The sequence below is a fragment of the Podarcis raffonei genome, chromosome 5, assembly GCF_027172205.1.
Source record: "Podarcis raffonei isolate rPodRaf1 chromosome 5, rPodRaf1.pri, whole genome shotgun sequence".
Taxonomy (NCBI): Eukaryota; Metazoa; Chordata; class Lepidosauria; order Squamata; family Lacertidae; genus Podarcis; species Podarcis raffonei.
Genome location: NC_070606.1, coordinates 28366485 through 28488633, shown reverse-complemented (window position 1 = coordinate 28488633; position 122149 = coordinate 28366485). Strand labels below are relative to the sequence as shown.

Below are 122149 nucleotides of genomic sequence, written 5' to 3'. Positions count from 1 at the left end.
CCTGTAATATTCGGTGTTGCCAGAGCAGATCTGGGGACAGGGTTAGCATCTGGATCTGCCACAGGGTTTGGTCACTGGGAAATTCCCCATCCACATGTCCCCATGCTGGAAAAAAAACACCCCCTGTTTAGAATGCAAGAGGTTTACTGGGAGCGGGGAAGGAGGGGCAGTTGTGAAAACCTGTCCCATGTGTGGCTATTACTCCTGAAGTTCTACTGAGTTCAGTAGTGTGTTCACACTCGTGTAAGTGAGCAGAGGATTGCAGCCTTAATCATGAGGACAGTTCTCTGTTGGGCCCAATGAAATATTCCATGCCAGAGCATGGGAGCTAGTTTGTAGGGTCTAGTGAAACAACCTCTGCTACGTTTACGCAAACATTTACTTTGGTCTGGCAGTACAGATCCATGTGAGAAGCAGCACGGGAGTATTTGGCCAATGCTGTGTTCATTGAGATGCATACACATCTAAGCAGAGGCTCATCTGGGCTCTATTGATCGGGCTGAATGTATATTTTGCTGCAGAGGAGAATTCCCATCTTCCCAAGGTTGTGTTGCATCTGATTGGAGCAGGATAAATACCATCATTTGGGAAGCGCATGTTTCCAGAATTGCCTCCCTTCTCCATCTGACTGATATTAAAATATGCCTAGGATTTGTCTCATTTTCAGAATGACCTTTCTAAGGCTTATTATACCCACTTACCTGAGAGTAAACTCCATCCAACCCAATGGGACTTACTTCCAAGCTGAGCTGTGTGCTGGAGAACTCCCCAAACCTAGAAATGTCTATCTCAGTTGTGCCTTGGCTTGCTCTGTGCGATGTTCAAATGCTGGCAGCTGGTATGATACAGATATCATGTCATGAGTTTCCAGGGAGAAAACTCAAAAACATCCCATTTTCCATAATTTTTATAGTAATTGTGATGTGTTACACGATGTACATGCCAAATCCCAGCTTTCTATGTATTGCAGAAGTACCTTCACAAACTGATAGCCCCATCAGTGAGTGAGTCAGTGAGGCCCCAAAGACCCTCTATTTAGAGATATATGACACATTTCCTTGTGGCGCAAGGTGTGCACGTTTATCACACCCGTGCAGCCATTCACCCCTCTGTCTTATTGACCTTGGCAGATTTATTGGGATTGTATTTTCACACACTGATAAAACTATCTTTGAACAATTTGTACTGTTGGGCATAGAATGTTTTACATTTGCTTTTTGTTTTCTTTAGCATTAGGCACAAGTGGGTTGTGTCTGTTTGGCCTCCTTTTTACAAAAGGCAAACATACTTTCCTGCAAAGTGAATATGTTTCTCTCTGTTTCCCATTTTTCCAATCTTCAGTTCAGTTTTCCACATTTGCACACCAGTTTCCTTTAATATGTGTCTGTGGGGAAAAGTCCTCATGAAAATTCATCAGGGAATTTTTCTTAATATACACATTTTGGTATGTGACCGTGCCTAACATACACATTTTTGCCTAGCATTTTCCCTAATATGATGGAATTTTGTATGCTGTTTGTAGTTTTATGCAGACTTTACCCCAGTGTGTGCATTCTTGTAAATATTAATTGGCTGGAAAATGGCACTGCAAAATCAGCAGAATTGAAAATTTCGAAAGATGGCTGTGCTTCGATTCACGTATTGCTTCGAAAAGTGAGAATTAGATGGGTTCACCTTTCAGCGTGAACTGAATGGAATTTATCCCCTATCCCTCCTACATGTACCTCAATTTTGTCTACACTATTATCAGGCTACGGCCTAATCTGAGGTGGGTTGTAACCGCAGTCTAGGGTTGCCATATTTCAAACAGTGAAAATCCAGACACAAAAGTTGTTGAGCTTTTCCCCAGACATTTCAATGATTTTCACCCGGACACTGTTTCCGACAGCTGAATCCCAACTATGTCCGGGAAATTTTGGACGAATGGCAGCCCTACCTCAGCCCTACCACCATACAATAATAATAAAAATACCGTATTGGCCCACATATAAGCTGCACCCGAATATAAGTCACACCTTTAAAACTCAAGGGGGGGGGGAGAAAAAAAGACAATACCCGAATATAAGCCGCTCCCTTAAAATTCTGTAGGCACTCACACCCGTTCCGTTTTACCATATGTCTGTTTCAGCAGTGATTTCGTAAAAGCCAATTTTTGTAAGGTCACGAATTTAAGCTGCACTTTAATTTTTCACGGTCGGAAGTTGGAAAAAAAGTGTGGCTTATATTCAGGCCAATATAATAATAATAATAATAATAATAATAATAATAATAATAATTGTATAATATTGTATAATAATATTTGTATGCTCCTCTATACTTGCAGGTCTCAGGGTGGTTACAACATAAAATCACAATATAAAAACCCAAAATACGTAATAAAAACAAAAGCAACCCAATAATCCTCCTCCCCCCACATTTTAAAAGGGCATTTGATGTCAATCAGCCCAAGGCCTGGTTAAAGAGGAACGTTTTTGTCAGGCGCCTAAAGATGTATAATGAAGGCCCCAGATGAACCTCCCTGGGCATTCCACAAACGGCGAGCCACTGCAGAAAAGGCCCATTTTTCATATGGTGAAAAGAGTAAGAATTAAGAAATGGGCCCCCAAATGCATGTCTGGCTTAAAAGTTGCTCCTCGGCCTGAAAAGCTAGAAGACTATTGATCTATGCTGACTGGCAGAGATTCTTCAGGGTTTCAGATGCCAGGAACTGAATCCATGACTTTCTGTATCAGGTCTATGTTCTATATCCACAGTCAGAGGCAGTATGCCTCTCATTGCCAATTGCCGGGGAATCGCGAGTGGGCAGCATGTTCTCCTCATGTCCTGCTTGCAGGCTTTCCACAGGCATTTGGCCTGATCCTGAGGGCCCTTCTTATGTTCTGATCTTTTTTTTGACTAGATAATGTATGTTGACTGTTGGCAGAGACATTATATGTATGCTATGTGTGTATGTGTATGTGTGTGTGTGTGTGTGTGTGATGCCTCTGTCAACAATTAACATAAATCTGTGCAACATTCCCTGCTTCCCAAAGGCTACGTGGGAAGAACAACATCACAGGAATTTAAATTCCAGTTTAATCATAAGTTGGATTTTATCCTGCAGGCTCTGGCTGTGTTTCTGTGTGCCAATATTTCTTGGCTTTTTCTGGCCAAAAGAAATTTGCACAACGTTGTAATGTTTCTGCGCTTTTCTTTTTCAACATTCCACGGTTTTTCCTTAAGCTTCTAATAAAAAGTTATTTTCAGAGGAGGGGGAAAGAAAAGAAAAGAAAAGAAAAGAAAAAACCTGTTGCAGTTTAACAAGTCCATAAAGCAAAGCAGAGCCATAAAACACAGCAATGACAACAAGAGAAAAGTAGGTAGCAGATTACATGAGGGAAATCAGATACAGTCAAGACACAACACAACAGCGGCTGCAATAAGTACATGTTAGTCAGGTTCGGGCTATTTTGAAAAGTCGGAATTGTATTCCATTCCCAACCACCAGGCAATGAAAGTGCTAATTTATTAAGTCAAGTTATTTTCATGGCTTACAATGAAACACATCTTTTTCTACCCTGTTAATCCATTCCAGGGTTGCAAAAGACAGTAATCCTGCAGGAGAATAAGCCTCCCTTTTTGGGGGGGGGAAGCGGCGTGGATTTTGTCGGCCACTTCCACCTCCTTCCCCACAGACCCTGCGGCACGTGGTTCCCCAAGGAAGGTATTTTAACACTGCAAAGAGTCACCACGTGCTCCACTTCTCGTTTCTCTTTTTCAGAGTAATGTTTTGAACAATTGCTGCACACGCATGACCTCGCGTTGCACCTCCATCCCTTCACTTTCATATTAGGACCTTCTGCAAATAATAGGAAATTTCAAGCCAGCCTTTTGCAGGTATGGATGTGTGAGAAGTTTATTGGAGCCTCTAGTGTTTGTGCAATACGTATGTTCTTTTAAAAACAACAACACGTATGTACACATTGAGCAAAGGGGAGCAAGTAGCTACTTTCCCACATGCTTGCAGAACCCAGAACCCTTTTTCACCATCTGGACCAATTCCATCTGCAAATCCCCTCCCCTCTTCTTACAGCTCAAGTGTTGCTGTTTTCCTCTTGCTACCTAGACTCATTGCTGACTCTTTGAACAGCCTGAGACATCAGAAAATTTGATTTCAGATAACAATAGATATTACAAAGTTGTGGGTAGAGAAATAACTGGTCCATTTTATTTGTTGTGGTTTCCCTCCCACCCCCAATATGGTCAGCCATGGGGGAACGGGTTTTGCCCAGAGGCCTCAAGAAGGGTAGTGTCTAGACTCCCAAACCTTTCAGGTACCCCATTTTAACTGGGACAGCTACGCTTTCTTTGAAGGCACCCCGATTTTGTGCTGGCTGTGGACTGGGCTCATGGAAGCAGCTCCTGCAGTGACATTGTGAAGGAGCATTTCCCGGCCTTTGGGAAGGAGGCTCTGACAGGTTCCTGGAGCCCTCCTGCCTCTTTCTATAAGTCACCAAGCACTTGCCCAGCTTTGGGAAGCAGGCAGGAGGTCTTTCACATCCTGCCAGAGCATCGCCCCTTCTTTCCTAAGCCAGGCAGAAGCTTACAAGGCTTTGGGAAAGAGGTGCAAAACCCATGTCCCGATTTTTATTAGTAGAACGTTGGCACATAAGGACTCCCAGCTGCCAAACTAGATAGGCAGAAGAGATCTGTCATAAAATAACTTCTCAGCAGGCTAACTTAGCAGTAAGGAAGAAGATGCTGGACCAGCACACAGCTCACTTCCTTTTCAAAGAGTCTCTAGAAAACCCTGTTGCAGGCCTGGACCATAGAGAATGGCCGCAATCTGAAATAAAGTTGGTTTTCTCCTGTTCTACCTCCATTGTTCTACCTCCATTGCCAGCAACGGTCCGTATAGTTAAAGCTATGGTTTTCCCAGTAGTGATGTATGGAAGTGAGAGCTGGACCATAAAGAAGGCTGATCGGCGAAGAATTGATGCTTTTGAATTCTGGTGCTGGAGGAGACTCTTGAGAGTCCCATGGACTGCAAGAAGATCAAATGTATCCATTCTTAAGGAAATCAGCCCTGAGTGCTCACTGGAAGGACCGATCGTGAAGCTGAGGCTCCAATACTTTGGCCACCTCATGAGAAGAGAAGACTCCCTGGAAAAGACCCTGATCCTGGGAAAGATGGAGGGCACAAGGAGAAGGGGACGACAGAGGACGAGATGGTTGGACAGTGTTCTCGAAGCTACCAGCATGAGTTTGACCAAACTGCGGGAGGCAGTGGAAGACAGGAGTGCCTGGCATGCTCTGGTCCATGGGGTCACGAAGAGTCGGACACGACTAAACGACTAAACAACTAAACAACAACAACCTCCATTGTATACCACTTGCTGGGAGTAGTGAGAGGGGTCCTGTTTTGGGTCATGGTGAGAATACAATGCTGGCCTAGATGGGCCTCTGGCCTGACCGTGCACAGCTTGTCTTATGTTCTGTTAAGCCCATTGACCTCCATGTTCACATACTGGTCCAGTACAGAGAAAGCCAGCCATGCTTATAGGATTATTAGTTTCATAAATTTAATATTTACAATATTTAAACTACATTCCACTTCCTCATTGTACAGTCCTCATAGAAGCCACTGATTTAAATGGGATGTAAATTCAAACTGTCAACTATTTCAGGACTGAGATAGGTAGATAATAGATAGATATAAATGACTTTTGCTGAGATCTGTGATAACGATGTTTCTTTAATTGCTGGAAAGGCTTAGGAAGATGGATCACTTAAATTAAAATGCATTTGGTTTCCACCTGACCAGCTATTAAAATATATAAATAAATGCTAACTGTTAGACTGGACTCGTGTGTGTGTGTGTGTGAGATATATATATATATATATATATATATATATATATATATATATATATCTCACACACACATATGTATATATATCCCCACTGTGACAAAAAAGTGGGCAAAAACAAGCGACGCCATGGACACAGCTCATAAAAACCAAGTCCCCAAATCACTCAGCAGAGACTGATGAGGAGAGAGAGAGAAATTCAAGTGGGATTTTGAGTGGTATCAAATAACGCTCTGTCACGTCTTATTAGTACCACTGAGGGTAATAGAAGCAGCAGCATTATCTTCTCAAATGTCATTCCTGTATATTCATTTAATTAAAAACCAACATTATTATTTTTTTGTTCATGTAACCCGAAAAGAAATCTGATTAAACAGCAGTTCGGGAACAGTGATATTCAATCAGGTATGATTTGTATACTAGCTCAGGGCGCCATTTGCTAGTTATGTAAAATTATGCCCTATTATGTTTGATAATCGTGTGTACACTTGAGAAAGGAAAAGCAGAACTAAGGACATCCAAGTATTTTTCTCCCCTTTGACATCAAGAGTTGTACTGATATTTCAAAGCAAAACTCCTGTTGCTGCTGCACCCAATAAGTGATCTGCCTAGGTGTCCACAGACTGAGAAACGTGAAGAAAATGTTTACCTCCTTTCTTGAAAAAATAGTTGCTTTTAATTTATTTTTATAAAGCAAACCACCACCACAGACTAAAAAAAAAAATCAGTTTTATGGAAACAGCAAGAGGCAACCCGAAGTTTTTATTCATAGCACACAGAAAGGAAGCGTGCCTGTTAGCGGCTTTGAAAGGTCATCCTATTTTCCAAATAATACACAGGAAATAAGCAGTGCAGCCTATTTCACATTTATCTCATGTCAAATAATTTACCTCAAACTGTTTTTAGTAAAAATATGATGGCTTGGGGGGAGGGGGGGGGAGTCCTTCGATGCAGACAGCTTGAAGCAGTAAATATAATTTCCAGAATGCCATTCAGCGTGTACTTAAGACAGCCAGGAACACAACTTGCTATTCCTGGTATGCAGGCTTTAAAACCAGCTGACGTAAATAGTAAGATGATAATTGTGTGTGTTTTAAGTTACGAGGAAGCTGAGTTTTAATAAAAAGGAGGCAAAATGGACCGAGAATTCCAAATCAACGAGTGAAATTAAAAATAGAAAATCGTGAATTTTCACTGTTAACCCAGAAGTGGAAATAAATTCAAACTCGTTTTATTTGATATTTGAAATGTCAACTTGGTCAGAGCATTGATCCATCTATCCCAGTGCTAACCACTATGGATAGGCCTTACGTCGGGGTACGTCTGAGCCCTGCAAACCTGAAAACCACCCCCTGCGCCCCCATTAAAACAACAATAAAAATGCCAGGTCTTGAATGTGGAAACCTTTGGACAAATTTATTTGATTTGTTACATTTCTACCCCACTTTTCCTTCAAGGAACACAAGGCAACAGACACAGTTCCCTCTTCCCCCATTTCATCCTCACAATGACCTTTGAAGTCAGCCGGACAGAGAGCACATGACTGGCCCTAGGCTGGGCCACTGAGCTTCATGACTGAGCAGGGATTTCAATCTGCTGCGTCATAATAATAATAATAATAATAATAATAATAATAATAATAATAATAAACTTTTATTTGTATCCCACTCTCCCCAGCCAAGACTGAGGGTGGTCTTGATATAGTGGGCATAATGAGAACCTGGTGGGATGCAGAGAACCAGCAGGACACCCTTCTCTCCAGATATAAATTCTCTGTTGAGTTGAAGCTTGGCCAAGCAAAATCTTTCCATGCATCTGATAAGATCCATTTCAGCTGGTAAGATCGGGTTTTTCGTAAGGCACAGCCGCAGAACAACAAGGAAAGCGCTTGGACCCAGGAGAATTAATTGGTACACAACAGGATCAAAACATGGGTCAAGCGAAAAAGTGCATGAGTCCTTCCAGACCCTCCAAGTGTCCCTATTTTCCAGGGACGTCCCTGATTTAGAGAAGCCACCCCGGTTTCTGATTTGATCCCAGAATGTCCCACTTTTCCTTAGGACGTCCCTATTTCCATCGGAGATATGTTGGAGGGTATGGGGTTATCTGACCCCCGAGCTGTCTGTTCTCACCCTGGGCCAGCAGGGGGATACTGTAGATAGTTATGCAAATGAAGGATCGAAAGTGACGTTCAGTGATTGGATATTTTTAGAAAGTTGCTACAGTAATGTTGTACTGGAGTTCTATATAAGCAGGCTGACTGAGCCCTTCAGCTCAGTTCTGTTCTGGCCTCTGAATAAAGAAGAGTTGTTTGAAGAATCGCTGTGTTGTCTGATATGTTCACCCACAACTTAACAGGGAAGGTTTTTTTAAAAAAATGTTTAATGTTGTGTTATGTTTTTATATGTGTTGGAAGCTGCCCAGAGTGCTGGGGAACCCAATTTGATATGTTGGTTGTAAATAGTAAAATAATCATTATGGAATGGGACATCCCTGTTTTCATCGGAGAAATGTTGGAGGGTCTGCCCTTGCTGCCAGGAGCTGTATCTCTCTGCCTGCCAGTTGCTGCGAATCATGAGGGCAGAGAGTGCTGTTGGTCCTGTTTGCAGGCTTCCCATAGACATCTGGCTGGCCACCGTGAGACTAGGCGGCTGCAGAAAGATGGGCTGATTCACTAGGGATCTTCTTACCTTCCTATTTTATTAGTCTGAAGACAGAACACAGGCATATAAATCTGGGGGCACATGTCTGTGAAACAAACCTCGTTTTTAAAATTATTATTAAATACAATTTTCTTCTTGTCTTTCAGTCTTGATTTTTTATTTTAAAAAATAGTTTATTGTAGATTTTCTTGTGTTACAAAATAAATAAAGAAGGAAAAGTATGGTACATATATAGCATCTCCACTTTCAGTTCATAGTCTTTTTCACAGTTTGCTTATCTTCAGTATGAGACACGAATGTCACGGACATCTTGCAGTTGGGGGAAAAGAAAGGGGAGAGAAAGGGGGGAGGGGAGATGGGAGTATCATTCTTTTGTCTTGTTGAAAACATCTGTGATAGGGATTGCCTGTGCACCTGCTTACTCATTCCCTCACACCTCCAAAAACAGCCAGCGGTAAGGAGGAACCTGTTAAGTTGTGGGTGAACATATCAGACAACACAGCGATTCTTCAAACAGCTCTGGTTTATTCACAGGCCAGAACAGAACTGAACTGAAGGGTTCAGCCAGTCTTATATAGAGCGCCACTACAATGCAACTGTAACACTTTCTGTAACTATCTAATCACTGAATGTCACTTTCAATCCCTTATTTGCATATGTGGACCTGAGTAAAAACTATCTACAGTATCCCCCTGCTGGCCCAGGGTGAGAACTTCAGTACATAACAGAACCAAGACACGATCAGGAGATCCTTTCTCTACAACTTCCTTATTCTCTGCTGCTGTTACAAGAAATCACAAGAGTGGGTGATTTAGTGCTGGGTGACCAGAAGACTGGCCCAGGGATGCCCACATGGGCAGGGCCGGATTTAAGTTTGATGAGGCCCTAAGCTACTGAAGGTAATGGGGCCCTTTATTTGTCCAGCTGTCTTTGTCAACAACAATTTGTCATTGTTTTTTGTGCTGAATATATGCTATATGGTAATTTATGGACCTAATAGGTATCTAGAGCCATTTGCACATAACAAAATATGTATGTTATCAAAGTAATTGTTGAACTGAAATACAATTAAGAAGTCTATTAATAGTGAAATAATTATTAAGCTCTAACTGAAAATGTTTTTTTTATTCATAACAAACTTAATAATGCAAACACTTTGGCATTTGGCAATAACAAAAGTTCCTTTAGAAACACAATTTACAAAGACTCATAATCTAGTCTCTAGAAACTTGCTATAACATGAAATATTAATAGGTGTAAATATATGATGCAAACTACTAATAATTATAAATAGCAGAATGTAGGCACCCTATATATAGAAATGAGCAAACCAGTGATATTTTAGGGAGCAGGCTAGCAGGCAGGGCCCATAGCTTACACCACAGGAGCCTACACAACGCAAAATGCTGTATGTTGGTTTTATTTTATTTGTTTTTTATCTTATATTTTGGAAATGTACATCCAGGTTTTTTGCTTTAAAATTTTTGGGGGCCCCCAAGAGAGTGGGGCCCTAAGCTATAGCTTGTTTGGCTTATACATAGATCCAGCACTGCACATGGGCCTGAAGGTCTTGGTTCTGACAGCTGCAGCTACAGTCAGCCTCTAAACATGGGGGGTGGGCAGGCAGGTGCTGATTCAGAAGAGGCTGCAATGTGAACTGGAGCTTGGTCCATCTTGGGGTGCCATACTCATTCCAGCAAGCAAGAACTGCAGATGATTCAAGTGACATTTCTCAGTTTCCCTGGCCATGTGAGCTACAAGCCCTGCAGAGGTTTTCCCCCATACGAAAGGACGTTTATTTGGAACCGACCCTCTCTTAAATATGTGAAATACATGACTAACCTCACTTGCTCAGAGCAAAGTACCGTAATTGCATCAACAATACGGGTGTGCGGCCCTCCTCTAACATTACCAACGGTATATTGTCAGTGCCAATGAAAGATAAACAAGGGAAGCCAGAAGAATTATTCCATATATGACTCACGGCCGACGGACTAAACTTGTCCAAAAGAAAACACAAGAGGAATTTTAAAGATGTAATAGGTTCAACGGGTTTGCTTACATATTGAAAGAGAGAGAGGGCATCTCCAGGCTGCTGATGTTTTCAAGTGGGATTCAATCATTCCGGATGCACTATTGATTTGGCAATTTCACACAACAAGCTGATGCTCAAACCCTTCGCCCAACAGTAAGACATTTTGTGATACAGAAAGTGATGTGGACTAGAAAGGGACTGGGAAGGTGTGTGCCAGCATTTACTTAGAATCGTAGAATTGCAGACTTGGATGCAAAGTCATCTGACCTCCCCACAAACAAATCAGACTAAATGCTCAATAAAAGTCAGTGTCTCCTAATGCACATACACCCTAAACTGTGCAAACAAATCAGGAATGACTCTCAATAAACAGCTCATCTGGTGTAAGTGAAAAATGGGATGGGACCGTTGCTAAGACAATTGGTTGTTTAATGTGTTTGAATGTCTTGTGTTTGTTTCCCCCCTAGGTATTTTTGTCATTTTAGTTTTGTTGGTTATTTCATGACAAAATTGTTTAATTTGTTGCTTGTTGGACCTGTTTATATGATTTTGTAATAAATCCCGCTCTGGGATTGAAAAAAAATCAGTGAAGAGCAGGCTATCAATACGGTAAGTAAGTAATAAAATTTTTAAAAATGCCTGCGGTTGCTGCTCCAGGCCAACAAGCAAGCAAGCAAACAAACAAACAAACAAACAAGCTAACAAACAAACAAACAAACAAACAAAGGTTTAGTAGCTGCTAGACATGTCATAATTTGTTCACTTGTACTATATGTTAATAAAATTCCCCCCCCCCAAAAAAAACCCCTTGTCATTTTTGCTTGGTAATATCACAAATTTTATGGTCTGTTTTTTTTTTAGTATACCTAAAATCCTTTGTTTCTTAGGGGCTACCCCACATTTTATTCAAAAAAATTGTTTGGACAGGTAGTTACTATAGAGTTATAAAAAATTTCAAAAGTAGCAGGTTTGTGGCTTGGCTTCGGATACATAGGGGGTCCTCAGTATTTAGCTAATTGGGAACCACTGGTTTAGAGAATTGTGCAGTATCCTACATGCAATACTGACTTGGCTTGGCTGTCAAATATCAGATACCTGTAGATAATGTAAACACCAATGGATTGCTTTTTCTACGGTGGCAGTCCGCACACTCAGTTGTGCAAGTCCTCTGGTGATGGGGCAGCAAAGAGTTTACAACAGGGGTCAGCAACCTTTTTCAGCTGTGGGCCGGTCCACCTTCTCTCAGACCATGTGGTGGGCTGGACTATATTTTGAAAAAAAATAATGAACAAATTCCTATGCCCCACAAATAACCCAGAGATGCATTTTAAATAAAAGGACACATTCTACTCATATAAAAACATGCTGATTCCCAGACCATCCGTGGGCCGGATTGAGAAGGCAATTGGGCCGCATCCGGCCCATGGGCCTTAGGTTGCCTATCCCTGCTTTACAAGGATCTGTGAAGTGGCCCTCAAACTGATCTACATTACTCTCCTTTTCACTAAAATCCAGTTATCAGGGTTGGCTATTTCAAACAGATTTTCAATGCACCATTTAACTTATAAATACCAGAGAGCTGTGGAGAAATCCACCCCCCCCCTTCTACTGGCTCACATAAGCACGCCAGATTAAGGCACTGGTGGTGAAAGGGGTGATTTGTAAGTTTTGCCTGCTTAATTGACTATTCTGAGCACAAGGCCGGAGCTTTCAAACTTTCTGCCTTCAGGGAACTTTTACACACTGGCCTGTTTGCTGAGGAACCCCAGTGCATTGCAAAGGATTATGGAGTCTGCTGAAGGGTGCACACTCAATTCATGTGGGACATGGGCCAGGCTAGTTGGTCCTCTCTGTTGCCCTCTCTTGAATGGAGAATGTGGTCTGGAACACATTACAGGACGGCTCTATCATTGGAAGGGGAGGTATAGCGAATCTGTGACCCTTGTTAGAGTTAGACTCCAGAGCCCATCGGTCCCAGCCAGCATGGCCATTGGTCAGCAATGATAAGAGTTGTAGTTGAGCAAAATCTGGAGGACCACAGGTCCCCCACCCCAGGGACTATTGCCTCAAGTGGTGGATGGTAGAGAGGTCAAGAGCAAGAGCAATGTGCTGAAAGACAGAACTGTGTGTCACATAACCTATCTTGAACCCCATCAACTAGCTGGCTGCTCTCAGATGTGGTGTGGAAGATAGCATTCTGCCACCACTGTTAAAGTGAGATTCAGGACTCAGCTACATTGGCAAAGAAAAAACACTGTATATGTGTTGTTTATGCATTCTAACACTGTGACACCAGATGGCGCTGTGGAGTTCTGTTTTTGCTAACCCGATTTCTCACACAAAGCTTGCAATGCGTTTCACTGAAACGTTTCTTTGATGTGTCTTGATCTAGCCTCAGTTGCCAGTCCAATCAGTTTCTGTTTATGGAAGGGAATAGGGCGCCACGTTGCCCTTCATCTCAGGCAGCTAAATGCCTACAGGGAGTTTGGGGCCTTGGTTTTGTTATAGGACCACCCGTGGTCAACACTCTCCTGCACCTCTGCTTACACCAGGGGAGGACCAGTTGTGGTGCTGGGCAAGATGCTTTTTCAGAGAAGCTTGCCTGCCATCACTCACCGTCACACTGTGGGACCTTAAATAAGCATGTAGAAAACTCCAGGGTTCATTAGAACACAGTCGGAAAAGTAAAAAGATACTGAAATATATTGAACCCAAGTGACGACTTCTGTCTCCCTTCTGCACCCTAGCTTTGAAATGCACTCTGTTCTCAGCTTCTGAGGCCCTTGGACATTTTCCCAGGGACATTGGGATCCTTGAGCTCTCTAACCATTCAGCAACTGAGCCTCCAGAGATGACGGTATTTATTTTAATCCTCTGGGGAGACAGATGCTCTCACTCTCCTTCTTCATTATATACCTAGCCTGATTATCTTTAACTGCACTGAATAGCCTACAGTCCTTCCGTTGTGTAATTGTGTCATGTACATTCATTTCAAAGGGAGCTCTGGATGACGCTGTACTTAAATGATGAATAGGGCAACTAATGACTATCGCAATCGCTCCCTAGAGGAAAAGAATGGGGGGGGGGGAGCAGTGTGTATTCAGAAGACACTGAGAAGGATGTAAAAATTATATTATGTGCCAGGTTGAGGTGCATATAATCACTGTTGACGCTGATCGTATCAGGAATGTTATGTTTATTATTACTGCTACTTAAACAGCACCATCAATGTACATGGAGCATTGCAGACTACAGGAGCAAACAAAGCAGGTCCCTGAACCCAAGGATCTTGCAATATGAATTTCAATATATGGGGGAGGAGAACACAGCAAGGGGAGGAATAGGGGAGGCAATAATAGTACAAGATGGCTTTGTGCAAATGCAATTACGTGCCTTAATGATGTTTTGAATGGAGATGAAGAGTAACATTTTAAGCATTTGGCTTCACAGAAATGGGGTTTGAAAGAAGAGGTGTTTTAGGAGGGAATCTTTGCAAAGGAGATTTGTTTTGTTTGTCCATTCATTTACAGAGATTTTTAACTCACCCTCCAAACAGAGCAGCTTTTTAAAAAAATAGCCCTTAAAAATATAATACATCAATTTTAAACAAGCATGCAAGATAGTGCAAATCCAAAAAAGCAGCACAGAATCCAGCAGAGATAAAACAGATTGAATTTAATGGTCTGGAAAGATCAAAAAGTGTTTGCTTGGTGCCATGATTATAGCATTGAGGGTGCCAGGAGAGTCTCCCTGGGGTGTCACCAGTGAAACGGACCTTTCCTTACACAATACTTCTCAGGTGGCCGGGATAGTCAAAGAAGAGCCTTGTTAAAGATCCAGGCATATGGTTTTAGAGGGCAGGAGATAGGGCTGCCATATGTCTAGATTTTCCCAGACATTACCAGGGAGAACTCAACAACTATTGGGGTGTCCTGGTTTCTACTTTATGAAATATGGCAACCCTAGCAGGTGACTGAGCATGGGATCGATAAATCTTAGTAATTTAAAGAGGGAAGTTTAAAGAAGGAACATACAGCTTCCCCGCTACAGTATAGGATGAGTAGAAGAAGAGGATGAGGATACCATGGGAGAAATCCCACTCTTTAGAGCTCAATTGGAAAAATAGCAATTTGTGGAAACCCGATTGCTGTTTCCTTCAATTCAGCGCTAAGCTGTGGGTTTTCCCACAGGCAAAGAAGCAGGTCCAATGGAGGCATGGATGGTCCAATGGAAGCATGGATGAACCATTTTTAGTCTCTCTGTGTCGTGCTTATGTTGACATGCACAAGAGGTGGGCCCTGAATGGAAAGGAATGGGAAAAGAAAGGTGTTCCCTTAGCCTTGTCCTTGTCCCACCACAATGTCCTGCATATTTCAAGAGCTTTCATAATGGGGAACAGAAAATCCAAAAGGTGCTTAAAAAAGAATTACTTCAAATGTTTTATTTTTCAAATGTGCTTTTATTCCGCCTGTGAAAAGGCCATCATTAAATGCTGTTGCTGGTCGTCTGGTGAATATAGGACAACGTGTAGCCACAGATAAGCCCTATATTGGGCTTGTTCAGGGTATACTGGAAGCTGCCCAGAGTGGCTGGGGCAACACAGTTGGATGGGTGGCATACAAATAATAAAATTATTATTATTATTATAGTGTTCAGTTCAGCATGTGCTGAACTGTCAAAGACCTCAGTTGTCTATAGGCCAGATTTTCATCCCCTCAGTGGGGTCACAAAGGCAGCAGGATAAAAGTGATAGGAAAAATAGACATATAACCTGTTTCATAAGTGGTTTTGAGATTCAGGGTGATCAGTGTCCTAAAACACTAGTTACCTTGGAAACCAAGGCCTTGGAAAAGTATGTCAGGCATGGTTCCAGTTACAGGAATATTTGAGTGAATATCTATATGTATATATTCTATATCTATATCAAATTACTTTAAAGCCATTCCCATACATTGCCGCAGTAATCCTAGCAACAGCCCTCTAAAGTCGGTCAGTATTATTGTTATTCCCATATTGCAACTGCGGGGTGGGTCGCTTGCTTAAAGACCATGGTGAGATATGAAAAGCTTATACTGTCAGCCACCACACAACACCAGGTTTCAAGAATGTCTATATACATATTGTACAAAATGTCGCCCCTGTGGTGAGGTCCCCCCACTCCCCATGTAACCTGTAGATAACTTAACCCAGTAGATAACTTAACCCAGAGCCTCCTGTACAATGTGGATGCATCCTGCACAATTTGGAACCTGGGAAAACCAGGGCTCCAAATTGCCTGGAGGTCCCCTACATGAGTGGAAAAGGCTCCATGCTGGAGAAGTTGTCCCCCAAAGTCATGGAAGGGGACAGGGATGGTATGGTGATGGGGAAGGCAAAGCTAGCACACCCTCACGCTCTCCTCTCACTCACATGCTCTCCTCATGTCTCCACATATAGAATTTTGCCAGTACAATCAGAATAATTCCAATTGGTTGCCCTGATGCTTCTGCTGCAGCGGGATGAGTCCACTAGTGGAAGAGCACGGGGCAGGTGATTTTGCCACTCCCCACTGCTGCCTCCCATCCCTGCATTGTGCAACAAATGGAAAATAATCACCATGTGGGCCCCAGAGCCAGGGAATGCCGGGTTGATTTTCTCCCCTTATAGTCAGATGCTAGAAAAGGAGAGCTGTGTCTTCCCCCTCTCTCATGTTATTGTGCATTATAGGAGGGAAAGGTCATAGCTAAGTAGAGTTTTGTATTTACACCAAGGCAAACGATGGCTGAAGAGATTTCACATAACTCGGACTCTCTGGTTAGTCTGCGTGCCCAAGTCCCAAATGAAGAGGACCTGAATACGAAGAGTGAATCAGGCCCAAACATTCTAGCCTTTGTGCCTCTGTACTGCAGTGACTGGATATAAGGAAACAATCCTTCCTGCTTAAGTTTCGTCCATAACTTATTTTATCATTCGTATCCTCATGCTCCCTTTGTTTCAACAGTGTTGTGAGTGCTACGGAAGACATTGCATGTATGTAATTTGGAGAATGAGTGAGGCAACGGCCAGTGAAAAGAGTGACAAACATTCCCATCGGCTTTTGCAAGTTCGCGTCTCCAGCCAAGAGGTTTGTTTGATACTTCTAGACATCTCCGTTTTCTTTCTGGGCAGACATCTCACTTAATTTTAGTATGTGCCATTCATCAGGGCGGAAAAGCTATTCAGCAAGACTGCGGATTATTTCTGCAAAACTAATTAACCCCAGAACCAATAGCTAGCATTTACATAACATGAGGTCAGGCATCTTCAAAAGAAATAAACCTGTTAGTTTGTGTGTGTGTGTGTGTGTGTGTGTGTGTGTGTGTCTTTCTCTGTTATCCAACATCAGAAGATTAATCAACTACCAGCATCACACAGCCCAGCTTCAATAAAGGTTTCGTTAAAAAAAACCACCACACCACTTCTGCTTGTGGAAGTGCTTTCTGCAAAACCAGGTTGGATACAACTAGGGACCGCCCACCCATAAGGCAAGGTGAGGCAACCACCTCAGGTTTCAGAAATCCCACGGGCAGCAGATCCAGCCTCCAAGGTTTCCATGGAATACATTGCCCACTCCTTCTGCCATGATGCTAGCAACAGTTGTGGCGTGAATAAACCTGTGAAGGATTGCACCAATAACAAGCAAAAGCAGAACAAATTTATTTGACTTGTGAAGATGACAGAAATAACAGAATTCAGCTCTCCTACATACAACATTTGAGGGACATTGACACCAAATTACACTTTTAAAGGCACAGAATGCATATAGCCTGAGCTATAATGAAAAGGAGGGGCAATTACCCCTGAGCTCTGGCAAGCAGCCCTTTTTCTATTGTGAAATGTTATTGATTTTTTTAAAAAACACACACACTAATGCTCACAGCTGCTGCTTGATGGACAATAGTTTGGTGTTTGTATGGACATAATTCTCTACCGCTTCATTGATACGTTATTTTTTCCACTACTAATTGCTGTTGGGAATTGAAAGACAAGAGAGGAACATGATTGTTCAAAGAAGGAAGAAGGGTTACAGCTAGGGATGGAATTTTCTGAAAACCTTACTGTCTAACTTATCTGCACGTGCACACACACATCCACACACACACACATATTATAATTCCTGTCTTGTTCTGGACAAGAAGTGAGTATATTTTTACTGGTTCTGCTAAAAGTACAAAGAATTATTGCAAGTTATAAACATTATTATATGGATTACATTCTAGGTTTCCCATAGTAATTAGCACATAGACAGATCGTGCATACATAAGGTTAGGTCCTAACTTGACATTTTTGGTTCAAGCTCAAAATTACATGATATTAATGCATGGATACAAACATTGCTGCAACAGTGACACATGATGCCACACACCAGGTCTGGCTCCAGGTTTGAGGGCTGCCTTGGCAGAGTACCCTCTGAGGAGACCCAATGGGCTCACCTAGTGGTGGTGGCAATGCTACAATCAGCCCTTGGTTCTGAGCCACCATTTAAATTTCCCGCAATGCTCCATGGCAGACATTGAGGGAAATTTAAATGGCGGCCCATATCTACCCACCTAGTGTGGGGTAAATGCTAAGCCATGCCCTAAAACCAGACTGGTCACACATCACCATAGGAACAGAAGCAATCATTAGGGGATTTACACCAGCAATCACATCTTGTATCCACAGCCGGTCATTATATTATACTTCAGAAACCGAATGAAAAGTAGTGACTGAGCTGTGAAGCAGGAACTCAGCATTTGAATTTTGCTGCAGCCACGAATTCCTTAGGTGACCTTAGGCAAGTAATTCCCTATCTCATTTGAACAACCACCGCCATAACAAGTGTGCAGGGCTAGAGCTGTTGAGATGATGTATGTGAAGGAAGCACTTTGTCTCCTGAGGAGAAGTATATGCTAAGGTTTCTTCTCTTTATAACAGCAGTGTACTAGCTAGCTAAGATTGTTGTCTGAACAATGCAAGATAAGCTTCACACTGATGGACAGCAAGTTCAGGAACAGACTGCCTTGGGAAGTGGTGCGTTCTTCATTGCTGGAGGTGTTTATATAGAGGCTGAGCAGGTTTCTGTCATCAGGGACTTAAGCCCATGCTCCTTAACTGATAGGTTTGCCCCGGATCGTTCCCAACCTGCCCGATTCAGCTGGATCTGCCCCTTGACCAAACACAACTGTCAGTCATTTTTATAGCAAAGCTTTGTGCATGCAACATTGGGAAAACATCCCAAAGTGCCATCAAAATTATAACCATTGACTAAACACACTTATAATGGTAGCAGTGTATCAATTTTAGCTCTCCTAGGATATATTACAACATGTTTATGGACAACAAGTTCAGGAATGACATCTCCCCATTGCTTTTTTGGGTTTCCAGCTGACTGCCAGTTTATGAATATAATTCTTCTTGCAATGTTATGGAGATAGTCATTGGCAAAGTTGTTGCCAAAACCTAACCCACAGGCTGAGAATCAAAGTGGTGCCAGAGAATGCAATATATGTTTATGATTTCCAAGCAGTCTTTGTGAAAAAGCAAAGTCTGGCTGGCACATGCTGCTGCTGCTGCTGCTGCTGCTGCTGCTTCTTCTTCTTCTTCTTCTTCTTCTTCTTCTTCTTCTTCTTCTTCTTCTTCTTCTTCTTCTTCTTCTTCTTCTCCTCCTCCTCCTCCTCCTCCTCCTCCTCTCCCCCTCTGGTTTCATCAATTATTCTAACATTATTTTGCATCTCACGTGTTATTGCACAATATTGTAAGGCAGATTTTTTTAAAAAACCTGCAAAAAGTTAATGTTTAATGGCTCACTCGGGAGTGTTGTTTGATGTTTACACTTCCTCTGACTAACCTAATTTGTAGAGTGAATTAAGGTTATATAAGACCCTGGCTTGGCAAATGAGTTACTCGTATCCGTTGCCCAGAAACTATCATCTTATTTAGTGCAACATGCTTCAGAATAAACTATTTCAATTTTGTGCTCTCTTTTCACTCCTGTCAGTTTTAACACCCTTCCAAGCTGCTTGTGAAAACTATTTTTTGCCTGGATGGTGGCTGTTACCACTTGGCGTAAAAGCGTCTTGTGTGCGCACGTGTGTAAGGGCCCAAGTTTCAAACCAAGTGGAAAACGGTCTCTGTGAACTGACAGCACGGTTGCAACAAGTAACCTATTAAACTGAATTGGCTGGAAACCAGAAATAAGGGGTGGTGGGGGTGGTGAGGAAAAATGGCAAGGAAGGTCAAAAGGTTGCCAACGGCTGTTCTTCTTACGCACCCCCCTACTCCCGGGCAAAGTAGCCAGGTGTAGCTAGAACACTTCACTGAGGTAAATAATGGCACTTGAAGAAATATTCCCCATTTTTCAGAAGGAGAAAGAAATATGAAATGCGTTTCCTTATTGTTTGTGCTCCATTCACTGCATCTTTGATGTTTTTGAATTATCTATCACATATTTATATGGGGATAATAATGCTAACCTATGTCACAAGGTTGATTGTAGGAAATGCTGAGGTAATTTATTTAATGCGCTTTGAGGACGTACGGTAAGAAAGCACCAGATAATGATGATAGGTAATAATAATAAATATAATGGCAACAGTAACAACAAAATATTATTAGTATTATTATTACTATTACTATTATTATTATTATTATTATACCCATCTGACTGGGTTGCCCTAGCCACTCTGGGCGGCTCCCAACAAAAAATAGCAAAAAACATAACACAACACCGTATCCAAAAAACTTCCCTGAATAATAGACTTGTAGAGTTGGAAGGATCATCTCATCCAACTACCTGAGGATCTTTTAGTCCAACCCCCTGCAATGCAGGAATCTGCAGCTGTCCCATACGGGGATTGAATGTGCAACTTTGGCGTTCTTAGCACTGCACTCTAACCAACGGAGCTAAATACGGTAATCATAACCAATAATGAAGGCCCTACTCTGAGTGCCCTCAAAAGATCTGATATTGTGAGTGGATACAAGAGAAAGGGCCTTTTCAGCAGCGGCCCCTTGTTTATGGAACACCCTCCTCAGAAAGGCCTGCCTGGCACAAACTCTAATGTCTCCTTATTGTTAGGCTAAGGCAGGCTTCCTCAACCTCGGCCCTCCAGATGTTTTGAGACTACAATTCCCATCATCCCTGACCACTGGTCCTGCTAGCTAGGGATCATGGGAGTTGTAGGCCCCTAGTTCACTGACCTCACACCACTGCCCCCCAGCTCACAGATGATCCAGAAAGATGTCCTGGTCTTTCTGCTGCAAAAGCAGTAAAATCGAACACCCCCTGCCCATCTCCTGACAAAGGTCATAAATCAGGGCCAAACCTGGGCCTGAACCCAGATTGGAAAGTGTCCAGATAATCGGTTTCCTCCAAGAGTGCTTGGAGCTGCGTTGCCACCAATTAACCCCAATGAACAACAAAGGAGGCTTTCATGAGCAAAACAAAACAAAAAGAGTAAAAATAGGGGACATCATTGCCTAATATAATTTTTCATTCACTTAGTCAAAGACAAAAGCGTTGCAACTGGAATTTGCTTCCAGACACTGTCTTTTACGACCCAACCCCCCCCCTTCCCTCCTCCCACAAGCTTCATAGGAACTTTAAGTCCTGTGTTTTGAAACATTGCTTATTTTGGTCTGACTCAAATATGCTTTCAACCAACTCTTGATCTGCTGCATTAGCATACAAACCTAAGAACAAAATGTTACCAATGTATTAAATTGCGTCTCTAAAGGAACACATCAGCTTAACACTAGTTCCTTAAATCTGTAAAGACCTGCTTCTTGCACAGGGACTAATTTGATTTCTGAAAGGATATTCTTGGCCTCTAAAAACACAAGGAATCAAGCAATAATAATAAAAAGTTGGGGGGGGGGGAGGGGGACGAATGATCTTTTGTTAAACGCAGCTCTTTTGCTTACCAGAAATGCTACATTGCAGATTTTTACAATTAACATTCCTGCCATGTATGCAGCTCTGGATGAAGCTAATAAATTCTTTCAAGCACACATTCATCTCATTTTTTTTGTTAAAAAAAATCATTTGATGTCAGTAGTGGGCTGCAACATTCCTCTTGCCCCCCCCCCACTTCCTACTAAAAAATAAGATATTATTAGTGCCCCCCCTTCCTCACCCCGTAACTACTTTTGGAGTCAACATCCTGGTAACATGTTAATTTTATATTGTGAGAAACATCAAGTAGAGTATCTTGGTTTTGACATATGAGAAGCCTGTTATAATGTTACAGCTTTTCGTTCTAAATTAAATATTAGAGGGGAGAATTAGAGCCAATTGTGGTTCATGGAAAGTATTTTTCTTCTAAACAGTTCTCTACGATACATGCCAAAGTGAGTGAAAATGCTATGAGTAGACTTTCTTTCCTTTCCTTTCCTTTTTTTAAAAAAGGATTATTCGTATTTTAAGGCTCATAATGCAAAGTGGTTTAACATTTAGTGGCTAATAATAGATGACTCCTATCACATTTCCCACTTTTATTCCTATCATCTTTGAAGTCCGGCCATATAAAGGCTGTTTGTAGAACCACAGGAAAGTTAAAGCAAATATGACTTAAGAGTGATTCATAAGAACAGGAATTTGCAATGAAGTCTGGTGGGGAGGGGGTGGAGGGAGACGGAAGGGGGGGGCAGGCACTTGTGTCTGTATCAAAGGAAATGAAATGTTTGCAATATTTTCCAGTTGATAAATTTATTAAAGCACTTTGGAGTTATGTAGCTTGAACATTGCTGACATAAACAATCTTTGACCTGAAACAGATTATATTAGGCTTGGAGGGGGCAAGGGGGTGGGGGAAGATAGGATTAGAAAGGAGGAGGGGGGGAAATAATTAGGATTCTTATATTTCAAAAAATTACCACAAGGTCATTGTGACCTTTAGTGAACGGACTATATTAGCAGAGCCGAAAGTTTCGAAAGTGAATAAATGCAATCCTCTCTTTATGCCTCAAGGCAGTGCTATTCAAAACTCCCCAACGTCAGGGAATCCTTTCCCACACACATTGGGCTCTTCCAAGGAGAGACTGTGCAGATTGCAGATGACGGTGGGAAGAATTGGGGTTCTCCCAAGGTGCTATTTGGTCCTATGCAGGCCTTGCGGTGGCCCCATGTAAACAGGGTAAAGGTAAAGGGATCCCTGACCATTAGGTCCAGTCGTGGCCGACTCTGGGGTTGCGGCAGTGGCGTAGCGTGGGTTGTCAGCACCCGGGGCAAGGCAAGTAATTTGCGCCCCCTAACCCGTGGATTTTAGCACTCGAGTGCGAGCGCGCCCCCCCATGTTGCGGCCGGTGCGGCCGGCCCCCCCTGCACCCCCACGCTACGCCACTGGGGCTGGGGGCGAGCGAAGGAGCCAAGGACCCCCCCCAAAGGCTCGGCAGGAATTTATTAAATTTATTATTTGCGGAGCCCCCGCAGGCCGAGGCAGCCGAAGCCCCCTCCCCTCGGGCGCCTCCCCGCCCCCTCCTCTCCTTGGGCTGTAGGTGGAGCCCGCGCTCCGAGGCGCTCCAGATCCGGGCTTGGCGAGCGCCTCTCCGGGGGCTTCCAGCCGCGCTCCGTCCTCGCCCCCCCTGGCTGAGACTTGCGCTGAGAGCCGGAGCCAGCGGCGCCCCCTTCCGCCGGGAGACCCTTGCCAGCCTGCCGGCTTCCTCTCGGAGGGTTTTGGGGAGCGCAGGGCGCGTCGAGGCCCCTCGGAGCTCTCCTCCCTCCCAGTCGGCAGAAGCAGCCGCCGCCTGTGGCTGGGCCGAGGGGATGGCGTCGGCGTCGGCGTCAGGGTGCGGAGGCTGCCGGTGCCCGGCCAGGCGTCGGTGGCGGCGTCGGCGCTGCTGCAGCGGCTGCTCCTCCTGCGAGCAGTGAGTGGAGCACAGCCGCAGCGGCGGCGGGGGGGGCGCGCGCGCTAGGGCGGAAGGCTGGCGGTGGCGGCGGGGAGCCCGGCGGAGGAAGGAACTTGTCCCTTCCCTCTGGACCCCTCACTCCCTTGAATGAGGCAGAAAGGGTCAGGGCTGGCCTTAGAACTGGCGTGGCGCCTGAGCTTGATGCAAAGAGGCGTGAGAGGTTCTCAGGACCTTTCCCTGCCGTTTCATGCGTGCGTTAAACAGCAGTGGGGTGAGAACGGGATCTTGTGGGAGCCCAGAGCGAAGCCGCCACTAGGTCGAGCAGGAATCTCTGGGTGGCCCCCTCCGGAATTCAGATCCCCTGTCCAGAGTGGCTCTTTGCAAAGACGTCGTTGGGCGACCTTCTCTTGAGCAAAACGGTGGGTGGGGGACACACACAACATGTCATAGAATGATAGAGTTGGAAGGGACCCCAAAGGTCATCCAGTCCACCCCGCTGCAATGCAGGAATCTCGGCTCAAGCATCCACGACAGGTGTCCATCCAACCTCTGCTTAAGGACCTCCGGGGAAGGAGATACCACCGCCTCCCGTGGGAGTTCGTTCCACTGGAAAAGGGGTTGGGTCCCAGGAGGGGTCGGGAAGTGACCCCGCAGGAGCCCCCCCTCCAACCACCCCTCACAATCCCGCCGGGGAGGCCTCGGCGTCTCCACCAGGCCGCCCCCTCCTTCGGGAAGAGTTTTGTTTTGAGTGGATAGCGGGCTGGGAAGGGTCTCAGCCCAAGAAAGAGCCGTCGGAGCTTTCGGGGGTCCTACATTCCTGAGCAAGAGAGGGCGATGCCCGGCCCAACCGGCGCCTTTGACCTCGGGTTCTCGCCCCCCGCAGTGGGCGCCGGCGGAGGGAGGAGGAGGAAGAGGTCGTGTCGCAGGAAGCAGCCCCGTCTGGCCCCTCCGGGGTCATTGGCGCCCCCGCGGACGCGGGGGTCCCATCCCACGGCTTGCGCCCCGACCTCCCGCGGGGCTCCTGTCCAGGGTCTGGGCGGCTCAGCGGGCCGAGAGGCGACGGGGCGTCCCTGGTCCCGTCCGGGTCTGCGCTCCCCGCCCCTCCCCCGTCCTCCCCGCGGAGCAGCTGGTCCTGCCCCACCCGACAAAAGGCCCTTGTGCGCCCGGCCGGTAATTGGCAATCATCAATCACCAGCCATAATGGCTGATGAGGCGGGAGGGGGCGGCGCCTTCCCAGGGGCCCCCCTCGCCTCTCCAGTGGGAACCCGTCGGCGCTCCCTGGCCCGGCCGTTGGGCGGGCGGCGCTGGGGGGAACTCAAGCGGAATTTGAGGAAGATGGATGAGCCCCGAGGCAGGGCGACACCCCTTTCCCCCTCCCCTGCCATCTCCTCCCCCCCTCCCTCCCTCTCTCTCGTCCGCCTTCTCCCTCTCTCGGCAGAAAGCGCCAGCCCAGCGCCAGGCGCGGCAGAGGCGAGCAGAGGCAGCGCGGCTCGTGGGCGGCAGCGGAGGAGGCGCCTGTCGCGCCCCCCCAGACGTTGCGCCCGGTGCGGCCGGCACCCCTGGCACCCCCCACGCTACGCCACTGGGTTGCGGCGCTCATCTCACCGCATTGCGGGGATTCGAACCGCCGACCTTCTGATCGGCAAGTCCTAGGCTCTGTGGTTTAACCCACTGCTCCACCTGCGTCCCAATATGTAAACAGGGAATGCTCCCTAAATCACTACCAAAGGATCTGTGTCTGCCCCCAAACCCAACATTATTGGGGAGGATTGGCAATGAATGCATAAGCCAGGCTTCCTCAGCCTCAGCCCTCCAGATGTTTTTTGGCCTACAACTCCCATGATCCCTAGCTAGCAGGACCAGTGGTCAGGGATGATGGGAATTGTAGTCTCAAAACATCTGGGGGGCCAAGGTTGAGGAAGCCTGGTAAACTGTCTCTCAGGGAAAACCTCCCTGCCATTCTTAATCTTCTTTTTGAGAACCCCCCCTCCCAATAAGAGTCTAAGGAACCTCAGAAAAGCCACTAGCTTAGAAAATGACCCCCCCTCCCCTTTTTTGGAACAAGGAAATTATTTTCTCCTTAGATCTCATTGTAGCTTTTCTTATGAGCTCTCTCTCTCTCCCCCCCCCCCCCACTCCCCACTGCCTGGCCCATGGTTGCAAAAGAAATTAATTTGTTGCCTGTTGCTACACATTGGCCGGCTTTCTGCTTCAAGAATGTAAGCAATCTTTCTTTGTTTCCCAGATATAGTTAATCTGGCAGTTAAAATACTTTGGAAACATTTTGATGACTTATCTGGAAAAGTAGCTTTGGCGTTTTTCAAAAGAAAAGCTTAGCACTGTACGCAGGGGAAAGATAAAAGATACAAGAAGTGTTTGTTCTAAGCGATACTATTCATTTAGAGATCATAATGTAACCCCGCCCAAGCAATTATTGTGGAGAGAAAGAAGAGAAATCTCCTAATAGCGCTCCCTGACACAGTCTTGACTTGGGAAAACAAAACGAGTTATATATATATATATATATATCAGCCCATTGCTGTTACAGTTTAGTTGCTTGCAAGCTGCTTTTATTAGAGTCAGCTGAATCCTGTTTTGCATAAAAAAAGGAGGCCTGTTTGACATCAAGAACACATTTCCATTAATACGACTTTGACAAAGTAAAATAAAATCGCATTAAGATGATGTAAGTAGATACGACAATGAAATCTCTGTGAGATAACTTTGGCCCAACAATTTACAGTCAAGTCCCTACAGGAAGGAAAGCAACAGAATTTTACACCAAGGCTTCTCATGTTTTTAAACTTTTTAAAAGGCCCTGCAATGAAATCCTTTGTCCAACAGTATCTGAGGGAAGGCGATCGGGGTGAAAAGGGGGAGAGGATGAAGAAATAAAAAAAGAGCTTTTTTTTTTGGCAGATGTAGGAGGAGATATGATAGATTAGAATTATATTTTTGCAATAATACAAACAAGTTTTGTTCACCAGCCTAGCCTATAATCAGTCTGATTGTTTCAAGGGACTTTCCAATACTGAGCAGCTGACAACAAGGTTTTAGATTACATGGCAATTTAGGAATGCATGAAAAGCCAAGCAGTTAATATAATAAGAGTGTGGCCCTAAACTCTGTGAACTTTATTTTTTTTATAAATTTTTTTTTATTGCTTTTTTCCAGAATCTAAATCCATCATCAATAACACAACAAAAGCGGTTTTACAGAAAGAAAAAGAAATTAAACAAGAAAAAATTCATTTTTCGAAGTCTTTTTTTTTTTTTTTTCATCATCCACTGGACTTCCCCATCTCCTCCATCCCTGCATTCTTTATAATAAATATAAACAGCAAATTAATACCTTGTTTCCTGTGTTTTTGTATTTTCATCTAATTATTCACTCTGAAATTAAAACTTTTCTCAATCATTAACTTTGTTTCTATCAACTCCGAATTTCAATACTGAAGCATATTTACCTCAAACCTTAGCAAATTTTTAACATTCATATATCTTATAATGTTTTTGTAAATAGTCCTTAAATTTTTTCCAATCCTCTTCCGCAGCCTCTTCTCCCAGGTCTCGGATTCTGCCAGTCATTTCGGCTAGTTGCATATAGTCCATCAGTTGTGTGTGCCATTCTTCCAGTGTGGGTAGCTCCTGTGCCTTCCAGTATTTAGCTATGAGAATTCTTGCTGCAGTCGTTGCATATAGAAAGAAGGTTCTGTCTTTCTTAGGTATCCTCTGGCCCACAATGCCCAAGAGGAAGGCCTCTGGTTTCTTCTGAAAGGTATACTTAAATACCTTTTTCAACTCGTTATAAATCATTTCCCAGAAGGCCTTCACCCTCGGGCATGTCCACCAGAGGTGGTAAAAAGTTCCTTCAGCCTCCTTACATTTCCAACATTTATTATCAGACAAATGGTATATCTTTGCAAGTTTGACTGGGGTCATGTACCACCTGTACATCATTTTCATAATATTTTCCTTTAAGGCACTACATGCCGTAAATTTCATACCGGTGGTCCATAACCTTTCCCAGTCCTCAAACATAATGTTGTATCCAATATCTTGTGCCCATTTTATCATGGCTGATTTGACTGTCTCATCTTGAGTATTCCATTTAAGCAGCAAGTTGTACATTCTTGAAAGCACTTTCGTCTTAGGTTCAAGTAATTCTAGTTCTAATTTTGATTTTTCCACCTGGAAACCAATTTTTTTATCTTTTTTAAAGATCTCTAAAATTTGGGCATAGTGAAACCAGTCTCGCACCTTCCCTTTCAATTTTTCAAAGCTCTGCAACCTCCAAGTGTCACCCACTCTTTCTATTATTTCACAGTATTTTGCCCAGCCACCCCCCATATTAAGTATTTTTGTGGCTTTAGCCTCCATCGGTGATAACCACCTCGGAGTCTTGTTTTCAAATAAGTCCTTGTATTTAGTCCAGACAGAAAACAGAGATTTCCTTACAATATGGTTTTTAAACAACTTATGAGACTTTACCTTGTCGTACCACAAATATGCATGCCACCCAAAAGCATTGTTAAACCCTTCCAGATCTAGGACATCAGTGTTTTCTAGCAAAAACCAATCTTTCAGCCAGCAGAGGGATGCAGCTTCATAATACAACCTTAAGTCCGGCAGGGCAAAACCCCCTCTTTCCTTTGCATCTGTTAATATTTTAAATTTTATTCGGGGCTTTTTGCCCTGCCAGACAAACTTCATAATGTCCCTCTGCCACTTTCCAAAACATTCCACTCTGTCCACGATCTGTAGGGTCTGGAACAGAAACAGCATTTTTGGCAATACATTCATCTTTACTGCTACAATTCTTCCCAACAAGGAAAGTTTCAATCTTGACCAGATTTCTAGATCCTTTTTAATTTCAGACCAACATTTTTCATAATTATCTTTAAACAGATTCAAATTTTTCCCAGTCAAGTTGACCCCCAGGTATTTCACTTTATTAACAACGTTTAGTTCTGTTTCCTTCTGAAACCCATCTATTTCTAAAGGTGTCAAGTTTTTTGCCAAAACCTTAGTTTTTTGTTTGTTTAACTTGAATCCCGCCACCCGACCAAACTCAGAAATTAATTCCAATACTCTTTTTGTGCTGGACACCGGCTCCTGTAATGTCAAAACCAGGTCATCTGCAAAGGCCTTCAGTTTATATTGTTTTCCTCCGACCTGTATTCCTTCCACCTGCTGATCCTTCCTGATCAAATTTAGCAAAACCTCAAGGACAGAAATAAATAGCAAGGGTGATAGGGGGCACCCCTGTCGTGTTCCTTTTTCAATTTTAAACTCTTCTGTCACCACATTGTTTACTATCAATTTAGCCTTTTGTTCTGAATATATTGCATCTATGCCATTTTGGAACGCCCTTCCCACTCCCATCCCTTCCAAATTCTTCTTCATAAATTTCCAAGATATATTGTCAAAGGCCTTCTCCGCGTCTATAAATATCAAAACTGCTTTTGTATTCAAATTTGTCTGTAGAAGTTCCAGAACGTCAACAATGTTCCTAGTATTATCTGACAAATGCCTGCCAGGGAGAAAGCCTGCTTGGTCTTTATGAATAACTCCATTTAAGACTTTTTTCAATCTATTTGCCAAAATGTCAGCAAAAATCTTGTAATCCACGTTTAGGAGTGAGATGGGACGGTAGTTCTTAAGTTGAGTCTTTTCAGATTCCAATTTTGGTATCAAAGTGATGAATGCCTCTTTCCACGATTCTGGTGCCCCCTTCCCTTCCATAATTTGATTACATACCTCCATCAATGGCTGAGTCAGGTATTCCTTCAATATCTTATAGTATTTGGAGGTAAGTCCATCTGGGCCCGGGGATTTGCCTAGTTGCATGTTCTGAATGGCATTTTCGATTTCCTGTTGGGTTATTTTATAATTCAGGTCAGTTTGTTTGTCTTGTGTTAGTTTTTGTAGGCCATAGCTTTTTAAAAATTTATTTATTTCAATCTCCACTTGGGGTCCTTGGGAAAACAATTTTTTAAAATATCTCTGGAAACACTTTCTAATTTCCTCTGGTTTCTGAATACATTCTCCTTCAACCTCTAGATTGGTAACAAAGTTCAGTTTTTGTCTCTTTTTCAGCTGCCATGATAGCAGCTTCCCACATTTATTTGCCGATTCAAATGATCTTTGTTTCATCTGTTTGATTTTCCATTCAACTTCTTGATTTATCAGTTTTGCATATTGTGCTTGATGGAATTTTATTTCTCTCAAAACTTCTTTTGATTTTGGATTTAGTCTCAACTTTTTCTCTCCGTCTTTTATCCTTTCCAAGATCTTGTCCTTTTTACCGTTCCAGAGTTTTTTCTTAATAGAATTCTGCTGTATCAGAAACCCTCTCATAACAGCTTTGCTTGCGTCCCAGATTGTTTTTTTTTCCACCGAAGTGTTCAAATTTAGTTCAAAGTAGTCTTTCATCGTCTTTTGGGCCTTCTTCACTATCTCCTGGTCTCTAAACAATGCATCATTCATTCTCCATCTGAAGGATCCAGCTGGTGTAAGAGGACTTCCGGAGGCGGCGCGAAACAGCAATGGCGGTCCTCTTCAGTTGTTGAAGAGGGGCTCCGCGGAAAAGGGTCGTGCGCTGCGGCACAGCGACGACCCGTTTAGGAAAACCACGGGTAGAGTGAGCCCGTGGCCGTGGGATTCGGCGGGCACCAGGAGCGACCTCGGATACGCAGAAGGGACCCCGTAAGGGGCTCCGGAACGTGGAGGGGGTAGCGGTGCTGTGAATCCATCGCTCTTTCCGCGGAAGCGAAGCCGCGCGGCTGCTGCTGATGAGCGCTGACCTTTCTTCTTTGAACATTTGATTGGAAACAACAAACTCGTGAGTAAGAAATTTGAGGCTTTATTTGGACATCAAATTGGTGAATTTCGGCTGAAAGCGGGAGACGCTAAAAAGGAAGTCAGTCTTCCGTCCCTGTTTAAAGTACTGAGCAAAGTTTTTTTAAAGCGGAAGCGTTGAAAGGAGTTTAAAAGAAGTTGGAACTTACCCTGCAAGTTTGGATTTGATTGTGAGACTGTGCTATACCTCTCTATATTTTGTGGATTATAAAGTTATAAGCCCCAGCTCACGGGCTGCCTGGATACAAAGTAACATCAGACTGTGGCAACTGTGTATAGAGACATAAAGTTACATTGGGCTACTTTGCAGTTACAAAAAAGGAACTGTTGTTCACACCTTCGCAAAGAACCTTTATCATCTGCAGTTTAAAGTGAATTTAGAGGGTTTCCCCCCCTTATTTTGGATTTTACCATATTTGGGAATTAAATGGTGGAAACTTTTGGGGAGCTCCCCCTGCTGGATTGTGGAAATATAAACCTCTGAGAACTGCTGGTTGTTTTGGAAATCTTTTTGCCTGGATGATTGCTTTTCCCATGGGATTTACAATTTGACCTTGAAACCTAGACAGTCGTGGAATGAGTGTGGCAGGAAAAACAAGGGCTGCCAAGAAAGCAAAACAAACTGAACTATTGCAATCAACTTTGCCTGTGCAGCCACGTAGATCATCTGTTCCAATTGTGACAGGTCTGCAAGAAGGACAATTTAAACAGCCAGTTTTGGAGGATATGGCTGCAGGAGGATTAGACCCTATTTCTAAAGAAATATTGGATCAACTGGCAGCATTAAATAAGAAAGCTGATGAACAAGCGGCTAAATTTGACCAGGTTACAGCAACGATTAATAAGTTGACAGACCAAGTTGCTCAAAACACACAGGCGATAGGAAATTTTGAAAAGACTATATCAGAGAACCGAAAATTAGCTGAGGACGCAAACACGAAAGCAGACCAAAACAAAAAAAGGATTGAGGAATTAAGAGGGGAAGTAAGACCACTGAGTAGACAGGTCACTGAACAACAGGCCTATCTGTCTATGGCGGAGCTGAAAAACCGGGAAAGTAATCTTAGGATTAGAAATATTCCAGAACTAGAAAAGGAAGATTTGGCTGGCTTTTTGACTGCAGAAATATCCAAGTTCTGGGGTTTGGCAGAAGAGAAAGACTTCAAAATCGTCACCGCTTTTAGATTGGGAAGAGTGGCCAAGAAAGATAAACCAAGGGATTGCTTGATCATATTGAGATACAAGCAAGAAAAAGACAACATACTTGGCCTACATTTTAAAAACCCATTGGTGATACAGGGAAAGACAGCAGAAATCTTCAGAGACATACCAAAACAATTGTTGGACTTAAGAACTACATACAAGGATCTGGCAAGATTATTAAGAAACAACACAATCCCTTACAGGTGGGAATTCCCCCAAGGATTATCTTTTAATTTGAAAGGGAAGAAGGTGAGAATCAGAACAGCAGAAGAGCAAGAAAAATTCCTAAACGATCACGGGGAGGACCTTCGAAAAGGGACAGCAGGTACCTGGCCACCCCCCACGCCTGGTACAAAAGATCCACCTCCAGACATAGACGAGAAGGGAGACAACCCCATCGGCTAACAAGCTGATCCAGGATGTCTCTGCAGCTTTTTAGTTGGAATATCCATGGGGCAAATTCCCCTGAAAAAAGGAAAAGGATTTTTCACATTTTGAGGAAAGAACAACTAGACGTCATTTGTCTCCAGGAAACCCATGTGACTAGGCTCCACAGAAGAGTGCTAATAAACAAGCGACCAGGCCAAGAATTTATTTCATCAGCTAAAGAAAAGAAAAGGGGAGTCGTGATATATGCAAAGGAGAGCCTAGCACCAAAATTTGTGTTCAAAGATGAACAAGGAAGAATTTTGGCGATCGAAATACAATCACAAGGAGAAAAATTTTTGATAATTGGAATTTATGCACCAAATGAGGGGAAATCTGAATTTTATGGGAAGCTGCATGAGACAATGCTGGACCATATGGACTATAATAACATCATTCTGATGGGAGATATGAATGGGGTTGTCTCCACACACATGGATAAGTCACAAAATCAAAATGTGACTAAAGATGGCAGACTACCAAAGACTTTTTTTGAACTCACAGACAATATGGACTTGATTGATATCTGGAGGACAAAGAACCCCCTAGGTAGAGAGGGAACATTCTTTTCTGAGGCCCACCTATCCTGGACAAGAATCGACCAAATCTGGATATCTAGAGGACTGGCACCCAAGACCAAAAAAGTAGAGATCTGCCCTAAAACTTGCTCCGACCATAACCCCTTGAAAATGGACTTGAGACTCTGTGAACTTTAGAGCAAAACAAAATGTGCATTTTCAACAACTCGATTTTCTGTGTGTGCATAAGGTTTATCCAAACTGTTCAGCATATAATATTTACTCAACCTTTTATTTTATTAATTTTTTTTAAAAAAACAGATCTTTGATGTCTTTCTCATTAGATTAGTCATTAAAAGGAAGGCATTGATGGATCTTGATAATGCTGTGGATTTTATGACTAATCAGGTCTTGGCAGCGGGAATATTTTCTTCTGTAGTGAATATTCTTTCAGCCTTATATAAACTCCCCTCCCCCTTTATAATTGCGTTATACAAGCTACTTATTAAGTGTTACAAAAGTCTTATTACACAAAAGTTAGCACTGTGTCTTAACACTTGACCAAATGAGGCAATGTTTCCTTTTACCATTTTATCATCCACTTAGAGCTGCACATTGAATTGGTTTAATTTGTCTGGGTGCTGCAATTTAAAGGCACAGTTGTCCTTTTTTTGTACTATTTGTTTTTCATTAAAAACACAGCCCTTGCTGTACATAAATTTCTGTTAGCAAAGGAGGTTTTAAATTAGCGAGTGAACAAGTGGGGAAAAATGAAAATAAATATTTTTAGAAATATCCCAGAGAGTACTCTTTTTTCTTTTTTCTTTTACTCTATTTTGGTTCTTGCGTGTTGATATTATTGGGAAGGAAACAGAACTGTAACAGACAAGACTGATTTACAATGAATGGGAGTTTTTGCTTCTTTGGCTCGACATTGACATATTCATGCCAGCACTGTACATGGCAACTTTAAAGAGTTATTCAGGACTTTTTCCTCAGCCAGAACACACTGGAACAGAGTTCTGGCACCTCTCAGGCAGCGGCAGAGGAAGCCACTCAGGTGCCTGGGCAGTGCCCCCTAGGGGCGGGGTGAAGATGAGGCGAGCTGCCCATAGGGGCGGGGCCTATGGAGTCTGCCTGCCTCCTCCCATTCAGCCGCCCTACAACTGGGGGGGGGGGGAGCAGCAGGTGGACCGTTTGGGCATTGTAGAGCCTGTGTGTGCCTAAGCCATGGCATCTGTCCCAGGAGAGATGCATGGCTCGGGCGCGCTGCAGGCCCTGTGGTGAGTGCCACCCGGCATTTTGTCACCCCCCTCAGTGGTGACACCCGGGGTGCCCCACGCCCACCACACCCCCTTCCTCTGCCCCTGCTCTCAGGTGGGCACCATTGCCATTCTAAGAAAGCAAGGGAGGTGTGTTCATGGTCAGTTCTGGCACCTCTTTTTCTAGAAAAATAGCTCTGGAGTTATTTAAGTAAAGGTAAAGGTAAAGGGACCCCTGACCATTAGGTCCAGTCGTGGCCGACTCTGGGGTTGCGGCGGTCATCTCGCTTTATTGGCCGAGGGAGCCGGTGTCCAGCTTCCAGGACATGTGGCCAGCATGACTAAGCCGCTTCTGGCAAACCAGAGCAGCGCATGGAAACGCCATTTACCTTCCCGCTGGAGTGGTACCTATTTATCTACTTGCACTTTGACGTGCTTTCGAACTGCTAGGTTGGCAGGAGCAGGGACCGAGCAACGGGAGCTCACCCCGTCGCGGGGATTCGAACCTCCGACCTTCTGACCGGCAAGTCCTAGGCTCTATGGTTTAACCCTTGGAGTTATTTATTTATGTATTAAATGTATATCTCATCTTTCTTCCAAGGAGCTCATCTTCATACACGGTACTCCTCCTCCATTTCCCCAGCATAACAATCTTCTGAGGTAGATGATTATGATAGCTGAGTGAGAATTTGCATCTGGCTCTCCCAATATAACAATCATTTGGCTTTGTTTCAGCTAGGGGCAATCTCACACCACCTTTCAATAAAATGCCCTACATTGAGGCTTCAGTAGTATATATACGTTTTTTTAAAATCACTTAAAAGGCAGGTGATGACTCAGTGAAGAGCTCTTTTGATCTGTGAGCAGCCCTGCATACATTTGTGTGTGTGTTATCTATTTTAAGTAAATACAATTTAAATAATTACTCAGCCAGCTATTCTCTGAAATGCAGGCTAAATTTAGGAAAGAACTTAAACTGAGTGGATTATTTTCCCAGAACCTTTGATGTGTCATACTTGGGCTTCTGGCAGTTAAGAGGCAAGGTGCAGTTAATTTCAACTTTCTGAACCTTTGATGCATTGTTAGTGAAGTTGCAACAACAAACAGCAGGTGTCTCCACTTGGCTGAGCTAAAGCTTTAAGGAAGGTCCCTTGCAGGGAGACGTTCAGTAAGTAGCCTCAAACTTTTATTTCTTACTCTCATTCTGTTTGGTTGCTGGACTGTTGCATAAACAAAGACAACTGTGAGTTTTTGTATACCTTTATACCAAAATCCTTCTTTATCATTTCCCTGGAGATATATAGGTCAGATTAATCTGGACTGGGTGGCTCTATTTGCAATAAAAAATTGTTAATGTTTGTAATCATTACAGAAGAAATTAACAGAGTGTAACACAGCAAGCAGGAGTTGCTCTGCAGAATAATCATGTGTTGCAGCCACACTGAGAATGTGCCACAAAATTTCCAGTGGGAAGTTTGCATTTTGCATGTTCCTCTCTGTAATTCCACTCTGTTGCAGAAAAGGAGCACATGGGAGAGAGCACTAGGCTAGGCCATTCCTCCTCGATGGATTGATTAGTGCAGGAGGTTTTTAAAATCTGCAGCCACCCACTTGCAGTCTGATAACATACAGTCCAAACAGGGGGGTACAACATGGTTAATCTGGGTGGGGTGCCTGCAGGAAATTGTCTCCATCTAGCAAAGGCCATCTGTACAAGAATGGTCACCCTCTGGATTGGCTTCTGTCTGCGTGAAAATGGTGCAAGGTAGAATTTTTTTAAATTATGCACCTAAGGATGTGCAGTGCTGATCATCCATTTTGGGAGAAAAGAGAGTGTTTTCCCCTTCCCCCTCTCCATCTCCACCTCTTCCACCCAATTAAAAATGTCCAAACTAACAGCACCCTCATCTGTTTAAAAAGGAGCATACTGTCCTTGAGACACATCACCAAAAGGGGTGAATTTTCACTATGGCCTACTTTGCAATGTAACACTATGTCAAACCATGGCTTAGCTCAAATGTGCAAGTAAGAATATAAGAATAATTTGTTATTTATATGCCGCCTCTCTGACTGGGTTGTCCCAGCCAGTGGCGTAGCGTGGGGGGTGCCAGGGGTGCCGGCCGCACCGGGCGCAACATCTGGGGGGGGGCGCGAGTCCAGAGGGAAGGGGCAACTGACACTTTTGTTTGTATGTGCGCTACGGGGGGGGGGGTCCGGAAAGGGCCAAACGGGGGAGAGAAAGAAAATGCAAGCCGCTGCGCTTCGTTGGCAACGGCCTGCGCTGTTATGACGTCGGTGACGTCGGGAGCCGAGTGTGACGCGGCCCATTGTGTGACGTCAGGGAGCTCCCCAGCTGCGCGCCCGTGGGGAGGCACCGCGCCCGCCCCCGCGCCTCCATCGCCTCGCGGACACCGGCGAGGGCGGTCGCGCCTCCGGGCAGGAGCCTGGAAGACCTTCGGGCGGGCGGGTAGGCGGGCTATGCCGCGCTGGGAGCTGCTGAGACCATCGCAGTAAGGAACAGGCGCGAAGAGTAGGCGGAGGAGGCAGGACCACCACCAGCAGCACCATGGAGAATAAATATCCTTCCTTCAGGGGCGCGGGAAGGGAGCCACTTCGCCCACTCCGTCGTGGAATCAGGGGGCGAGAAGCTCCCATGGAGAGATGAGGGAAGAGGTTCTCCTTGGGGTCCTCAGCAGACGCCCCCCCCCCCCAGCATAGGAACCAACTCCTAGGGTCTGAGGTTCCTTTGACACCCCCCCCCCCAAATCTTTGACGGAGCATTATTCAAATAGTGTGCACCTGCTGCTTCATGTGGTCAGCTATGCAGGCTAGGGTTTACCTCCCCCCCCCCAATATTTTACTCAAGTTGGCACCCTGCTCCCCAGACATAAACAGAGAATAAATTCAGTAAGCCAGCAACTTTATGCACATTCAACTTGGGTGCGTTCAGCTTTAGGCGCGGAGTAGAATTTTTAAATTTTTTTAAAAGACTTTGGTGATGCCACCCGCCATTGCACCCAGCATGTCTTTGACGAGACACGATTTTGGCTTTTGGCGCGATCCCTGGGGGTGAGTTGCAGGCTTATTGTAGATCATCATGAGCTTTGCACCCTGCTTCCCACCTCTCTTGGAGCACCTGGGAAACATGTCAATCTGTGCATTTTTTTTCCCTTTAAAAAAGAGCAAGCATAAATGAACAATTTATGGGAGAACACAAGTAGGATTAGCTGTCCATACACCCCTGCAGTGGCGTAGCATGGGGGGTGCAGGGGGGGCCGGCCGCACCGGGCGCAACATCTGGGGGTTAGGGTTAGGGGGCGCAAATCCACGGGTTAGGAGGCGCAAATCCACGGGTTAGGGGGCGCAAATTACTTGCCTTGCCCCGGGTGCTGACAACCCACGCTACGCCACTGGTCCCAGCTACTCTGAGCAGCTTCTAGCAAATTATAAAATTACAGTAAAGCATCCCACATTTAAAACTTTCGTGTATAGGACTGCCTTCAGATGTCTCCTAAAATTCTGATAGTCATACCTTGGTTCTGGAATGCCTTGAGACTCAAATGTTTTGGCTCCTGAACACTTGGAAGGGGGGCAGAGGGGCAGTCTGCCCTGAGTGCCATCTCTGGGCGGGGGGTGACAAAAAGGCACCCCATGGGGGGCTCCCCGGGCACGGCGGCACGAGCCATTGCGCCGCCGCAGCCACCTGCAGAGGATCCTGCCACCCCTGCTGCCCCTGCTCACAAAGGATCACCCCGCCCCCACGTGGCAGATCACCCCACCACCCTGGGTGCACTGCATGGCTGCCACTCTAGGCACCCATGCAGCTTACTGCTCCTGAATGCTGCAAACCCAGAAGTGAGTGAACTTTTTTTGGAAGCCAAACGTTCGACACAGCTTCCGTGGCTTCCAACTGAGTGCAGGAAGCTCCTTCAGCCAATCAGAAGCTGCACCTTGGTTTTTGAATGTTTTCGGAAGTCGAACGGACTTCCGGAACTGATTCCATTCAAGAACCAAGGTACAAGGTTTATTTCTTTGACATTCCCAGAGAGGAGTGTGGTTGCTTAGCTCCTCCTCTGCTCTTACTGTTACAGCACAACTGTGAGCTAAGACACGTCATCTGAACCCTGGCTCATGGTTTGTCTCCATGAGCAGTGAGAAACACAACAAACCTTGGTCACAGCTTGTGGTTTGTCTGGAGTGACGACATATTGTCTGCAATGTGGAACAATGTGGCCTTCAGCTGCTCTCCAGAAACCCACATGCTCAAACAGTGGTTTGGTTTCTTGTTTTGAGCAAACCAGGCATATATGTGATAAATAATACTGGATATGATTTCTGCTAAGGTCTATTCCTTACGAGTTGGGGGCGGGGAGGAGTGACAGACCTGCAGCAATCATGATTTATCTATTTCATTTCATTTATGAATTGCTTCCTACAAAGCATCCCAAAGTGATTTGCAATACATGTGGTGTGGGGTTTTTTTTTGGGGGGGGGTGTTGTACGGTAATTACAGTTTAACCAGTCTCCCCCTTGTTTTGTCTTGCCAAGTTTTCTGTATGTCAAATGCTTGTTAATAAATACTTCACAGAGCTTTGCAGGTGAACTTTTGTCAAAAGTTAGCCTTGGCTTTTGTCAAAAAAGCAAACTTGCCTGTGCAATGGAAAGAATGAGAACTTGCTAAACTTAGTAAAGGTTAAGGGCACATTTTAACCTTCCTTTAAATGAGAATTATATAAGAAGTTCCTGCTACTTTTCCTTACTTACTTTTCCTTTTGATCTCTTCAAACAGTGGATATGTATTGTTCTTGGACCAGAGTCTGGTTCACACATCACACTAAGCAAAACTGTGGCTTAGCAGAATTGTGCAGGTACCCAGAGAGGAACTTGCAGCTACGTTACTTTTTGCTGCTGTGCTAAGCCAACATTTGGCTTAGCAGGGTGCCTGAACCTGGGTTCATGGTCAAGCTTCCTCTCCATAAGCTTTAATCAGCAACAAGCATTGCTTGAGACCTTAGCCATAAATCCAGGTTCAGGATACCCATTAACCAAACCTTGGCTTAGCCCACACAGCTATGGTAAACCATGGCTTGGCTTAGTGTGACATGCAAACCAGGCAATTGTCACAAGACAAACATAAAATAAGGCATCAAGGGAATGTTCTGTGCACACTTTGATGGATACTGGTTCTAAATATCACTAATCAACATCCCATGCTAGCCCATATTAACAGCATTCATAGCAATTTCACAAGAAAGCTCTATGTTTCAACAGTAAAAAGATATACAGTGGTACCTCAGGTTAAGTACTTAATTCGTTCCGGAGCTCTGTTCTTAACCTGGAACTGTTCTTCACCTGAAGCACCACTTTAGCTAATGGGGCCTCCTGCTGCTGCCGCGCCGCTGGAGCATGATTTCTGTTCCTATCCTGAAGCAAAGTTCTTAACCTGAAGCACTGTTTCTGGGTTAGCAGAGTGTGTAACCTGAAGTGTATGTAACCTGAAGCGTATGTAACCCGAGGTACCACTGTACTTAGTTACATTCTCCAGGGGAAAACTGGTCTTACATGTTCTCAAATTATCACAACCCCATCCGGCATTCACCGATATCTGAGTTTAATGCCTGGTTTGGACAGTTTTGGCATTTTCACATATTGGCGCATGTGAGCCTATTTTGCAAGGAGACACATTTGGGCAGCTTGCTGTCCTTGGAGCAGCTGCAGCCCAGTCAGTCAGGCACAACCTCAGGTGTTGGCACACCCTCCATCCAAAGCATGGGCTTAGTGTTTGAGGTGGTTCAAACTCTGTTGTGAACACCCCCAGATCCTTATTTATTTCTGCGTACACTGGATATTATTGGCAATGCAGCGGTAGATGGAAGCAGTGTCTGGTGCTCAAACAAAGGGCTGGGCTGGATTTGCTTCTAAACACTATACCTGCAGCAGGACCTAGAAAGCATCCCCGGACACTGCGTTCTAGATGCTACCTAGTTGACAAGAGTCAATGGCCAGTGGCACCCAGATCATTACCACCTACATGCGAAATAAATGGGTTCTACACTAGTTTCAAAAACTCCAGGAACGAGGTGCATAGATAGCTGAAGCCCTGCTGAATCTATAGCCACATCATGTTTTAGTTGCAGCTAGGAGTCAGCAGAAGAGGTGCAATATTTCTTCTGCATTGGCCAGATGGTATGCACATAGTTTACCTGGCATAAAACATGCCTGCTAACCAAAACGTGCTAAAGTACTTGCAAGAAAATATGAGCATCACTCCAAAATGGAACAGATTGTGGCAGTGACATCTTGTATACATATGTTTCTAGAAATACCAATTGGCATCCAGATTAGCTTTTCTAAATTGTCTTGGGGAGAGAAAGAAATAGAGACAGAATGGAGCGGGTGGGGATAGGGGGGAGTCAGCCAGCATCAGATTTTTGCTGTTTCAGCATCTGTTGCTAATTCTATTAATTTCTGTTTATACAGGGTTGATTTTTGTTGTTTTTCTTTCTTTCTGTTTTGAAAAGCAAAAATGGATTGGTTTTTGTCTAGCCAGCTTCAGTTAAAAACAGGTTGAATGGACGGCCAGAATTCCAGAATGCCCCAAACACAAAGGCATTGCACAATGATCAAATTGCAATAAGCACTGCCACTAGATGGGTCAACGCTGCAGCAAAATGACCTCTGATCTAAACGGTCTCCATCTCATCTCCCCCCCTCCCCCCCCCACCTGAGCTATTCCCAGTTTTACAAATATAACGTTTTGTTTCCATTTGCCTTACCTTTGCTCTACCTTACAAGGCCCTTTCTTTCCCCAAATGACACTGGAGATGGATAAATGTCCTACGCCACTTACTTGGTACTAGCAAAATGGCCATCAGTAATGTGCAGAATGAGGGAAGCCCCATGCAAAGAGCTTTGCCAAGTGAAGACTGGGAGTTGGGCAGGTTTTACCTTCAACCCAGCAGGGTCCCCAAGCACAGCATTTTTGCCTTTTCCTCTCTAGGAATGAATGCAGGAGAAAAAAAAGTAAATAAATGGGAACACTCTCATTTGACACTTCTGAAGTATGAGCTGAATCAATTCTTTGCCCTGCATAACGCTCAGCCATTGAGAAGACCGTCGCTATCTGCATAGCTTCCTTCTGAATTCTGTTTCTCATTAATGCTCAATCTGTGACAGCGCATTGGGAGAGTGGGGTATAATTTTTGGGAACTGGCACCTATAGCTGCAAGTGGGATTTGCAACAGAATCTTGCAGTGCAGAGTGTTCCTTTGTAGTGTTCTAGTCAGTGAGCCATGCTGCTTCCCAGGATAGTTCCCCCCCCCCCCAATACAGTCAGTATTTCATGGCCACAGAGAACATTCCATCCTCACTGAGCTGTTTCTGGGATCTTCCTTAAGGGGTTTTCGATCCAATTTTTGTATTTCTGCAAACCTTAGGGTTCTTCCAAGCCTGCTGTTTTGGCATGAGATGGAGAAATCTGTCACTTTCTGTGTTTCTTATTTTCCCAGTTTGCAATATTTCTGCATCAGTTTGAATACTATATATATATATGCATACGGGTGCACATTTCTCTGAATACACACCTTTTCATATACAATTCTCCCCTAAGGCACACATTTTCTCCAGCAATTTCTCCTAAAATAATGAGTTTTTTGATGTTTATTTTTTTACTAGTATATGGATTTTTCTAATGCACACTTTCCCCTATTATAAGCAATTTTTTACACACTGGTTAGAGAACTGCAAAATTCATAGAGATGCGATTTTTTTAAAGGATAGCTGTGTTTCAGTTGCATAATGTTCAGGTGGTGCCCCTAACTGGTACTTACCTCTGGGCATCAGAAATGTAGGGAATTATATCTATGCTTATGTTTTGAGGAGTGTTTTCAGACATGAATCTTGAATGGTCTTTGAGCTGCCCCACCCTTGCACCACTGATGTGACCATCTGCTTGTTGTCATTATGGATGAGAATGTGAAGGGGGAAAGCCATTTGAAACGTGGATGAGCCATCTGCCCAATAACTTCTTAACATTCATATTATAAAGCAAGTGAAGCAAGAAACCTCTTTCAAATCTCATTTGCAAAAGTGCTGTCAGACTCGGCGCCTTTCAGACTTAATTCAGTGATCAGAGTTTCTTGGATGGTGCATGTAAAATTTCAGTTTTCTCTCTGTGACCCCTTATGATTTCGATACCTCCATTAGTGAGTCAGGGAGCCCCAAGCAGTGTTTTTCTATAACACAAGCGTTGAGTTTGAATTCAGAACATCTATGTTCATCTGTGGTTCACATTCCTGCTTAGCCATGAATTCAGATCATGATCTCGGACCTTTTCCTCCCCAAGAGTAAAGCAAGATTGACAGCGACCCACACCACAGGGTTGTTCATCATGGACAGTGGTTATCCTGGGCTTCCTTTTTTGCACTGTGTTTTCTGTACACTTAGGAGAAGATTGTGGTTAAGAGGCACATAAATAATTAAATAAATAAGAGTGATGGTGTAAATCAGGCAGAGGGCTTTCTTGGTAGTAGCACCCGCTCTGTGGAATGCCCTCCCATCAGATGTCAAGGAAATAAACAACAATCTGACTTTTAGAAGACATCTGAAGGCAGCCCTGTTTAGGGAAGTTTTTAATGTTTGATGTTTTATTCTGTTTTTAATCTGTTGGGAACCATCAAGAATGGCTGGGGAAAGTATAAATAAAATAATAATAATAATAATAATAATAATAATAATAATTATTATTATTATTATTCTCTGATTTCATAGGCTGCAGTCTGTTTTGCACAATTCCTAGCTACAAGATTGCCTAAGAACATTTATTTGTGCATCAAATATGCCTTATCTGTCTATAGCCACAAATGGATGATGGCAGGGCAAACCCTAAAAGGATGCAAAGCATCTGGTGTTTGTAAATTTCCTCTTTACTAGCTGGAACAAATCTCAAGTAGAGTAGGAGGGGGGTTGGTAGTATCAGCCAGGACCATACAGTGGGATAATGCGGAAGTGATGGAGCAGTTAGAATGCCAGACTAGGAGAGTGGGGAGACCTAGACTCAAAACCTCACTCGGCCATCGAGCTCACTGACCATCTCTCAGTCCAGTCTACCCCACGGGGTAGTTGTTGTGAGGATAAAATTGGGGAGAAGAACCAGAAAAGCTGTCTTGAACTGCTGGGAAGGGAAAGCAGGATATAATAAATAAATGTATGAATTTCTACAATCCTTCAACTGAGGAAATTTGGAGCGGCCACCAACTTATGCTTGCAAAATGCAAGCAGTATCTGCTGTGTAGTGTGTGTGTGTGTGTGTGTGTGTGTGTGTGTATGTGTGTGTGTGTGTGTACACATGCTCTCCCAGTATACTTCGATTGGCTGTTTTTCCTGTTCATGGAATCAGCTGGTGACATCTGCCACCCAAACTTCAGCTACATGAGGACCCATGTGTGCAAAAATGGGTGTGCCATTCTGAGCCTGATCCAAAAGCCAGGGTTGAATGTGCATAGTCTAATCAACTGGCTGTTTAATCACTTTGGAAGAGGAAGTGAGGATGGGGATAGACCAGATCAAGGCCCCGTGACTCCTTTCTGATTGGCAATGGTCTGAGTTTGCTGCACTTTCATGTGGCTGGATTGGGACCTGCATTACTGGTGGCGATGGGGTGTGTGTGCAAACTTCTGGGTAGTCAGGCATGTAATGTCATATAAATATCAATGACAAAGCAATTTTATCATCTCCATTTGTACCGCCTGGCCAAAAATAGCACACTCCTGATTCATGTGTGATATTGAGGCGGCATTACAAGACGGCTGTTTTAGCAATTAGCCTTTAAAAAGAAAAGGCCATTATTTTCCCTATGAATCTACTGTTTAAATATCTGTTTAAATATCTCCTCTTCAGCACAAAGCCCTTATCAGTTAGAAATGTGTAGAAATATATTTTTAATAGTTCAGTCACCTCCTGCCAAGTTCTCCCTGTGCCATAAATCAGGAGTTAAGAGACCTGGTGAAATCATTGGCAGACATTGGCTTTCTAAGGTATTCTTGTCTTGATCCAACAGAAAAAGGGAGGGTTGTTCTGGAGAACTTGTGAAATTTCAGCAAGGAGAAACTCCATCACTTTGTCCTGAGAACTACATTGCCGTTTCCTCTCCGCTCACCCCCATTGGCTGTTGTGAAGGCATCTGTCAGAAGGCAAGAGAGATCTCCACACTTTCTGCTTCTGGGTGAGGGCCAAGAGGGAGGGTTTTGGAGGATCATGAGTGGGCGGGAGAAGCCTTGAGATCTAGCTGGGGTGGGTGGGCTTGGAACCAATTCAGATTGGTTTGGAAATAAGCCAAGGTATTTCCCACCTGCTTGGGAAACAGCCCAGTTCATTCCAAACTAATCCAGTTTGCAGTGGGGGAGAAAGAGGAGCTTAGTCATCATTAATACCTGAAGGGCACCGTATCCATTTTATTCCGGCTGATTTGCCCTTTGCCCCGATGAAATTGACACAGAGAGGGAAGAGATCCCATCGCTGCGTAGATCTACCCTGCTAGGTGATGAAAGGGAGTGTTTCAATAATGCATTAAGCCCTTTCATGCAAATTGGCACTTACAGCGAGCTAATAAATGATTCTCTGTCAAGTTGTTATTATTATTACTGTTGCTGTTTTTGTTTTGCATCCATACTTAGGTGCCTTTTTGCTCTTAGAGGATAATGTCCAGGGGTTCAGTATTTACCTTTCTAACTAGCACTGTGTAGAAATATTTCCATAAATTGTTGCCCCCTCCTCCTTGTTTTCGTGTCCTAATGTGTCATTGAAAGGAAATATTTGGGGTAAAATTGTATCATTTAGTTGGATGCAAAAATAATAAGGTAATTATACTTAGGTAATTGTAATGTTGTTTTTTAAAAAATCAAAGCACAGGTTGTATCAGAAAGCAATATTGAAGAAAGACTAATGTGCTTACTCTTGGCCTGACATTTCCACCACATTTTTTGAACTCACTTGTATGCCTTGGGTGTGCTGGGCTTCCCCAAAGGTTGTTGTACACAGTTTATACAGGCAGCACCAAGGAAAGAATTCTCTTTCCCTCAGCCTGCCAACTCACCCCACAGGGTTGTTGTGAGGAGAAAATGGGGCAAGTTTCCTTGAGTGTCATGGACACAAGCCCAGAGTCTAAGTTTATCTTGCCGCAGCACTGCATACCTTTAGAATTACAATAGTCTCAGGCAGGGCTCCCCCCCCGAAATAGAGGTCCCCAAACTTGTCAACCTTTTTTTAGTGGGGAGCACCCAAAGTTGTTGAGCGCTGGTTTCAGAGCCTTGCAACACTGCCCCCTCCACTGTACCGATAGCTGTGCTGCCCGCAGCCTCCATGCCCTGAGCCAACGTGCTGCAGTGCTACAGAGCTGCAGGAACACACCAAATAGGTGACAGAACACACCAAAGGCTGGAAAAAAACCAACAAACCCTGGGCATAGGTAGACATTGGTGCCTGCTAGTGAATGAATACAATTCATCTGTTGTAGAAGGGAAATTCGGTTCCGCTTCTTGACCAACTCCATACAAACATTGAGTGTCAGCATTGGGATTCTGCTAGTAGCTAAAACACTGTCCCCTTCCAGGATAGCTCAGTTGGTTGAGCATGAGACTAAATCCCAGGGTTGTGGGTTCAAGCCCCACATTGGCTGAAAGATTCCTGCATTGCAGAGGGTTGAACTAGATGATCCTTGTGATCCCTTCCAAGTCTACAATTCTACAATTCTATGCTGCCTCTGCATGAACTGACTCCTCTTGCAAATTGCCTTGCTTCCCCAAATGCTTAAAAAGAATTCTCTCCATTAAGAAATGAGGGGGAGTGGGGAGGAATGCAACAGTGTAAAACTTGGCTACTTCATTTTGAAGACAACTCAGTGGGAATAGCGATAAAATGCTGAAGAACCTGAGCATTCCTCTGTTGTCTATACTGCCTATAAAAGGTAAAGGGACCCCTGACCATTAGGTCCAGTCGTGACCGACTCTGGGGTTGCAGCGCTCATCTCGCTTTATTGGCCGAGGGAGCCGGCGTACAGCTTCCGGGTCATGTGGCCAGCATGACTAAGTCGCTTCTGGCGAACCAGAGCAGCAAATGGAAACGCTGTTTACCTTCCCGTCGGAGCGGTACCTATTTATCTACTTCACTTTGATGTGCTTTCAAACTGCTAGGTTGGCAGGAGCAGGGACCGAGCAACGGGAGCTCACCCCGTCGCGGGGATTCGAACTGCCAACCTTCTGATCAGCAAGTCCTAGGCTCTGTGGTTTAACCCACAGCACCACCTGCTTATACTGCCTATACTGTGTATTTAATCCCTTTTCAAATGTATTTTCTCAGGGACTATAGATCTTTGAAAGGTAGGCAGTTGCTAACCCACAGCAACCCTTCAAAATCACAGTTCACAGATTTCTTTGGGGCAATCCATCATATTTAAAACTAGTTTCAAGGTAGTTTAAGATCTGCAATGTAGACGTAACTCTAGAAAATACCCTTGTAATGAAGAGCAGTTCTTGATGCTGTAGCCTTATGATACTATTCTGGAGGGAGTTTTTGGGTTTAATTAGTATCCCTAATCTTCCATCCACCTTTAATCATTAAATTATAATAAAAGCGGGGGAAACCCTTCTCTGAATGGTGTGTATTTTCAATAAAACCTAATATTTGGAAGATTACTGAATGCTGGGTGTAAATGGAGAACGCAGTAAATGATAAATGAAGACACGTCAAACGTTAAAGCTCTCAAATACTTTCTAAAGTGGGTTGATTCTCATAAATCTCTGATAAATGACTTGTAAAATCAATTAGGGGAAAATAATATTCATTTAATCAGGCAGCAAGGGAAAGACAGAGGAAGAACTTCATAAAGAATTACTATTAATTCATTTCAGATTCAATGTGTGGCTCTGTTCATAGACAGCGACCATCTCTCCAAGCAGGGATCCGCTTAACTAGCAAACTTGTTACTCCAAAAAATCGTGTTTTGGGGAAACGATAAGCACCTCACATTGCATTGGAAGCCACAACAGTTCACAGAAGGTGTACTTTCCCTTTCCTTGGTACTAGACAGCATGCATCTAGTGCAGTGGAAATGCAAGTTTTTGCAAACAGGTGATGTGCATGATCTGGCTTTAGATGGTTTTCCATGGTATTTTGTCGCAAATCCATCCGCATGGATTTGTGTGCTTTTGTGACACTGGTGGGTTCATTTTGCTTAATGTGTAGCTATAGACAAGCTGGCGGTTTTGCCCTAATGTGCAAGTACAGTTTCTTGGGACCATAGAAAGCAGACTGGTTGTCTTTTGACATATAACAGGAAGTTTTTAATGTTTAACGTCTCATTGTGTTTTTATATTATGTTGAAAGTCGCCTAGAGAAGCTGCGGCAACCCAGTCGCATGGGCAGGGTATTGATAATATGTTGTTGTTGTTGTTAAGCCAAAACCCTTTCACCAGCATGATCATGGGAATTAAAGTGCACATATTTAGCTGGCTCATTTCATCATGCACATACATATGAGGGCAGGGGAGTCCAATCTGCAGCTGAGTTTGGGAGGACAAAGGCAGTAGATTCTGAAAAGTCCCCCAAATTTAAAACAATGATGGCATATTTACTTGCTGGCATGCTTACATAAAACCACCTTAGATAAAGCATTTTTTCCCTCATCCACATGCACTGTGGAACATATAGCTCTCTACTTCTTGTGCCCTACATATCTATGCCATTCAAAGCATCAATGCCCTCTACTGTGAAACTAGGAGGAGAAGCTGATAGATGTGTTTTCATTCATCATTTTCAATCTGCAGCAATATTCTTCAACCTGGTGCCCTTCAAATGTTTTGGACTGCACCTTCCATCAGCCCCAGGCATGTTTGCTGGGGGTTATGGGAGTTGTAGTTAGTTGAAAACATCTGGAGATGCCAGTTTGAAGAAGGCTGGTTAGGCTCAAAACATGAAATCAGCATCCCTTGTAAAAACTGGGAACTGAGTGCCGGTGTGAGCGCACACACACACACACAATCTCACATATGAAGGTGCATCTGGTCCTGGAAGCCTTTTGTCTTTGTCCTTTCAGCTTGCTTGAAATAGTGCTCCGAACACTTTGAAGACAGAATAATAATCATCTGGAAAGTGGGTCATCTTCTCACTTCTCTCTCCTCTCAGGAAAAGTAGAATTCCTTCTCCCTCTCTTGCAGCAATTACTGCTGTGCAGCTGTAGAACTGCATTGCAGAAAGAGCCACTGAAGCATTTCCTTCCCCAGCCCAGTGGTAGACGCAATGTCATCACAGTCTGAATCTCCCTCCAAGCAGCGACACGTGCCACACAATCCAAAACATGCTGACACATGTTGAGAAGTAAGCCCCGCCATGCTTGGTGATGGCAACAGTGCAGTTCTATGCATGGCTACTCAGAAGAAAAACCGACTGTGTTCAGTTGGGACTTGCTCACAGATGTCAGTGGAGAGCAAACAAGGCCCACCAACCTCTGTCTGCCCACCGCAGACCACCTGCTTGCTCTCTTACAACTAGTCCAGAAGGTAGGCCTGGCTGTCTGCTTCCTCCTCTTTAGCCTCAGGTGTGCCCTTCTAGAATGTAGCAGCGAGGAGGATAGAAGCAGTTGGCTCTGCCGCCACCTACTGTTGACCTCCCTGCTTTTCACGCTACTTGTCCAAATGGGCAACAGCCACCACTGGTAAGTCAGTGTGCTTAGGATTTAATTTATTTGTATTTATTTATTACATCTATAGACCACCTTCATCTTCCAAGGAACTTGAGGTGGTGTACTTATTTTTCCTCTACCCCATTTCACAACAAGCCTGCAAAGAAGGTTAGGCTAACAGATGGTGACTTAGGTGTGCACAGGTGACGGTATCATAAACGTCTTTTTAGTTTATCTGGTGTACATATTTTCGCCTGCTTTATTTGTATTAATTTGCATTTTTTTGTTATTGTAATTTATTTGTCATAAGTTGTGTGATACAGTTTAAATTGAAAAGCGGGATGAAAATATATTAACAAAATAAAACCATCTGTACAGACAAGGGGACAAGTTTGCTCTTCCACTCCCAAAAACAAAGTTGTTTGAGGATTGAAGACAGATTGATACCTGGAAAAATACTAAAACAGATTATAAAGGAATCAATATGCGGTGATCGGTAAGAGGCTAACATGGATTTGCCAAGACGGATTAATGACTAATCTTGTTTCTTTTTTTAAAAAATTGTATTTATTTTTCAAATACAAAAAAGAATCTAAAAAACCCTAATTCATTACCTAAAACACACATTTTAATATCCTGATATTTGCTTTACCAAGGGGAGCGGGTGGTGCTGTGGTCTAAACCACTGAGCCTCTTGGGCTTGCTGATCGGAAGGTCGGCTGTTCAAATCCATGCAACAGGGTTAGCTCCCATTGCTCTGTCCCAGCTTCTGCCAACCTAGCAGTTCAAAAGCACACCAGTGCAGGTAGATAAATAGGTACTGCTGCAGCAGGAAGACACATGGCACTTCCATGCACTCTAGAACTCATCATGGTGTTCCAGTGCGCCAGAAATGGTTTAGTCATGCTGGCCACATGACTCTGAAAGCTGTCTGTGGACAAATGCTGGTGCCCTCTGCCTGAAAAGCGAGATGAGTGCATTACCCCATAGTCGCCTTTGACTGGACTTAACCACCCAGGTGTCCTTTACCTTTACCTATTTGTTTTACCATACTGCCATATTTTCAAGTTTAAAATAAATAAAATGAAATTTAGCATTTGAATAACTTAAGTCGTCCACACATACACACACACGGTTATTGGCTTAGAGGATGGGGAGAATTCTATGGACATAATAGATCTTTATTTCAGGCTAAGTATTTGACAGTGTTCCCCATGATATTTGCGTTAGCAAACTGGTTAAATATGGGTAGGTAGTGTTGTTGGTCTGATGCAGTTGAAATAACAATTAAAAAAAATAAAAATTGTCTAGTAGCACCTTATAGAGACCAGCTAAGTTTGTTCTGGTATAAGCTTTCATGTGCATGCACACTTCTTCAGATAACCTGAAGAAGTGTGCTGAAGTGTGTTGGTCTATAAGGTGCTACTAGACAATTTTTTTATTTTTTATTTTTGTTAAATATGGATCAGGTGAATTCAGAATTTGTTGGGGAGACGTACTCAAAGAGTGTTCTTCAATGTTTTCTCAACAAACTGGAGGGATGCTTTGAGTGAGGATGCTGAAAGGCTCTTTCCCGGGCCCAGTACATGCCAACCTTTTTATCAGTGACTTGTCAGACGAAGAGATGTAGGGAATCCTTGCCAAATTTGTGATGCGTCACTACATTGGAAGTGCCAGTAGAAGAAGCCAATGTAGTATAACCCGCCATTATGATCAAGGGGCCTGGCCTACACAGCAGAGCAGGCAGGTTCCTGGATTGTACTGCTTCAGGCTACATTGCATGTATGATTTTTGAACATTGCATGTATGATTTTTGAAACTGTAAATTTCTATTATGTCTTTTTCTTAACATATACGGGCAGTGTTCCCCCCCCAAAAAAAATGTCTAGGGGTACTCTCATTTTCCTACTCATATTGAAATACTGCCTCTCAATGAGGCCAAACTTAGATTCACAAAATGTTTAGGGGTATGCATCCCCCCCCACGTCCCATCCCCCCAGAAAAAAGCACTGATATTCTTATTCTTATTCTTATTCTATCCTTCACCCCAAGGTCCCAGGGCAGGACACTCCAACAAAACTCAACACTACAACACAATATTAAAAAGTTACCCCCCCCGAAAAAAGCACTGCGCACAGGAAAAGAGCAGTCATACATATGAAAAGTGACAATCCACACATTTTCTTTCTCTGCTTGTTTTGACCTACATACCCATATTTCTCAATTGGCCCAGGGAAAAGTCTCAATTAAAAGCATTGCCATACAGTTCTATTCCTGAATCAGGCCTGATCCTGTACTCTGCTCGAAGGGATGGGGGCACCTGGAAACCATCTTTACGTCCCACTGAGCACCTTGCAGGAATATTGTGGTATGTGTGATAATAATAATAAAAAAACATGTCATGAAATCCTTCGGGTTGGAAACTCACACCCTATATAATCATCTTCAAAATTAAACTGCCTTTTCTCACCTCAGTCTCTTTTTCTAAAATCCTCAGCTTTCAATGCCTTGAGAAGGGGGGGGAGAGAAGCTTTCAGAGAGAGAGAGAGAAAAGAGAGAAGTCTTTTCAAATTATTCATGACTTATATCTAGGCCATTCCATCTTTCAATTCAACTGGCAATGTTAAAAAAAGAGGGAGTTTGATCTTTGTTAAAACCGTTTGTCTGAGGATCTTGTAAACTTCTTTCCAGCGGAATGACTTCCTTACAAAACTTCAGCATTCAAACGGAAGAAAGGCCTTTGTGTGAATGAGATCTGTAACAATAGCAAGGGGTTAACAAATGAGCGGCAGGTTCTACAGAAAAATTTAAGAAATCATAATAGGGGCTCAGTGGAACTTAGCCACGCTTAAACGACCAAATAGATTCAGTGATGCTTTGGAAAACGAGTCACAGGCAAAAGAACCCATATGGACAAAAAAGAAAATATTAATGTCCCCATGAGCCAATATATGAGTTAGAACAACATCAGTCCATTTATTTTGTTGGGCTTGAGAAGTGCTTTGCTTCATGTTGGGTTCCAACCAGAAAGGACAATCCCATGGAAGACAGGGGCATTAAAATCCCAATTCATTCAAATGCAAGAAATTTAAGCCCATGATTAATGGCACAATCGTATATGGTTCTAGTCAAAAGTAAATCCCATTGTTCTCAATTACAGTCCAATAATAGCCTCCTAAAAATTATTATCAAAGGTCAATCCCACTGTGTTCTATGGGGCTTACTCCCAGGAAACTGGGTGTAGGATTGCAGCCTAAATTTCCAAGAGACTTAACCTTAGTTCCATGGTAGCCATCTTTGAATATCTAAGAGAGGCTTGCTTGGCACCATCATTATATGTCTATAGGTGCTGGGCAAAAACATTCCTCTTAACCTAGGCCTTTGGCTGTTAAATAATCAGCTGGCGGGTGTTGGTAGGAGACTGTTATTATGATTATTTTATAATTATGCTGTCTATTTTTATGCCTTTTATTATTTTCTTGTTATTGTGCTCCATAAAATGTGTCCTTAATGTTGTACACTGCCCTGGAATCTTTTGATAAAGGATGGTTAATAACAATAACAATAATAATAATAGGCTGTCACATAGAAGATGGAGAAAACTTGTCTCTCCTGCTGTGGAGGCTAATGACTTGAAGTTACAAGAAGGGAAATTCATTCAAACTAAATATCAGGAAGAAGTTCCTGGTAGCAATAGCTGTTCAACAGTGGAACTGGCTCCCTCGGAAGGTGGTGGGCTCTCCTCCCCTCAGAGGATTTTGAGCAGAGATTGGATGGCCATCTGTCAGAGATGCTTCAATTGGGATTCCTGCGTTAACATTGAAGGAGGTGCATTCTGGTTCTGTTACAGCAGAACACCACAGCTAAACAACAGCAAGTGCCCATCACCTATATGTACTTGTCAATACTAGGCCAAACCTTTAGTTGATTAATCTACCAACAAAATCGATTAAAGCCCTGAAGCCCTGTTATTACCACTTCTAATCGCATCTCCTTCCCTTGGAAGAAAATTTGCTCCGCTCTGTTGCAAGAAGGTGCTGCTCATCGGCAGGTGGCAAAGGGCATACTTTTTCCAGTGTGTTTACCGTTGGGGAGGAGAGGGGGAACATCAAGTTTAATTGATTAATCAAAAGAGACATTTTCTCATAGAAGAAAACCTCTTCAGACTTTATTAAAGGCACTGAATAAACCATGAGCAATCAACGCTCGGTATCTGAATGTCATCTTGTGCGCCCAGAAAGCAGGCATAATATTTTTTTCAAATAACACAAACATCTTGCTGCTCAAGTTATTAGAAGAAAGTGTGGGGTGTCGGTATTATTTTGCACACCCAGACATCGCAGGGATGCTGGGAGAGGGGAGGAGATGCAGGACATGCACTGCAAGATTTAGGTCCAGCTTTAGCTCTGTCCGGCGCCGTGGTCTAAACCACTGAGCCCCTTGGGCTTGCTGATCAGAAGGTCGGTGGTTCGAATCCCCGCAATGGGGTGAGCTCCCATTGCTCTGTCCCAGCTCCTGCCAACCTAGTGGTTCAAAAGCACACCAGTGCAAGTAGATAAATAGATACCGCTGTGGTGGGAAGGTAAACGGCGTTTCCGTGCACTCTAGCTTCCATTGCAGCAGAAGCGGTTTAGTCATGCTGGCCACATGACCCGGAAAACTGTCTGTGGACAAATGCTGGCTCCCTCAGCCTGAAGCGAGATGAGCACCACGACCCCATAGTCACCTTTGACTGGACTTAACTGTCCAGGGGTCCTTTACCTTTTTACCTTTTCTACTGTCCATGATGCAGTGGGATGCATTTAGGACACAGGAAGCCTATTTATAACGAGTCAGATATTGGTCCATCTAGTTCAGCATTGCCTTTACTGACTGGCAGCAGCAGCCTTCCAGGGTTTCAGGAAACACTCTTTCCCAGACCTACCTGGAGATGCCGGGGACCTAAATAAGGACATGGTGCATGCAGTGCAGATGCCCTGCTACTGAGATATGTCCTTCCTCAATTATGTCACAAAGTGCATCATACCCCAAAAATTATCTTATGCAGCACCTTATCCAGAGTATGTCAAGACATTTAACATGTTAAAAGTGGTGGAGATTAAGAACACCCCCGATACTCTGAGAAGTTTACTGAGTGAACAGATACATGTGTGCTCTTCTGGTGAATTCATGAGGTGGGGATAGTTTGGGGCATGTTTTAGCTTGAATGGAGGAACGAATGGCTGTAAAAGGCACCGACTGGCTAGTGCCTGTAACATTACCACCAACAGCACAGATTTGCAATTTTAAAAAAGTATGCAAATCCTGCTCCTTATTATGATGGAGCATAAATGTGAGGAAACATTGACCTAGTCCCAACATAATTCTTTTCTTCTGCCTGTTACTTGAGCCTTGAGGCTGTGTACAGCCATTTAAACATCACTTGTAGCTGATTGCCCAGGCCACGTTAAAATAAGGTGAAATTAAATAACCCACTGAAATTAAATGCAAGCGAAAGGCCTGAGAACAGAAAGGCACTTTAAAGAGATATCAGAACAGGGAGATGGTTCCACGGCAAGGATCACATTGGAAGCTGCCATCAGGTGAATAGTCCACATGATGGTCGGGGTGGGGGGAATTGGTGGCTTATATCCAGCACTTCTTTTGCTGCTGTTTCACTAGGTCTCTTTGATGGATTTTTCTATTGTAATGTGCTCCCCTCCCCCGCAAAAAAACCAATGCTTTACTTTTTGTTTTTAAATTTTTGCAAGTTGCTTAGAGACTCCTAATATGGCAAACAACTAATAAGCTGAAAATAATGGTAATAATGCAAGTTGGGAAGTCAGGTTTGTATTATGGATGAGAATCCCCTTATGACAGCGTTTACAATCTCGCATCTATATTTGCCATTGCATGACGTGATTCTATCACTACTCACAGAGCTAATTTCCAACACAAATGAATACTGGTAGCTCTCTCCTCCCAAAACCCTGGGCAGATTTGTTCCAGCTCTGCAATAGGATTCCAAAGCCAAGGCCCGGTTTCCAAACTTGGTGCCGTATGTTTTAAGCTGATCTGTCAAAACTACAGTGGTTACAAGGAGATATTGCAAACAATGCTGCTTGGTATTATATTAAGGAATGCTATGCATGGTATTTTGACTGTATTCCTTGAATTAGAAAAATAAGCAACCACTTCCTAGAAACAGGAATGTTTTGCAATGCAGAAACAGAGTTTGTGGTAGACCTTCGTTTGCAAACATCTGCCAAATCCCTCCTCCCTCCCCCGACCCATTAGCAGAAATGCGTTTATTATGGCGAGGATTGGGGTGGGGGGTCAATAAGGCTTGGGAAAAAATGGTTTGTATGATCCACACCATGCATTTGGCAAGGGGGAGAACTGAGAACATTTCTCTGGAACTCAATCAAGGGACAAAATCATTCCCTGTGAGTAGTCTTGATAATTCTTGAATATTATGCTCTGGGGAAGATTATGAATCTGCGCATGAGGCAGACTGGAACATTTGGAGTTGATATCTACCAGATAGTACAAAGGAGAGGATTAGAAGGCGGAATTCTCATGTTTGCATACATAGATCTTTTATGGTGAGTTGCACAATAGAAAAGCCTTGCTCCGCAGAGATTTCATTCCAGTTTTGACGGTATTGATTTTAAAGCCTCTCCCATCTCAAGGAGCTTTTCCAATGGCTATCAATCATGACTTCTAAATAGAATTACCACTTATAAAGGGTGGCTTTCCCTTAAATACAACATGCTGGAGAGGCTATGCTTGCAAGTGCCCAGAGGCAACTTGTCGGCAGCTAGTAGTGGAAATGGCACGGTAGATTAGACGGCACTTTGGTCTGATTCAGCAAAACAATCCTTATGTACGGAGGGCAGCATTGTGGACCCCCAAAGTGCTGTAAAATATCCAGATGAAAATTCAAGGTAGCTGAAATGCAACAGACGCGGCACCTCTTCAAGCTCACAACCGTCTTATTATCTTAACCTTGCTGCCTCTCTCACAAACAACGAAATAAGGTATTATAATAGTTTCATGTGGTAAAGTGTTGGTGCATCAGAGTACAGATGGTGGAAATGACACATATTTGCTATCTGTGGTTTAATGTATGATTTCCAGCAATATTCTTTCCCCAACCCTATCCAACCCCCTAGAAATAATGGGACTCATTATTTATACCTGGCGAAAAGATGTTATCGGGACGGGGGTTGGGGGAGCATCACAAGTGTACACATTTCATACTGCTTTTAGCTCTCTGGAATGGGGAAAAAATCTAGTGTTAATTCCCAGTCTTGAGCTGTCCTGTCCTGCCTTGGCATGCAAATAGTAACAAGAAGAGGGCACTATTGGGCAGTCATGATGAAAAACTGAAAGTTGCCAGCTGTTAAAAGACAATTTGGTTTCTGGGAACACCAGCAGTGGCTCCTGCCTTCTCTCCCCCCACTCCAACTTAATTTAAACCCTCATTTAAAGTAAGTCTTTTGAGAAGCCCATTCACACATTATGGTGGGCAAACGTAGGCTTGCAACTCAAAATGCTCTTGATAGGGAACTGCAGTCAAACTTGGCTCTCTGATGAATGTACCATAATTTATTTATTTTTGCGAGGGGTGGGATAGTTTACAAAACCTTACGTGCACACCAAAGAAACATCATGTGTGAATTGACCATGCGCAGGCAGCAATGTGCAGCAAACTATTAAAAAATATTCTAGTAACCTGAAAGCAGACTTTACTGTATGGGACATTCTTGGCAATCACTGAATTTTAAAGTTAAGTGAATGCAAACTTTGTCCTGCTTTTAACGTTGAAAAAAAGGTATTAAAAATATAATATTAACAAAGAATCCATGTACTAGTGAGAAGAAGGGGGAAATCAGGTTAGTTTGGTGTACAGACATATTTTTATTATACGCTGAATTTACAAACAAAAAGAGCAAGTGGTGTCTGATTCCCAGTATCACACAGGTTATTTTATGCAGTAGAAAGAAGCTGCTTTGGCAGTCTGATTGTAAATGTTGGTTGGATGTAAACAATTGTTATACACATATTACCCATTATTGGAGTCGGCAATATTGTGCATGCCAGAAAGGTCACAGAGAGCTCAGGGCAACTTTTGCTTATAAACTCACTGCATTCAGTTAATAAATGATCAAAATAAAAATTATCTAAATAAGTTGATGGAACTCAAATTGGGCAAAACTGGAACAATTAGTATAATAGGGCAAATATTACCTAGACAAAAGCTCAGGCCATTGAAAAATCCATCAACTTTTGCTTTTCTTAGTTTCTCAGTTTTCTAGTTGTAAGTTCCGTTTTCCACATTAGCTGGTTACTTTCCCCCAAAATAATGAAAATTTGCTGATAACAATAACAATAATAACAACCTTAGCCTATCAGAAGTGTGGGCAGGAGTTTTTAAGCTTGGTCAAGACAACTTCCCCAAGTCTTAGTGTGGATGCAGAAAACATGATTAAATCTCCCCAGATGAGTCAACTGAGCATGTTCATTCTTGGGACAGGGACCTCGAATGGGGCACAAGGAAGGTATTCAAGGAAGCGTAAGGCAATGGAAATAACAGGCTTCTTGCAGTCTCAGCCCCATCCATCTTCACACTGACCAGGTTAAGGCTGCATGGGCTTGGGGTCAAACTAACGGACCAAATCCAAACACTCACAAACCATGAACTGGGAGACTATGGTTGCAAGCCATAAAAAACAAAACAAACCTTGTTCCTTTTTAGAGTAGTATGGCCTTCAAGGGAACGACAGTGGCACAAAAAGTGTGGAATTTCTGTTAGCTGTATACAGGACAGTATTTTGCATCATTAAGAAATACATATGGAACATTTGATATCCCCCTGCTCCATCAACCTGACGTAGCAGGTTGGGGTAGGGAACAACCTGATAAATTAGGAAATTCAGAGAGCACAGTGGTACCTTGGTTGTTGAACGGCTTGGCTCCCAAACAAATCAGCTCCCGAACGCCGCAAACCCAGAAGTGAGTGTTCCGGCTTGCGAACGTTTTTCAGAAGCCAAACGTCCGACATGGCTTCCGCAGCTTCCGACTGAGTCCAGGAAGCTTCTGCACCTAATCGGAAGCCGCACCTTGGTTTTTGAACAGTTTCGGGAGTCGAATGGACTCCTGGAATGGATTAAGTTTGAGAACCACTGTAGCTCAGACTTAATAGTCTTGGATCATTTGGAATAGTTCATATTGGCAGGTTTATCACAAGGTGACTGCAGTGGGATTTCTGCTGGCTCCAGTAGTGTGCAGTTCTTCAAGCAGGGCAACCTCATTGATCTCCCCAGCCTTGCCCCAGCCTCCTTAACCTGGAAGAGGTAGGACATGCAGATGGGCAATTCTCTCATGTTGCCTCAGGCTTTCTTGGGTGCTCCATACAAAGTCCAAATGATGGCTCCTTCAGGGTGTTGGTCCCTCACAAGCCTTGGGACCCTGGCGAATGCCTAATCTTACTTACCAAATGAAACTGCAGCACCAAGCGGTGACTGGTAAGTCTGAATGAGTCATTAGGCACCAACCACCCTTGACACAACTTTTCAAAAGTGTCTCATTCGTGACAAGCCACTAAAAGAGCAGCCAAATGGAGTCTACCTACATATCAATGAACCAGAAGGCACCCTTCTCTTCAACGTTACGTGTGCATTTGTAATGCATTCTCATTTTCTTTCCAGATGGTTTTTGTCCCTTGTTTCTATTTCGCATTAAGACCCTAATCAAGTCCCAAGTGTGCTTAATATAATCAACACAATTAAATTTTATTCACTTCAGTGGGCCTCTTATCATACAGGACTTGGGCTTCACTTAGCCGATTTTTAAGTGCACAGATGTCCAGCATATGTGTGAAGTCGAACAAATCAGCATCGTTGCACACTTATATAGCACTTTTTTCATCTTCAAAGTGTTTTATAGAGCTCCCAGGGCCTCCATAAAACCTGGGAGGTGGCAGGGGGTATCAGTTGATCTTCAGAGTTCGCTGAAGTAAATCAAAGTCAGGCCTAGTCCATAAAAAGACAAACATGGGCTTTGCATTATGATCTCAAGCATAGTGCATAACGGTCTGAATAGCTGGTAATATTGATTTAGGAGAGTCTGGCAATAGAAATGCTAAGAAATATTAAGAAAAGGACCGAAAATTAAACTTGCCAACAACATAATACTATCATACAGATCTAGACTATGGCTACATTTGCAATATTGCTTCATTGCCCTAACTGGCCTTGTTTGTATCTCCCAGACTAGTACAAACACTGGAACTTAACTATCCTTCAGATTTCTCTGAATTTTATGATAGGGTGCTTATCTCAAAAAACAATACTAAAAAAGCATATTTTATAAAAAAAATGTTTAGAAATGCACCCAATGACATAAAGTATGGCTTTAAATAACATGTTCTCATTCTTTTTAAAACAGATAAATGAGAAATGGGACAGAATGGATTTATGATTGGCTACATGCAAAACTTACATGGGCCTGAAACAGACCGATCAATCCATCCCTAAGGGATGACGTAACTATTCTAGGTAAGAGGCTGCTTGTTTATGATCCCCCGAAAGGTTACACTATTTTTATGCCCTTGGATGTTCTGAATATCTTCCACCAACACACATATAGGGGAAAATTTCACAACCCTGATGACTCTCAGATTCAAACAAACACAACCTTCAATAGAGGAAAATTAAAGTTTAATTTTATTTATCTTTTCACAGAACACTCAAATAATATAAAAATAGATGTGCTATGGTAAAGAACAGTGCTTTCTGGATGATGCAACAGCGTCCCAATTATGCTGACTGTAGGTAATAGAAACACATCACAGGGCTTGCTGTCCTGTGTTTTATATAGCAAGTGTAAGACACTACCATCCCTCTGCTTGCTCAGTTCTTTCAGGCCTTCTTCAGCTTGTCTATCCTTGCAGAATAAGCCTCTTGCTGCGTTTGTAGCCTTTCATTAATCTCAGTCTGTAAAGACAATTTTAAAGAAGAAGTAGATGTAACTGAGCTATCAGCTACTGCACAGCAAAGGCAGACATTATTCTTTGGACAGCTTCCTGTTTTGCAGATGTTACGATGCCCCAGCCTGTACTTGCACAACAATACTTTATTTCATTACTGTGTGCATAGTTCAATACAGTATATATGCTTGTCATGAACAGGAAGTGACAACCATCTCTCAATCCACCCGACCAGTAACCTTGCCTTCTCAGATGAATTTTACCAATAAATCTAAATTGGTGAGAGGAGGTGGAATTCTCTGGCATTTGAGTTATTTTCCATTCTCCCCTCCCTTCACAGCAGATGTTTAATCTTTAGAGCAGATCTATTGCACTTAAGAGTGCATTACTGGAAATGTAATGAAGCAATGTGCGCAACAACAAGCCGGAACTACTTTATTAGATGTTGCTTTCTCTCTCAACTAAAGCTTCATTGCAATTGAACATCATACAAACAAGCATCAGAATGCTTGGATTTCGTTGCAGTATTCAGAACAATGTCACAAGAATGGCAACAAATATTCCTTGACAGTGATAGTATGTTTCTGCAACTTTCATTTTGTTTTGTTTCTGCAACATTGTACAAATGCTGGCTGAATGTATCCGTGGCCTTGGAATTTATGTAGCCTTTTAAATAGGTGGATGTGTGTATCTCTTTTGTAGGAAATGTATACTTTTGTGCATTCTGTAATTTCCTGTTTTTGTGGAGGGAATATGGTTGACAAAAGCAGCTCCCAAAGCGACAGAATACAACAGAAATGAAGGTTTCAAGAACTGTTTTTCTCTCTCTGCTACTTTAGACATAGTTTAAATGCATCTAAGAGTTAATACCAAATTCTCTGCTGAATTCAAAATGATGTTGTTGAAGTCTTGGTGAACTGGAATGGAATTTAGCTCAAAAATCACTTTGTGAAAGAGAACTAGTAGGCAATGTTTTAAATATGGCACAGGCATATTGTGGCCCATTTTAGCCAATTTCTGGTGGAAGGCCTCATGTATAATGGTTGCTGAGATTCTGACAAAAATGATGGACGAAAAAGGACCTTGTACTCACCCAGTTAAATACTTCTCATGTCTCTGAACATGAGTGCATAAGAACAGAATAATTTAACACAGATTAGTTATGCCTTCACTGTTAAGAGATCCTCAGGGTGCTCTTCTGATATTTAAGTTTGAAGCCCCACTGGTGGCCCCTAGGGATCCTAGTTAAAACCACACAGTATTTTTATAAGCCAAATTTGAAACGATTTGTTTCAGAGACAGTGTTAATAGCGAACCTCAACAAAAGATGTAAACTAGGTTGTAAAATTGTTTTAATCGTTGGCTTTATGGATTGTGTAATGTTTGCACCCTGCTCTGGGTCCCTTTTTGATGGCAGAAGATGCATCTTAAATAAAATGAATACAGATTAGAATCATATCATGTTCCTCATACGTGGCCCAGATTAATAAAATCCTCCATAATAAAAAAGGAAGGAAGGGAGTGGGGGAGTTAGACAGTGGAACATAAAGACAAAAGGGCACCTTGAATTTGCCCCTAAGACGACATCCAAAATCCCTGAGGCTTGATGAATATCCTCCTTGATTTTGGCAGGAGGGTTATCTGTTCAATCGGACAAAGACCCACTACAATGAAATGGTTCACGGCTATAGACAACAATACAGATGGATTTCCAGAGATTCACTTTTATAGTGATCACAGGATGAACCAGTCCTCCTCCTTATCGTATGTGGGGATGCTGAGCAAGACAGCAGCTCCAGAAACAGGGCAGAAAGCAAATGGCTCACACAGGATAAAGAGAGCAGGGAGAAGGGGAGATGAGAAAGGAGCTATAGCTGGGCCATAGAAGCAGAGAGTCTTACACTTAACATTTTTAAAATACTGCAATCCTATGCATGGCTAAGCACCACTGAGTTCATTGCTACCACTCCCCAGTAAGTGCAAACAGGATAGCAGCTTAATTGTTCCAAGTCTAAAACTGGTTCCGAAAAGATATGAAACCTCGTAAGAAACAAGGTTGGGGTGGGGGCAAGGAGAGAGAGAGAGACAGTCCTTGTACTGGGATTAAAACACAATATATTCAAGTAATGGCAGGCACTAGATAGATACACATCAAAATAACCAAATCTTATTTTGCCCACTGACACATTTTTGCAAATTGCCGACATGCAAATAAAAATACCTACATTGCTTTATTTTAAATGTAACTTTTGGGGGGGCTGCCTGACTTTTCACAATAGTGCCGGGGGCAGAAGGTGGGGAGGAAGGGAGAAAGAAGAGGCCCATCCTAAAGGCATGTGTTTATAGTGATTTTATTAAGTACCCCTGATTTGCGTTAGAGGACAAACGTGTGAGTTAGCTTGACTGTCCTTCAACTGCTTCCTAATGCTGCATGAGAGGGCAAGAATGCAAATGTCTTTATATGACACAGTAGACTTACAAACCAAGGAAGTCATATGATGGTTATTCCTGAAGCTGAATATGCAGACTCTCGCAGAATGGTACTATCTAACCTAGACCTACACACCTTACAATGTATCATGTTGGATGCTGCCTGCTACCTATGGAGGGCACTTCTCCATATATAGGCTTTTCTGCTTTTCCTGCCCAGCTAGGACAAAAAAATAGCAGTGGGTGAGCTGTTGTGTACTTGGTAGGCCACAACACATGGCTGGTGGGGTTTGTTAAAGCTTTGTAGGTCCTACTCTGCGCAGTCCTGATTTGCCTTGTTCTTCTGCCCTTGCATCTGCCAAACAATAAACTAACGACTGAAACAAACCACACACCAACCTTTAGTCCTGTTTATTTTCTATATTGGAAAATTGTATGCTGCTGCACGAAACACACTTTTCACCCTATGCATTATTATCTAGCATTCCACTACAGGCCTTTCTTCTGGAATTGCTATTCTTTGTTCACTTACTTTTTGTAGAGAATCCAGGGGACACCACTGCCAAATCCTCGCTGTTATGTATTGTCCTCCAGCATATTTTATGATTTGTAACTTTTGAAAACGTTTTTAGCAATAAAATGCAACTGCAGCACCAGCCTGCCCACTGGGGACAGACAAAGCACTATTCCAGCTTTCCTGAGTTCCTGTGCCTTTAATTAAAGGTTTCAAGCTTGTAGGACCTGCCTGTTGTGTCACTTCCTGTTGATCGCAGCTAGGGATTAGTGATTAACAGGCTCTTAATGGCGCTGGGAAATGCCTATCTTTAATTGCTCCATTTTCAGTTTCTGTTTCCATGCAGAGTATTATCTGAAGGCTTTAATTACTGAGTTTCTCATGTTAATTTTTTCTTTTCATGTTTAATAGTGAAATGGCATTATTATTTTTCCAAAAAATGCAGGTCAACAAGTCACTAAAACTCTGCCTATGGCATGAACAGGAACTGATATTGGAGCAATTAAGAGACTAATCCCCAGAAGCCATCATCACGAAACAATAAAAAGGCCAAATCCTGCAGACAGTAACTTTTAACTAATGTTAGAAAGTGTCTCTGATGAATGTGGCTAACTTGTGGGGAAGCGTTATACAAGGATCATAATACAGGACCTCTATTTTAATTCTGCTTCCAGCTAATTATGGTAAAGAAACGTCCCAGCAATCCAAAAGGGCTTCACTGCAAAAGCAATTCCAAATAATTTAGGCATTGCTTGGATTACAGAAATAGTATAATTCTAAGGTCAATGGGCAGGGACTAAAAAATATGAACAAAAATGCTTTGGTTTTGGAATGGACTTCCAGAACGGATTAAGTTTGAGAACCAAGTACCACTGTATTGTACTTGAGTCTATAATAAGCTGTGTGCAGGATCTTGCATCAATGCATATTTCTACATGCATCATGCATACAGAATAAAAGCAACAAAGAATCTTGTGGCACCCTGAAGACTAACACACGCCACCCCTCCGGAAATACCTGAATACCGCTGAGCATTTCATCGGTGATCTGGCCCAGTACCATCTGAACATCCTCGATGGTGTAACCTGTCAAAGGATCCACAATGGTTTCGGCTTCAGCCTCCTCTTCCATAGGAACACCTCCCTCCATTTCCTAACAGGGTGGAAGGAAATCTTAGATGAAAGGTGTTCGTTTCGGCACCATATGCAAAAGCAGCATTGCTGTACAGTATTGGCGTAAAAGAGGTAACTTGGGAGGTTGTTTTGGCCTAGCCAGTGGATGGAAGGCTGTCACGTTACTTAATAAACTGAGCAGAAGAGCAGAGCCTCAAAGCTAGCAAGTGCCTTGCTACCAGCTGGTATAGTAGATGCAGAGGTCACCAGCTGTTTTGTGCCCATGGGCTTCTACAAACCAGAGAAATTGTGATGAGCACCATCACACGCCACCTTTTCTATTAGTTACCAGGTTTTTTTTGTTTTGTTTTTTTAGTGTGCAGTTGGACACAAAATGTGCAGCTGATGATCTTAGCCATGTCCCTGTAAATTGGTGACCCTGCAAAGCATTTGATCTCATCCTGCAAAATTATGGGGCGCACAAACTCAACGAACTCAGTGCCCAACATTTCATCAATGAAAACAGATTTATTTGCAGTACTGCCTTCTTAGAGGAGTGCCACAAACACAACCCAAAAGCAGAATACTACTTCCAAGGCTGATTTCAGCCGGGGGGGGGGGACTCTGTGGGTGCTGGGTTTCCATGGGAACCACACTGGGGACCTCTGTAACAGAGGAAGTAAAATATATGCAACACACCAGCTCATCCTGAGTTTTTTCGGATAGCTCAGTTGATTAGAACATGGTGCTGGTAACACCAAGATTGCAGGTTTGATCCTCATAAAGGGACTGCTGCATATTCCTGCATTGCAGGAGGTTGGACTAGACGATCCTCAAGGTCCTTCTAGTTCTATAATTCTATGCTTCTGTGTTAGAAAACCAGCAAAAATTCTCTGGCGGCAGTTCCCAAACTCCCCACCCTGATGGATAATTAAGGAGCATATCATTTCCTTAACCAAGATAGTTTTAATAGGAAAATTCTCCTTTACCTTAGTTGCATCCTCTTCACCTGGGGTCTGTGCTATAAATTTGGAATATATATCGTTCGCCAAACCTTCTTCCAAAGGAGCAGGGAAAGGGCTATCGGCGGGCTTGACCAGTTCTACAACATTCTGTTTGGAAAACAAAACGAAAAAGCTTATACAACAAAGATGTATTTAATGCTCATAATACGCTGATGGGTTTTTCAACACACTTTAGGCTGTTAACCAAAAACACTTTTTGTTACTCTCCCAAGTACTCTGAACTGGGCAGTTTCCTGTCATCCTTTCCGGATCTGTATTTAATTTCTAGTCATATGCTTTTTCCAGGGGTCCTCCTTAAAGCTGAAAAAGCATTCATCTGTCAGCAGATGCTGAATTCTGTTCAATTACTTAGCATGGAATATTACACCATTAGAAGGACCTGTTTGGATATCACTACCATTTAATATATATACATTGTAGAAAAGGACTGTCCTTATCAGGGCATAGTTTTATTAGTTTATAAAAGAGTGGTTTTCAATTCCCGGTCTGCAGAATGATGCTAGAGCCCAAACTGCTGGCCTGCAGTACAGAAACCAACACAACTTTTTGGTTACTACTGTGCTGCTCTTGTAGCACAAGATAGTTGCCCTTTCATTGCCAGGCCAGTGACTTGTGGGTGACAATCTTTTCCTGTACACGGAAGGAAGATTAAAAAAAAAAAAAGGAAAAAAGAAAACCTGAAAGATTCTCTCCTGTAAAGCAAAGAGAAGCTGACTGGCTTTAAGGGCGAAAAAACAGCCTTTCCAATCACTTGCTGCTGGGCTGGAAAAAGCTGGCTAGACAAGGGTCCCCAATGTGGTGCTTTGGGGGCCTCAGGCTCCTAGCCCCCAATTCTTTTTTATATTAGGGGGCTTGAGACTGTTGGATGGGTAGGATTGCATTTTTGGTGTGTTTGTGCAACGGGCCTACTTTATTTTCTTATGTTTTGTTTGGGGAGTTTGTGCAGTGTTTTGCCTGCTGTTTGCAGGGAGGGGGTTCTGAGCACTCCCAATTTTTCTTTTGCGAAATGGGCATTTCGTGGTGCCCATGGCAGTTTCTTAAGTTTTCAGATCTGCTCCTAGGATCAAAAGGGTTGGGACTCCCAGGCTATATTATTGAATGCCTTTACGACACACTACAAATGCATTACTGGCCATTCAGAATTTCAAAATTATTCAAGCCTTAGCCATTAAGATGTTTGCATGTATACACGTGTCTTTACAGTGACCTGTATACCTACAGTGGCTCTCCCTGCATTTTCTCTGCTGCTGCCGCCCTTTCAAACAGCTAATTATACTGACATTATCCCAGAACTAGCTGCTTTTGTGAGTCACAACAGCCCTAACATTTAGACAATAGCTTTTTTAAAAAATGCAACTGCAAACAGAGAATTAAAATGAAGTATTTTCTTTAGTAACAGAGGTTTTGGAGCTGAACTATGCTTTGAAGCCAGAATGTAGTGATCTAAAAAGCGTTATTTGGCTCAGTCCTTCCTAAATTTTGCATTCTTAACAAGTCCAGGGGAAAATCAGAATGAATGAATTGTGAAGAGAGCCCAGAGCCAAATGTATTTAAATGAATCCTTCTGATGCAATACTTTCCTTTAAAAAAATACAATTAAGCCTTTGTGTTTCTTTTAAACAAAACCTCATGTATACGATTACCAATGATTATGCAGTAAAATCTATTTAAAAATAGAGGAGACAAGGTCAGCACTATAATCCTCTTTTTAAAGTTGCAATTTTTCCAAGGAAAAAATTTACAGCTTTCTTAAGAATGTAGAATAAAGGCGTTTTGCTTCTACAGGCTTCAAGGGAATTAGGTCCACATATGAATTTAAATTTTAAAAAAACCGGATTGTTATTTTTTCTAAGTTACAAAACATTTACATTTTCTTAGAATGTTTTTCACTTCCCTATGCAATGTGTCATCTTTGAATTACAAAAAAGTTTAAAAAGAATAAAGTAGTGATTATGCAAACCTATGTCTTGTAACGATTTGGCATTCTACAAAGTCAGGTCCTCAGCAGTTTGGCTGCAGCGATGCAAAAGGATTTTGAACCAGGACTCTATAAGGCACTCTGGCTAGGTACATATTAATGGCTTGAAACATGGTGAGGTAGCCCCTGCAGCCCAAGACACTTTTTAATATTGCTATATGGGCCAGAGAAGGGGCAGGGATGTCTTCACCCGATGCCCCAAACATGATTTGTTTCCCACGCTGAACTTCACTACGGCTGTTAACTGCGCATGCGCACTGGCTGCCTGAAATGTGCACACCTCTGCTTAATTGAGGCTTCTGTTTTCTAATTGGATGGAAGCTGGTTTGAAGGAAAGTCCATCAAACAAGAGTGTTTCTCATAATCACCATCTCAATTTATTACCCACCTGTTACCCTGAGGTCCATGGGTAGGCTATGAAAACTGCATGAAGAACGCTGTGTGTACAGCCCAACTTTTCTAGAAGTGCCCTCCCTTGTCATGTACTTGTCAACCCGACCCTGAAATCTGGGAAAACTTCTGAAGAACCTTTCAAAGCAGAACAGCAGTCGAGTTGCTGCTGAGAACCCTGGCGTGTGCCTAAAGTGGGTTCTTTAGCGTGCAGCCTTGCAGTCTAAAAGTTAGCCTCCAAATATGCTTCCAATCTTCATGGGGGGGGGGAATAGGAAGTGGTACAACAGATCCACTTCCCACCATGTGTTTGCCATATGCTGTTTGTAGTTGACGTCCAGATTTGCTTTTTTTTTTTAAACAAAAGTGTGCAAGACGGCAACATTAAAACGGCATAAATAATAACAAATATTCTGGAGAATGAATGGAAAGGGGTTGCTAAGAAGGCCTAAGGAATGAGTTGCGCAGATGTGGTAGGTATTACAAAATTAACATTGTGCAATCTACCAGTATAAAATTCCACGTCCCCCCAGATGTTATGCTACTTAAGTTCTCTTAAAATGAAAATTATTGCACCGTTTATCTATACTGAAGTATAAATGGAGAACTGATTGGTGGAAAAACATTTAATATCATACAAATGGCTCCATAGCATTAGCCACGGCACAGAATGCCTGCTCATGTAATATTACAGAGATGAAAGTCAGCTATTTATTTGTGACAGGTAATTCCAACCGCAGGGGACTCCAGCAGCATTTTTCTTTGCAGAAGAAGGAAAAGCTACCTATTCTACTTGAGCAATAACTGGAAACGAGGAGTGAGAGCAAGGGCAGAATGTTTTACTAATATGCCTCCAGAAAATCAGAATCTATCATCTAGTACTGCTTAATTTTTCATTAAAAAGAGTGGATATTTGCAGCACAAGCTCCCTTCATCCCTCTCTCCTCAATCCCCCCACCCATGTTTACATCCATATTGTGAACACGTTATTAATCAAATGTTCAAACAGCAGGGATGACATTAGAACCGTGGTGATAAAATCTAGCCATACCTCTCCAAATATTTAATCACATTTTAGGAGTTATATCCTTGTCTTAGAGTTTGGGCCAAACCGGAATCACACTGAATTTCTATTCCTCCTCTCTTTTATTGCTTGCCATGTCCGCAAAATTCTCTACCACGTATGGGACACAAACATACCATAGGCATATCCAAACATGTCTCATTTCTCAGAACTGACACAGGCAAGCTTGTAAACTGAATCACTTAGCTAAGTTAAGGAAGCCTAAAGCTCACTCAATACTCTCATCTTTAGCTGTGCATTTCAGGTTTGGGGAATAAAAAGAGCACACATTAGATATGCCTGTGCTTGTTTAACTGAAGAGTAAAGTGCTATGACTAATAGGTTACAAAGGAGTTGTTTGTGTAATATTAAAATCTGCTCTTGTTCTGTAGACAGAAAGCATGTTATTCCCTGAATTGAACTGTATCTTAGATTCATGTCCAAATTTTGCCTCCTATCGATTGACTCCAGATGGTACTCCTTGGCTAAGGTCCAAATAATTGCATAACTTGAGCCTTCCAAACACATCGCCATCATGTTTTGAAGCTGCTTTCAAAACAGTGAAAGCTAGAAACTTGTTAAAAGGGAAAATGAGATCTCCAGGACTTAGGTGATAGCTTGTGAGGCCACAAAAAATATGACTGAGCCATGTTTTGTATTGATTAAAAAAACATTTTTATAGGGCCTTTCAAAGCAAAAGCAGTACAAAAATACTTTTAATAAGGCAGTTTGCAAGTAAAAGCCACAAAACAATAAAAACATCAAACACTATTAATTAAAAGAACAGGCCAAAACCTTCTTATTTCAATATTAAAAAAATATCAGCCAAAGTTAAAATTACAGTTCATAAAATGTAGATGGGCAGCATTATTCAATTAAAAACAGAATAAAGTATCCAAGTCTTTAGGGTTCATTTAAAAACAGAGAATGAGGCACGGGACCAAACTATCCAAAATGTATAAAACGAGATCTAACACTTGCTGGAGGTGTAAACAGGCAGAAGGGACACTGCTTCACATGTGGTGGGGTTGCCTGGGAACCTGATGGACACATCTGGAAGACACCATCCCCTTCATCCAGCTGTGGGGCCTATGGGCCATCTGTTATTCCTCCTGGGATGGTGTTTTATATACAGTGCACCCTGGCTTTCCCTGTCCTTCTAATAAATATGAAAATATCTGCATAAAGCTACTTTACAAGTATGAAGCATATATTGGACAGCAAAACATTTTAATGGCAGAATTATACTGACAATCTAGGAAGCTGTGAATCACTTTAGTAGCAACTTGGCCTCAAGGACATGAGATTCATCTGAAACGCAGTAATCTATACTAATGAATATCAACATGGAATTTTTAAGTGATGTTTAGCAGCAGCACAATGCTTTATGGTTTCAGCTCCTCTACATTTAATCCACAAATTGCTGACAGAAAACACACAAATATTTCCCGTTAGATTCAAGCTATTAAACAGTTTTGAAACACTCTCCCGCAGGTCAACATAGATAATTTTCTTGTTACACCAATGAATGCTGCTGATTTGTCTACTTAGTCAACCAGTCAGAGTACTATTGGCAGAAAACAACCAATTCCCATCTACATATTGACACCTCAGTTTTTAAAAAATGCATGACGCAACATAAAATAAGGTCCAAATAACTGAGATACGTCAGTTATTGGTTCCCTCCTGACTTATCAAATTTCACAACCCTTATCCCATGTAGATCAACACCATGGCTGCCTTATGCTAGCGTTTTTCATCTCACTTTCCCCTGAAGAATATTCTACCTTCTAGGGCCTCCCAATCCAGCATCAGCCATATGCTCTACAGGTGAGCATGCAGGGATCTCTGCAAGAGGCATACGTGCTAATCTCAGCACTGGCAGCTGATGTGGAATAAAGCAAAATCTCTGACCAGGCACATGTAGCCATAAAAAGATGGAGGCCACAAGTATTTTTTCCTTTTTTAAAAACACAATAAAAAAGGTAAAGGGACCCCTGACCATTAGGTCCAGTCGTGGCAGACTCTGGGGTTGTGGCGCTCATCTCGCTTTATTGGCTGAGGGAGCCAGCGTACAGCTTTCGGGTCATGTGGCCAGCATGACTAAGCGTGGCAGGTAAACACAGAGAAGCGAGTACTTCATTAGAGTGCCCAATGACTGGCTGTCAAGTATAACAAAGCACTCCCCAAGGAGCAGAAAACAGACTGGAACCCTATCCAGATAAACCAGCCCCCTCCACAATACTAGATGGGATGTTGGTAGGAGGGGGACAGACTGACAAGTTGTAGATTTTTGTTGAGGGAGAACAGAACGGCAAACCAACTTTCTGAAAATAGGGCCACCTGCCCCTTCCCAGGGAACTCTGGGAATTGTAGCTCTGTGATGAGAATAAGGATCTCCTAAAAACTCTTGGCACCTATAACCAAGGATATTTTGCAAGGGGGGTGGGCAGGGAGCTATGGCTGTTTAATTGGTATCATACTGCTTTAAATGTACAGCGCCGAGGTAGCCTAAATGACTAACAATGTGAAAAAATACTTAGTGTTGCCCTACAATACTCTATAAAACACATCTTTCTCCATCACCCCGTGTTTCAAAAGTCATTTCCAGTTACCTCATATCTCTTTGTGGAAGAGCTGTCACAGAGTGAATGCATCAGAGACAAAATACTGCACAACAGCTAACAGTGTGGAGGCCATTGAAGAATGTGTATCAAAGTTCTTTTGAGTCCTTGCAGGCATATACTAAGGCTGCCAAAACCCAACTCATTTCCAGCTTATGTATGAACCACTTTTTTTTTTAGTTCAAAGTAACTGGCATTTAAAAATAAACTTGTCTTAATCCAGAAACAGCAGGACACAAAGTTGTTCAAAGATACAAAAACCGTACTAGTTTCTTTTATAAATACTATGCATTTAGTTAAATGTGTGGGTTGTAAGGAGACGTAAAGGCAGTAATGTTGTGTCCTCTGCCATTAGATACAATATACAAAGAGCTTAAGTCTTTTCCACAAAGCGTGCAACTTTCTGTTAAAATAACCATTTATTCTTTGGACTGCAAATTCAATTACTGATTTTATTGGAATCATATTCCGCTGCGGAAACAAGCACACAGAGAACCAAGCGGAAACTCAAGCCGTTTTTAAAAACATTCCCAAACAGGCACGATTGTGTGAACAAATTGGTTGTGATTATTCCTTGCCTGTGAAAAGCAATGTGTTCCAACCTATTTCCATATTTTTAATTAACACCTACTTAAAAATAAACTCGTACCATAGCTCACTTTAATCATAAAATGGAGGAAACACTAAATTCACTTTATCAGAAAATTGACTAGAGATTGTTTGAGCGACTGTTAGCTTTCATGCCTGCGTCATTAGAATTAGGTTATTAGCATGCACTTTCCCTGCTCTGGAATGTTGAAAGTGAAACAGCAACCTTCTAAATGGTCTAAATCCCCACACCTTGTGCCTCAAGCTGTGGAGAAGCCAAGTCAATGGCATGAGCAGGACAGGGATTATTTGCCCTAATATCCCCCATCCCATGTGACCTCCTTCCTGCCACTGCATTCCAACGCCTTCTCCTCATTCAAACAAACACTCAGGTGGAGGTGCTCCAGAAGTATCCACACAGCATCCACTGCAGCCCGCACACTCATGGTTCTGTTGTAAATAAAAATTGCCCTTTTCCCTTATGGGGTATCCAAGAGCCCATATAGAGTCCTTACATAGGTTCCCTATTGGTAGGAGAAAATAACAGAGGCCAACCAGAGAATATTGAGAAGCAAAGCAGCTCGTAAGCCTGATCTTTATTGATCTGTTGCAACATGGTGCTCCCCTCACTCGCAGGAAAGGAGAAGGACCCCCCAAAAATGCTGTGCAAGGGCTTATAAAGACTTTTGAAATTCCCATCCTCTAGATCCAGACCACCCCCAGAAACATTATGCATGCATCACAGAAGGGGTGTAACCTAAGACCACCCCCCAGATAAGGCGGTCTAAAACAGAACATTTGCATGTTGTTTTCTCCTGTCGCTTTGTTTATTTCCTGTCTGGCAGGTTACTTGATTGGATTTCTTGGGGAGCCTGGGCAGTCTTTTGTAATGATAAGGCTCACACCCTTATTCAAACACAGATTAAGACAGGATTTGTGAAGGAAGAGACAATGGGGAGGCTTTTCCATTTTGACCATGCAGAGAAACATTTGCTCAGTTTAGGAATCAAAATGGTTCCAGGTTGGCTTTCCTGTGCTGATCTATGTACGTGTGGTTATGAATGTTGCCATATATCTAAGACCATAAAATTCCTATCACAGTTCTATCTGGGATGGGGCCATAGCTCAGAGGTATGACATGCTCTCTGCAGGTCCCAGGTTCTACAGTGGCATCTACAGTGATTAGGTGAGGGGGAAAGCTTTAAGGAAGCTTCTTATCACATGAATCAGTGTTCTTCAACTCTGGGCCCCAAGTGTCTGCTGGAATCCCTGATCAATGTCTAAACAAATCTGCCTGGGAATGTTGCCAGGTGTCCAACAACATCTGGGGAGCCAAGGTTGAAGAACGTTATTAGAAGAACGTTACTTAGAAGAACGTTACTTAGGAGAACGTTATTAGAAGAACGTTACTTAGGAGAACATAAGTTGTATGTAGTTGCCCTTTCTTTCCTCTTCAACAACATTGTTGTGAGCTAGGTGGGTCTTTTTTAAAAAGCCATGTTCCAAATTTATACTTATTTTTGGTCCCCAGGGTTGCACAACTATAGTACATCAACAATGTGTGATGGAGGCTTAGAATATCTATACAGTGGTACCTCGGGTTACATATGCTTCAGGTTACAGACTCTGCTAACCCAGAAATATTACCTCGGATTAAGAACTTTGCTTCAGGATGAGAACAGAAATCGTGCTCCGGCGGCGCAGCAGCAGCAGGAGGCCCCATTAGCTAAAGTGGTGTTTCAGGTTAAGTACGGACCTCCGGAACGTATTAAGTACTTAACCTGTATAGCAAAACTATACAGCCCTGTGCCAGGTTCAATTCTCCCCTCCTGCAATGTATAATGATACTTGGACATAGGTAGCAAGTTTTTCATGTTTCTTACAAACAGGCAATTCCTCTCTGGGACACCTGTAATTGTCACATGCCTTTTAACAGCAGCTTAGAATCTACTTTGATGATGTAGCCCATGCAAGGAAAAAAAGAAAAGAAAATATGAAAGTTAACCAAGGTCCTCCTCTCTTTCGACTGATTTCTCACTGTAGCTTTTAGGACTGAACAAGCTGCTCATGATTGATATGTTTATTCCCGCTGTGTCTCTTATCCCCTTTATATATAACATGGGATTTTGCTCATTAGTCACTTGAAGGAAAATACAGAGGACAAGCTGTTGACTGATACGACGCTTGCTCTAGTTTTTCAAAAAACATAATCATAGGATCATAAGGCTGACAGGGCTCTGAACATCTCTGTGGTCCAATGAATTAAGATAATGAAATAAATGGGACTTACTTCTGAATAAACATGGCTAGGCCTAGGCTGAAAAACTGTACATTTTCTGTGGTGTGGTTTAAAGGTCAAGGGAACCCCCACTACCAAAGAATAAAAATCAATACAGTAAAGGTAAATTAAATATACTCTAAGCTGTGCATTCAGGCAGGATTCTCCATTTATTCACACATATTTTAGAAGATTTTAATGTGCCTCAAACCAAGAGCAGGAATAGTCAAGGGACACAACATTGGAAGGTAGAAGCTACATACACACCGTCCATTTAAAGCACATTACTTCCACTAAATAATCCTGCGAACTGTAATCTGTTAAGGGTGTTGGGAACTGTAGGGAAAACTACAGTTCCCAAGATTCTTGGTCAGAAGTTATGTGCAATCCTGTTCATTACAGCAGGTAAGGGGAAGGCAGGCAGGAGAAACCACAATGGCCTCAACCCCGATTCATCAATGAATGTGAAAGCACTGGGGGAATCTGGCAACCATAAACTCCAGGGTAAAATTACTGCAATACGGCATAAATTCACATTGCATTGTTATACCAATTATGCGTTACTTGTGTTTGTAAAAACACAGTAAGGGAAATATAAGCTCATCTGGGGCCGGGTGGGGGTTCTTTCTAAAAACCAGCCAGCTCGCTAACAAAATGTTTGAAAGCCTTAGCTCCGTATCAAAGTTGAAGATCTAAAATGAACCACTTTTTTCAAGGAACTAGTGGCCTCCAGTATAACACATGAATCAAACCAGCTGTGTGTTCTATTATAAACAATTTTAGATCAAACAAGACCAACATGTGAGTTGGATGAAATTCAGTTAAATGGGTGCTAAACAAGGCAGGACAACAGAAAACTTATCAAACTAACTCCCCAGACCAGGCAAGCCATAGAAGCTGCAAAACTGGGAAAATGGGAACTGTGATATATTCAGAAGCCAGAAGTGTTGTTTTTATTAGGCCTTAGACAGCATCGGAAAGTGTTATTTCCAAGCGTTGTTGGGCTTGAAATAGTTTCTACTGTGACTTGCTTTGAAAACTGCCAGCAAATCATGTTATTAAATCAGGGTGTTTAAAATGTGTTTAACTAAGAGTGGGAAGAAACAATAACCATCTTCAACCAAATAGTTTCCCCCTGAAGTGAATTGTTACATAACACAGCCATTTTACTCCTTATCCCTCGCCATCTGTAATTTAATTTCCATTTCTTAAAAGCGTGAGAGATGACATTTGTTTAAACAAGATCCCCATAATCATGAAGGGTTTAACCTCAAGCTGAGATTCATGAGAAAAGGTTCTGTGCTGCAGAAAAACAGTACGAAGCTTCAGATGCAATTGGGAATGGGTGAGGAAACAGAGCGTTTGAATGCTTGTGTTCAACCTTTTCTGCTTTGTGACTCTTTTTCCATTCTTCCGGAGGGAACATCAGCTGAAAGATTTTTCTGTTTGACATTCTGTTTGGAGCCAAATGTTCACATAATTCGGACTAATCTCTGCAGGCCTGTTAGGAGTCTCAATGTTTCAAGTTTCACCTCCATAGCAAATAGGATAAGGATTTAAGATTTATGTTGACCAACACCATGGATAATATTAAGGCAGGAGTTGTGATTTAAATTTTTTTAAAGAGATTTTACATTCATATGGATGTCTGAATGAAAGAAAGAGAGGTTATTCTTCAAGTGCTTGCTGATTCTTATGTAGCCAAAATGGTACCATCCAGGCTGAAGAGGGAGGCTTGACAGCACCCTAGGTTTTTCAGAAGGACCAGAAAAAAAACACAGCTCTGGGGGAAAATCCTAAGGAAGAAAAAACTTCAAACATAATCCAGTGAGGACTAAGCATGCTCAGTAGCCAAATCTGACCAGGAGGGCAGGGAGACAAAAAAGCAGGTGAATGGGATGGGAATGGAATATCCAAGGAAAACGGAATGGCTGGTTGGTTGGATCCTAAACAGGGATGTTCCACACATTTAACATTTTGTTGCCGGTCTCACTTGTCCTTCAAAAAAATATGTAATTCAGGAAACCAGTCCTACTATTGAGGACTATATAAACTAGATAAAGATCATGAATAGAGTGCTGTGTGCTAGCCCAACAAAAATATTTACTGTGTTCTCTTGGTGAAACAACAGGAAGTTGCATGAGGAAGTTGTACAGCTATACTGCTCAGGTATGCCAAACCATCAAGGCCACAAGTGTGAAGAAAAAGAAAAAATGGTGAGATGAAGAAGTAGTTAGCACTGAAATAATCCAACATTTCAATGGGACTTGTATCTATGGGATTGTGCATTTAAAAATTGTGAGCCAGGCAAAAGAAATTAAAGCGGTTTGGGTGTCAAACACAGATCTGAAATTGCACTGGCATTGCTCTCCAAGGACACCTGGAACTACCCAACCATCAATCAGCAATTGTGAACCTGTAAGCAGGGGCAACACTGAATATGGAAGAAAGAGCCAGCAAGGAAGGGACAGCAAAAAAGGTACAAGAACCGAGCAGGAGAACATGCAAAAACACCAGCTTGGCAAGTGCTCTGCTATGCAATTTCCACTTTACATTGGCCTGATTTATTGGATGCAACCCCAGTACATGCCACATCATCACCATACAAACAATAAAACGGGAGCTTCGCTCTGCGTCTCCCTAACAGGAGCAAAATTTATGGGTCCCACTCTTATACGTGGTTCATGCAGAACTAAATGAGCAACAAAAATGCTTCAACTGACAGAAAGCTTTCCTTAAAGAAAAAAAAACTTGCCCATCTGATTATGCAAATATTATCTTCTGTGTTATTTACACCTATAGGTATACTCCGCCAATAAATTATCGTACTTTTCCGTGTATTAGATGAGGGTTTTTTACTCCAAAATAAAGTAAAAAATGGGGGTCATCTTATGCATGGGTAGTGCAGAGTGGGGACGAGTGATTGGTTGCATCCGCAAGCAGGATCTAGCGATTGGGTAGGTGAATGCTGTCTGCTGCAAGGGCTGCTTTGTCAAATGGGTGGGTTATTAGAGGGTGCATCAAGGGCTGCTTTGGATTGGCTGCCGCTTCCGCAATTTGGCTTGTGTTGCTTGCGATTGTTAGCGTTTGCCAGTTGGGTGAGTTATATTTGGTTCGGCATTCCACCCCCCCAATGGCTCATTTTCTTAAATTTGAGCCCCCCCCAAATAGGGGGGGCATCTTATACATCTTATATTCCATCTTATAGACGGAAAAGTACGGTATGTTGTAAACCAAACTGGATGCAGAGCTCCCTATGCCTGAGATCATGTCCAGTGGAACCCCTGCTCTGCTTTGTATTTAAAGATGATAAATGAATTCCCTCCTCATGGAAATGAGTTATAGACACCAAAGTAACACCTTATCCTGTCCCTTAACTCCTGGAACATCACATCACTTGAATGCATGTATGTTTAAAATGAACAGCCACTCAGCCACCAATATTCTAATTTACTCAGAGCTGCTGATTTTAAGAATCTTTTTCCATTGACTCTCCCAACCCTTCCTCTCCCACTGATTTTTTCCTCAATATTCCAGCTTGATAAGAACAGGGCAGGTCAGAGCAGACTCCAACAATTGATGACATTCCATGTATAATCTGGTATCTTAAAATTAGACATTTCCTGCAGGAAAGCAGCAGCACCCTTTGATCATTATACGTATATTGGATCTACTTTATGATTTTTTAAAAACCAAAAAGACACCCACCCAACCCACTAACATTACAACCAAAATTTATAATAAAAATCATCACATAAGATCTCAATCAAACTGAGTCACACTATCAGCTTCCAAGTCAACATGCTGCCAGTAAAGCTGGCAAACTGCCCAGAAAAAAAGTGGGCAGCAGCTGGTGGATTTGATTACCATCTGTAAATCTTCTAATGTGTAAAGGTAAATTGTTTTGTCTCCATCTAGTGATCAATCGCATTTAGGAGAAAAGCTGAGTGGAATTTTAAAATACTAATAATTGGGGAATATCTATTGGGGAATAACTCAAGCATCTTGACTGAAATATGTGTTCTAGGAAAACAACAACTTTACATATGACACGGACTTTAAAAGGATGGCTTTAAGCAAGTGTGAGCCAAGTCTTCAATATAAAGGGTATTAACCAGATTTCATAAGCTTGCATTTATTTCAATTTCAGCACATTGGAACACAACGCACAGCAAACCATGAATGGGGAACACTTTGTCCCCAAGTTATTAGAGACCACGATGCATCCCTGTGGTCATTGGGAATGTTCCCTGAGTTGAAACACAGGCATTTTAACCTTAAATTTCAAGGCTCTGTCAGGTTTCACTCAGACATATCAAACAGAGGACCAAATAATCCGAGCAACTATAAGAGTGACATGCTAGATTGTCTTTATTTTCTTCTCGTCACAGTAAGTTTTCCTTATAGACCTCCTACTCTACTTTCAAGAAGTTTATGTGCAAACTTGGATGTAGGAATTCTTGCGAGTAAGAATGGGCCTGCCTAGGTATCAATGTTTGGTGTAGTCAGGGAACAGCATACATGCCTCAGAGCTCAAGTCTGACCCACAAGGCCCTAGGTGCCGAGTCCTAAAAGTCAGATCTGATGAGCTCATCACCCAAGAGGTTTCCTCCATAACAGCTATGGACTTTGGACAGCCCACTGGGATGGAGTTACTTCACTTCAATGGCTCAGCTGATAAAGTAGGACGGGTCTCTCAGTAAATGTGCCTTTTAGTCATCAGGCATGAGGAGTTTCTGTTGGGTTGGGGTCTCTTCCTCCACTGCTTTAATCCTGACTTCAGTGTTCCTGGCTCCAGTGTCGATACTTCTACACAACTTGAAGCATAATTTGCTTACATTTGATGATGAAGGAACTGGAACATCTCTGATCATATTTTCACAGGGCACCCAGCAGTAGTCATTCTTGTTGTTGTTGTTTAGTCGTTTAGTCGTGTCCGACTCTTCGTGACCCCATGGACCAGAGCACGCCAGGCACCTCTGTCCTCCACTACCTCCCGCAGTTTGGTCAGACTCATGTTTGTGGCTTCGAGAACACTATCCAACCATCTCATCCTCTGTCGCCCCCTTCTCCTTGTGCCCTCCATCTTTCCCAGCATCAGTGTCTTCTCCAGGGAGTCTTCTCTTCACATGAGGTGGCCAAAGTACTGGAGCCTCAGCTTCACGATCTGTCCTTCCAGTGAGCACTCAGGGCTGATTTCATTAAGAATGGATGCGTTTGATCTTCTTGCAGTCCATGGGACTCTCAAGAGTCTTCTCCAGCACCATAATTCAAAAGCATCAATTCTTCGGCGGTCAGCCTTCTTTATGGTCCAGCTCTCACTTCCATACATCACTACTGGGAAAACCATGGCTTTAACTATACGGACCTTTGTTGGCAAGGTGACATCTCTACTTCTCAAGATGCTGTCTAGGCCTGTCATTGCCCTTCTCCCAAGAAGCAGGCGTCTTTTAATTTCGTGGCTGCTGTCACCATCTGCAGTGATCATGGAGCCCAAGAAAGTAAAATCTCTCACTGCCTCCATTTCTTCCCCTTCTATTTGCCAGGAGGTGATGGGACCAGTGGCCATGATCTTCGTTTTTTTGATGTTGAGCCTCAGACCATATTTTGCGCTCTCCTCTTTCACCCTCATTAAAAGGTTCTTTAATTCCTCCTCACTTTCTGCCATCAAGGTTGTGTCATCTGCATATCTGAGGTTGTTGATATTTCTTCCGGCAATCTTGATTCCAGTTTGGGATTCATCCAGCCCAGCCTTTCGCATGATGTATTCTGCGTATAAATTAAATAAGCAGGGAGACAAAATACAGCCTTGTCGTACGCCTTTCCCAATTTTGAACCAATCAGTTGTTCCATATCCAGTTCTAACTGTAGCTTCTTGTCCCACATAGAGATTTCTCAGGAGACAGATGAGGTGATCAGGCACTCCCATTTCTTTAAGAACTTGCCATAGTTTGCTGTGGTCGACACAGTCAAAGGCTTTTGCATAGTCGATGAAGCAGAAGTAGATGTCTTTCTGGAACTCTCTAGCTTTCTCCATAATCCAGCGCATGTTTGCAATTTGGTCTCTGGTTCCTCTGCCTCTTCTAAATCCAGCTTGCACTTCTGGGAGTTCTCGATCCACATACTGTTTGAGCCTTCCTTGTAGAATTTTAAGCATAACCTTGCTAGCGTGTGAAATGAGTGCAATTGTGCGGTAGTTGGAGCATTCTTTGGCGCTGCCCTTCTTTGGAATTGGGATGTAGACTGATCTTCTCCAAATTTGCTGGCATATTGAGTGTAGCACCTTAACAGCATCATCTTTTAAAATTTTAAATAGTTCAGCTGGAATACCATCACTTCCACTGGCCTTGTTATTTGCAGTGCTTTCTAAGGCCCATTTGACTTCACTTTCCAGGATGTCTGGCTCAAGGTCAGCAACCACACTACCTGGGGTGTACGAGACATCCATATCTTTCTGGTATAATTCCTCTGTGTATTCTTGCCACCTCTTCTTGATGTCTTCTGCTTCTGTTAGGTCCTTACCACTTTTGTCCTTTATTATGGTAATCTTTGTACGAAATGTTCCTTTCATATCTCCAATTTTCTTGAACAGATCTCTGGTTCTTCCTATTCTGTTGTTTTCCTCTATTTGTTTGCATTGCTCGTTTAAGAAAGCCTTCTTGTCTCTCCTTGCTATTCTTTGGAAATCTGCATTCAATTTCCTGTATCTTTCACTATCTCCCTCGCATTTTGCTTGCCTTCTCTCCTCCGCTATTTGTAAGGCCTCGTTGGACAGCCACTTTGCTTTCTTGCATTTCCTTTTCATTGGGATGGTTTTCGTTGCTGCCTCCTGTACAATGTTACGAGCCTCCATCCATAGTTCTTCAGGCACTCTGTCCACCAAATCTAAATCCTTAAACCTGTTCGTCACTTCCACTGTGTATTCATAAGGGATTTGACTTAGATTGTATCTTACCGGCCCAGTGGTTTTTCCTACTTTCTTCAGTTTAAGCTTGAATTTTGCTATAAGAAGCTGATGATCTGAGCCACAGTCAGCTCCAGGTCTTGTTTTTGCTGACTGTATAGAGCTTCTCCATCTTTGGCTGCAGAGAATATAATCAATCTGATTTCGATACTGCCCATCTGGTGATGTCCATGTGTAGAGTCGTCTCTTGTGTTGTTGGAAAAGCGTGTTTGTGATGACCAGCTTGTTCTCTTGACAGAACTCTATTAGCCTTTGCCCTGCTTCATTTTGATCTCCAAGGCCAAACTTGCCAGTTGTTCCTTTTATCTCTTGATTCCCTACTTTAGCATTCCAATCCCCTATAATGAGAAGAACATCCTTCTTTGGTGTCACTTCTATAAGGTCTTGTAAGTCTTCATAGAATTGGTCTATTTCAGTTTCTTCAGCACCAGTGGTTGGTGCATAAACTTGGATTACTGTGATGTTAAAAGGTCTGCCTTGGATTCGTATCGAGATCATTCTATCATTTTTGAGATTGCATCCCAGTACAGCTTTCGCCACTCTTTTGTTGACTATGAGGGCCACTCCATTTCTTTTACGGGTTTCTTGCCCACAGTAGTAGATGTGATGGTCATCCGAACTGAATTCGCCCATTCCCGTCCATTTTAGTTCACTGATGCCCAGGATGTCAATATTTATTCTTGCCATCTCATTTTTGACCACCTCCAACTTACCCAGGTTCATGGTTCTTACATTCCAGGTTCCTATGCAATATTTTTCTTTACAGCATTGGACTTTCCTTTCGCTTCCAGGCATATCCGCAACTGAGCGTCCTTTCGGCTTTGGCCCAGCCGCTTCATCAGCTCTGGATCTACTTGTACTTGCCCTCCGCTCTTCCCCAGTAGCATGTTGGACGCCTTCCGACCTGAGGGGCTCATCTTCCAGCGTCGTAACTTTTATATGCCTGTTGTCTTTGTCCATGGAGTTTTCTTGGCAAGGATACTGGAGTGGCTTGCCGGTTCCTCCTCCAGGTGGATCACGTTTGGTCAAAACTCTCCACTATGACCTGTTCATCTTGTGTGCCCTGCTCGGCGTAGTTCATAGCTTCTCTGAGTTCTTCAAGCCCCTTCGCCACGGCAAGGCAGTGATCCATGAAGGGGAGTCATTCTTAGTTGGCCAAAAATATGTCAGTGAAGGACGAGGAGGATGCATGAACTGAACTTTAGCATCCCTTTCCTCTACACAGCTGTCTAGGAGAAGTGTTTTACACAATAAAATGAACAAAGGTTCCAAGACGTATTTTATTTTTATTAAATAATTAATAAAACTTAATTTTTAAATATTTTATAACCACTAAAAACACTCCTTATTTTTAAAACACAACCAGTTCATGGTTAGCCCTTTCTACAAAAAAAACAACAACTATGATACATGTGTTAACTGTGGCTTGTGCACTATGGCTTATTGAATCTACCAAGGTAGAAAATGATTAAAATTCACTTTGAATCGTTGGCGACCCTTTTCTGTGGCACTTGATGCCATTTTTATACCTTATTTTGAAAGAGACCAAAACTAGCTTTATTTTGAGACCCAAATAAGCCCAATTGGTTGAAAAATATGTGGAACAGGAGGTTTTTTCTAAACTGATGCAGAAATTGCATTAGCCTAAATCGCACAAAATTTGGAATTTAAAAAAAAATTCTCCTGGGCCCAATTTTGGACCCCAAAAAACTTTAAAAATTAATTTGATGTTATCTCGCAGGTATGTACAAACACAAAAATTCTGAACAAAATCTGAGACGTGAGAGCACAGTCGAGTATTAAAATTAGGTGATTTGGCTGGAATGACCCAGATACAATGTCTGAAGAAGAATCTAGACCAGGGTTTCCCAAACTTAGGTCTCCAGCTGTTTTCGGACTATAACTCCCATTCTCCCTAGCTTGCAGGACCAGTGGTCAGCATGATGGCAATTGTAGTCCAAAAACAGTTGGGAAACCCTGATCTAGACCATGTAGCAAGTTATCTCTGCAATCTGTGTTAAGCTTTTAATTGAAGTTTTCCCTGTCCATCTTCAAAGTAAATTGTAGACATATCATTTAAAAGAAATGTTGTGGCTGCTGAAAAAATTGAACATAATGAATGTTTTCTTATGAATGTCTATGAGAACTCTATGATTCACACACGCAGTAAGCCCCACCAACCCGATATCTTTTAAATAAGACATTTATTTTGATTTATTACAAAAAAATGAATCACTGTAACTGATTTTTTTTTTTAGTATGAGAGTGGGTTTCCATATCCAATTCTTTGTTGTACTTGGAAAAAGACATTTACTACTTTGTAAGACGTTCAGCTAAAGGGACTCTGGTGTAATTGCAATTTTTATACATGCAGTATGACCTCAACTAGTGCACCAACAAAATGTCAGATTTAATCAGAAGCAGATCTACTGCATAAAGGCTGCTTTTATGGAAAATGTGACAGCCCAGTGAGATGCTCAGCTGTGAGAACAGGGAAAAAATAAGAGTTGATGTGTACCAACAGCAATTGTGCTAATTTATTATAAATTATGAATCCTTTTTTGTGGAAGAAGTAATAATGGATAAGTGTAGCTTTGGGCTAATTTTAATTCCCTCTAAATAAGGATAAGTGATGTTGAAATAACTTAGAAGAAGTAAGAGTGCAGAATGCTCCGAAGAGACTTGCTGTGATTTTGTCCTTGTTCTTAGTGTTTCAGTGCTTGTTACGTCATCTTATCCTGCTTCTACGAAAGGGTGCTGGTGATGGAAAGCAAACTTTGCTGTATGAGGAATAGTTTTACTCTTTTTGCTACTTAAACAAAAAGATCTTAAGATCTATCAAATGCTATGTGATAAGAGGCAAAATAGACAAGCTGAAGATGTTTGTGAATGGGAAGAAATGTTGAGGGTAGAGGAGAAAGTTGCCACAATAAGTTTGGGAATTCTATCTGGGCAAATCTGAACAATTATGCAGTTTGTTCTGTATCATTGTGAGAATTCTGCAAAATCATGGATGCGATTAAGATTTGATTGATGATAAGAGGATGGAAATGGGGAATGGGGAAGGCAAACTTCATTCACTGTTGGTGGATGTGCCCAGAAGCAAAGAAGTATTGGTAAAGTACTGTATATGATATTTTGAAATGTTCCCTTTCCTGACAACCTAAAGTTTTACTGCCAACTTATTCGAAATATATTGTACCAAAGTGTAGAGAATGATTGTACCATATGGCTACTAGTTTTAATTCCACGGTTAATAATTTTATTTTATGAGTTTGTATACCACTTGATCATGGTCATCTCTAAGTGGTGTACAGAAGACCCAAAACAATAAGGCTAAAATGAGTTAAAACTCAAAATCAGAATTCAATTAAAAATTGCCTACTGGAATAAAAACAAGTCTTCAGTAAGTGCCAGGCATTCAACAGGGAGGGGGCCTGCCTGACCTCAACTTGAAGGAAGTTACACAAAACTGGGACCATAGTATTGAGGCTCATGTTACTTTTTGCACTGTAAACACTACAGGATCAAGCACACATCCTTCATACAGGTCAAACGTGGACAGTCTTAAAGCCAAAGTGAGAATAAACAGGAAGTATGTGAAAAAGTTAACCGTAGTTACAGCAATGAGCACAACTACTGTTTCTTGTCTCTATTTTGCTCACCAAGGACTGCAATACAGACTGAGACTTGCCCCTTTACAGATATACCACTAGAGCTACACTGTGAGGTCTATTGAGTCTCATGCAATGTGGTTCCTTAGCGAAAATTATGAGACACGGGCAACTGCTTTGATCCATTTGGACTGTTGCAAAGTGGGGGAACATCTGCTCTGCATACAGAAGGTTCAGTCGCCCACAGGTCCAGGTAGGTAGGCTGGGAATGTCCCCTAACTGAAACCATGGGGGAGCAGCTGCAGGTCAGTGCAGATAATATTGAACTAGATGGACCAATGGTCTAGCTCCACAATGCAGCTACCTACGTTCCTCTTTGGAAAAATCCAAAAGCCACTGTAGGATAACATTGTTATTAGGACAAACGAAAGAGTCACAAAATAGTGAGCAAACTTCCATGTTCTCCAGAACAATTCTTCAGGACGGATGCTGAGCAAAACAGAACAGCGGAGTGGGGGAGAAAAAACTGGCAATGTTGGAATCCACTCAACATGAACATAACCTTTTTTAGCTTCTTTTTCACATCTTCCTCTGTACAAGACATCAAAACTGTAAAAGGGGCTTTGGAAACACTCAAAACGAAAATTTCCAGGACAGATCCCTTACCAGGAAGTTATTTAAAACTCACCAATTCTATTGTTTCCTATTTTTGCAGACAGCTCACAGATTAGTGCTTAAGAGAGTGGAACTGTTCACAAAATGACCCTGCTTGGCATCTGTAGTCATTTAGCATAGCTAGCAAGCTGTCTTCTGTCTGCCACCCCCACCCCCTTGAAATCAACCGAAATAGGAGAAATTCAAAACAAGGTCCTAACAGTGAAATGAGATCATCCATAAAACGTTATCATACACTGAAGCTCTTTTAAACAGCAACTCCAACCCCTTGTCATATTATGCTTAGTTTTAGCTAATACCCAATACTTTGTCACAATCTTGATACCTCCCTCATCTAAGCATCTGGAGGAGGAGAAAAGGACAGAGTGTGAAGAAAGTCGCGAGTGGAGCAGGTAGAGCAGTGGCCCTTTCCCCATCCTGTGGAGCCCATGGGAAACTCAACAAACCTGCTATACCTGGAACCGAGAGCGGAGACTGCAGCTGAATGGGGCACAGCTGTGGGAAGTATGAGGAAGTACCTTCCACCTTGGGCCTGCCCATAAAAAACAAATCTAGATTGAGAGACTAGAGTGATGCTATTTCCAGGAACTCTTCTCGTTGCGAGACTTTTGTGGGTGAGCTGAGAGTTTGGACCCAGAGGACAAGAGGGAGGGTGTGTCAGAAGGCAAATGGATTGATACTGATTTATATATATTAGTAACTTTGTACTGATGTAACATTTTTATATGTAACTGTGCATTTTTGTAATACTGTAAGTTGTCCATTGTTGCTTCAGTACACTGCTTAGAGATATTTTTAGTATATTAAGCAAGGGGGAAATAATTAATCAATGCATAATATAATTTTATGGATGACCTCAAATCCTGTGCCCTTGTACCAATTCCCCAAGCAACATAATTCTACCACTCGTTTTGTTGAATCAGTCATTTTTGGAAATAGTTGCAAGTCAGTGACAATATTTGCTGCAATCCTATACCTACTGACCTGGGAATAAGTCCTGTTGAACTCGAAGAGTCTTATTTCAGACATGTATAATTGTACTGTTAACTGAGAAACCCAGCTGCCATCCCAATATTACATCTTCTCAAGTTTATTTTGTTTCTAAAGATCAGAAGCCCTTTCCTCTAAATGAAATCCCTTTATTGAAGAATCCAAAATACTCACACGTACGCTTCATGAATATTCACCGGGAAAACATAAAAGCATACCCTCTGAACGGAATTTTCATACTGAATCCAAAATGTAGCAAATGAATGTAGCCTAACAAAGCATTTTTTTGAGAGAGATTAAACTTCTTGTTAAACTTGAACAACTGAAATTGCTGATGCCCCATCCTCTTTTCTGTGAAAAGGAGCCGATATGCAGAGCAGGCATTAACAGGCTACTAAATAACTTTTATCCCTACATTTCGCCTTTAGAAATGTTTTTCAAGGCATCACTCTTGTCTTTATCAGACAGAAGCTAGCAACCAAAACAATTCAGCTCCATCTTCTGTTCTTGACCTCGTGAGGGACTCTACCCTGCGAAACAATGTAAATGCTTAAGACTGAAACATTCTACTCTCTTCTCAAATTTAATCACCGATTACTTCCTCCCTTTTATCCAGCTTTTGCAAAGGAGCAGATTTTCTAGACGGAATTTGCATTCTCCATGAATCATGCCTCTTGGTGTACTGACATACAACCCAATGAAAAAAGGTAACATTGCATCTGGGGTAAAGAAAGGTAAAAGGTAAAGGACCCCTGGACAGTTAAGTTCAGTCAAAGGCGACTATGGGGTTGCGGCACTCATCTCGCTTTTCAGGCCGAGGGAGCCAGTGTTTGTCCACAGACACCTTTCCGGGTCATGTGGCCAGCATGACTATGCCGCTTCTGGTGCAACGGAACACCTTGACGGAAGCCAGAGCGCACGGAAATGCCATTTACTTTCCCGCAAAACTGGTATATACCAAGTCAGACACATTGGCCCATCTAGCTCAGTATTGCCAACACTGACTGGAAGACTATCCAGGGTTTCAGGCAGAAATCTTTCCCAGTACCTATTTATCTACTTGCACCCGTACGCTTTCAAACTGCTAGGTTGGCAGAAGCTGGGACGGAGCTCAGAAAACGGCAACCGTTGTTAAGCTACAGCAAGGCCAAGAAACACAATGCACTGGGAAGGATGGTTAGTATACAAAAACCACAGCATAAAAAAGGTGGGAAGGGCAGGTTGTTCTTTGGCCAACTGTGGTCCAGAGGTTTGATAGGCCAGGGACGGACTGGAATGAAGCCTGTTCCATTTCAGTCCTCTCCCAAGCCCAGCCCACTCAGACTGTCCAGACTGGCCATTTCAAATGTCTGCATTGCAGGTTGTTGGACCAGATGACCCTCAGGGTCCCTTCCAACTCTACGATTCTATTGAATGCCCTTTACATTTATTACCTTCATTGTATTTTGCTTTGTATCCTGCAAGTTGCGCCGGGGGTGGGGTGGGGGGAGAGACACGACAACATAAATCACTCCAGGCAATGATACTATTATCCATTGTACTGCACTTCAGATTTAAAATATTCAAAAAAATAAATACATTCAAGTTGCATTTGTCAAACATGATTATTCCCTTAGTGCTTATAAGCTTGCTTAATATAAACTGCCTGAAGCTGAAATTAATAAAATTTACCAATGGCTTATTATTATTATTATTAGTCAGTGAAGCTTGTGGACCATAACTGACTGGAATCCTATTGTTTTCAGTTGTCACAAGCAACTTTAGTTGGCTTTTCCCTCACAATCTCTACGACCACAGTATTAACCCATTTTCAACCACCTCTACAACATCAACATTTCAGTATTTCTAGATTAATGGCAACAGGACTTTAGAAGTGAGATAACCTGCGTCAGGAATAACTTGTGTCCCTGTTTGTATTAATTGACAACGTTCTGGTTTTTGATACTGTTGACCGTGGTATCCTTCTGGGGCGGGCTTATTTACATTGTTGCTACAGTTCCTCAATCTGGGTTTTAGTGTGTGTTTTAAAACAGTTACTGTACAGATACTATACACTGTATAATATGTTTTTATCATAGTATACATGTATAGACTGTAAATGTCTTTGAGACTATATTAAAGTGATCTGCAAGTCTAATAAATAAAATCAAAACAATCCCAAGCCCATTTTATTATTGAAAAAAATATTTGTATTCATGCAATCTTTACTCCCTTTATTAGTTACCTGTCCCAGTGAGGATTATTCCCAAACAACAGAAATTCTTCGTTTGGAATGCCAAGTCAAATTTAACCTGTCCTTTTTGCCACTTTAGTGCCATGAGTTGTATTAAATAGTAGCTAGGAAAAGCAGATATAAGACTGAAGCATGCCTTTGATTGTTCCCCCTGTGCAATTAATTCATCCTGAGCATCTCTGAAAGGAGGATGATTTTCTGATTCAGAAGGAATTATAATACCCAGATAGAAGAGTTTTAAGAAACAGAATTATAAGCAAAGTAAGATTCCTGACCCATTGCTCTGGAATGAAACGCTTTGTCTTTTTCCAAAGAGTAAATTTCTAAACAAATACAATATCCTTAAGGCATGTATCTGACAGGCATTTTGACGGAAAAGCATTTCCAGAGAGAGCAATGGGAAAGATGTTTCTGAAACTCCCACATGAGGGCACTCTGGTGCCCTCTGGTAAGAAATTTCGGAAGAGCAACTTAATCTTTATGCAATATCACTTTTTAAACCAATTTCGACTGTACTCAAAATTTAAATGAGCACGTACACACACCTACAGCTCTCCAATAACAGAGGCAGGTGAAAGAATAATTCCATTAAATATTCTCTTTGAAGAACAATCATTATGGGTTAATTTAGTCTTTCCTCTATGTAAACGCTTGAAATAGGAATCCAAAATCCTGTAGAGATTCAAAAGCTAACAAGTGGTTTCTATTAGAACAAATGAAGGACCATTAAGGGAACTGCATGAATAACACTGAAGAATTACAATGATAAATGGACACCATGAATAATGCAGTGAGGAAAACTGCGTGAAAATGTTAAACAGGAATTTGAAGAACTTTGGACAAGTGACCTCTTCACCTGCATTTCCCCCGTTTGTATAAAGGAGGAGACCTGAAGAATATGTACAAGTGCAAAAGCAATACTTGCACCATCAAATTCATTATTTTAAATTAAAAATGCACAGCAGCAGCATTCTACCTACCTTAGGGTTCCTTTCTCAGAGTTCACCTGAGAGAGCTGTAAATTACAGAAGCCCACCAGTCACAAAATGGTGGTGCCTGTCACAAAATGGCAGCAGATGGAGGCATAATCAGCTGGCAATTACATATATCACCTTTCTACTAATTTATCCACCTTTCAAAATTGCTAAATTCTTTGCCACAGAGTTCCAGGGAACCAGGCAGAGGGCCTTCTCGGTAGTGGCGCCCTCCCTGTGGAACGCCCTCCCACTAGATGTCAAAGATGTCAAAGAGAACAACTACCAGACTTTTAGAAGACATCTGAAGGCAGCCCTGTTTAGGGAAGCTTTTAATGTTTGATGTATTACAGTATTTTAATATTTTTTTGGAAGCCGTCCAGAGTGGCTGGGGAAGCCCAGCCAGATGGGCGGGGTAGAAATAAATTATCATTATTATTATTATTATTATTCTCCATATTATTCTCCATATTGCAAGGAGTTCCGTAGCTCAGCTTTCCTCGAACACGGTCCACTGTACCAAATGTGCTAAGAAAGCCAAGGGACTCAATACAGAAGAATTTCCCCGTGTCAACTGCCCAATTACTTATGCAAGATGGCTTTTGGGTGACAAACCCAGCTGATCAGTACGTATTGGCCAAATTTTGGTAGTGCAGGCCAAGTCTGTGTGCTTCTCCAGAATCAAGTCATGGAAGAAAGCAGTCTTTCTTTTTTGGTCAACCTCTTGTTCACCAGCAGCAAGGCCAAGACAGAGGAGCTGACAGATGTGGAAGCCACATCATTCAAGTTGGGAAAGAAATCAGGAGCAAGGAGAGCTCTTGGTGGTCCTCCAGCCCATCTGATTGCATGTCTCCCCACTGTCATACATCTAGTGACCCAAAACTACTTGAATTAACTACAACATCCTCCATTCTCCTTGACAGACACATCTCTCAATAACAACTTATTATTATTATTTATTCAATTTCTACACAACCCTTCAACAAACAAAAACAATACCTCTCAATTTAAAAGATCATAGATTGTTTAATTAGCTGAAGTCCTGGGAGAAGAGGAATGTTTTTACCTGGCATCTAAAGATATGCAACAAAGGTACCAGGCAAGCCTCCCTGGGGAAAGCATTCCACAAATGGGGAGCCACCACAGAAAAGGCCCGTTCTCATGTTGCCAGCTTCCAGACCTCTCATGGAGGAAGTACATGAAGAAGAGCCTCAGATGATCACAGGGTCTGAGTCAGTTCATATGGGAAGACGCAGTCCTTGAGGTGTTACAGACCTGAGCCATTTAAGGCTTAATAGGTCAAAGCCAGCACTTTGAACTGGGCCCAGAAACCGCCAGTGCAGTCGGGCTAGGATTGGCATTATATGCTCAAACCATCTTGCCCTTGGTGAGCAGAGGTGGAGACAAAATAGCACAGTGTTATTAGCATCCTTTCTGCTTCAGGATGGGCAGTTCAAAACTAGGACACTGGCAATATTATGGTCTCTTGTTTCTCTCCCAGACTGTGTCAACTACAAACACAGGAAAAGTCAGCTCAAATTCTGAACTCACTGACCTTTCTATAAAATTCATTTCTTTAATTAGAAGGAAGACAAACATGGAGGAGAGTTTCTGCTCTGAGATTTAAGAGCATGCTCAAAGCGGGTTTGAAACTCATCGGTTTCTACATGCCACTCCTTCTCTTAGCATTGCTAAATGTTTCCATTGTCTTATGTTTTGATTATTCAGTCAGTCCAAACCCTATGCCAAATGTACCCGGATTAACAAACCACAAATATTTAACTCTGAATATTTCTTTCGTTTCAAAGAGTGAGCTCATATTAATAGTCTGTGTTCTCATTGTATATATCTTATCTTTTTTACTGAAATATAAATAATTCCTTAGGTAGAGTTTCATAAATATACAGATGTATATTACAGGGCTAGCCATATGGTAGCAATTTAAATAGTAACACACACTCATTTCCCAGCTGTAGTTATTCAGTGGGTATGACCTCTATTTTCACATTAAATATAACTCATTGCTGGTACAATAATTTTCAGCTAATATGGGAAAATGCCCATTGACTTGCACGTAACTGGATAGCACAATACCAGCTAGCTTACTCTGGAATCACCCACAGCTGTAGGTAAATATAGCTTAGAAGTGAGACTTTGTTATGAGAACAATGCAGATTTCTGATATATAAAGATAAAAAATGTATTTTCTAGTTTGTAAAGATAATGTATATGCTGAAGTGAATATTTCATAAATGTTGTGAATATTAATACAGAACAATGTGTGTATATCAGGTGGTTTTTTTTGGGGGGGGTGAAATTAGGGTGATCCCAAGATGTGGCTTTATTGTAGAATTAGCACAGCTCATGTACACAAGCTTTTTTCCCCCACCCTGCAGATGATCTCATCATCAAAATGCCAAAATATATTTGTTTTACATTAATTCAGGGTTTACTCTTATCACATATAATCATTTAAGTAAAAACGAACCATTATATTTCCATAGTCTTTGCTGGTGTGGAAACCAGTTAGAATATTTTGGGGGCAGGTAGCTTATTACGTGGATGTTCCCTGGGAGGTGTTTATCATCACACTCTAACTTTCATTTACTTCCCAACTAAACACAACCTAGCCATATTGTTTCTATTCGTCCGAACAATGTTAAGTATGCATATTTCCAGCTGCATGCTAGGCACATCAGTCAACAACCCAGTTCAGACATTGGGATTAAAAAAAATTAAATGAAGAGTTCTTGCACAAGAAAAAAGTACCAAATGAAGACTTGTTGAAAGCAACACACTGATAATACCCACAACAACCCAGCTTCAGCTTCTAATTTTTCAAACTAACTCCATTTAAGTAAGGCTTTCTAATCAGCCAATTTGGGGAACAGGGGGGAACAACTTTTCTTGTAACAAATTCACATGAACAAGTGATATATTCCAAATGAAATAAAATCAGGGTTGGAGAGAGTCCAAGTATGGTTATACTCAAGACAGATATAAGTTAATGTAAATAGTTACTATTTTGCGAAGGTAACTCCAGCGTATGATATTGGGTGACTATAAATTTAATGACAGAGCACATGTAATATTATATATAAAAAATTACACACACCCCTTGCAATCTGACTCTATGACATCTCTAAGCCCTGGGCAGAATGCTCTGGAAACTTTTTCTGCTCTTGAGAGTTTGAAAATAAACTCATATCATTGGAACTTGTGCACAGAGGTTTCTGTGGACTGTGTCCAAGGTATGAAATTCCTTCAGAAATCCAGTCAGCTGGGCCGTAAAAGGTTGATTATTCCATCACACTGATTGAAGCAAGAAGGGATAAAACTACATTTACCAACCACATTATTTTTTATTAGGAAATGTTTCAAAGCAAACACCATTCCAATTTTTTTTAAGGCTTGTTCCATTCAAGAACAGCATGAACATGTAACCATCAAGGCTGCATTTGTAAATGTTCCCAAAACTCCCCCCACCCCAGGCACGCAGTAATACATCACCCTAAGTAAAATAAATTAGCTGAGCCCCCCCAACAGAAAATAATAAAAGCTTCTATGCAATTAATGTCTTAGCAATGTAAACATTTGTTATGAGATCTGACATATGTTAATGGAAATTGCTTTGCTGAATTTCTGCATTCAGCATTCCTCCATTTGTGCTCTGTGAATAAGTAGGCTAAGCCAATGTTATACTAAATAAGCAAATTCTGTACCTGAGACAGAAATGAATGCCAAGGCTCGAAGCAACCATTTCCTGGGGTAGAGGCGGAACAATTATTCTCAGTGTGCAGTGCAATCCTATGCATGTTTACTCAGAAGTAAGTCCCACTGTGTGATTAAGACTACGGCCTACATTTACAATCCATGGGCTCTTTGGATCCCCAGAGGTCTTCTGTATTTACATGCTTAAAATGTCCCAGAAAATGTGAAGATGAACCATTTTGGTCCTGCAGTCAACCTGCCCCGACAATTTATGAGATTGTCAAGTGTTAGTCCCCCCTCTTCAAGAACTAGAATTTGGTCCAGAGACAAAAAATATCTGTAGCGATGTTAAATTACACCTGCTTAAAAGATTGTAAGGCACTGGGAGACAGGGGTGTCAGGGAATTCCAGTGAAAATGGAAAAGGAAGTGGAAACTGCTACAGTTGGCGTGTTTGTCTGTGGTCCAGAATGGAAATCAGTCAAATCACTATGACTTGTGTCCATTGTTGTTTTAAGTCCGTAAATGAAATGTCATTAATGACTTTCTTTACATTGTTTAGAAGTTTCATTTGCATGGAAATGAATGTGAGTTACATGTGTCACATAATTACTTAAGTTATTTAAACGTTCGACTTCCGAGGTACAACTGTACTAATCCAGAGTATTTGTGCCTTGTGTTGAGCGCTTGGGACAGAAACTGGGAATTCTGCCACCCCACTGTCCTGACTGATCTAATGAAGGTCATCTTGGATTTGATGCTGTAGACCCCCAGAATGCTGGTTCTGGGGACTACAAAATTCATGCTTAGGCCACCTTGTTTATGGGGTGGGGTGAGAGCTCATGACTTCAACACTACCATAACATACCACCAGCTGAGTACATGTACCAGACCACATTCTTGAATGTGCTTTTCTCAACTGTACAGGATGTAGGCGCTGAGGCTTTAACCCACAGCGCCACCCGCGTCCCTATGACAATTTGAAGTGGGGGCTATATTCCCTTGTTCAGCTCAGATAATTTCCAGCTGAGGATCAGTATTTTAGTGACTTTATCCATGGGTGTTGAAGCTACTGAAATGGTTTGCCATAGAGGTTAATGGAATCTGATGGATTCCTGAGGATTCTGGAGGATTTTCTGCCTGATATGGCAGGTGTTCCCCTCAAAGCCCTAGTTGCTCTCTAGTAAAATTAGCCAGATAAGAGACACCGTCCAGTTTGGATTTAGGGTCCCCGTCCGCAAAAAACCCCCCACTGGATTTATTTCAATGGCAAATTATTTCTTTAAAGCATTCCCTGCTAAACCATTAAAGAAACTTGACGGTTACTGGACAAATGCTACCTGTTGCTAGCTAAATGCCAAGTTATACCTTCTCGCAAGAGTTTGACATTCATAGTCTGACAGTTTTCTTTTGCAATGGCTTTTTTTCTCGTTAGACAAACTGAATTATGATGGTTAGCACTCAGCAGGGTAGTAGTGACATTTATTATTTGCCCGCTCCCTTTAAAGCTGCCTTCTCATTGGCTAAAAAATAGTTCAAGCCATAATTTTTAGGAAGAGATCATTTTAAAAGTCTCTCTCTGTGTGGGGGGAAATCATGTGTTTCACATATTTAAAGTATATGCAGCTTTCTCAATTAAAAATAGAAGTGCGGTCCAAAGGTGTGATATGTGAACAGGACAGACCCATGTATGCAGTTGGAGCTCTCTTTGCAATTTCTGTCATATCAGTTCCCACTGCCAAATATATTAGCTGCTCTTAAGAAATGGATTGCCTCCTCAGCAGTGGGAATACCTGTGGCAGAAAAGGCAAGCTGTGGAAGTTTTACTTTCCCATTTGGATTGTGGTCAGTCTCGTGACTAACCGCACTAAGGCAGTGATCAAACTGCTGAAGTGAACAGACAAAAGATGTGGGTAACTGAAAGGGATATGGACAGACAAGAGTGGAAGAGTGGCACATCAGGAATAGTGAGGAATTAGAAATTAACCACTATTATTATTGACCCCCTTCCACATGCTGATTTATCCATGAAAACAGTCACATACACATTAGCTTTAAACCTCTACAGAGCAGCCCTCAGCCATAAGCTGTATCTAAAATTCCATACATCTCCCTTATAAATGATGTCAATGAAGATATTATTGACAAGACAGCAAGAAGTCTAGCCAACAATGGCGTATTTAGTCTTCTAAATTTCAAATTTCTGAGGAGACAGGCATTACTGCATTTCTCTCTTATTCTTTCATCTGCAATTCTATGCTGTTAACACTTGAGCTATTGTGACACAAAGTTGCTTTGAGCTATAGAAAACAGATGCCAGCGAACATGCATTAAAACATTCCACTTAATCAGTTCCAGTCATACAAATTACTTACCTCATCTCCCAACACAATTTCTTCCCTGGGAGTGTAGAAAAGAAATTCATATAGTGTATAATGTTGGAATATGCTGGAAGACAAGAACATTGACACTTCATTATGCGGGGGATGGGGAATCCATTTAGAAAATATATTTTGGGAGGAAACTAGGGCCATTTTGATTCACAAGGAAAACATTGCCCTAGCAAGACTGTACTCTTCTAGCTAGATTTTTGGGAAGTATATCTGGTTTCCCCCCCTTACATTTCCATTGTCCCACCATATTCCTGCTTTAAAAAATTTTTGTGGGGCAGGTTCTGTCTTTGATTTGTAAAGATGTGTGTGGGTTTTTTTAAAAATAGATTTCTTATGGTTTTTGTAATTGGCTTTACTGTATATGCTGTGCTGTACGTTGCTCTGGGTCACTTCCGTAAGTAAAACAACTAAACAACAACAGCAACAGCAACAACAACAATGAATATCAGAACTCAAGATAGGACATATTTCCAACTTTATTTAGATAGATTCTTCTATACAAACCTAACAAGGAGATCAAAGAATGTATCAAAGGTCATAGTCTCCAATATACTGAAATTTGGAATGTTAGCACAAGTGTTATTTTAAATTAATTCTGATGCTGAGAGACATACCTCACTTTCAAACATTAATATTTTTTTTAGTCTTTGCTGTTCTTCTCGGTGATCAAGTGGTACAAATTGTCTTTTTCTATTATAGCCCATCTGTTTGTGGGTAGGGGACTTATTCTGGTGAGATCACAATGCTAAGAAAAGGTGACTCACAGCCATAGCAACATGAAAACATTATGACATCAGAGAGTGTGAAAATAGTTGCAGCAGATGCATGGCCAGAAGACTCACTTGGACGTACTGATGGAAGCAATGCAGTCAGTGCGTTTCTGCAATCCTTATCACTGCTCTCTCTGGATGATATAACACAACACCACCTGTGAATGCTTTCCCTCAAGCACGACTTAAAGAAAAGTTTGATGGGCAAACTTTTCAATACTGTGCATCAATAGCGGGCATCAGGGACACTGCAGTGTAGTTGGAAATAGCTCGTACCTCTAAGTCAGAGAATGGAACGTACAGCAGAGTTCTAAAGAAACAGTTCCTATTTATCTACTTGCACTTGGATGTGCTTTCGAACTGCTAGGTTGGCAGCAGCTGAGACAGAGCAACGGGAGCTCACCCCGTCACGGGGATTTGAACCGCCGACCTTCTGATCGGCAAGTCCTAGGCTCTGTGGTTTAACCCACAGCGCCACCCGCGTCCCAAAAGGTAGGATAGAACTGCTTTATTTTTTAATTATGTTTTATTTATTATTATAACAAGAACTTCCATGTATATATATTAAAACCCCTCATGAACTCCTGGTCCTAGTTTTTTGTTTTTTGAAAATTACTGCTACAGAAATACTTTATACCTTGGCCATGTCTCTCAGACCGAAGACATGCTCATTTGTGTAACTGAATACACCCTTTTGGATTCAGGGAGGTGAGGGGAATGTATATGCGTAGGCCAAATTATTACTGTGCTGGTTCTCAAGGAGCTTCCCTGAGCCACATTTCTATCAAATTATGTAGCTTGGACAACATACGTATTTCTCCTCCAAAACAGTACAAAATTTCCTTTCCTTTCTTTTTTTAAGGGACACAATGGAATACACTTGGCATTCCTTTCTGCCGTTACTGATGGTTAGACTTTTGGCACGACAAGACAAATGATTACACATGTGAATGAAGTTACAGGGTAGGGCTTTTTATGACACCTTGCAAGGATCTGAAAGTGATTAATGCCAACATATTTCCCCAGCTTAACTGTTTCCTGAAAGAAAATGTCAAGAGATATGTTGATGCTTGCTTGCCTGCCTCCGGAGACAAGATGAAAAAAGGGGGGGGGGGGAGAAAAACACTGTCATCTTTTAGCAGACGTGAAGGCATCATCAGAGCTTCTGTGTGGATTGTGCCTCTATATTCAGGCATTTCTCCTTGTTTTTATTACAGTTCTCAGATGTTTATAACAAAGCTTCCTCCAGGGGGAAAAAAAGGTTTTAAGAGCTGAAGCACCAAATACTCATTTTGAGGAAGGAAAAATACCTTAGCTCTATCACTGAAAATATATACAGAAGTACAGCCTTTGCATCCAGCATCCCTGGCAGCTGTTGATGACTTAAGTGTCCTGGCAGAACCCACTGTCGACCTTAAACTCATTTCTGACATTCTGTTCAGCATTAGGGACTCCATTCTAACAGCACATTATTACCCCAATGCAGAAGCAGGCCAGGCCACTGTAGGAAATTAAAATGATGGACCCCAGACCAGGAATTCTGTGATTCTATGCCACCTCTGCAGCTCTAACAGTAAGGTAGCTATGACCTGTTTTAACCTTCCTGAGCACAAATGCAATGAGAAGGAACAGGAAGGTTAAAACAGACCATAGCCACCTTACTGTTAGAGATGCAGAGGTGGAATAGAATCACAGAATTGTAGAGTTGGAAGGGGGCAGAGGGTCATCTAGTCCAACCCCCTGCAGTACAGGAATCTCCACTAAAGCATCCATGTCAGGACCAGAACAGGTGCTACTCCACTGCCCTGGTGATCCAGATGCAACTTCTAGTGAAGGAAGGCATGCTGTCTTTCAAGAAACATCTAGTCCCATGCCAGATCAGGGATTGGCCTGCAGTTTTTGGGGTTTTTTGGTTAATTTTTAAATTGATTTTACATTTCCAAAACAAATTTCCAATATCGATACTAAACATTCATTTTTCAACACCCCCCCCCCGACTTCCCTCAGTTTCCATTTCTAGTTTATTACCTCAAATGATACATTCTGCTGTTTGTATATGGGATAATTTTCCTGCAGTTTGGCCAGCAAGCAAGCAGCAAACAAGCAACAAATGGAAGGATGCAAAGTGAGAGAGCTGGTGGGAGTGGTCCACCCCTTTTCTCCCTCAGGAAGTAGCTCTTGACCAGTTTTCCTGACTGGAAAAATGCGTCTATCAAGACTGCTGTTGCACGCAGTTCCCCGTTTCATTGTTCTTTTACAATTCCAAACAGCTTTCACCCTGATATTTATGTTAGGCATTTATGTTCTGTTGGTTTGTTTTTCAAATTGCTGGTTTCGATGTCCGTTTACATCAAACACATTTATTTTGCTAGTATTGTTGTGGCAATGTGTGATTATGTTTCATGTTATGTTTTCATTTTTTTTATGGCTTGTAATATGTCACAAATTGTGCTTTAACAGGTTGTGAGCCACTTTGTGTGAAGGAAACTGCGAAAGGTGGCCTATATATAAATAAAATGTGGCTGCTGATTGGAGGCTTGGTGCTCAAAAGCAGCATACCTCCAAATACCTGGGAGAGGTTGTTGCCTTTGCATGTGACGTTCCTGGGAGCGTTTGTCTTTCAGAGAATGACAGAACTGCTGAGTTGGAAGGGAGCCAGGGGATCATCTAGTCCAACCCCCCTGCAATGCAGGAATCTTAACATGACAGATGGCCACCCAACCTCTGCTTAAAAACCTCCAAGGAAGGAGAGTTCACCACTTCTCATGGGAGTCTGTTCCACTGTTGAACAACTCCTACTATCAAAAAGTTCATCCTGATATTTAGCCAGAATCTACTTTCTCGTAACTTGAAGTCATTGGTTTGGGTCCTAGCAGGAGAAAACAAAGTTGCTCCATCCTGCATGTGACAGCCTTTTAGAGATTTGAAGATGGCTATTGTATTTCCCTCTCAGTCTCCTCTTCACCAGGCTAAACATAATTTCATCAACCATTCCTCATAAAATTTGCTTCCCAGATCCTGTATCATCTTGGTTGCCCTCCTCTGCACATATTCCAGTTTGTCAATATCCTTTTTAGTGGTGCCCAGAACCAGACACAGTACTCTAGTTGCAGTTTGACCAAGGCGGAATAGAGCGGGACTATTACAGTTGTGATCCACCCAGACATTTATTTTGTATTTGCATTAGTTGCCCTGCACCAATGCTAGTATACCTCTGAATAGATGCTTCTTGGTAGAAACTGAACACTTTGTTAATTGCAACTGTTAATGACATTTGATTTCACAAAAGAGGACTGCAACCCCAAGTGGGCAGTTAAGTAAAAAATAAAAAGGGACATCCCCCCCACACCCCTGAAAATATTAATTTAAGACACATGCAAATATAATTAAAAAGCCAATCAATTAAAAAAACAACCTGATGATTAACATGTTATTTTTTTAAACAAAAAGTGCAAATGTAACAATAAAAGAAAACCAATAATCAAAAATGTAATAATCTGAACAAAATGTAACAACAAAAATGTAAGAAATTGATTAAGATTACACCACTCTCCCACCTAGAAATAAACTTTGCCCCTTCTGTGCTCTTCCAAAGAAAAAAAATCTGATGCTGCCACTGCTTGTACTATAAGAATTAATGCCTGAGTTCCCAATCTTTACTCTTTAGTTGTGAACCTCCCAGAAGCTCAGAGTTGATTCAGGGAGGTTTACTACTACAAAGGTTGGGTATCTCCATCTAATCCAATGCACGAAATAAGTAAAACTGTACACACTCTTGTCTCCTTGTCCCTGTCTCCTCTTCTTTGTCATCCTTAAACAAAGACTGAATTTAAAATGTGTAAAGTCCCCCCATGTTTTGTTGGCCAGAAACTGTGGCAAGAATCTGCATAAGAGGTATTAACTAGATGGCGATCCCAGAAGTCTCTCAGTAGATTTCATTTAGTTTAAGATGAACTTTACAAATAGCTTGCTTATTGACTTTTGCCTTCTGGTGAGATTGCTGTCTATTATCTCACAAAAATATTGAGGGGGAGGAGTGTTATATTCACTGTAATATTAACCTTGATAGAGCTAACTTGTAGTTTTTTACTTTCTCCACTCTGCCCTCTTCAGGTAGTTACTGTATTTCCTCTTAGCTCAGTATTTTCTAACCAGCATCTGTCAGTGTGATTAGATATTTGTTCACCAACTTTATTCCTATCTCTGGAAGAGCAAAGAAAGACTTTGAAGGAACCTGGGTCAAACTAATATTGTTAATACTGCTTACTAGCGTGGCAAGATGAACATACAGTGGAGATATTTTTGAAGCTTCAAACATTTATATTGGGGTTCACAGGCAGGGAACTCATGCCTGGCCTAAAGTCAAGCATTTTGTTTTGAACTGTAGTGGGAAAACATCATCTGGGAAATGCTGAAATGTAGACGCCAAAATTGAGCTTCAGACAGCTCACCGTGATTCAAGACATTTTTTAAAATTGGACATTGCTACTGATCAATGTGAATAAGGATATAAATATCAGAGAGAAATTGTATGTGAGGTTCTTCCCATCAAGACCTCCTTGACTTTGTTCTTTTTTGTCACTGTTATATGTACCCATATCATATTTTGTTATCCTGTGAATTTGATATTTTGAAGTAAATTAGTTTTTATTTTTAAAAGGACCTCTTTTTCCCATTTAACTTGGTTTTATATTTTAATGGCTGTATGATACCTATCAGGATCCTCAGAAAATACAGATGTATGTCACACAAGTAACCCAAAACATGGTTTATTAGCTGCTGTGGTGTGAGGGCTTATTATTATAAATTACTATTATTATTACTACATTTCTTTTATATCCCACCTTTCCTCTAAGGAGCTGAAGGTGGCATGGATGGCTCTCCCCATTTTATCAACATCACAGTCCTCTGGTGTAGGTTATGCTGCGACAAGCCTGTGAGGTAGGTTGTACTGCGAGATTAACTGGCCCAAGGTTGCTCACTGAACTACATGGTTGAGCTGCTATTTGAACCCTGGTCTCCTAAGTCCTGATTCAACACCACTCTGTTTCTCTTATCCATAAGAAGCTATACTTATTCATAAGAGACATCTATGACATCCGAATATTGCGTGCATTTGGTACAGCGCATCACAGAGTGCTTATTAACACTGAACATGTAAGATAAATACCTGATCTTCAAATAATTGATTATGGCTTTGGCTTGGTCTACTGTGAAGAACTCAAAGCCACCGCTTTTCTCCGAATTACGTCGCCCAATTCCAGCCATTGCATTTCTGAGTTCTTGGATGTTATCTTCCAGTGTCATGTGCTTAGCTGCAATGCATACCAGAAAACACATACAACCCACCCTCATTTTTAACACTTTGAAGGTTTTAAATCAAGTGTGGAAAATAAGATCTGACAACTAGTTATTAGCTGGAAAGACATTATGTCACAAATCTTTTACGTACAAACAACTAGATAATTCAGCTAGATTTCACCCGGATCTCATGGCTTTCAAAACTCAATGTATTTGCCACATTAAGAAATAAATTGCACAAGCAATTCTCCAGGCATAATCACTCCTAAATTCACTTGATTGGTGTTCAGATGAATCAGATACTGAACTAAGAGAAGGCAAAAAAATAACCAAGGCAAAATCAGATAATGGCCATTTTCTTCAGGATATTAAAGTGGGGATGAGTGAATTGTCCTGTAAGAATGCACTCTAGTTTGAACTACCAAAGACAGTGAACAATGCTGCTATCCCAGAGCATAGTCTTTGATGGACGTCATATACATCTAAAAATAAATAAATAACTATGCCAGCCCCAAATAGCATGGAATTCCTTGTTAATGTAAACAAGGTGGTTGATTCAGAAAAGCAATTATGAGGCAGCCACCTCTGGAAGAACATCAGGAAGAACCAACTGGGAAAATATTCCCACAAAAGAGCAGATTGTACCTTTGGACTGAGTCTACTGAAAAGAATGTCAAGCTCTTATTCAGAGAACTGTTTCATATTGCAAACAGATCTGCAAAGCTTTGGCTTTCAAATACTCCCATGTCAAGATTAGTTTTTATGCACAAAGGTGGCTATAGAAAAGGAGAGAGGAGGAAGCAAAGAAATGTGGGGTGGGGGTGTTTCTGTGTGCAAGGGGAAGTTGAAAAAAATGAAGGAGGTGGCAGGGAAAAGGGGGAAAAGGTAATCATGGTATGTGCAAGGGGGGTTCAGAATGAAAGGAGAAGGTATGGAAATGGGGGATAATCTGTGTGCAAATGAGAGTTGAGAAAAATATGAAGAGTGATGGAGGAAAAAAGGGAGTAAATGTGAAAATAAGGGTGCAAAGGAGGTTCCAAAAAAAAGTGGGGAGTAGGTGGCATGGAAATAGGGTTGAGCTTGAAACCTGGGACATGAAAGGGTCTGAAGAATAGGAAAGGATGGTGGCTTCATAACTGGGCAGAACGTGGAAAGGATGCTTGGTAGTTGCACTGTGTGGCAGGAGGAAGATGCAGAAGGTCATCATGGGAATGGTTTGTGCTCAAGGTGGATTACACAAAAGCAGGAGCACATGGACACGGGTGAAAGCGAAAACGTGTGCAAAGCAGTGACTTCAGAAATTGAGTTGGGAGGGTGAAAAGTGAATGTAATAGTTGCATGAGGTGGGAAGGGGAAGCTCCAGGGGTTAATGTGAACAGAATGACACGGGAGTTGGTGATTGGAGCAAGTAGGGGTGCAGTCACACACACACACACACACACACACACACGTCTAAAAGTGCAGCAAGTTTACAATATGATGATCATGGTCGTTATCTGGTTTACATATAAATTAATTCTATTTTCAGATCCTTTCAAATAAATTAATTACAAAATACATCAACTGTATTTGATTAGTGAGAAGGTGTGCAGAAGGCTTCAAACAACATGAAACCATGGTCAGGCCTACACAGTATGTCACTGCCTTTAACTCTGCAATTTCTGGCTTCCATGCATCTTTTAAATTTACTAAGCAAAATAACAATGGCTAGTGAGTTGTATCAAAAATAAACTTACTACTTGCTGAAACTTGGGATGCTCAAAAATCATGCTTTTGCAACTCATTCTTGCTCAAAAACAAAACAGGGTTGAGAAAACAACTACTTCTAACAAAAAGTAAATTAATTTATTAAAATGCTCAAACGGAAAACAACAAAACTTACTCTCAATGTTATTCATCAGCATATTTAACAGAGTCAGGAGTCCTCCAAGTTGCACAGGTGTGAAATCTAATGCTTTAGCCCACCAAAATCCAGAGACATAATAATCCAGTAATGCAGCTTGTTTCAAAGATGTCAAAGGTTCTTTCAGATTTAGGAACATTTCCATATAACTGCAATTAAAAATTGTGATTATCCAAAACTGGAGCATTAAGACCAAGCTAGGACATGTAGCTACAACAATCTTGCTTCCCATACCCTCCTTTTAAAAGAGCAGTTTAACCAGACTTTAGTAATCTGCGTAAATCCTGTTGACCTGATAGAAAACCATTATCATGTGATTCCTCACTATAAGCACTGTACCATGAGCTCAGGCCTAATTTAGTGCAAATAAGAGTTAATTAATTACGATAACATTTTCATGTTGTCAGCTATCCAGAGCTTTGGAAAGACAGGGCATAAATTAATAAATGTAATTAACTCACTTTGATTATGTAGTCACTTTAAATAAACCCACAAGTGGAGTAACACAAGATAAATTCCCTTACAATGGCAATCAAACACAAGAAAGCATGAGTGTGTGGATAACTACTAGTGAAAAGATCCTAAATCAGTATAGGATTCCATTGCTCTGTCCTCTGGAAAGAATCTGGCAAAAACTGGTATAAGCTGTTCAACTCAACAGAGAATAAAAATAAGAACAATATCAATCTATACTTATGGTTAAGTTCAACAGACTTACCTTTGAACTCCTGCTATATCTTGTTCCAACAAAATATTAATCTGCGTAAGGGAAAGCAATTTCCAAGCCATTGCCTCTTCTTCTTTAACAGCATCCTCATCCTGTAGAAAGCAAATTACATTACATTACAATAGCAGCCACACACACAACTTATTTATTTCAAGGATCTCTCTTCATCAATGCATAAAAAGAAACAATGGCAGCTGCCAATGCTAACTTAGCTGATTTGGGAATAGACAGATAAGTGGAAATTAATTTGTCTTACATTTGTAAATGAAATACTTCTCAGAGAACGCAACATTGCAAAGCAGAAATTCAAGTTCATACTAGTTAACAAGCTAAATTTGAATGAAACTCTTATCCCAGAGGTTATTAAACTATGGTCCAAGGACCACAAGAGGTTCAACACAGACCACCCTTTTAGGGACTTCACCAAGACGGTAATGAAAATAGACAATAAATGCTGAACGTCCCTGAAGCTTCTTTCACATACTGAAATAATAACCTATCCCAGGCATCCCCAACCTTCGGCCCTCCAGATGTTGTGGATTACAATTCCCATCATCCCTGACCACTGGTCCTGTTAGCATAGGGTTGTAGGCCAAAACATCTGGAGGGCCACAGGTTGGGGATGCCTGACCTATCCAATTCCTATAAGGTGTCTCCTCTTATCTTTCCCCCTCCAACTTCTTTTTTTTCCTTCTTGAAAAAAACCACTGAAATATTTTGCCTAGTTTCAAAATGCATCACCCAAATTTGATTATATAGTTATTGATTAAGCAAAGGCGGAGGAACCCTTTTCAGCCCTAGGCCAGCATTTTCCTGTGGGAAACCTGCAGAGGAGCACATTAGGGTTGACAGATCAGGAGACCCTGTGATATCAGGGCCCTAACCCAAGACCTAGGGGGCGGCCCCTGATGATGTCATGGGGGCAGGTCCTGAAGATGGAGTTTAACTGAGAAAGGGGAGGGGGGGAAGCCCCTCCCCACCCCGACTGTCTATGCTATAATTTGCAGTGAACTCCTGTCAGGCTGAAGCTTGCAATCTTTATTTATTAAAGGCACTCTTGCCCACTTGGAGATGCAGGTCTCCACCTGGCCCCTGTAGGGGGCCGAGCAAACCTGGAGACTTCAGGCCAGACCTGGAGTTTTGGCAACCCTAGATCAGGTGCCTGTGGTAGGTAGGGTCAGAGAGAAGCAGGTGTGGCCAGAAACAAAAAGTTGGTTGGGCCAGGGTAAGAGTGGTAGAGCAGCATACTGCAATTCCAACATCCCACCATGCAAACATTTCTGCACCCAAACACTTCTACAACCTCCATGAAGGCAAGCAAGAGAGATTATCACGGTTCAACAGCACACTCCTGACATAAAAAAGCACTCAAGGATGGTATGGAGCATGGCCAATGATCTTTTGATGAAGGGCGGTATATAAATTTAATAAATGAATAAAAACAAGGAGGAGTGGCCTGTGAATTGGCTTGGGCAAAGTCCTGAGGAGTGGATAGAGTGGCCTGGATGACCACATTTGGCCCCCAGGCCTGAGCTATAAAGGAAAACAGGCATCAATGATCAAGATAATTGGTTGTATCCAATGGAATCACCCTGTTAGTACAAAGACATCCGCTTCCATGGTGGAACTTCCACTCTCTACGCCCCTTCCAAATCTGCTCAAGGAGGGGGAAGCCCCAGAACAGATGCGGGGCATGAGGAGGAGAGGAAGAGGAAGTTCCACTGCACAAGCAAATGTCTTCCCAAGGAGGAAGCAGACTGCCTTTCAAAAGAAAGCAATGGCTGGGAATGAGTAAGTACTTCTGTAGCTGACAATCTTTATGTACCATATACCACATCAGGCTTTGGGGGGAGGGTTTACATAACAAGAAGCTAGCCAGTGTCTTAGACCCCAAACTCGTCCTGCACATAACTGACACAGTCTAATAGCACACAGACTCATTGTTCCTAAATATACATTAATTTCTGAATGTCTCAAATTATCCGCTATCACCAGGCAGGTAAAGTGCAATAGCATCTATTTTTGAGCTGTTCTATTTCTTAAGCAAGGAAGCACACCAAAAATAGCCATGTTGATGTACAATGCCACTCAAAATAGAAGCAAGCCATGTCCTAGAAGACAAAGTCAATGCAAGGAGGGAGCCCCTTCCCCGACCCCACCAGTGCTTAATAGTTAAAAGCAATTAAAAAAAAGGAAAGGGAAAATAAACCATGGCTTGTAAATCACACTGTAGAACTATAGGAATTATTAGCAATTTATGAAATGTGCACCTGTTTACTTGTACCGAACACCAAATACCACTATTTACCAATTCATATTTTATTACCAACAGGAAGTGAAAAGCCCCACCGCGCCCTTGCTTCGGCTGTACATGTATAAGAACATAATGGCCTGCTGGATCATCGTTGCTTTCTGTGGCAATGGGTTCCATAGTTTTACTGCTGGTTTATCAACTGCAGTGGTTTGCCCGCAACACTGAAATGTGTGAACTGGCATCTTCCTTACCTAGAGATTCCCAATTGTCTCATTGGAGATATGTTCATAAGCAATTGCTGTATTGGGAGAAATTGCTGTCGTATTTTGGACTTCTGAGGTTTTAGTATCATCTGGCAGCAACTTCTGAAGCAGCAACTACAGTTAACCTAATATCCCTGAGCAAATTGGTGGAAAGCAATGTGAGGTTCTGCTGGGGAAGACTTAGTTCCTATAAAAGCCAGCATTTTATATCCAATAGCAACAAACTTCACTTCTTACTGCTCTTCATTGTGAGAAATGTCTGCATACTCCTAATCTCTGCTTCCTGTTCTTTAGCCAGTTACCAATCCATGGCAGCTAAGTTTACACAAGAGCCTTTGATGAGGCCCTTTGCCAAAAGCTTTGTGGAAACTCAAACATATAATGCCTACACCCATATTTTTGTGTTTGTTGACACTTCTAAAGAACTCCTAGGGGTTGGTAAGACAGAACGTCTTTTTTCAGAAGCCACATTGAGTCCTCCTCAGCAGAGCTTGTTATTTCATATGTTTAATTCTGCTTCCCATCAATATACCTGGAACAGACAGTAGGATATAAGACCTCTTTTTAAAAACTGGTATAAGATTAGCAGCATTCAAATCCTCCAACATGAAGGCCAATTTCAGTGCAAAGATCAATCAAGGTCTGAGTAAAATAGAACCACTCATCCACATTGCCTTGCCTCAGAACACACAGTGGGAGCTGCTGCGTGACTACTCACAAAGACTTAGCTCTACTGTGAGATGAGCGAGACCCAGCTGCTTAGACCCACTCCCTTGCCTACTGTAAGCTGTTGCCTGCCAACTGTTACGAAGGGAACACTTGCCTCCATCATGCCTGCCTCCATCATCACCTAGACAAGACCCAGCTCCTCAGTCTCATTCCTTTGTCTCAAAGATCTCAATAGGAACTGTTGCATGGCAACTGCCAACAGGCAACAAAGGAAGATTCTCTCCATCATGGTCTGAGTGAGATCCAGTGAGGACATCAGTGGGCTCTGCTGCCCAGTAGGCAGCAGATGGAAGTGCAACACCACAAACAACTAGGGATGAAGGTAGGAAATACCTCCTGAATAAACCTGGCGCCATAGGGCCAACCATAATAATAATAATAATAATAATAATTTTTATTTATATCCCGCCCTCCCCAGCCATAACCGGGCTCAGGGTGGCTAACATCAAAATATAAATACATTAAAACATAAAATTCAGCAATTGACTGAAATGCATCTTAAAATCGGATTAACCATGTGCTCTCTTGTCCTAGTAACAGGCTTGAATCTTTCGTAGGTCACTTTGATTGCCTTTTGAGACTATAAAGCAGGATATAAGTATTAATAAAATACATATTCTTAAATAAAGTATCAGAAATTTCACTTTTAAGAACTCTTATTCCTAACCCATGTGGACCCAGCCATGCATTATTTTTTTATTTGTTGATTACCTCAGATAATTAAACTTGTCACCTTTATTTGACTTAGTTTTCAAAGTAGTATCCTCAGCAGGGCTCTGTGAATATCTACCAATCCTTTTTCAGTCATCCTTTTGTACGTAGGTCATTTAACAATTCAAGCGCCTCCAGGGCTGGTTTCTGGATTCTGATATATTTAGACTATTTAATTTTGTCTTAATGTTTTCAGCAACAAACTCCCCAAGTTCTTTTTCCCTTGCCTTATTGCCAAAGTATGCACTCCTTTTTATTTCCCCCATTTCAACAAAACTCCCACTTTTTAAATGAAAACTTCTTGCCTTTTATAGCTTCCTTGACTCTGCTCGTTAAGCAGACTATTGGTGCTTAACATCAAAAAGGCCGCAGAGCAGCTTTTAAACCTATTTCTGGGGGAAAGCTGACAGGAGCTGTGGAACATTGGGTTCAGGACAATTCATCCTTTAGCGATGATGGTGTAAATATTTCTAGTCATCAAAGTGGCAATAGGGTAAAACTTGACAATGAGGATACAGGGGAGGGGGAGAAATGACAGCTGTTTGAAGAGGCCAAAGAGAACTTGCACACAAAGAGACAATTTTGAGAGGGGCACACAGTAAAGGTACTTACAGGCTAGTACTAGAACAATTCAAGATAGGGACATGGGATTGCACACTGTTAAGGGGGAACATAGGTATAATGGGCATATCACAAATCTTGTGGAAGAGAAAGAAAATCCGGGAAAAATAGACATGTCATTTAGGTACAGTCTGCTTTCCTACTTTGAGGTGATTTTCTGAAGACATCTTTTGAAAAATACTGTGTTTCATAAAAAAAAAAAAGCAAATCCATCTCAGAAGGAAAGAAAATATGGTAAAGATTTTGCCCCAGTTTTTAAGTGTCTATAGACAGAGCCAGTCTTAGTATTATGGGTGAGATCCAATGTTGCACCAGCAGACACAGTGGTCCTTTTCGTCCGGCCCCTTGCAGCCCACCCATGGCCCCAACCTGTTTCCAAGGGATCCTCAAACCCCCTACAGCTGATTTTGGGGGTACACAGGAGGGAGCTGCAGAGAGAGGAGAAAGGGGAAGGCCTGCAAGAGGAAGTCTGCTGCGCAAGTGGGATGCCACATCTGGATATTGACCTGTAAATGCAACTGACCCTTTTCTACAACACTGTTCCCAAAATGATGGAAACCCAGGTAACGATAAATGGACCCATCTTTCCCATCTTTGACAAAAGAGAGCATTTGAATGCAAGGAAATGCAAGCCCAATCTTTACCTGACCATACTCCGATGAATTACAATTTTAATTCTTACACAATCTGAATTAATGCACTTCACCATCTCACAACCATTGGTCTGTTCAAACTATGGTTAAAAACAAACTATGGTTTAATGTGAATGGGCAGCAAGCTGGTGCCTTACTACTTCTCTGCTTCTGCCACACTGCCAGAAAACAAGTCAGAGTTGGTTTTGTTTTAATGTTCAAATCCTAGCTTGTGATTCATTTCTCTCCCAATAAACCGTAAGTAGTAACAAAGGTCTGTTCTTGGCTTACTTTTCTTGGGGGATAACAAATCAGAAGCCAAGGTTCGGATATCACGAAAAATCAGATTCTGAACTCTTTCCTATATGTACTTATCCATTTATTCATAAAATAATTTCTATACCAAACTTTGGTCCTCATTAAAGTGCCAATTTAAAAAGTTATAAAACCAGAGAGCATTAAAACAAATCAACAAATTCATGCCACAGGCAGCTATGAATTAAAATTAACTGAAAGCCTGGCAGAATAAAAATGCCATACCTGTACTACTAGATGCAATATTTTTCCATTGTATTTTTATGTTGTAAGCCTCCCCAAGATCTACAAATAATGGGTGGTATACAAATTTAATTATTATTATTTTTTTAAAAAATCATTAGTGTGAGGTGTAATTGAACTTCTAGATAAAACAAAGACTATTAAAATCTATCTCACACACATACATCTTTCTGGTTTAATCCCAGCTACCAGCAGCAATAGAAAAGTGATTTCCTTTACATCTCATGCCAGTCTACTTTCTGAATTAAAGCTCTTCCTTTATACATTTGATTCACACAGGCTTCTCCTGACTGACCTTCCTTCCCTTTTTGGTTTTCTCCCCAATGTGCTCTGTCTAACTTCAGATTGTAAGTCTTTGGGCACTGCCTGTTTTCTTCTTGATTTTTGTACACTGCCAAATAAATTATATTAAAAAGCAAGCCAGCTTTACTCAGTCTTCAAGTCCTACACATGCTTACTTAAGAGTAAAACCCTACTGAACTGTCTCAAACACCAAAATTAACATGCATAGGATCAGGCTGTCAGATTTCCAAGTCATGGCCCAAACAGAAAACTTTGTTTCAAAACAATGACATCAAGGGTTTTGGTTTTTTTTTTAAAAAAAGTTTGTGTCTTTTATTTATTTATTAAAGTATTTATATACCACCCTCTCATAAAATATCAGGGTGGTGTACATTATGTATACTATAAAATATAAACACTATTAAAAACAGAACAGAGTGATCGTTAAAGTGACTGGCTGGTCAAAAGGTTTTAAATAGCTGCACAAGTCCCTTGGCATTTATACCATTAAAACATATCAATTACCATTCTACAGGACCATAGGAAGTTGCCTCATACCTGTCCGTTTAGGTTGCTATTGTCTCTAAGCTGACTGGAAGAACTTCTCCATGTTTTCAGGCAGTTAATCCAAGGTATGAGTCTGGGAACTTCCGCATTTGACACGTGTTTAGCTAAAGCTCTTTGGCATTGCATGTACACTATTTTTAGCAACTAGCTTGGCACTCCACAACTTCTGTTCTTCTTCTCCTTCTTCTTAACAATTAAAGCTTACTTCCAACACTTCCACCATGCTAACTCTGCCCTTTTCACTCATTTGACATGATCTGCTTGAAGCGCTTTCGAGTTTCTTTCCCATTCTTGGTATGCACGCATAAAACATAAAGATGCAATACTAAATGTGCTTGCATCAGTTTTTATGGTCACCTAGCAATATGTATTTATTCATTCAATCTTTCTGCATTTTTGCATCACCTGTATACAAATGCTTTCTATCTGGAGGGAATGTTTAATTCTCAACACACCATCTCCCCCCACAGAATCATTCCAATTTGGCAGTGGCTTTGTCACATTTTCACGGTCTTTGTCTATGTAAATCTCTTTGATCACAACTAACTGGTATAGGATGGACCCCCGATTCCTCCTCTTTTACTATGGCAGAAGACATCTGCCACACAGCCATTTTCTTTACTGTTCCCATCCCCTGGCCTCTCATAAAATTAATAAGAGATAGGGAAATCATTAGCAATTTTGTAGATGCGAATTTCCTTTTCTTTATTCCATTGCCTCTTAAGGGAAACTAACAAGGTGGGAGAAAAGCATGGCAATTTGTTTTAATCTAAAAACCACTATGTACACCAGTGCTAATGCAAGCATGTATATACTGACAAAACTTATGGTTTCCCTACCGGAATCCAGAGAGGCGCATCTTGGTGAAAATGAAAAGGTTTTCCCATGTTTGTGTAGAGTGGAGAGGTAGTACAGTGAAGGAAATAACAGTGTGGAAGGCTGAAAGAGAGCTATGTCATCAGTTATGTCATAATGGAACTACATCCCCTTATGACATAGCTGATGCCACTGTCATCAGCTATGTCACAATGTGAATCACATCTGAATCTTGGTTGCCATTCTTTTGCTAGCAGGGCTCCTTTAGCAGTAGCAGCACAAGCCACAACTCTGAAGGGCCATATGAATGCTAACCATTATCATTCCTCACCAACCTGCCCATGTACTCAGGTCATCTTCGGGGTACCTCTGCCATCTCAGGTAAAGCAGGTGGGAAATAACATCTATTTACTTCAAGATATTTTTCAGTGACAGGCAAAGGCCTTTCTTATTCTTGTAGTTTTTTGCCATCTGAGGGAGTTTCAAATCATGTCCTTTTTACCCTGCTGTTCTAGAGATTTTGCTGAAATTATTGTATTTTCATTCTGGTTTTTTAAAATTCCATTTATGCTTTAAGAAATATTCGTTTATATAACGAAAAACACAGAACATAGCATCCCACAATGAACAAACAAGGCTCATTTACATGTTATACATAGCTGTCAACTTACAGATTTGAAAATAAGGGACCAGCAGCCTTGAAAATCAGGGACCAGCAGCCAAAATAAGGGACCTGCAGCCTCACCTGTTCCAGGCACTCCAGTCTGAGTCCTCCTGCAGTCTGGTCAAACTCATGCTGGTAGCTTCAAGAACACTGTCCAACCAACTTTGTAACCAGAGGTTCAACTGAATAGAATCTGAATCACATGCACCACAAGGCCTATGCAGCCTCAACTTAAGATGGCTCCCCGGCCTGGCTTTGCACTGCAAAGTTTGCAGCAGCACGTGCAACAAAATGGCGTCCACCCTTCAAAAACCCCCTCAGCTTGCATTAACTAGCCACACACAAGGCATGCAAGCTCCACCCCCCAGTCGTTCTTAGACTTCTTATTGGGTGAGCAACACAGCCAAGCAACACAGTTGCAGCCTCGTCTCCCTCCGCCCTAGCCGGCAGGGAGGGAGGGAGAGGAGCTGCTTCCTTTGAAATTTAAGGGACATCATTTAAGGGACATTTAAGGGACATCTATCAATAAGGGACAGCAGTGGGACATGGCGCTGGAATAAGGGACTGTCCCTTCAAATAAGGGACACTTGACAGCTATGGTTATATGCACCTAAGACTGAAGATGCTATGCAGACTTACAAGGGAGTAAGCCCCAATGAACTTAGTGGGACTTACTTCTGAGTAGACATGCATAGGACTGCACTGTAAGCAAAACAGAAGAAAGTGAGCTGGATGCTGAAGAGACAGACAGAGACATGACACAGATGCAAGGATTTTTACACAAGCGCTGTATGGAAGTCCCACTGAGCTCTGCAGGACTTACTCCCAGGTAAGTGTGCATGACTGCAGTCTAACAATACCTTTAGCTTTAATCAATGGCTACTAACCATGATGGCTTTGCCCCATAGTTGGAGGTGGTAATGCTTTTGAATACCAATTTCTGGAAGCCACAGGTGGGGATAGTGATCTTGTGCTTGGATTCTGCTCCCACGGACATCTGTGTGACAACTGCGAGAACAAGATGCTGGACTAGATGGGTCACTGGCCTGATCCAGCAGGCTCTTCTTTTATTTTTAATGTGCCCTGATATGCACAATTTTAAGGGTGATAATAATAACAGTTATAATGTATGTGTATGATATGTTTTCTCCTGCTCTGGAGGGTGGGACTCGAACCAATGACTTCAAGTTACAAGAAAGAAGATTCTGACTAAACATTTGGGGGGAAAACTTTCCGACTGCAAGAGCTGTTCAACAGTGGAATGGTCTCCCTTGAGAGCTTGTGGACTCTCCTTCCTCGGAGGTTTTTAAGCAGAGGTTGGATGGCCATCAGTCCTTTAGCTGAGTTTCCTGCGTTGCAGGGGGTTGGCCTAGATGACCCTCGGGACCCCTTCAAACTCTACAGTTCTACAATATATTTCTACAAAACAATTTTGTAGTCATTGGGTTGTTGTTTGCATTTTGAATACACACACACACAGAGTGGTTTTATATTTTGATTTTGTTCTGTGTTAACTGCCCCGAGACCTCCGGGTATAGAGCGGCAGGTATATAAATTCAATAAATAATAAATAAATAAAACAATAATTTGAAATGTTATTATTTCAAAAGGCAAATGTAACAGATGACCACCCCAACACTAATAAAATTATTATTAATTAGAGCCATAAGTGTTGGAAGCCGTCCAGAGTGGCGGGGTATAAATAATAAAAATAAAATAACTACTACTACTACTACTGACCATTAGAATAAATATAAGGATTTGAGCCTTCCCACAGCCCCTCAATACACTGGAAGGGTAGGGAATATTTTAGGGAATGGGGAGAACAGAGCATTTCACCCTTAGGTGGGAAAAGGGGAAAAAAGCCAGACTGGGGAGGAGGAATGAACCAAGGAGGGCGGCTGAGCGAAGGCTGGCGAGGCCTCAGGGCGGCGGCGGGGCTCGCGTAGGGGGCCAGGCCGGGGCCCTGGGGCGGAGAGGCAGGCTTTTTTTGTTGTTGGCTCGCCTCTTCCTACCTGCCGGCTGGCTCCCTTCTCTTTCTCCTTCGCCTTGTTTTTCTTGGCTGCCATAACGACTGCCCTGAGCATGTCGGCGCTGCCCGTGGAAATCTTGCGGGCGGGGACATGGTGAGACCTAGGCGACGAGCCGGGATGCCCCTTGGGGTGCGAGGGGCGGGCCGAGCCCGACATGTCTCCGTCCCGCCCTCCTCCTCCTCCAGGCCGGCCGCGTTCCAAGCGGAGCGCGCCGGGTTCCGAGGGCGGCGGCGGCGGCCCTTGATCCGCTTCTCCTTCCTCCTCCTCCACCTTGGTCTTTTCCCTTTACCTCTTGGGGCTACGCGTCCGCTTCGCGAAGGGGAAAGCGAACTCACTTCGACCCGGGGAAGAATCTGATCCGAAGTTGGGGCGCAACCCCTTGGTGGTGGATTTAGACGTGGGCTGCTTCAACCTGCCTTTCCCCAACGTGGCGCACTCCGGATGTTTTTGCGCTCCCGTTCACAGGTGACAACAGCAGCGCCCATCCTATAGCCGGCCTCCCATGTCATAAAGGGGGGGGGCACGTTTCTAGGTGGAGCAGTGCCGGATTTAAAGGTAAAGGTAAAGGTACCCCTGCCCATACGGGCCAGTCTTGACAGACTCTGGGGTTGTGCGCCCATCTCACTCAAGAGGCCGGGGGCCAGCGCTGTCCGGAGACACTTCCGGGTCACGTGGCCAGCGTGACAAAGCTGCATCTGGCGAGCCAGCGCAGCACACGGAAACGCCGTTTACCTTCCCGCCAGTAAGCGGTCCCTATTTATCTACTTGCACCCGGGGGTGCTTTCGAACTGCTAGGTTGGCAGGCGCTGGGACCGAACGACGGGAGCGCACCCTGCCGCGGGGATTCGAACCGCCGACCTTTCAATCGGCAAGTCCTAGGCGCTGAGGCTTTTACCCACAGCGCCACCCGCGTCCCGAGTGCCGGATTTACGTATAAGCTAAACAAGCTATAGCTTAGGGCCCCACTCTCTTGGGGGCCCCCAAAAATTTTAAAGGAAAAAAAAAAAACCAATGGATGTACATTTCCAAAATATAAGGGGGGGGGGACAAATAAAATACAACCTACATACAGCAACAGTGTTTTGTGTTGTCTAGCCTCCTATGGTGTAAGTAATGGGCCCCACTTGCTAGCTTGCTCCCTAAAATATCCCATATAAAGGGCCCCATTACCTTCAATAGCTTAGAGCCTCATCAAACCTAAATCCAGCCCTGGGAGTGGGGATGCAAGGGCCAGGCATTAGGAGCCAACTCCTAATGGGTCAGGTCCCTTTGCCGCCTGCTTTCCCCCAATAAAATATTTGCAGGGGGCTGCCTCCTATAGTTGAGGGGAATTCCCATTCAGATGGTGTCTGTGGGCCACGTCATGCGATCAATTATGTGGGGCTTACCTGCCCCCCAATATTTTATTCAAGTTGGCAGTCCTGGGTATTGTCATTCAAATGATGCACATGTGCCGTGTTTTGTGATCGATTATGCAGAGTGTGCATATTGAGAATAAGAAAAGACCCCCACGGTGGTTAAGGTGTAAATAATTTTATGCAGCAGGTGCGATTTCTGTTTTAGTTTGGATGGCAAGGCTGTGTTTTGAAACAGCTGTACTTCTGGCAGGCACTTCCTAGCCAGGCTCTTCCACCTTATTCAAAAGTAAATCCAAATTAGACAATATTGTGAAGAGTAGAGCCTTCTTCCTGTGATAATCATGTTGCTCCAGTGGTGCAACATAAAACTAGTCTGCTGCTGATCAGAATAACTATCACTTCTTGGTTCCATACACACAGTCAAGGGTAAAATGGGAGCGAAACGTAAAGGAAAAGGAACCACTCACTAACATCCTCTCTGTGACTATGAGGGCGGCTCAAGAAGGGAAAACTATGTTATCTATGTCATGCGTGTTAAATGTGTCCCCCAGGTGTCTTTTACCAACCCCCCTCCCATTGCTCTATCATGTAATATCAATCTTTTGTACATGATCACACACTTTTAACTAATATTTATTTGTGTTATAAATTACCTTTAACTATCTTGGTTGTATGAACGGGTGGTGAGAAAATTCTTCAAGGACAATTTAAATTTACTAGTAATCACACAGTTTATGCTCACAGGGCTGTTTAATAATCAGCTCGACCATATGCTCTCAAGTTCACACAATGCGCGTCAAGAATATTTTGCTGAAATCTAGAAACATCCACAGATATACTCAACTATATTCATACATAGTTAGCAGCAGAAGGATACAGAGAATGTTGGGAGATCCTCCAACAGTTACATCTAATTCCTCACATGCTTCTTCCGTCTTACAGCTAGCTGCCTCTGCAGCTCAAAATAGTAACTTTAATTGACAATAATATATGTGTATTTAGTAGAAGAGGAAATAACTGCAGCTTTGCCAGCATCAGCTGTAAAAGCATTGCAGGGAATTTATATAAAAATTCACAGGGGTTTCATCTGCACCGTCTAAACAGTTCTCGAAAATGCTATAACTAATTCTACAAAACACCGCAGGATCTGGTACCCTGTGTCCTGTTCTAATGGACAAACTTAGTTTGGGGAAAATCTGATTGGTGGTTAGGGATGCAGAGAGGTCAAAGAAGCTCTGGAGCAGCGGAAGAAGAGATGATACAACGCACACAGTGATTCTCAAACCTTAAATCACAGCCTTTGCTAGTAAGGAAATGGGGTTTTGCTCATTTGTTGTGACAAGGATTTGAGGGGATGGAGGGCTCTGCGTACAATTCTTGCATTTTGCACAGGATGGAGCCTCTGATGACAACCTTCAGAAAGTGGCCCACTGTTCAGAAACAATGGCAGCTATTGAAGGAGTTGCAGAGATCCTGAGAAGTCTATCCAGTGTGGCTGCGGGATATATTTTTTGTTAGACAAAATTGCAGACGATGACTCTCACCTTTGAGAAGAAAAAAAGGTAGTCTTTCTTAGTTAAAAATTGCATGGCTGAGGGCTGAATTGTTCCAGAAGTATGAGGCATTCCTTTATTGACTCTGTTCAACACTCCTGGCCTGATGCTGCCTTCTTCTGCTACTCCCCATTTGCTTATTGATCCTCTGTCTGGCTTCTTTAATTCCTATACACAATCCCAATGCCTGTCATGTGGAAAAACTCAGCCTCTGGGGGCCAAATCCAGGCCTACCTATCCAGCCCTTGGGCCCCTACCCAACCCACATTTTTCACTGACCCTGCTCTGCACCCTCCCCTGGTGGGTCTACCTGCTCTAGAGTAGGGATGACTCACCGTTTTCTTGACTAAGGGCTTTGTTTGCCCTTGGCCAACCCTCTATGGAATCTTATACCAGTGGTGAGTATGACCAAAACTGGATATGGCTACCTCATACTGCATGTACACACAGAAAACACACACACAGGTCCGTACTGATCAGTTGAAGAGAGTGGATTTTTGTTCTGTTTCCACTCAAATGATTGATCTGATGACCGGGGGAAAGCCAATTTGCATCCCCATCAGGGTGCTGGGCTCCACCAATCTGAACATTGTTTCTACTTTGATTTCTTCCCTTCCCCTTTTTGTTGCTTGCGCCAAAATCTGTGTGGTGGGGGTAGAAAGATTCTTTGGTGCTGGTGGGAATATCAGGCCCCCAAACTGGGGGTTACCCACTCCTGCTTTAGAGGCTCCCCATGGCCTCTTCAACGGTCACCCATGAGCTGTCTGCCATTGAGAATTTCCCACAATTCCCCAGAGTGATGCTACATCAGGGCATTGTGGGAAATTTCAAATGATGCTCACTAATAGGTAAAAACTGAACTGGAAGAGTAGGTGGCAAGTTAAACCCAATCTGGAGCAGACATGAGCCCTTAGTAGTTGACTGAGGTTCCTGGGGCTGTTCTACCAACATATTCTGCATCCCATCCCATGACTCTGGAAGAGCAGAAGGCATCCCAGTGACTCATGGTACTCCCGAGGTAAAAGGTGTGTGATTCTTTCTGTGTTAGCAGCTATGTGATGCTAAGGGAATGGAAAATATTTAACAATATTACGTTATTCTGACAATATTTGGCTGCTTTGCAACACAGATCTGCTCCTCATGATGCACAGTCATCAGTTTCAAAGAAGCACATATGGAATCAAGTTTTCATCTCTGTCCTCATTGTTAACAGATGTAAGAGACAACACTTCCCAGGTATGCAGTGTTTGTATTTGACACCTTAGGCCTGGCACTGACAGCATCCCAGCTGTTGCAATGCCACTCTTGACAAGGGTAAGGTGAGAACCCCCTTGCCACATCGAAGGAGACGGTACTGAAGCTGTTCCCCATAACAGCACTAATCCGCTTGCCAGAAGGTGGACAAAGAAGAAGAAGAAGAGTTTGGATTTGATATCCTGTTTTATCACTACCCAAAGGAGTCTCAAAGTGGCTAACATTCTCCTTTCCCTTCCTCCCCTACAACAAACACTCTGTGAGGTGAGTGAGACTGAGAGACTTCAAAGAAGTGTGACTAGCCCAAAGTCACCCAGCAGCTGGATGTGGAGGAGCGGGGTAGCGAACCCGGTTCCCCAGATTACGAATCTACCACTCTTAACCACTACACCACACTGGCTGAAGTTTTGCAGTTGGCTAATGTTAGCCTCTGGACTTAATGGTCCTACAGAGTCCCCTTTCTCACATCAATTACTTCAAAACATGGCAAGCCAGTCTAGCTACATTTAAGTATCTCCCGCTCATTCTGCTGTGAAGCTCCAGACTTCTGCTATGGTAAGAGGGACACATTTGGCTCCTGAGTGGACCTGAGGCTATCAAAATCCAGCCCAGCTGTACTCAGTTCAATTTTAGTGGAAATTGGGTTTAAACTTCTATCAGAAGTTTTATATACCGTATTTTTTGCACCATAACACTCACTTTTTTCCTCCTAAAAAGTAAGGGGAAATGTCTGTGCGTGTTATGGAGGAAATGCCTACGGGTGGCATGCCTACGGATTTTCCTCCTCTAAAAACTACGTGCATGTTATGGTCAGGTGCGTGTTATAGAGCGAAAAATACGGTAATCAATAATATATGTGTATATAATCATTTTATTTTAATAATATAGGTAAAGTAAAGGTACCCCTGCCTGTACGGGCCAGTCGTGTCCGACTCTAGGGTTGTGCGCCCATCTCACTTAAGAGGCCGGGGGCCAGCGCTGTCCGGAGACACTTCCGGGTCACGTGGCCAGCGTGACGAAGCTGCTCTGGTGAGCCAGCACCAGCGCAGCACATGGAAACGCCATTTACCTTCCCGCTATAAAGCGGTACCTATTTATCTACTTGCACTTAGGGGTGCTTTCGAACTGCTAGGTGGGCAGGAGCTGGGACCGAAAGACGGGAGCTCAAACCGCCGCGGGGATTCAAACCGCCGACCATACGATCGGCAAGTCCTAGGCACTGAGGTTTTACCCACAGCGCCACCCGCGTCCCTGTTAATAATATATGTGTATATAATCATTGTATTTTAACTTTTTCATTATTTTATTGTTTATTTTCACTTTGCTGCTTCTATATCTTCCGAGTGTGTTTTAAAGTTCTCAAGACCAGTGGCTCCTCAAGAGGCATCTGATTGGCTGTAACTGGAAATGGGCACTTCTGTTCATTGAATTACCATATTTTTCGCCCTATAGGACGCACTTTTTCCCCTCCAAAAATGAAGGGGAAATGTGTGTGCGTCCTATGGGGCGAATGCAGGCTTTCGCTGAAGCCTGGAGAGCGAGAGGGGTCGTTCTCGCTCCCCAGGCTTCAGGAAGCTCTCCGCAAGCCTGAGGAGACCGGCGTGATAATAATAGGCTTGCGGATAGCAGCCTGTTCTGGGGGCTGGGGTCGGGGGAAGCTCAGGTTTTCCCCGCCCCAGCCCCGTGCCTGGGGGAGAAATTCCCCCCCCTTTATTTCACCCCCAAAAAACTAGGTGCGCCCTATGGGCTGGTGCACCCTATGGGTCGAAAAATACGGGAATTAAGACACTCCCACAAATGTGTAGAATTGCAGCCACAGCTGGATGCTATTGCTTGCTGTGGTCTTTCATGGTGAACCAGATTGATTCTTCTAAACCCACACCCAACTCTTCTGTTAAAGGTTCTCGGAGCAGGACACAGTCTAGAGTCCTCTGAGAACTTTATTGGCTGAAAAGTGACAAGTCTCAGGATGCAAGTGCAGAGACTCATGCAAATGCCTTTAAAATGTATGTTTAAACTACCGTATTTTTCACCCTATAGGACGCACCAGCCTATAGGACGCACCTAGATTTGGGGGGGGGAAATAAAGGGGGGGAAATTTATTTTTCCCCCCCGGCGCGGGGCTGGGGCGGGGGAAGCCCGAGCTTCCCCTGACCCCAGCCCCCAGAACTGGAGCCAGAGTGGCTCCCGGAGCTTGCGGGGCTGGGGGTGGGGGAAGCCCAAGCTTCCCCCGCCCCCAGCCCCCAGAAAGGGTCCGAGAGCGATGGCAAAGGTGAGCGCACCTTCGCCATCGCTCCCGGAGCTTGCGAGGCTGCGGGCAGGGGAAGCCGGAGCTTCCCCCGACCCCAGCCCCCAGAACGGGTCGGAGAGTGATGGCGAAGGTGCGCACACCTTCGCCATTGCTCCCGGAGCTTGCGGGGCTGGGGGGAGCTGGAGCTTCCCCAGCCCCCAGAACAGATCGGAGAGCGATGGCGATGGTGCGTGCACGTTCGCCATCGCTCTCGGAGCTTGCGAGGCTGCGGGCGGGGGAAGCCGGAGCTTCCCCAGCCCCCAGAACGGGTCGGAGAGCGATGGCAAAGGTGAGCGCACCTTCGCCATTGCTCCCGAAGCTTGCGGGGCTGGGGGTGGGGGGAGCCGGAGCTTCCCCCGACCCCAGCCCCCAGAACAGGTCGGAGAGCTATGGCGATGGTGCGCGCACGTTCGCCATCGCTCTCGGAGCTTGCGAGGCTGTGGGCAGGGGAAGCCGGAGCTTCTCCCGCCCCCAGTCCCCAGAACGGGTCCCAGAGCGATGGCGAAGTTGTGCGCAGCTTTGGCATCACCCCGGGAGCTTGCCGGGCTGGGGGGATAGCTTCCTGAAGCCTGGAGAGCAAGATGGGTCAGTGCGCACCGGCCCCTCTCGCTCTCCAGGCTTCAGCGAAAGCCTGCATTCGCCCCATAGGACGCACACACATTTCCCCTTCATTTTTGGAGGGGAAAAAGTGCATCCTATAGGGCGAAAAATACGGTACTATTTAAACAAAAAAAACCCCACAGCTACAAACAGTGCAACTATGGGGGGAAAGAGCAGCAGTTGCCAAACTGAAAAGCAAAGTCCTATTAAAACTTCCTTTGATGGTTTGTAAATGATGGAGATAGTTCATAAAGAAGCAATACTGATGTCTGGGAAAAGGAAACTAGCTGTAAAGTGGATCTAGAAGCCATAATTTTGATTCAGAGTGGGGTGATGTCATTGTCAATTAGTGCACTTTTCTTCTTCTTCCAAGAGTCATCTGTTTGGTATGGAATCTGATTTAGTACATTTACTGTCATAGGATCAAATTCATCTCTGGGTTAGGAACACTGAGGCCAATTGAGATATTCTAGGGATATTATTCTTAGCATGCCTCATTTCAGTGCCGTAGGAACTTGTATGTGACAAAAATACTTAGAGAGAGTCTTGTCAGAAAGGGTTGCATGGAGAAATTCATAGCTGCTGTAAATATCTTCAACGTCACCTTAGTATTATTTATTTGATGAAAGGAAGTAGATAGGAGACTGTGATACACACACACACACACACACACACACACACACCCTTGCTGAATGCAGGGTATTGTGTCTCTGAGGTAAACTGTCAATCACTGGAAAAAAGCAAAACATTTTCATTATCAGAGTCATTACTTAAAAGTTTTTCTCCTAGCTCCTTGACATTCCTTCTCACAAAGTGAACGTCTTGTTCTTTTTCTACACTGCATACCAATCATGTCATTCTAGAGTCACATTCACATGAACAGTTGTGTCAGTTTAACAAATGCTCTTTAAGCCCTTCATGTCCTTTAACTCTGGTAGTCGGCACAAAGAGGACAAACTGAACTGCCAAAAGTGGCTTCCATGCCTATGGGGCGGGGTGGAGACTCAGGTAAGCAGCAGCATCAATGCCATTGCTTCTCTGCCATTATGAGCTTTTCTTTAATAACCATTATTAAAATATACACAAATCATGGCCTGTATAGTCAGTGGTACACTGTTTGCTTTACATAGAAAAGGTGCCAGGTTCAATTCCTGGTGTCTCCAGGTAAGACTGGGAAAGATTTCTGCCTGAAACCCTGGAAAGCTGCTGCCAATGTGTCTGACTTGGTATCTACCAGTTTCGCGGGAAGGTAAACAGCATTTCCGTGCACTCTGGCTTCCATTATGGTGTCCCATTGCACCAGAAGTGGTTTAGTCATGCTGTTCACGTGGGCCGGAAAGCTGTCTATGGACAAATGCCAGCTCTCTCAGCCTGAAGCGAGATGAGTGCCACACTCCATGGT

The 122149-nt window shown here is 42.6% G+C and overlaps 1 protein-coding gene across 5 annotated transcripts; it reads right to left on the bottom strand.

The window, feature by feature from the left end:
- Positions 1-59020: 59020 nt before the first annotated feature.
- CABCOCO1 (ciliary associated calcium binding coiled-coil 1) lies at positions 59021-114162 on the bottom strand. Of its 5 annotated transcripts, none has more exons than XM_053388360.1 (8): positions 113982-114162; positions 103554-103654; positions 102815-102984; positions 100802-100946; positions 94844-94916; positions 64352-64474; positions 63268-63402; positions 59021-59313 (listed from the first exon to the last, which is right to left on the bottom strand). In XM_053388360.1, the coding sequence occupies exons 2-8, from the start codon at positions 103622-103624 to the stop codon at positions 59239-59241; spliced, it is 792 nt and encodes a 263-aa protein (XP_053244335.1). In that variant the 5' UTR covers positions 103625-103654; positions 113982-114162; the 3' UTR covers positions 59021-59238. The 5 variants fall into 5 exon arrangements, with proteins under 5 accessions (XP_053244335.1, XP_053244336.1, XP_053244331.1 ...); XM_053388361.1 differs by having other exon boundaries at positions 114028-114162; XM_053388356.1 differs by lacking the exon at positions 113982-114162 and adding an exon at positions 113675-113914.
- Between the last annotated feature and the right edge of the window lie 7987 nt (positions 114163-122149).

Coding starts and splice junctions, on each gene's coding strand:
- CABCOCO1 (XM_053388356.1), bottom strand. CDS start 113,848: ATGTCGGGCTCGGCCCGCCCCTCGCACCCCAAGGGGCATCCCGGCTCG. Junction 103,655..113,674: donor AGAAGGGAGCCAGCCGGCAG/GTAGGAAGAGGC, acceptor TGCTTTCTACAG/GATGAGGATGCTGTTAAAGA. Junction 94,917..100,801: donor ATCAATTATTTGAAGATCAG/GTATTTATCTTA, acceptor CTTGTCTTCCAG/CATATTCCAACATTATACAC.